Source organism: Theropithecus gelada, chromosome 17, assembly GCF_003255815.1.
Source record: "Theropithecus gelada isolate Dixy chromosome 17, Tgel_1.0, whole genome shotgun sequence".
Taxonomy (NCBI): Eukaryota; Metazoa; Chordata; class Mammalia; order Primates; family Cercopithecidae; genus Theropithecus; species Theropithecus gelada.
In genome coordinates, this window is record NC_037685.1 from 61,396,598 (window position 1) to 61,509,664 (window position 113,067).

At 38.0% G+C, this 113,067-nt stretch overlaps 2 protein-coding genes across 2 annotated transcripts; one reads left to right on the plus strand and one right to left on the minus strand.

Annotated features, from left to right (window-relative positions):
- Positions 1-17,923: 17,923 nt before the first annotated feature.
- Positions 17,924-96,442, minus strand: UBL3 (ubiquitin like 3). The gene is made up of 5 exons (XM_025364221.1): positions 95,276-96,442; positions 30,752-30,860; positions 25,670-25,756; positions 21,137-21,214; positions 17,924-20,826 (listed from the first exon to the last, which is right to left on the minus strand). The coding sequence occupies exons 1-5, from the start codon at positions 95,300-95,302 to the stop codon at positions 20,774-20,776; spliced, it is 354 nt and encodes a 117-aa protein (XP_025220006.1). The 5' UTR covers positions 95,303-96,442; the 3' UTR covers positions 17,924-20,773.
- On the plus strand, positions 95,385-96,468 carry LOC112610748. The gene is made up of 2 exons (XM_025364219.1): positions 95,385-95,825; positions 95,906-96,468. The coding sequence occupies exons 1-2, from the start codon at positions 95,637-95,639 to the stop codon at positions 96,452-96,454; spliced, it is 738 nt and encodes a 245-aa protein (XP_025220004.1). The 5' UTR covers positions 95,385-95,636; the 3' UTR covers positions 96,455-96,468.
- Positions 96,469-113,067: the final 16,599 nt, after the last annotated feature.

The window sequence follows — 113,067 nt, forward strand, 5'->3', positions numbered from 1 at the left end:
TCCCTCCCTCCCTCCCTCCCTCCCTCCCTCTCTCTGTTTCTTTCTTTCTTGATGGAGTTTCGCTCTTGTTGTCCAGGCTGGAGTGCAATGGTATGGTCTCAGCTCACTGCAACTTCTGCCTCCTGGTTTCAAGTGATTCTCTTGTCTCAGTCTCCCAAGGAGCTAGGATTACAGGCATGTGCCACCGGTCCAGCTAACTTTTTGTATTTTTAGTAGACACAGGGTTTCACCATGTTGGCCAGACTGGTCTCCAATTCTTGACCTCAGGCGATCTGCCAGCCTTGGCCTCCCTAAGTGCTGGGATTACAGGTGTGAGCCACTGCACCTGGCCAACCAAGAATGACTCTTAACCACACTGTAGACGTGGTCACCAAGAGAGCAGAGGGCTCTGCCATGACCTGGCAGCTGCCACATTAAGAAGCTGCCTCCAGACCAGGAAGCCACTGCCTCCAAACCAGACCCCCCTGCCCTTGTCGCAACCCACGCTGGCAAAATGGATGCTTCACCCCCAGTTCTCTTCCACATACCTCAGCTTTGAATCAGATCTCACCAAGTGCATCTGACAGTCAGAATCTCCTCACAGCTGGGATTCTAACTGCGGTAGAGTCAGAAAAATGTAATTTTTAGCTCTCAATTTGGGTGGCTTATGAAAGGAATGCTGGAAGGGTTTGGGATGGATGCTGAACAAGCCACTCCACAGTATTCACTGCACGTGGAGAGCTTGGAGCCACAGGACAGGGACCTGTGATCGGGAGCCTGGGCTTGCGTCGTCACAAGTAAGGAGTTGCTGATAATTTCTTGGTTAGAAGAGAGTCATGAAGAAAGTGATTTTGAAATGATTTCTCTAAAGATATTATGCAGGCTTGACTTGTCAACAGGAATTCTCGGATAAGGAGGAATGTATAGGAGGTGATTGCATCATATGCGTAAGAGATAATGAAGCCTTGGAACAGGCTGACAAGAGTAGAGAGGAAGAGGATAATAACTAATAGCAAATTGGGAAGATTTGGTGATTAATGAAATGAGAAATAAAATGAACCATAAACTCCACGAGCAGAGACTATGCCACTTGTCCTTGAACTGCGAGTATCTCTGCCAGTGCTTGGCATGTGATACGTGCCCAGTGAATGACTAGGAAATGAATGAAAGGGAAAAGTCAAAGATGGCGAGTGATCACCGAAAGGAACATTTTAAAATAACTATTGAAAACACGGAGAGTCAATAGACTTTGCTATTTTCCCCTCTTTGTGACCACCAGCCTGAGAAGTAAACAGAGCACTTTACAAAGAGTCAAAGAGTCAAGGGGGAGACTGGGGATACTGAGGGGCAGAGGAATGGGAGAAATGGGAAAAGTGAAGCATAGAACTGACTCCCCAGCAGAAAGGAGGGTTCCAGGACTACGCCTAAATCGGAAGAACCATCTGAAGCCCCATGTGGGAATGTTGACACCTGCCATTCCCACACCACCCCTGCAGCCAGGCAGAGTGATCCCAGGTTCCACACAGCAACACAGCAGCAAAGAGCAGGGTGCAGCTTCTCCAACAGGCTGCACATGGCCACAGTCAAGCTTTCTGCCCTTTCCTTCTATTCCCCCACTCCATTTCCTCAAACTCCAGAACACTGTAATTAGACAACTAACGTGTAGATTATTAAAAAATCAAAGGACTAGACATAGCTAAAAATTCAAGCACACTGGCACAGAAGAAAGGTTTCCAGTAATCTCAGTGTATGCAAACGAAGACAACAGAGATGTTAAAACGGAGAGGAGAATGGATATGGTACAGAAAAGAAGAGAAACCAACATAAGAACTATCGTGTGTTCCTGAAGCAGAGGATTGAAAAGGGGTGGAGAAGGTTTACTCAAAGATATCTACATGGGCTCTCCCAGGCAGGATTGACTCTGCAAATTAAAAGCACACCCCATGTTCTTGGAGATTTTGATACTCCAGGAGGTTCTGTGCCAAAAAATCTCCAGGCATCCAGAAAAACACAAATCAACTGCAACAGAAATCAACTACAACAGAAACAAATTAGACCAGCCTGAGAATTCTTCATAGCAATCAAAGCCGTAAGACAATGGAGTAACGTCAACAAAGTTCTGAAGGAAGTGTGACCTGAGACTATCTAACCTGTCAAGGTGCCCTTCAAATGGAAAGGGAACAGGCAGACATCTCCACACAATGTCATGAATCTTCTCGAAAAAACATTTACCATAAAACGTTGGGAGTTTGAGACCAGCCTGGCCAACATGGCAGAACCCCGTCTCTACTAAAAATACAAAAATTAGCTGGGTGTGGTGGCACGGACCTGTAATTCCGGCTACTCGGGAGGCTGAGACATGAGAATTGCTTGAACCCAGGAGGTGGAGGTTGCAGGAGCCAAGATCGTGCCACTGTCCTCCAGCCTGGGTGACAGAGCGAGACTCTGTCTCAAAAACAAAACAAACAAACAAACAAAAAAACAAGCAAAAAAAAGTTACCAACTTTAGGTGAATCATGATTTAAAAACAAAAATGACAAGGAGTAGGAAAGTCCTGATAAAAGACTGACAAGTAAGTGAAACTCGTTTAAATATTGAATTAAAACTGAACAATTAGGAGAATACTAATTAAAGAGCACAGTGCAAGTGATGGAAACCTGGAACTTTTTTTTTTTTTTTTGAGACGGAGTTTCACTCTTGTCACCCAGGCTGGAGTACTGTGGCGCGATCTCGACTCACTGCAACCTCCAACTCCCGGGCTCAAGAGATTCTCCTGCCTCAGCCTCCCAAGTAGCTGGGATTACAGGCGTCCACCACCACGCCTGGCTAGTTTTTGTATTTTTGGTAGAGACGGGGTTTCACCATGTTGGCCAGGCTGGTCTCAAACTCCTGACCTCAGGTGATTCACCTGCCTCGGCCTCCCAAAGTGCTGGGAATACAGGTGTGAGCCACTGCACCCGGCATGGAACATTCTGAGATAATCATGTAACCTACAAAATACGGAGGGGGTTAGGTGGAAGAAGTATTAATATTTTCATCTTTCATAGCAGGGAGTCAGTATTTTCTGAAATTGATATGTAATGTGTCATACAAACAATGCCAATGTCTTCTCTTCTGTGTCCCTCATAATTACTCTTTTCTTAATCCTAGACAGATCTTTAAGAAATCATCCTGTAGTGGTGAAGATATTTTTATGTGACAGTCAGTGTGTCCTTTGGTTTCACTTCAGTTTCTTATGTTAAATTTAACTAAAATTAAATACCTAAAAATTGTAAATGGCTGCAATTACATGATCCCAAGTTTTTAAATGTGAATTTGTTTATTAACCATTTCAACTATCTGTATGAAAGAAAAATATTCTGTTAATATTCTTACTTAAGAGTGATGGGCCGAGTGCAGTGGCTCACGCCTGTAATTCCAGCACTATGAGAGGCCGAGGTGGGAGGCTTGCTTGAGGCCAGAAGTTGGAGACCAACCTGGGCAACATAGGGAGACCCTGTCTCCTAAAAAAAAAAAAAAAAGGAGTGAAGGGCTTGGGGTAATGTGAAACATTTTCATCTCTTCATGTTTAGGACTGTTTAAATTCCTTATAGTAAGCATTTTTTAAACAAAAATTTATAATTTCTTGCAATATAAAGACTGAAGGGAAATATGCCAAGGTGACAACCAGAGTTCATTCCACGTGATGTGAATGTGGATGATACCTGTGCAACTGTCTTTGAAAAAAGCCCAAACCTCAAAGTCATTGGCAGGGCTTCCAAGGTTCCTCAGTCACATTCTTTGCTTACTTTTCCAGCCTCCCCTTTCTCAATTCCTTTGTAGAGATGGGGTCTCTCTATGTTGCCCAGGTTGGTCCCAAACTGCTGGGCTCAAACAATCCTCCGGCCTTGGCCTCCCAAAGTGCTGGAATTATAGGCATGAACCACCTCACCCAGCCCCATTTTAACCAGTTTTAAGTGTGTAATTCAAAAGTGTTAAGTACATTTACAATGTTATGCATCCATCACCACTTTCAATTCCCAGAACCTTCTCACTGTTCCAAACTGAAACTCTATACTCAACAAACAACAACGCCCCACTCTTAGCCCCAGGCGGCCACCATTCTACTTTCTGTCTCTGTGAATGTACCTGTTCTTGGGACTGCACATGAGCGGGATCATGCAGTATTTGTCCCTCTATGACTGGCTTATTTTATTTAGCATAGTGTTTTCTATGTTCACGCATTTTATAGCACGTGTCAGAATGTCCTTCCTTGTTAAGGCTGACTAATATTCCATTGTACATGCTACATTTTAAATATCCATTTGCATTTTGTGTATAATGCTACATTTTGTATATCCATTTGCATCTTGTGTATGCTGCATTTTGTATGTCCTTTGATGAACATCTGGGTCATTTCCACCCTTTGGCTGTTGTGAGAATGCTGCTATAATCACTGACGCACAAGTCCTACTCGTTTGTAAGGAATCCTGCTGAATATCATCTTCTGAAGGCCATTCCTGGTTTCCTTATTTGGGGTTGGGTACCTACCCATTGTGTTCTTGTGATGTCTTGTGTATACACCATCTTATTTGTTAGGTTATCCTGCAATTGCTGGTTTGTAAGTTCTGCTTGCCATCTTCCCCACTAGACTATGGGCTTCTTGAGAGTAGAGATCACTTCATTTGACTTGGAATCCTTACTAGCTCACCTAATGCTTAGAACACAGGCGACAGTCAATACTATAGCAGAAAGGGTTTCACTGGTTTGCAACACATTCTAGTAATATAGCTGGACCTCTGATGTTAGAGGATAAGAATCCCACAGGACAGGTATGGTGGCTCACACCTGCAATCCCAGCACTTTGGGAGGTTAAGGCAGAGTTCAAGATCAGCCTGGGAAACATAGACACTCTGTCTGTACAAATTTTTTTTTAAAAAAATTAGCCAGATGTGGTGGAGCATGCCTGTGATCCCAGCTACTTGGAGGCTGAGGTGGGAGGATTGTTGGAGCCTGGGAGATTGAGGCTGCAGTGAGCCAGGATTGCATCACTGCACTGCAGCCTGGGTGACAGAGCAAGATCCTGTCTCAAAAGAAAAATAAGAATACCTCAGACAAAGCCAGAAAACCAAATAAACAGGAAGAGTGAGGCAAGGGTTCCAAAGATGTCCTATTCTTGGGAGCTATTATAGCAGGAGCCCCCACCCACGTTGCTGAATGTTTTACCTTTCGTGAGAGTTCTCAGTTGCACAGTGTGTTAGTGAGGTTCTCCAGAGAAGCAAAACCAACAGGATGTATACATAGAGAAACAGGGATTTATTACAAAGCATTGGCTCCCACAATTACGGAGGCTGGCAAGCACTAAGCTCCGCAGGGGAAATTGGCCAGCTGGAGCCCCGGGAGAGCCCGCAGTGCACTTCCAAATACTGGCAGGCTTGAGACTCAGACTAACATTTCAGTTCAAGTCCAAAGGCAGGAAAAAGCCAATGTCAGGCAGGAAGAATCCTCTCTTAAACTGTGGAGAATCAGTCCTTTTGTTCTAGTCTAGCCTTCCACTGATGGGACGAGGCCCACCCGCATGGAAGGGACAATCAGTTCTACTCAGTCCGCTGATTTCAACACTAACTGCATCCACGACACCCTCACAAAAACACCCATATGTTTGACCAAACATCTGGGCACCCTGTGGCCTAGTCAAGTCAAACATAAAATTGACCATCACACATAGCTTCTCAAGTCATGCACATGCCTTTTTCGGATCCAACGTGAGGATAAAGCAGAAAGTCACATTAAGAGGGTGTGAACCCCGAAAAGCTGAGACAGGTCTCAGTTAATTTAGAAAGTTTATTTTGCCAAGGTTGAGGATGCATGCCCGTAACACAGTCTCAGGAGGCCCTGATGACATGTGGCCAAGGTGGTCAGAGCTCAGTTTGGTTTTCTACATTTTAGGGAGACATGAGACATCAATCAGCATATGTAAGATGAACATTGGTTCCGTCCAGAAAGGCAGGACAACTTGAGTAGGAGAAGGGCATCCATTTGTCTCTTATCTGCCTATTTGTCTCTTATCTGCCAGGTCATAGGCAGATAAGAGACAAATGGATGCATTCTTTTGAGTTTCTGATTAGCCACTCCAAAAAAGGCAATTAGATATGTGCTTATCTCAGTGAGCAGAAGGTGACTTTGAATAGAATGGGAAACAAATTTGCCCTAAGCAGTTTCCAGCTTGACTCTTCCCTTTAGCTCAGTGGTTTTGGGACCCCAAGATATTTTCCTTTCACAAGGGAAACTAGCCTATGTCCCAGGAGGTGGACGGAGCTGCCTTTGAAAGCATGGGTCCAATGAGTCTACACTCATTGCTGTGGGCACAGGCCACCAGTAGACTTAGGGGCTGAGGATGAATGAGCACAGCTGACTAGGAAAACACCTTTAAAGCAGGAAACTGGCCCGGTGCGGTGGCTCATACCTGTAATCCCAACACTTTGGGAGGCCGAGGTGGGCGGATCACCTGAGGTCAGGAGTTTGAGACCAGCCTGGACAACATGATGAAACCCCGTCTCTACTAAAAATACAAAAATTAGCCAGGTGTGGTGGCGTGTGCCTATAGTCCCAGTTACTCGGGAGGCTGAGGCAGGAGAATTGCTTGAGCCCGGGAGGTGGAGGTTGCAGTCAGTTGAGATCGCACCACTGCACTCCAGCTGGGTGACAGAGCAAGACTTCATCTCAAAAAAAAAAAAAAAAAAAAAAAAGAAAAGAAATAAAAATAGGAAACAAAGTGCCCCAAGCCATGATTACTGCGTTGAAATCTTACTTTGAGAAAACTATATTCTAAAGTTGAGTACGCAAAACTGGAGAAAAATGAGGATAAAGTAAGGCCATGGAATACAAGAAACCCAGCCTACTGTACGAAGCCTGGTTTATATACATTTTCTTTCCACAATATTTCCCTAGTCTTGGCATGTAAGCTTTGTCCAAGCCTCTATCTGGCAGGGAATCTTGGCTTAGACAATATACTGAGGGATGGTCACATTTTCGTTACAACAGGAAAGTGGTTCTTTGGAGAAACTGATGATGTAAGGAGGTCTTTATAATTAAGTACAAGTCCTAAGACCATCCTGACTTGTCAAGGAAAAACATACTAGAAAGGAGATGGCAGGGAAGGGACGGGCTGCCAAGAGATGAAAATAGGAATGTGTATAGGCAGGAAAATAACACTGACAAAGGGAAGAAAGGCAGGAACCAGCAGAGAAATTAAGGAGGGATGGAATCAGATTTGGAAACGTGCTTGGATGTAAACTAATTCATCCTTACGTCCAATACATGACTCTTCTCTCTCCTACCTACTAGGCAGGGCATTTTTGCTTTCTGACAGCATCTACTTGAACACCTCCTGCGATGGAAGCTCACTATCAAAAATAACTCCTTTCCTTTTTGCATGGTGCTGAGCCAAACTGAATCAAACTTTGTCTACCTGCAAATTCTGCCCATTAGCTCTGTTCTGACCACTGCAGCAACTCTCAATAGGTATGACGCCTTTTGACACAGCGGCCCTTCAAGTAACTTAAGTTTCTTCTCTCTGGCTGGGGATTAAACATCTCCACTTCCTCTGACAGCCCCACCCTGACACCATTTCTAGATCCTACATGATCCTGGTTGGTCATTTGTGAACACACTTCAGATGTGTCAATAACTTTGAAATGTGGAACCTAGAACTGAACACAACATTCCACGTCATCGATGAAATTGGAGCACAACATTATTGTTCATATCCTGAGACTTACTGTCCTGTTAATAAAGTCTGAGATAGAACTTACTTTTTGGCAGCCCTTCAACAACGTTGGGTCACACGGAGGCTAAAATCAGTTTTAAATTACTGCTCCATCTTCTGATCACATCATAGATTCCAGGAGCTCTCCGATTACTGGATTTTATTTCAACACTAAAAAATGTTGAGAACAACATAGCATTATATTTTTTAAAAAAAGGTTCTAAGGAAGGATAGTTTAAAAAGGCAAAAGATTAAAAGAAAATGATATCCAATGGAAAGTCATATCTAATGCAGAGTTTAGGAACTGGTAAATATGTGGGCAAATATAAAAGCATTTTCAAAAGTCATCTTTTTATTTCTTTAAAAGATAACTGGCTGTTTAAAACAATGATTACATGTTCCGAGATTTGTAACATATAAAGGCAAAATGTATGGCATGAGAGCACAAAAGACAGAGGTGGAGAAGTGGAAGTAATCTTCTTTCAGGTCTTGAATTACATGTGAAGTAGTGTAATGTTATTGAAGGTAGACTGCGAAAACTTCAAATATATATTGTAAGCCCTAGCTATTAAGCCAATCGTAGAGTTAGAATTAAAAATACCGTGATGTAAGCTTCCCATTTATAAATTTAAAAAAAGAAAAATGCTTGATCTAGAAAGAGAACAGATGAGACAATCCTTAGTGTGGCATAACTGTTTTTCACAATGCCAGGACATTAAACTGATATGTCCATAATTACATTAAATGTAAATAGTAAAAAGGCTGGTGCGGTGGCTCACACCTGGAATCCCAGAACTTTGGGAGGCTGAGGCAGGTGGATTGCTTGAGGCCAGGAGTTCGAGACCAGCCTGGACAACGTGGTGAAACCCATCTCTACTAAAAATACAAAAATTAGTGTGGTGGTGCATGTCTGTAGTCTCAGCTACTCGGGAGGCTGAGGCAGGAGAACCACTTCAACCTGGGAGGCAGAGGTTGCAGTGAGTCGAGATCGCACCACTGTGCTCCAGCTTGACAGAGCAAGACTGTCTCAAAAAAAAAAAAAAAAAAAAAGAAAGAAATGATAAAAGCACTCCAATTAAAGGGTAGAGATTGAATAGTTCTTGTAAAAAAAAAAAGTAATAATCTACTATACACAGTATATAAGAAATATACTTTAAACACATAAATGGGTTAAAAATAAAGAATGAAAAAGGATACACTACGTAAGCTGTAGTCATGAGGAAACTGAAGTGGGGATGTTGCCCAGTGGCCTCACGTTGCCCGCTGCCTAGACAGCCGATTTATCAAGACAAGGAATTGCAGTAGAGAAAGCGTAATTTATGCAGAGCAGGCTGTGGGGGAGACTGGAGTTTTATTATTATTCAAATCAGTTTCCCTGAAAACTCAGGGATCAGAGATTTTAAGGATAATTCGGTGGGTAGGGCCAGTGGGTCGGGAGTGCGGATTGGTTGGTTTGGGGATGAAATCATAGGGAGTCCAAGCTGTCCTTTTGCACTGAGTCAATTCCTGGATGGGGGCCACTGGACTGGTTGGCACCTCCAGGCTGGGGACACCCAGTTGTCAGAAATGCAAAAACCTGAAAAAACATTTCAACAGACCAATCTTAGGTTCACAATGGTGATGTTACCTTCAAGAGGAAGTTGCAATCTTATGACCTCTGGAATAATGGCGGGCAATACTGAGAATTCCAGCCCCTCTCATCCTTAACTTCGTGGCTGGTGACCTTTTATTTGTTTTGCAAGAACAGTTTCACTTTTGGTCAGGGCTATTATCTAAACCCTAAACTAAGTTCCTTCCCAAGGCTCGTTCGGCCTATACCCAGGAATGGGCAAGGACAGTTTAGAGGTTAGAAGCAAGATGGAGTTGGTTAGGTCTGATGTCTTTCACGGTCATAATTTCCTTAGTTATAATTTTGCAAAGGCAGTTTCAATGTTAGTATCAGGAAAAAAATAGAATTTAGGAAAAGTAATATTGAAATAAGAGACGGGGCTCAGACACTGGACCAAATTGAGGACTAGCTAAAACAGGGACAGGGCAGAAGCACCTTTCCATCATGCCTACCAGTGTGCCTGTCAGTTTACCATTGCCATGGCAACACCCAGAACTTACCACCCTTTTCCATGACAATGACTCAGCAAGCAGAAAGTTACAGCCCTTTATTAAACATGTCTGCATAATCCGCCCCATCATTTGCATATAATTAAAAATAAATATAAATATGACTACAAAACTGCCTCTAAACTACTACCCTGGACACAATGACTATGAGGCATCCCTTCCTCCCTCCCTGCCTCCCTGCCCTGCTCTGCAAGGAGCAGTCCCCTTTGCTGCTACCATGCACTGCCACTTCAATAAAAGTTGCTGTCTGATACCACTAGCTCACCATTCAGTTTTTTCCTGGACAAAGCCAAAAACCCTCCCTGACTAAGCCTCAGTTTTGGGGCTTGCCTGCCCTGCATCATCATCAGAAATGAAGATAAACGTAATGATAAAAGGAACAAAGAGGCCGGGCGTAGTGGCTCATGCCTGTAATCCCAGCACTTTGGGAGGCTGAGGCAGGTGGATCACTTGAGGTTGGGAGTTCGAGACCAGTCTGACAAACATGGAGAAAGCCGTCTCTTCTAAAAATACAAAATTAGCCAGGCGTGGTGGCGCATGCATGTAACCCCAGCTACTTGGGAGGCTGAGGCAGAAGAATCGCCTGAACCCGGGAGGTGGAGGTTTCAGTGAGCCGAGATCGCGCCACTGCATTCCAGCTTGGGCAACAAGAGTGAAACTCCGTCTCAAAAAAAAAAAAAAAAAAAAAAGGAACAAAGAGATACTGCAATCCTAATTGTGTATGCGCCTAATTACACAGCTTCAAATGCATGAAGCAAAAGCTGACAAAATAGAGAGTTAGACAAATCCAGATTTACAGTTCTCTCAGTAATAGATAGAAAAAGCAGACAGAAAATCAGTAAGACCTGAACAACACTATCAACAAGTTTGACCTAATTGAGATTTATAGAAAACAACATTCAATAATAGCAGCATTCACTTTTATCCCGAATATATATCCTATTATAGGGCACATGGAATTTTTACTGGAATAGACCCTGTGCTGGGCCATGAAGCAAATTTCAATACACTTAATTAAAATTATACAGAGAATGTTTTCAGTCTATAGTAGAATTAATTTGAAAATTGATAATTAAAAGATATCTTTGAAATTCCTACTTGGGGCCGGGCACGGTGGCTCATGCCTGTAATCCCAGCACTTTGGGAGCCCGAGGTGGGTGGATCACGAGGTCAGGAGATCGAGACCATCCTGGCTAACATGGTGAAACTCCATCTGTACTAAAAATACAAAAAAAAAAAAATTAGCCTGGCATGGTGGCGGGCGCCTGTAGTCCCAGCTACTTGGGATGCTGAGGCAGGAGAATGGCATGAACCTGGGAAGCGGAGCTTGCAGTGAGCCGAGATCGCGCCACTGCCCTCCAGCCTGGGCAACAGAGTGAGACTCCGTCTCAAAAAAAAAAAAAAGAAAAACAAAACAAAATTCCTACTTGGAAAGAAAACACATATTGATAAATAAGCCATGAATAGAAATCACAAGGGAAATTAGAATTTTTTTTACCTGATTGAAAATGAGAACACAATATAGCAAAGTTTGTGGGATGCAGCCTAAGCAGCACACAGAAGGAAAAACATTAATCTAAGCTTTCTACCTCAAGAAGCTAGAAAAAGTGAGAGCACACTAACAATAGAAACAGAAAATAAAATAACAGTGGAGATCAATGAAATAGAAAATAGGTAAGTAATCCAAATCAAAAAACAGTGAAAATAAAATGCTGTTTCTTTGAGAGCAATGAAGTATGTAAGCCACTAGCTACACTGAAATAAAAAGAAAGAAAAGACAAAAATTACCTGTATCGGGAATGAAAAAAGATGGTATTGTTACAGATGCTATGGCATTTAAAGTATAAAAAGTAAAGATTATTAACAATTGTATGTCAATCCATTTGATATTTGGATGAAAATGGCATGCCTATAAAATGGAGTATTATAGAGCTATAAGCAAATGCGTTTTCAAAGATTTAATATTCTGGGAATATGCTTGTGATACGTAAAGATGAAAATCACATACAAACTCTGTATACAGTACTCTTTTATTTTAATGTATACATATTCATAAAGAGGACTAGTGGAAATTTGCCAAGATATTAAGGGCTGATTTTGGATAGTGGGATTCATTTTCTTCCCCTCATACTTTTCTGTAATCATGGGATTACAGTCCTAAAATGGAAAAATATCAATTTTAAAAACAGAAAAAAATTATAAGGCGTATTTTTAAGAATAGTCTTTGCCTGAGAAAATGAACCTTCAATGTTCAAAGAAGAAATGGGACTTCTCTGGGCCTGTTTTATCATCTGTACAATGGGCCTATGTTATGACCACAGAACAGTGCTTGTCACTAAGTAAACAGTCAATAAATGACAGCCTTAAAATACAGAACACCCCAGGACTGCAAAGGAGGCAGTGCCCTCAGGCGAGTCAGGGGTCAGAGCAAGAAAGTGAAGGGAACTTTCAGAGAGGTCGAAGGCATATGGCAAGTTTCCAATGGCGCCTGACCTCCAGAGGCCAGTACAGGGTTTCTGGAATGGGGGAGGGTGTGTGACAGAAAGTGGGAATAGAAAAGGGGATGTGCTGGGCCGGTAGAGACTCCAGTGAGGACACTGAGAGGGGATGTGGCTGTCTGCGGTTCCTTCTGGTCTCAGAGCAGATGATGATGGCGAGGTTGTGAGAGAGTGCCTAGGGCTTGCCCTCCACTTCTGACAATGAAACTGGGAGAGGAACAGGTTACTCAGAGTGCACAAGTTCTTTCAGAACTCGGAAATGTAACTGAAATATAACTTTAGCTGGGTCTGGTGACTTGAACCAAGGTAGCGGGGCACCTGCTTCCTGTCGTCGTCACCTCGGTTGGTTTCCAGTGCCACATTAACTGTCCTCATTCCCAGCTTTAGCGTGTGCTCCCTTCTAGGGATCTGCTCCAAGCCATAGGTGTTCAGATTTAACGTGGTTGGTATGAGGCCCAGGCATCGATATTAAAAAGTAAAAAAATGATAACTCCCTGAGTGATTCTAATGCACAGCCACACTTGAGAAATATGGGGTGTATCCCTGCTGGTTTTTGTGTGACCATAACAAACATGTAGCTTTTATTATTTTTTCTGTCAATTCTAGCTCATCCCAGGCCTTTCCAACATTATTCACAGAAGTGTTTGGCACTTATTATATTCATCCTTGATTTATATATCCAAACTCCCACTTTCTGTTCATGTTTTTTAAAATTATGAGATTGGAGAGCTGACTTGTAGCCACAATGGTCTCTTTTGATGCCTCTTTTCCCTTCATCAGAATAATCTGTGACTACACAGCAGATACTTATTTTTCAGAGATCTGAATACATAGAAGCATCTTCGTATTTTCTCTCATCTTTTTGTAAGCTAATTTCATAAGGTTTGGAGTAGATGTTGATGCCTAACACTCTCTTCTATGTATATGATGCTTTGAACTGGAAGAAGGAAAAAGCTCCAACAGATTACTTCCCAAGAAATCCAGAGCATCGGGCTCCACACTGAGCAAAGTCAGCAGCTCTTCTAATGTATAGACTCAATGGTATTCCTATCAAACTACCAATGACATTCTTCACAGAACAGAAAAAAAACTATTTTAAAACCCATATGAAACCAAAAAAAGAGCCCCAATAGCCAAGGCAATCCTAAGCAAAAAGAACAATGCTGGAGACATCAGAGGCATCATGCCACCTGACTTTGAACTATACTACAGGGCTACAGTAACCAAAACAGCATGGTACTGGCACAAAAACAGGCACACAGACTGATGGAACAGAATAGAGAGCCCAGAAATAAGGCTGCACTCTATGGCCACCTGATCTCCAACAAACCTGGCAAAAACAAGCATGGGGAAAGGACTCCCTATTCAATAAATGGTGCTGGGATAACTGGCTAGCCATATACAGAAAACTGAAGCTGGACCCCTTCCTTACACCAGAGAAAAATCAACTCAAGACGGAATAAAGACTTAAATATAAAACCCCAAACTATAAAAATCCTGGAAGATAACCTTGGCAATGCCATCCTGGACACAGGAATGGACAAAGATTTCATAACGAAGACACCAAAATCAATCACAACAAAAGCAAAAATTGACAAATGGGATTTAATCAAACTTAAGAGCCTCTGCAGGCAAAAGAAACTATCAACAGAGTGACAGACGACCTACAGAATGGGAGAAAAATTTTGTAAACTATGCATCTGACAAAGGTCTCATATCTAGCATCTATCAGGAACTTAAACAAATGCACAAGTATAAAATAAACAACCCCATTAAAAAATGGGCAAAAAACATGAACACTTTTCACAAGAGTACACGTGGCCAAGAAGCGTATAAAAAAAGCTCATCACTGATCATTAGAGAAATGCAAATCAAAACCACAATGAGATACCATTTCACAACAGTCAGAATGGCTATTATTAAAAGTCAAAAATTGGCTGGGTGTGGTGGCTCTTGTCTGTAATCCCAGCACTTTGGAGGGCTGAGGCTGGTGGATTGCTTGAGCACGAGAGTTTGAGACCAGCCTGGGCAACATGGAGAAACCTCATCCCTACAAATATAAAAAATCAGCCAGGCACAAGCTTGTAGCCCCAGCTATTCACGAGGCTAAGGTGGGAGGATCGCTTGAGCCCAGGAGGCAGAGGTTGCAGCGAGCCGAGCTCACACCACTGCACTCCAGCCTGGGCCAGAGTGAGACCCTGTCTCAAAAATAATAAAAGGTAACTAAATAAAAGTCAAAAAATAACACATTCTGGAGAGGTTGTGTAGAAGGGGACACTTATACACTGTTGGTGGGAGTGTAAATTAGTTGAACCATTGTGGAAAACAGTGTGGCGTTTCCTCAAACACCTAAAAACAGAAATACTATTCGACCTAGCAATCCCATTACTGGGTATATACCCAAAGGAAAATAAATCGTTCTATCCTAAAGATGCATGCATGTGTTCACTGCAGCGCTCTTCCCAACAGAAAAGACATGGAATCAACCTAAATGCCCATCAGTGGTAGACTGGATAAAGAAAATGTACATAGGCACCATGGGATACTATGCAGCCATGAAAAACGAATGAGATCATGTCTTTTGCCGGGACAGGGATGAAGCTGGAGGTAATTATCCTTAGGAACCTAATGCAGGAACAGGAGACTAAATACTGCATGTTCGTACTTATAAGCAGGAGTTAAAAGATAAGAACACATGGACACATGGAGGGGAACAACAGACAATGGGGCCTACCAGAGGGTAGAAGGTGGGAGGGGGAGGATCAGGAAAAATAACTAATGGGTACTAGACTTAATACCTGGGTGATGAAATTATCTGTATAACAAACCCCTGTGACACGAGTTTACCTACATAACAAACCTGCACATGTATGCCTGAACTTAAAAGCTAAAAAAGAATCAGCAGCTCTGCAAGGGCAGGTGTTTTCCTTTCTCCTCTACAGCTTCAATATGCTGGCTTTGCCCTCAGGCTAGATCCCTTCCAGGTCCAAATGTGGCTATAGCAGTTTCAATCATCACATTCAGGCAAAATAATGTCCACAGGCAAAAAGTCTCCGGCAAGGTCTCCTTGGGAGTGAAGGAACTTTCCCCAGAAACACCCTCAGCAGAGTTCCCTCACGTCTCCTTTGCCAGGATGGAGTCCCACGACCACTTCTAAAGCAATTACACCCAAGGTAACAGGGCTGGGATAATGTCCTACTTCCCTAAGCCACGAGGAGGGGGAAAGCAAAGTTACTCCTCAATATCCCAGCCAGGAAGCAGCAGGGATGCCGGAGAAGCAATCACCAGTGTCTTAGTTTCATCATTACTAACATTTGAGTGCACACCTATGTTCACTACAGGCTCCTAACATTTCCCCTAGAGTAATTCTTTCCCACTGGGTCAAAATGAATCCCAGAGCAGCAGTTTTGTTACTTCTGGTAACCTAATGGGATGGCATTATCAGCAAGTCAAGAGTTAATCGGACTCTTAGCAAATAAGATATCCAGGAAGGTCTTTTATAGCCCAACTACTGCATCCCTACCATGTCTTGTCTCCGTGTTTTCCTGTTGCAGATTCAGAACAGAAATCCATAGCCTTAATCTGATGAAGAAAAGTACAATATAACCCAACCATCATATTTTTGTCTTTTTTCATCAGTATTCACATACTCATTTACTTTCCCTCTCAGGTCTAAGTTCCTTTTGTGTATTCTTGATGTATAGTAGTTTCCCACCTTTATTAGACCCGTTTCTTTTGAACAGTGTAATTTTTGTACTCTAGTAACAAGTAGCATCTCAGATTTTGACAGTCATGTTTACGGCCTTATGTTAACATGTCTAAGCTCTATGTATGACCTGGTACCTCGTATATACACATCCGGAGCTGTGTCATTACTGGGTCCCCTACTTTCCTTCTATTCTAGAGCTTATTTTTCAGATCTCCCCACTCATCTTCCTTTTAAACGAACCCAGCATCATCCACATTTTCTCTGGCCTCTTCATGAGCTACTTTCATAAAGTTTAGAGTATATGTCGATGCCCAGCACTTTATTTCCAACATACGGCCTTCTGACAGGTTTGCTAGCTTACAAGAGTTCTCGGACAAAGCAGTGCTCTAAATATTTATTTTAAAATAATCCTTACAGCAACTCTCTAAACTACGTGTTAATTTTTATATATGAAAAAACTGAAGCTCAGATATTAAGTAACTTGTTCAAAGTCACCCAGAACAAAGCCAGGCTTGACTCCAAAGTCCAGCTATTCTTCTGGTTTTCTGAACTCTGAGGACTGAAGAACCGTATCAGTCAAAATGTAGATGTGTTAAAATTATCAGACTTAAAAAAAATGCTACTGAGAAACACTGGGGGAGAGTGGCACCCTAACTAATGGAACCCAGGTGAGTGATGCCCAGGGAAAACCATGTGATAAGGAAGAAGGACATAAGGGGAACCATGATCCAGCATGCAGGGAAAAAGAAAAACTATCTTATCTGGCAGACAACTGAGAATTGGCCAACTTCCTGTATGTTCCTACAAGAATTCTGAGGGTCTCGCTCTGCTACGGCTTGTCCCAGTTCCCCTCTAGGTTCTGCTACCTCCTTTTATTATTTAACTATAGCAAAGTTTCTCCCACTTCATTGTAAGACTTCCCTTACATCAAATAAGCTTCAAGAACATGTGTAGAAAATAAAAGATATCAAATAATGTTTGAATGTATAATTACCACATTCTAAAACCAGCCAGACTCTTGGCCTAAGACTTCTAACAACAAACCACTTTCAGAGCCAAGTTAGAAAATGTGTTTACTCAACTCCTTTTTTATTGGTTGACTCACATGAAAGAGATGGGCATTTCCTTTCCCCAAATGGGAACGTACTATGCCTACTCCCTATTTCTTGAAAGCTGTCATTTCGAAAAAGAGGAATATGAAAAATACTAAAAGACAAACATCTGACATCACTGTCGAAGACTACAAATAATGTAGTAAGTGAAATTGGTTTTCACATTTTAGTACTGGCTTAAACTCTTGATATTTAAGAATTAGGTGTTTCTCACTTAGTTTTATCCATGATCTCTTTCAGAAGTCAACCGTCTCCTGTGTAAAAAGGCTCATAGAAGCCGCTGCCTTCTGAAGAAAGCACACCAACTGGCGGGGGTCAGGGTAAACCAGGAGTCACACCCAACCACCAACTGCTCACGCCCAAGAACCCCACCCTACCCTGGCCACAAAAACTGTGCCTAGACTCCAGCACAGCCTGCAGCTGTGTTTCAATTATAGCTGTGTTTGTAATTACAGGTCACGTGCCCCACCCCAATCACTCCATTTGGCTAACAAGTGCCCATATTACAACACACAAATGGAAAAAAAACTGGAATGCTCGCAAAAGTTACAAATAAAAACGATATGAAGGCATATTAAATTTTGGCTGATACTTCTCTTTGATTTTGCTAAACCACAGCAGAGTAAAGGCTGGCCCAATGTTGAATTTTACTGAAGAGTATCATAAACTGAAGAAAGAAAAAAAGACAAAAACAGTAGTGAAATAAAGAATAGGCAAATATACCAGAATTATGAATGGAAGTCATTCTAGAGAATTATTCTACAACAGATGAAGTTTTAATTTCTTTTCACATTAAACATTGTTTACCACAATCAGCTAACAGAAATTACTGTAACATTGGTCACGATGACTTCATAAAACTAAAGATAGATGTTATGAGGAAACTTCATTTAATGTGAATGGTAATGTTAGATACTGTATTTTTTCATGGCAAAATACAACTTATCTTGAAGAGAAAGCAAATAGTTCAGATCAGGGAGACATGCTAAGGTTTTAATAAAGAAAAGCTTGGCCTCGTTCGGAACACTTAACAAAGTTCAGGACAAATTAGATAAAAGAGATGAGTGAGACACCAGCGTTAGGCAGGGACATAGGCTCATCATTCAGGCTTTATGTACATTACTGGATCTATGCAGCTCTCACTTTTAGATAAGCACACTGTATTTTTGGCAGAGGGATCTTCAAAAGTAGCCTTGGATATGAGGAATCGTATTTTAACCACCAGGCAGTCCAAGAAATTATTTTTAAAGGGGCAGCTGAGTATTTTCACGTATATACTATTAAGGCATCTAAATTTTTGGTGTTTTCAGTATATACTTTTACTGCTACTTTTTATTTTTTTTCATGTTGTACAACTATGATATTAGGTATTAAGCGACATAATTCTTTCTCTACTAGTGAACCAGTTTATCTCACTTAGCAAACTCTAAATTGATTGAAATATATAATCTGAGAACACACAGAAAAATATATTGAAAAACCAATAGAGATTTTTAAACATCATAAAAACTCAATCTTAATTAACTGATAGTCTTTAACTTTAAAAAAGGGTAATTAGAATGAAAATAAGTATTAAAAATAATTACCAGTAGTTTGTTTTACAAAAGAATAGAGCCATAAATTGTTTTAATTGCCCAATTAAGCAACTACCAGATTCTTTAGTCAACACTAACAGAATTCACACTTCAGCTAGTCAACAAAGCATATATTTAACATCTCTTGAATATAACATTTTAGTGATAACACAGACTACATAATTCTATCCATTGTTGTGACTGTATACAAATTAACCATGTTAAATATCAAAGATACATTGGGAATACTCCCCAAACCAACAACAGAATATTAATTAAATGAATTTTAAAAGCTTAAGAAATAAAAGTAGAAAACATGAATGAGACAGTGCTTTAACAATTATTGACCTAATCAAGACCTTTAAAATTACCACCAAAATGCACTATGATTTTTTTTTTTTTATTTAGTTTACAGGAAGAATCTATAAGTACAGGTTGCAGAAAGAAAATGTTTAGTGCTATTTACATTCGTTTTAAAACTCTGCTCTATACAAATTTAATTCTGATCAGTATGAACAATATTTTCGTAGATCTACTGCATATAAAGCCTTTTCATCAAAGCATTAACAATGAATAAAATAACCTGATTACATTTAAACAATGCTGACCATTTGAAACCATTTACATTTAATGTTTTTAAGGGCTGTTGACACTTAGTAAGTACAGAATGTAATGTCAGCCTGCAACTTCATTTTTATAAAGGCTAAACTTATTTATATGGAATATTGTTCTATATACTACAAGCCAATCTATATTTTAAGTCCTATAGTTAGGTATTTTATAAGTCTTTTATTAAATATATTCTACACATATTTGTAATTTCACCCAGGAAGAATTTCTTCCCAGTGAAAAAATATAAAATCTTTCATATTTTTACAGGTTTAGATGAAACTAGCTCATGCTTTAGTGCTGTGCAAATTGTTTTTAGCATATCAATCTTTAAATTATTGGTATGAAATAAAAGAAAAAGTGGCATTCTTAATTGTGTATGCCATAAAAATCAGCTTTTGACTTTAATACAATTGCAAGCACTAATATCAAATGCAAACTATATAAAGAAACAAAATTAGTACTATGGAGTTTTTCTTTTTAAATTTTAAGAGTTCATCTGAACTCTCTAAGGAGTAAGAATGACACTGGATGTGGTTACAAATGAATGATAATTATGGAAAATTTCAATTCACTGATATTCAAATACGTAAAATTGATCAATGAGGTTTTCTAATATTTCTGCACAATAATGAAAGCTGATGAGTGACTGGAACTACCCTCCCACATTAAGGCTAGGAGACGCACTCTCACCCCTTCTTGTGCTGTCTAAACAAGCGCTCAGTTACTGTAGGACTCAAGAGTGCATGTCTTAAAGGGAAAAAAAATCAGTTTCATCAGCCCTCTACTGAGTGCTTTAAACAGGCACATTTTGTTTTTTCATTTGTTGCAGTGAAAAGAGTCACACTCAGTTTAGTATTCTGTGCCAGTGCAGCCACCACGGCTGACTTTGGTAGAATTCACCCAACATTTTTGTTTCTTTTCCATTTTTTCCTCTCAAGTTGGCCCAGTAATTAACTTCATTAATTGCTGAGTGTCTTCCAGTGTGGAATTGTATATGTAAGTATTTCTAGGTACCATAAACTGTTATAAATTCTACTGATGAGGAAAATAATGCCAATCTTTTTAGTGCAAATTGTATTTGGAACACTTGCTTTATTAGTTCTGATGATGAAAATTTTGTGGCAGCAAAGTGGTTTCTGCTACGAAAGATAACTTGTTAACTTTTCCCCTGGAGATTGACATTCAAAAACCAGTATGTTTTAAAACAGCTCAACATAAAAAGAGGAGAAATAAAAAATCAGAGTGAAAAATGTTCTTGGTGCTTTTACTTTCATGAGAAAAGAGGACAGTGTTCATGTGGTAATTCAGTTCCATGGGCTTACAGGCAGACTGTTCTGAACGGTTTCTCAAGCAATGGCGGGTCTTTTCTGTCCCAGCAGCATGAAAGACAAAGACTATATCACATCACACTAGGCAGACAGTGTTTACAGGATTACACAACAATTACTCTCTCCAGTCTTCTCACGATTCCTCTGACCTAGGGAAAATGAAGAAGGGCCTCGTTTATAAAAATTCTAGAACTGGAGGGGAAAAGGGGCTAGGCAATCAAGTATAGGAAGCAGTAGTTTTGCGTTTTTAAAAATGTTTGCATTTTTCAAAATTAAGAAGCTGTAATAAATGTTCTTTTAATTTTAGCATGTTTCAAAAATGTCTGGTTATTTGCTTGACAATCTCTATTCACAAACTATGCAAACTTCCTTTCCCTCAGAATCTCCAAGAAAAACCCAGCATTTCTGAATGCCTGTCTTTGTGCCTCAACTGAGACACTTTTCCAGTGCATGGCTTACCTTGAGAGTTTGGCTCTGGCAATGTCTCTCTGGCCACCAAATGCATCACTGTTGTTTTGCCAAAAGGAAGTTTTAATGCTATGTGAAAAGCAAAAGATGATTAGTTACACATATATCAACCTATTAAAATCACTATCCAGATTTAAAACCATTTTAAAAATTGATTGCTTTTTTTGACTTCTTTAACAGATTGAACTTCTTAACTCAGAGTACCTTCACAAAATTAGATTAATATTATCAGAAATAACATTTAAAATTTAAAAATTTTTTGCAGTTATATAGCCATTTGCTTGACACATTTACCCATATTATTTAAGAAATGATAAAAGAAAAAAATATGTAATTGGCTAATATCAGAGGCTACCTTTAGAGGAGAAAGGATTAAATTTTTTTAAAAAAATACTCTTTCTATATTAGGTAAAAGTTTAGATTAAGAGATATTCATTTCTAAATCTAATTACCTGTCAATTGTCTAATAAAATTACTGCACTGAACAGGCTACTATGATGTAGAAATGCAAGAAACAAACTTGATTTTAAACATTTATTCTCATCCCTGTATTCGTCCATTAGAAAAGAATTTTCTTAAAAAGATTAGGTTAAAATAATCACTGTCTTGGCGTTATCAATAATCACTGTTTCCTAATCAAGTCTTTATAACATGTTTTCACTCATAAATTTAATAAATTTTATCATGAAATATTTCAGGCATAGAATACACACCCATGTCCACTAAGGCAAATACAAACACTGAGTTTCATGGTAAATCCCTTTGTTACTCTGTGTATAAAATTAGAAGCAGCTGGTATATTTAGCTTCTACAACTGTTTCTATAGTTGTCATGTTTTAGTTCTGACACCTCAAATTACCCTGTCTTCAAAAACTACAAACTGAAGTAAGGCCAAAGATCATTACTTAGCAATAATGACCCTCCAGCTCCCTGTTTTTAAAACTTGCTCTATAGGATGATGGTTACCATGCAGATTTTAAAAAGAATCCTAATTATCTTCAACACTGGTACTATTTCATATGTTTAAGGTGAGTTCCCATCTTATTTAAAGTTGGCCAGCCATTATTTGGTCTACACTTTTAACCTCTGATGTTCAAATGAAGCACGATGGCCCATAAATACATAACGAAAAAAGGGAGGCTTTTAGAATAACTTCCTAGGCCTGACTTAAATTAAAATGTAAATAAGACTTTATGTTATGAAAAATTTCACTAAATATTTGGGAAAGCCTGATCAACATTTTAAACCTTGAACTGAACTTAAAATGCACACATACCAGGCTGCATATCATTCTCATACCTTCAAACCTTGAACTGAACTTAAAATGTGCACATACCAGGCTGTGTATCACTCTCATATCCGTCTTCCGGGCTCTAGTAAGACAGACCTGGATTAAAAATTTTCATCTCTGCTGCTTCCAACTGTGTAACTCTCAGCAAGTTACTTACCCTCTAAGCTTCTGTTTCCTCAACTAAACCGGAGATACTAATTCTATTACATGCCCTTTGTAGCTGTGTCCATTAAATCAAACAATCCAAGCAAAGTGCTTTGCCCAGAGCTTGGCACAAAGAAAGCATTCAGTATATACTACCATCATCATTTTGAGATAGCAAGGAAAATGAATCTGAGAAAAAAGGTAGGTGAACTGAGATATAAATGTAAAAACACGTCAGACAGGCCTGGAAAGTTCCCAAGAGGCTTACCATTTGAAGTTACAAATGTAATGTGTGGGAGCTATTATTTTTTCTTCTTCATCTGAATTTTAACTAGAAATAGTAGGTATTGATGTTAATAACATTTAAAAATGTGAAAGAAGAGGAATGCCAGAATCTAAAATGCGTTCTCTTCCTTTCACTGTGGACGCTTCTGCTTTCTCCTATGACACAGTACAATATCCAGAATAGAGGTTTTCAACCTTTAGAGTACATACAAATCACCCAGGAATTCAATTCTGTAGTAAAATCAGGAGACGCGGGTTGGGGAGAGAGGGCGTGCAGAAATCTGTATTTTAAAATAAGTATCCTAGATGAGCCTCATGCTCATTATTTCAGAACCACATTTTGGGAAATGCTAATCTGGGCCATACTGAATGCCAAAGCTTTAGCTGATCATCTTCTTCACCCTCTGATTAACAAGGCTGCTGTCACACTTTTCCTTTAATGAAATGAAACTTTATATATGACTATATAAAGGTTCTAGTTCAAAAAGGGGGATTCAGGGCTATGTTTTAAGACATTTGATAACTGAACATTTCAATCTGAAACTTAACTGAACCAGAAAATTTCAAGAATGGCAGAGAATGCTCTGGCTTCCCACTTTAACTGTCCACATAATGGCTGAATTCCACCCATGGCTATATACCCACTACTTCGTGGTCATCCACTGCTTGACCACCACCTATAACAAAGATCTCACTAACTTTCCCTGGCAGCCTAGTCTTTCTTTCGGTAGTTCAATGTGTTCACATGTTCTTTCCTATATTGAATAGAAAACTGTCTTTGATTTCCAGTTATTGATCCGAAGTCTAATTCACAGGGCTACAGAGAGCAAGTTCTAGGGCCACACAAAGCCTTCTTCCACACAGGCCACTCAAATATTTATAGATGGTTGCATTTCTCTGTGCGCTATCTTCTTTATTATTCACATTGAAGAACACAGGGATGCTAAAAAGAAAAACTGAGACCCAAAAGACAAATAGTTGATTATCGTTATCCAAACTTGCTCAAACATCCAGTTATAATTATTAACGCAGAGGTCCAGGCCATGCTTCTACGCTAGAGATAGTTTATTGTTTTTGAAAAGAAGGACAGCAATACAGAATGACAATAATAATTATATAAGTCAATCTGGTAATTATTCTAAAACAATTTCAAAAAAATACTGGTAAAAATTATACTTTAGTGGGAATGAATCAATAATTTTGATTTTTAACACAAATTCTATGAGCTTTAATATGAAGTTCAAACTCTGAGGTCACAACAGAAAAGATAATTAAGGAATAGAGTTGGTGGGAAATTGCTCACATAGATCAATACTCAAAAGGGAAATGGAGTATTTCAAGGTTCACTCATATAATCAATAGATTAAATTCAACCATCATTTACCAATTTTTAATTCACGGAAGATCTTGTATGAGCCATAATTTTAAAAAGACCAGAACATGGTCCCACCCTTAATGAATGTACAATATAGCCCGGGAGCTAACAGTCAATTCTTACACAAAGAGCATTAAGAGTCGGTCCATCTATTTATACAAAAGCTATAAAAAAAGCTACAAATCAAAAAAGCTCCATTTTAAAGTGCCAGATATCTTAGTAGATAGAAGCATTTTTTAGACCAGTTATAAAACTACTAGTGAAACTCAGTGTGAGATTATAGCCTGAAATGTTTTATTCACTTGACACTGTGATAAAATCATTTGCATTCATCTACTTTAGCCCTTATTGCCCAGGATTTTTACCAGTGCATTTGATCTGTTTGTCCTATGTAATACTAGAGCAACCTGAAGGGAGAGCTTCTGTCTTACTCTACTGGATTCCCAAGTGCTTAGCACAGTACTGGCACATAAGAATTTAATAAATACATGCTGAATGAACGAATGCAAACATTCTACCTTTAAGGAAAAACAGATTATATATTAGGTTTAGAGGAAAAAGTCAGACTATATTTAATGAAATATATATTTAGATAGATCGTTTGCCTATACATTTCCAAATATCTGAATATATTTGAAATACCTATTTTCAAAACTAAACAAATCCTGTTGATGGTAGAAAATGTACCCCATAAGGGGGCACTATTGAGCTACATTTCTCCAGTCATATATAAAGAATAATAATAGCTAACAATTAAGGTGTTTACTATGTGCCATGCATGTAAGCACTTTGAATATATAAAGTAATTTACCCTTCTTAACCTCTGAGGTAGGCACTATGGTAATTCCACTTTACTGATGAGGAAACTGGAACACAGGTTGGTTAAGTCACTTGCCCAAGGTTTACACAGCCAGTAAGTAGTGCAGCTAATACAACTTAAATAGTCTAGTTCCAAAATCTTTTCTTTCGACTATTACGCTAAAATGCTGCTCTAATGTCAGTCACTTACTTTATTCTCACATGATTAGCAACTATATCAGGTAGGAACACCTGAAAACATCCCTTCATATATTTGAAAACTATCATAAATTTTTCCTAGTTTGTGTGTCCAGTCTTAAGTTTAAAATACTGTATCTGAATTACATTATTTGGAAATATAATAACATTACATTTAAAAAATAGCAGGTATAGAATTCTATCTATACTGGGATAGAGTTTATTATACAAGGTAGTAGATACTTATTAGAGTCCTAAAATTAAATTCAACAGAATACACAATGTGAAGGAGTAGGCATACCAGAAGTAGGCAGAATTCATAGTTTGAATTTGTCTTTTTTTTTTAGTAAATTCAAAGACCTTAGCATTTAAAACAAACGAATCATGCTACCATGAGACAGACATGAAATCCCACTACAAAGGTGGCTGTTACCTCCTAATGTGACATTTCCATGTAGAAATCGCCCTTGATAAATGAGTCGTAGAATATTTGGACTGCTGACCTGCTCTTCTTCCCAGTCTGAAAAGAATCCAGTGAACTGGTTAGGTATATTCTAACACGTAATTAACGTACTACTATATTGTTTTAAGAATTCAGATTCAAATCAGTTAGAGTACAAAGAAGGCCCTTGGAGCTTCCTACTATTAGAAACAGTCACTATTCATATATTCACCGCAACCCTAGTTCTTGCTTATTCTTCTTAAGTAGCAAGAGCTGCAAAAAGACTCATTTTGCTTCTTAAAGAATACTAAAATGTACCAAACTGTAGTCCCCAAGTTTAAAGTTAATACAAATGAGTTGGGAAAGACCTACCAAGTAAAAACAAATACCATTTTAAAATTAATTTAAATTACCAGTAATTAACAGATAATATTATAATGTTCCAATATTTGTACCTGTTAAAATGTGCATTTAAGGCTAGAAAACAGCAGGTTTAACAAATATCTAAAAAACAGTTAATATATTGATATTAAGAATAACAAAAAAACTGTGTTTACTTTTGGATAATGTTGATTTATTATCTTATTTTCTATCTGAAGTCAGTTAGTAAACATTAGAGAAGATACAACTTTAGTTCACCTCACCCAAAATGAAGACTTGGAAGAAACTGAACAACTAATATATATTAGAAGGTACTGTACAAACATGAAAACTTAGAAAGGTGTACACACAAAGAAAATCAAAAGACAAACTGGTAGGTAGAATGGGTAAAAGATTATTTAACTTCAGCCTATAATTTATATAATAGTAAAAGATGGAAGCCACTCCATTAAAATAAAGGTTTAAGGACACTAGTGTTATGATAGGGTAAAGGGTTGGTAATTTTCATGAGCTTGTAGATGTAACAATTTAAGCCTTGAGTTTATTAATGATCTGAGAATTCCTTTGTCTTTTTTGTCAACAATTCTCACGTGTTTGTTTCCTATAGCAAGAGCTAATGGGCAACACACAAAAAAAATAGTTTAAAGTATTCTGAAAGAGTGACAGAAGAGAAAGGAAGTAATTACAGACTTTTCTTTTGCCCTTTTCTTGACTATTCAAAATCATGAATATGAATTTGATAAAACCACTGCCTATAAGTGACTTAGGCACAGCTGAAATGAGCAAAGGAGAAATAAATCTCAGTCATTTCCTGCCCCTGACCCATGCCTTTAGTCTCTTCCCTCTTCTCCCTCCTGCAAGGTTTTGTTGCCTTCTGATCCTGTTACTCCCAGGTCCCTCCTATTCCAGAAGAAAGATCAAATAAGTCTCTAACGCTATAATACAAATTGTTTTGAATTCATCACTTCCAAAATTATTGTTTAATAGAATATTTCTGGTCAAGATGGAAGTGCTCCATAGATACAAAGGTAAATTACAGTAATTGTTTAATTCACAGGAAACAAAGACTAATATTCTAAAAATACTTGAATTTTTTTTTTTGAGGTGCAGAAACCTGAAGTCCCATGTTTCATTATCTTATACAGAGTGTCATGATTTCCACGTACTTCATCGGTGTAATATGCTATCTCCCTTCCCCTCTCCAAGGATCTAAAATTTAGAGAAACCTTAGAATATAGCTTAAATGAAGAATTTCAGGTGTTATTAACATATCCTAAGTTTAATAGATTTTTTTGAACCTTTGACCCAATAACAGCTATGTGTCTGACTATTCCACCTGTTAGTAATATTTCCACTAAATAGCATGAGGGTATGCTAAGGAAAACTAATTCCTTCAACAAGTATAGTGCATTAAGTATTTTCTTCTATTGATTTAATATTTGCCACACATTTATTATTAGCATCAATAAGTATTTAATTTGCTGATTTTTAGTACATTATGTGATACAATACAGACTTACATTTTTAATTTAAATATTCTATGTAAAATAAAAATTAAAGTACTTCTCTATTCTTTGCAGTGTCTAAAACTGCTGAGTAGATTTGGCAACCTGAGGAAATCCTGGGAACTAAAATCATTTTTTTGAAAATAAAGGAACATCCACTGATACAATCAATTTTCAGTACTGGTAGATGGTTTGTTCATTTGGGATACTATTTATGGCAAAGGCTTATACTTGAATTTAAACTAATTTTAATATCTAAGTAAGTAATTATGAAAGTAAAAGTGTTTCTTTTACCTTAAGTTATGATACTGCCCAAATAAATTTCAGAGTGATTACCCTTCTTCTGCCTTGTGTTATCTCATCTATAAAATCCATATATCAAAAGCTATTACTATGACCACTCCCTCCAAAAAAAATCTCATAAAGATAATCTTTTTGTATCACACTTAGAATAACATCATTGTTGGGTATTTAAAAATGCTTTTCATACTGACAGTCATCTATTTCCACCTGGCTATAAAGAATAGCCAATATTCTTAGAGCCCAAATTTAGTCTTCTTTAGCTTTTCTGAAATTCCTTCTTAGCTATAACCTTTATAGCTTCAGTATCTCCCTGATTTAGAAATCAGCTGCTTGGTTACTAATGTGAAGAAAGATCCAGTAGTTGAAAGTATTTGTCTAAATCAGTATTTCTTAAATTTAGGCCTATGAATCCACAAAGACATGTCCTTAGGGTCTAAAAGTCCTCTTCAAGAAGTTTTAAGTTGTATTTTCATTTTAATGAAAATCTGGAAAATCTGTATTTTCATTTTAATGAAATCTGGAGGAGACTGTCTAGATGATTTAAATAGTCATTTTATAACCAAGCGCAGCCTTGGGGTTTTCAGTACTCACGTGTGCATTAAACTTATGATTGTACTGGTGCCAAGCAGTCAGTACTTCTTTAATTGTTAAGAGGCTAATGAGATAAGGACAGAGGTTCACTTAACAGGTAAATGATGCATTCTATCTAAGAGAAAACTGAGTAACAATTTGTTATACTGTATAAGTAAAGGTTTTATGGTGACTCTACAGATAACTTGATCATCAAACACTATGTAGGAACATAGGCATGGCAAACTCAATAGTATTCATGGGGTAAGCAGTGAGTTGGTTTTGGCAAAAATACATCATCTAGCACATTAATGTTATTAATTTGAACATTATTGGTTTGAGAGTTATATTTGCATTTTCTGAATCAATCTTTTTTAGTTTTATGATTATGCATATGAGTTAACAAGAATAAAGAGTTTTAACTGGGTTTATGTTTCTATATTTTAAAATACTCATTGTAATAAAAATAATTTAAGTCAGCAACTAGAGATCTACAAGAATTATGTTCCTCTAGAAAAGTTCCATATATTATTTAAGGCTGAGAAACACTGATCTAATTGACTCATTTTGTACATATACTATGTTCTTTGTCAAAATAAGTCTTGTCCTTTAAAAGTTCAAATTGCTTCTGCTAAAAAAATTAAGTGAAATCAGCTGAAAATAATTCGTATCACTATGATATATGACATAAGGATCAAGATGACACTGGGGAAGTTCAAAGGAAGAAAACGAACCAACAATTCACTTGAAGGAGGCAATTTTTTTCTTTTTTTTTTTTTGAGACGGAGTCTCGCTCTGTCACCCAGGTGGGAGTGCAGACGCATAATCTCAGCTCACTGCAAGCTCTGTCTCTCGGGTTCAAGAGATTCTTTTGCCTCAGCCTCCCGAGTAGCTTGGATTACAGGGGTGCACCACCACGCCCAGCTAAATTTTGTAATTTTAGTAGAGACTGGGTTTCACCATGTTGGCCAGGCTGGTCTTGAACTCCCTGACCTCAAGTGATCTGCCTGCCTCAGCCTCCCAAAGTGCTGGGATTATAGACCTGAGCCACCACACCTAGCCCACAGTCTTACTCTATATTTAAAAAAAAAAAAAAAAAAATCAGAGAAAGGAAGAAATACCAAACACATTTTCCAAGATTGTTATGGTTACTGGCTTGAAAATGGAAAGCATACACAGATATTAATCATCTTGACCTTATAGTAGTTCAGAGAACACAAGAACTGACATGAATTAGAAGTTAATTTTGTTTCAAACTTAATTTTAAATAGGCTATCTAGAGAAGACCATAGAGAATGTATTATCTGTTAAAAATGTTGCTCTTTCCTCTTACTTTGTGTTTTGGTAAAAACAGGTTTACTCATATGAAGGTGTGTGTATACTCACTATTTTGTGTGTGGTTTTTTTTTTTCTTTTCTTTCTTTTTTTTTTTTTTTTTTTTTTTTGAGACAAGGTCTTGCTCTGTTGCTCAGGCAGGAATGTAGTGGTGTGATAACTGCTCATGGCATCCTCAAACTCCTGGCCACAAGTGATCCTCCTGCCTCAGCCTCCCAAGTAGCTGGGACTACAGGCATGTGCCACCATGCCTGGCTAATTTTTAAATTTTTAGTAGTGATGACATCTTGCTATGTTACACAGGCTGGTCAGTCTCAAACTCCTAGCTTCAAGCAATCCTCCTGCCTTGGCCTCCAAAAGTGCTGGGATTACAGGTAAAAACCACCATCCCTGGCTGCATTTTTCTTTATTAAAAATATTTTTTGGCCAGGCACGGTGGCTCCCGTCTGTAATCCCAGCACGTTGGGAGGCCGAGGTGGGCAGATCACAAGGTCAAGATATTGAGACCATCCTGACCAACATGGTGAAACCCCGTTTCTATGAAAAATACAAAAAATTAGCTGGGTGTGGTGGCACGCACCTGTAGTCCCCGCTACTCAGGAGGCTGAGGCAGGGGAATCACTTGAGTCCGGGAGGCAGAGGTTGCAGTGAGCTGAGATCGCGCCACTGCACTCCAGCCTGGCGACAGAGCGAGACTCCATCTCAAAAAAAAAAAAAAATTTTTTTTCCACTTACATTAAAACAGTTCTAAGGCAAAAGGAGTCATTGCATCCTGGGCTCCTTTACCATCTGGGAATGAGACTGCTGAAGAGCAAGATAAGGAAGGATACAATGATCTTCTAAATCTGAGACTTACACTCCCAATTTTTGGTTGTTCTTTTAAATGTTATATGTTTATAACAGTTTCAAAATGTTTGTGAGACAAGGTAGGGCATAAAGAATCAACATTATTCATACTCAAGAAAAAAATATCACTTACCCATTGGCCAATTGTCATATACATGCTTTGCAATGTCAGAAGCAGAATCGTTAGGAGAAAACAGGAACTCTTTTGTTTTTCCGCTTACCAAAATGAGGCGCAAATTTATCTGTAAGAAGACAATGATTCTTTTAACATAAATCTAAAAATCTTTTAAGTAAAAAAGAAGGCTCAAAGGCTTTTCATTTCAATCACATTCTAAATTATTACCAATGCCATATTGTGGTTTTAATTTAAATTCTATAAAACTTTTTAAAAAAGAATGGGAATTTGACATTTCATTTTATTGCCTATTATTTAAGGGGTATGTGTGTGTGTGTGTGTGTGTGTGTGTGTGTGTGTCAGACATATTTGCCACAATAAATGAACGCAGGGAAAAAAAATTCATTATGCTTTTAAATTTAATTACTCTAACAATGTTCAGAATTGAACTTTTGCAAGTTATCACTATTACTATAGAACATACATTTTTACCCAAAAATTAATAAAAATGTTGGCACTGAAGATCTCATCACTAAACAGAAAAAAAAATTAGTTGATACTCTACTTCTTAAAATATATAATTAAAAGAAAAACTATATACAAGTTTTTATCCTATGAAAATTATTAAAACCTAGACAAATTAACAAGAAACTATATATATTTTTTTGAGACACAGTCTCCGCTCTGTCGCCCAGGCTGCAGTGTAGTGGCACAATCTTGGTTCACTGCAACCTCTGCCTCCCGAGCTCAATCAATTCTCCTGCCTCAGCCTCCCAAATAGCTGGAATTACAGATGCCCACCACCACGCCCAGCTAATTTTTGTGTTTTTAGTAGAGATGAGGTTTCACCATGTTGGCCAGGCTGGTCTTGAACTTCTGACCTCAAGTGATCTGCCTGCTTTAGCCTCTCAAAGTGCTGGGATTACAGGTGTGAGCCATCGTGCCTGGCCAAGAAACTTTAATTTTAAAGAACTTTATCATGGTTAAAGGAGGAATCAATAATAGTAGCTCTTTTAGTCCCAACTGCATGACCATATATTTTTTAGGCGGAGTAGGGTAGGACACATGGGACAAAGGATATAAATTCACCTTCAGTGATAACCCTAAGGGGGATAAGAGAATTAAAGTGTTTGAGATCTACTGGGTTCACATTTCCAAGTCAATATATATTTGCTTATATCATTGTTAATATATTTCACAAATGTTTAATTTTTATCTGTTGTAATTAATTTAATGTTATTTTTTTAAAAACACCATATCTATGTATTCCCCTGTAAGTCACAGAAATACAAGTGTTGTTTCTATTACTCCTGGCCTTTGTTAAAAGAGTAAGTAAGATCTTACTAAAAGTTGGGTCCAGTCCAGAGCTGTGCTCTGGGATAAGGCAATCTAGCCTAGTTTCTTTATATGTAAAGAACAGAGAATCTCATTGTACCAGTCTGAACTGTGCCAGGTCCCAGGTTACCCAAGCTCTCCTTTTTAGTGACTAATTTTTTTTCTTATTAAAAATACCAGAAAATCTTTAAGATGTCAGAGTCTACAATGAATAAATTGGTGCCTATTACAGCAGTCACTGATTTACTATATTCACCTACCACCATGGCCAGTGTCACTTCCAGTACCTCACCAATTTGAAAATTATTTGAAAATTTTGTTGAAAGTTATAAAATATCTCCCCTATAAAAATGCATATACACAATTCTGGATTCAATGTAATGCAAATGAATTTCATATTAGATGGAGTGGAAGTAGATTTCATATTCTATCTACATATTTCAATTAAGTTTTTTAAAAGATAAAAGAAAATAATCTATGTTCCAGGTGAAAAGCCCTTTCAATATGCCCAATAAGAATTTCTTCCTGCTTTTTCTAATTAGAATGAAGTTATACCAAATAGCTGAATACAGGAGAGATCTGATAAAAACATGTTGCTGTAAAGAAGTGATCCAAAAACTTTGAGTTCCACTTGAACAAGTTCAAGTAGTAGTCTGCAAGAATGATTACGCTCTACGAAAGTAACACCTTATTTATTTCCTATAGCAAATCGGTAATGAGCAATTCTTCAAGCAAGGAACCTAACATCTATGCAACACAATGTGAATTTTAGTCGTCACAGATACATTACTACTCATGGCTTTCTCTTAATGTATGAATAACAAATACATATTACCCTATGAACTTATATGGAATATTTAAGGTTCTTCAGTCATTAATGTCCAAGAAATTCTGCCCCTAATAGTTCAGCCACTTGTGTTTAACTAGAAAAAATACAATTAAATTCAAGCTTCCTAATTAAGAGTAATGCAAATTATGTGAACTTACTACTTCTTAAAATTTTTTACGCTTAAAATTAATTTCCATTGGGTTTTTACTCAAATTATAATATTTAAAAATGATGAAAGGAAATAGATTTAGTCTTTAGGATCTATAAAGGGGACACCAAAGCCTACTTTTGATTTTCCGTGATGTCTATCAATATGGAAATGGGAAAACAAATGATAGTATATCCTTACCATGGAATTCCATGCAGCGTTAAATGACATGAGATAAAGACCTGTATGATCTGACATGAAAAGACAGCCACAACATACTAAGTGAGAGAAAGCAGCCAGGTATAAAACAGTACTGTGGGAACAAAAGAACACATGCCTATTTGCTATGTACTGACTCACGTGTCCCCAAAATCTCTGTATTGAAGCCTTAACTCCCAAAGTGACTGTATCTGGAGGATAGGGTAATTAAGGTTAAAGGGAGATCATAAGGGTGAGGTCCTCGTCTGTCCAACAGCAGCCTTATAAGAAGAGAAAAAGCTCGGCTCCTGTGCTCTCTCCCTCTCTCTTCCTGCCCTCCAGGTGGGGACAACAAGAAGGCAATGGTATTTTGCCGTCTACCGTATTTTGCTGTGGCAGCCTAAGTTGAATAATACACACAAAGAAAAATATAAAATAAGAAATGTGAGGCTCCCTTTAAAAAGGGAAGCAGCTTTTCATAGAAACTATGATTGGTGAGAAAGTTGACAAAAAAAATCAACAAAAACTAAAAACTAAATTACTTGGATCTAAAAACATCTTGTTTATTCAACTTTTGTGTTATAAATTCCTTTGCTGTCCTATAAGAGGCTAGAAAATATAGACTATTCATGGGTTGCTGAACAAGTAACCTGTTTACTAACAAGGTTGAAAAAAGGTGTAACTAAGACTACATTTAACTATCCTATATTTTCTATCTTCAATGACAAATTTTTCTACTTTGTTTTCCTGTCATTCCATATAAAGAGATCAGGACTCTCTTGTTGCCAAAATGTTTTATTACAGCAACTTGGTTTCTTGTCTCTCTGGTACAGCAATTTATAAGTTTATAACTTTGAATTGAATAAAAGTGCTAGCCAGGCGCAATGGCTCACGCCTGTAATCCCAGCACTTCGCAAGGCCAAGGCGGGTGGATCACCTGAGGACATGAGTTTGAGACCAGACTGGCCAACCTAGTGAAACCCTGTCTCTAATAAAAATACAAAATATTAGCCGAGCATGGTGGTGCGTGCTTGTAATCCCAGCTATCTGGGAGGCTGAGGCAGGAGAATTACTTGAACCCCAGAGGCAGAGGTTGCAGTGAGCCGAGATTGCACCATTGCACTCCAGCCTGGGCAACAAGAGCAAAACTCCACCTCAAAATAAATAAATAAATCGTGCTTCTGACAGTTTAAAAACCTAAAATACAAAGCAGAACTCTGTTTATATTTCAATAGTATGGGTGTGTATATCTCACACATACACATGTGCAAACTAAAGTCTTGAAAGGTATGTACCAAATATAACAGTACTTATTTCATCTTTAGTTTCTTCTTTGTGTATTCCTGCATTTTCTAATTTTTACAGTAAGTCTGCATTACTTTTAAAATAGAGTAACATTTAATTCAAAGAGTACTCAATCATTTCAGGATATTCCTAATAAACTATTAATATTTAAAAAATGTAAAACTATCAAGTACTATATCAGTATGGGCTTTCAAAGAAATACAAATGATTTTCTTAAGTAGACAAATAACCATATCAATTGTAATAAATACACCGCTCTGGTGGGGGAATGCTGATAACAGGGAAGGTCATGTATGCATTGGGGAAAAATGTAAATGGGAAATCTCTGCCACCTTCTCAATTTTGCTGTGAACCTAGAACCGCTCTAAAAAATAAAGTTGGCCAGGTACAGTGGCTCATGGCTGTAATCCCAGCACTTTGGGAGACTGAAGCAGGAGAACAGCTTGAGGCCAGGAGTTTGAGACCAGCCTGATCAACAAAGTGAGACCCTGACTCTACAAAAATTTTAGAAAAAAAATGCCAGGTGTGACGGCATATGCCTATAGTACTAGCTACTCTGGAGGCTGAGGCAGGAGGATTGCTTACACCCAGAGTTTGAGGCTGTGGGGATACAGTGCAATGATCATGCCATTGCACTCCAGCCTGGGTGACAGAATGAGACCCCATCCCTAAAAAAAGATAAAATAAAAATAAATCAACAAAGTCTACTTTTTATAGAAAACACTAAGCACAGAAATATAGAAATACAACATTTAAAAATGAAGTTATAAGATATTCATGGATCCTTTGAAGGCTATTCATTGAACCTAAGACCTTCTGTTCTAGATGTCCGGCTGAAGAAATTATCTTTGAACATTCCCAATTTCTTTTTTTCCTCTTTTTTTCCTGTCACAAGCTTTTAAGCTTGTGAGAGGAAAACCAAACCAAAACAAGACAAGACAAAACAAGACACACATACCGCACTCTATAAATTTAACTGTCTGGGTTCGTGCCACAAAATTCTCAGCATTTCCTATTTTAAAACTAACACACATCACAGTTGCCAATAAACTGATATTATACTTTCATATTTCAAAAATCAATGGTCTAAAGAGTTCATATTTATCTAGATGTTCAGAACGTTGGAAACTCATAGCCTCTAAATACGTTTGAACCATGTTTAAAAAATATTATTTTAATGTTTATAGGTGGTTATGCATCTTCGGTTTGACAGAGACCCTACTACTCCCTCCTTACTCCCCCTGGCCTGCTTCAAACACTCAGGAAACTGCCTAGTTCCAGAAAACATTTGAGTTTGGTAATTCACAGTAGAGTCTGAAAGTGGTTTCGAAGTATAAAATGAGAACAAAAAGCAGGGTAAGATTTTAAAATCTTCTACTCAGAGGAAACATAATCACCCTTCTGGGTGGGGAAGGGGGAGAAAATGACAACTGCCAACATTGACTGCGTAAATACTTAAGTCTAAAAATTTATCAAGTCTTATAGTAAAACTGCTTCAGGAAAGAAGCTTATGTCCAAAATTGAAAAGAGCGGCAACAAACCCACAACACTGCATTGCTGAGTAAAGTGACTCTTGCCTGAAACATCCAGTGCCTATATCAGTGTTTGGCGCATAGTAGGTTGTCAGTAACTGTGGACTAATATTTCAGTTTTTTCAGTTTCAAGATGCAAGTGAAAGTGCAGACTAGAAAGGTCAGAGCTGATTCAAACCTGGGCTTCAGCATTCTGGCATTGTATTGAAGGGGTGGCCTAGTAGGTAGAACAGGAATGGATAATTGTTTCTTGGTAGTGCTATGGTCATGCAGATAGTTCAAATGCGTAAACACCTCAATCTTTGATTTGGGCTCTGGATCTTTACTGTCAGCAATATGCCCCAGTTAACCTAAATGCTTTAATGTATTTTGAAAAGTAAAATTAATTCTAAGTTACCATATTAACATATATGTTTGGGCCTACTTTTCAAATGGACTAGGTTAATAGATACAGACAATTAACAGACTGGTCTTAACTTGGGCCTATGCTTATATCTATGAGACAAGCTTGCTACTAGACTAGAGCCGTGAATCTGCCTCAGTCTGCTTGTCAAGTGTACCTTAGGACTGTAAGAAAGATGGAGGAAAACACTGGATTCCCATAATTTCCTTTAGAAGAAATCCTGAAAGCAATCATGCAGATAAACAACTGGATACCCGGGCTGGTTATTAGTTAATTGCTCCTATGCTATAGTAAGAATCTTCCAGGGCTTATTCAGATAAATAATGTTAATTGTAGCTCCTCTCGGTAAATGTATGACAATTTCTATAAATGTGAGCTGGTTTCCTTTAAAATATTAAGTACTTATTATTTAAATATTTATTAATGAAAGACCTTTTTACATCTTTGAAGCCAAGCTAAGCCTAAGTATAAAATCCATTTAAAACCTCTGCTTGTAGGATCCTTGACACAGCAACAATGGGTTAAAAATAAGACTTATTTATAGCTTAAAATGTAATACACTTTGTGTACATACCTGTCTAAAAGAAAACTGGTAATAAGGACTCTGACTTGGTATGAGAGCTAATATGTAGTAAAGTTCCTAAGAGATGGCATTTAGATCACTCAAATGAATTATATATTTTTTATATTTACTTTTGAGGCAAAACAAATCAGACAAGACTATTAGTGAGGCAGAACTACCATGATGATTTCCTGTAAGGCCAATGGATACAACAAGAACCCTTCAACGCATGTAATTTCAAGTTAGAACCATTTTTAGTCAAACTGCCATTTCTATTTGTTAGACAGTATCAATTTGGGGAAATTTCATATAGAACTTAGTTTATAAAATAATATGTTTTTAATCAGTCAGGATGAAAAAAATGAGGGGAAAGAAAGAGGGAGGATGGAAGATGGAACTGACTACAATGGTCTTTGGGTATAAAATATAATTATGGAGATGGACCATGCTCTTTAAAAAGACTGTTTTCTGCTGAAAGACAAATACGTTGATCTGAAAAGGAATTCCCACTTCTCCTCTGAGAATCTTTTAAGAATAAAATGAGTATTGGGATACTCTACTTCACATGCCAGTCTTCCTTAGAGAAAACCATCAACAGAAGCATGCTTTGCCTTTCTACTGCTCATTCCTGCCTTCTTTGCTAAATGGCAACAACAAGCAGGTAGCCAGTGGGAAAGGTATTAGACCCTTTTTGCAAATCTTAAAAAAAAAACAAACTCCCAACTTATATCAAGAGAATTATGCTTAGTGAAGAAAGCCAATTGCAAAAGGTAACATACTATATGATTCCACTTATACAATATTCTTGAAATGACAAAATTATAGAGATGGAGAATGGCCAGGCTGGAAGGGAGGAGACAGGAAGGGTTACTTTGCCTATAAAAGGGTAGCACAAAGAATCCTTGTGATGGAACTGTCTGTCCTGTATCTTGGCTGTGGTAGTTGGTACAGGAATCTATCTGTGAGAAAACTGCATAGAACTAAATACATACACACACACATACACACACACACACACACACATAAATGAACATAAAACTGGACAAATATAAAGTCTGTGAATTTTATCATTACCAATTTCTTTTTTTTTTTTTTGAGATGGAGTCTCACTCTGTCGCCCAGGCTGGAGTGCAGTGGCGGGATCTCGGCTCACCGCAAACTCCGGCTCCCGGGTTCAGGCAATTCTTCTGCCTCAGCCTCCCAAGTAGCTGGGACTATAGGTGCCCACCACCACGCCCGGCTAATTTTTGTATTTTTAGTAGAGACAGGGTTTCACCATATTGACCAGGCTGGTCTCGAATTCCTGACCTCAGGTGATCCACCTGCCTCAGCCTCCCAAAGTGCTGGGATTACAGGCGTGAGCCTCCATGCCCAGCCTAACATTATCAATTTCTTGTTGTGATATGCACTGTGATTATGTAAGATGTTATCATTAGGGAAAACTGGGTGAACAGTGTTTGGGATTTCTCTGTATTATTTCTGAAAACTGCATGGTTAATCTGTAACTGTCTCAAAACAAAAAGATTTTTTTTTAAGTGCTCAACTTTCTGATAATTTGTTGTCTATGTCAGTCTCTGGTTATTTTTCTTATTTGCATTTGAAAATGAATAGTTTTTTAAAAATAATATCATATTAAAACAGCTACTTGATCTACAAAAAAAATAAACCTATCAGTGACTTAATATATAAATTTTAAAATAAACATTTTCTAGAGTTAGGAATTTATAAAGGGCATATTTTGAATTTTTGTTAACTATACTGTAAAACAAACAAAGAATGAGGAAGTGATATATTCATTTTCCTATGTAAGACTGATTTAAAATAAAAATTATTCAAACAATTGCAGTGCTAAAATATGGTAATTACATATTTCATAAACTTTCTTTTATTCACTTATTCAAACATTTTCTAAAACAGACACTGCTTGGTACCTGGATTGCAAAAGGTTAATATGAAATTCCTTGAGGATCTCATACCCTTGAAGCTATGAGAGACATATAAACAGATAACTATGGGAGGGAGGGGTAGTTAGGATATGTTAATTGTAAGTGCTTGATAAATATTTGCTGGATGAATTTTAAAAATAATAAAAAGGAAGCAGCTGTGGGTCTGAGATTCCTGAGTAGGGTATGGAACAGCGAGTTATAAAAAGTAAAAATAATAGCTTGCCATTTACTGAGTGCTGCAGTATATTTCAGGTGCTGCACTTGGTTATTCTACCTAGCCCATCTCTGAAAAAGGTATTAGTCTCACATTCTAGAGTTATGGGACAGAGTTTAGAGACTAGTAAGCAGATAAGCTGAGATTTGAGCCCAGGTGCATCTGAGCCCACAGCACTTAGCTGCCATATCACTCTGCTAAAGACCAGCTGACCCAGCAACTCCTTACCATGGTCCCTATATGGGCCTGCTTATTCTCCAACGTCATCTCCATCACTCTTCCCCTCACTAGGCTCCAACCACAGGGGTCTTTCAGTCAAAACTGCTAATTTCTTACTTGCCCCAAGGCCTTTACACAGGTTTTTCCTTCTGCCTAGAATGCTTTGCACTCCTCACCCTCTACCCCAATTCACACATTCTAGCTTCTAGATGTTTGAGAGGGAATGGCATTAATAAATCCTTTGGCATCTAATCATCCTGGATGAAATAATGACCCATGTTTTGAAAAAAAGAGTAGAAAAAGAATGTCAAAATAGAACTGGAGAAGTCAAGAAAGGATTTCTCTCCCCCACTGAAATGGGGCAGCCATCATATTTGTGAAGAAGTAATTTAAGCCATCTGCGAAAACAGATTTAACCTATAATACATCTGAATTCCTAACTATGAATTTACTTGTATTCAGTAGACTAAGGCATGAAGTTGTAAACTAGGGTACATTTAGATTTGCTAAATGGATGGAAGAAGTTATGGGGTCTTTTTCTATATTCTGTTTACCATTCAGTATGATGTAGATTCTAATATTTATTAAACGTTAATATTAAATCCTTACAGGTAGAACACTCAGTGAGATTCCTGCTTTTACTTGTGGAAACATTTACCTACCCTATGAGGTAGATAAGAGAGGCCAGAGAGTCCTCCAGCTTAAGTTCCCAAATAAAATTTTTACGACATCTCATTTACTTGGAATGTGAACTTCCAGAACATTTTAACTCATTTTAAAATGTAGGTGGAAAACTACATTCCAAAGCAACATTTAGTAATTTTTGAATTACAGAAACCATTCAACTACTTATTAGCTAAAATATTTTCGGGAGAAGGCTCATGAACATGAACGAAAAGCTGTTGGGCTATGGAGATGAATGAATAGTAATAGTTAATTAGCCTCCTTGCTTTCTATGTAAACTGTTTTTTTTTTCCTTCATCAGTGAAGAAACAAAGAAAACTTTGGGTTCTTATAAATACATTTCAGAATCAAAGTATAAAACTCACAATTCATAAAGCATTTAGTGCCCAGCACATAAGTCCCTAATAGTTAGATATTATCACAAATTATCATCACCATTATATCCATCATCAGTTTAGTAAATAACGTAACGCTAACTATATAATGCTGTTTCCTTTAGTACTTTAAAATGTACATTTACTTTCAGTTTGGGAAACTTTGATAAAATTAAAATTCCATGAGAAGACTGACAGTATATATTACTGCGAATTCCTGCAACTTATTCTTAAAATTACTTTTTTCGCAAGTTCAAAATCCTGTAAGCTTACAGAGCATACTGATTCTGAATTAAATTATAGTCTGTATCACTTTAAAACCTGACTGTAGGATATCCCTTGCATCTAGGATACAAGGTAACAGCTTTAACCTGATTTCAATGGACAATGGTAGCCCTCTAGTTTTCTATACATACTATTAACTAAATAACAAATTTGAATGAATTCAAAAGTACTTTCTCTAGGGCAATGGATTGACTTCTAGAGAAATCTTTGTTTTGGGGAGTATCTTGAGGTCACAAGGCTCAGTAAATTAAGAACAACTGTTCAGTACAATTGTTTCTGTCACCCAAACACTGAAGATATTAAACTAAGAAAGGAAAAAGGGAAATGGTAAAGGCAAAGCACTAGAGAGGACAGCAGGGAGGGGAAGAGTAGTATATATTCATGATACAGTTTCATATATTTCAGGAAGATGACAATTCCATTTCCTCTGTCCACCTTCCATTAGTGAGGGCATGATGGTGGAAGTTTTTTGGATAAGACAGCCTGAAATTAACCAGTATTTTTTGAAGATCAACTAGGTACCAGTTTTCTTTTGAATAGTTCTAGCACAAGACACATTTCCAGCACCTACTATATAGTATTTTCTCTTCTCTCTAACCATCTAGATATTCCAATAAATCCAGGTATGATACAGGATAAATCTTTTATGTCTACACTTATTTGCCTTAGCTTTGCCATTATTTGAGCCTTCCACAATATTCCCTTTGAGCTGTCTGCTCCTTTGTTGTGTCAATTTCCAGATTCCCTCTCTCCTACTTATTCTATGCCATTATCAAATTCTCAGTACTACTTTAAATTCTATGCCTTTCACAATATTCCTCAATCATTCAACATAGAACAATTTTTAAAACCAGGAATCTCAGAATTCATCCAGTTCATAGATAAGGAAAAAACCAGGACAGAGAGGCCCTGAGAGGCTGGCTAGAACCTGGGTTTTCTCCCTTCTAGGTCAGGGCTTGTTCCAGCACACTTCGATGCCACCCCAAAAACAGCCGTTCAAGACTCCTCCTATTTCTTTTTAAATATTTGATTTCTATCTTATTCAAATAGCCTCTCCAGAAAAGCTTGTTTTCTCTTAGGATTTACACAACTTTTGAGACAAAATATTCCTTAATTTTCTGCTATATACTAACTGAAAACGAATCCTGCATTTCTCTGACCCACGGAACTTGTAGGGAATATAAATAGATGCTAAGATAAAAGAATTCTTAATTACTGTGAAATAAGTTTGGAAATGGGTTAAAAAATTCAAAAAATGCAGTTGCCAGGGAATGGAGGTGGGGCTTAATGGGGAATAGTGTGTGTGTGTGTGTGTGTGTGTGTGTGTGTGTGTTTGAGATGGAGTTTTACTCTTGTTGCCCAGGCTGGAATGTAACAGCACCATGTCAGCTCACTGCAACCTCCACCTCCGGGGTTCAAGAGATTCTCCTGCTTCAGCCTCTCAAGTGGCTGGGATTACAGGCGTGCACCACCACACCCAGCTAATTTTGTATTTTTAGTAGAGACGGAATTTCACCATGTTAGTCAGGCTAGTTTCAAACTTTTGACCTCAGGTGATCCACCCACCTCAGCCTCCCAAAGGGCTGTGATTACAGGTGTGAGCCGCCACGCCCAGCGGGAATTATTGTTTAATGGGCATAGAGTTTCAGTTTTGCAAGATGAAAAGAGTTCTGGAGAAGGACTGTGGTGATAGTAGCAAAACATCACAAATGTGCAATACCACTGAACTGCACATTTTAAAATGGTTAAGATGGTACACTTTATGTTACATGTATTTTATCACAATTTTAAAATATAAAAGAAAATTTCAATTCAAGTAAGTTTCTTCACTGCAAAATTCAGAATCTTTCATATGCCAAAATCTCTAAGAGGGAGGAGAGCTATACCTGTATTATTAGTGTGTTCAAGATTGTTCTACTTTTAGCTGATTCTTCAAAAGACTGAACACACAAATGTGTGTTAAAAAGGCACTAGGCTAGATGCACTAGAAAATACAGAGATGATCAAACACAGTTGCTAGCTTCACAGTACTTTGGGATTGCTATAAGGCATTCAGCCACCTCAGCAGGCAATGGGGCTAACACAAACAGGTCACTGAAATTCAAGTTTATTTGCTGATTTTCAAATTTGTTGGGCACAATGTATTGATGTAGAAACAAAATTTTACTTGTAATGGAAAGTCAGCCAGAAGTCCTATGACATAGCATTGCTACCTTTAAAAATGTTAAAATAACTGTAATTAAAATAATCTACTTACTGTTAGGGAATGTAAAAATGACTCCCCCTTTTATAGCATAACTATGAATTAAATATTTGTATCACTGTTGCATGAAAGAGCAGAATATACCCAGAGATGGTCTTTAATATTTATTAGAATAAAATTCACATAAGATGGACACTGTAAAAACACAGAATTTAAAAAGGTGCATCTTTCCCCATACTTTTAAGAAAACATGGGGAAATGGTTTAATGCTTGATGCCATGGCTAAAAAATAAGATAATTTTAATGTATGACTTTACCCTATAAAAAGGAAACTAATGGTTCTCAGAGGTATTGTTCTAGATGACTGTTAAAAGTTCCTCACTAATATATGAAAATTATTAAGAAAAAAGAGAATGTTATTTAGGAATATAATAATATACATAGGACACATAAACATTCAATAATGACCAATTTATTCCTATCAGTCACACTTTAGACTTAGATAGAGGTAAAATTACATAAATCCAATGCTCTAATTTCCTTATCACTAACTCTTTATCTTTCATTCCTTTTAAACCTGTGTCTATTGAAGCCATGCTACTGAACTGGGTTCTTAAAGGTTGCTTATGACCATCTAATGAAAACATAAAAAATTTTCTTCTCATTTCTCATCTTCCTTAGTCTCTCTGTAACGTTCCACACAATTTAACCCCTTACTTCTTAAACGTCTTTCCTCATTAGGTTCCTATAATTCCCAAAGTATGTTTTCTGGAACACCAACCCCCAAGAGGTATTTTGGGGAGAAACGGGTTCTGATGTCAGATACATCTACAAAACACTACTTTACGTGTTTCTTTCTTGGAGATGTGTCATGTATGTTAACATATTAAAAGGGCATGGAATTCTTTTTTTCTTTTTGAGGTGGAGTCTCGCTCTATCACCCAGGCTGGAGTGCAGTGGCACAATCTCCACTCACTGCAAGCTCCGCCCCCCGGGTTCATGCCATTCTCCTGCCTCAGCCTCCCGTAAAAGGGCATGGAATTCTTGCAGTGAATGAGTATTTAACTATAGAACCAATTTTCTTTCCCATATTACCTGTTACCACCTCACAGAACTAGTGTTTGGTAAAACATCCTTTGGGAAGACTATTCCTGCTTATTTAATCTTCTGATCCTCTCTTTCAGTTGGTTTCTCTTCCTTTTATAATCCAAATATGGGGTTTTCCAAGGTTCCCTCATCAGTTTCTCTCCCAGCCCCTGCTCCATCCTTGAGAGATCTCATTCACTCCCAAGGTTTCCACTGCCATCCATTTGGAATATTCCCAAACTAATTATCCATGAAGCACCATTTTCATTTATCCAACTGCTAGCTGCCCATTTCTGATTGGGTAGATAGCTCACTGTCTCCTCAAAATTGATATGTTTAAAACTGAACTTACTTCTTAACAACAGATATCTTTCCTGACTTATTTATTTCTGCTGAATTCTCCTGGTCTCCTAGTCCTTTAGGCTTGAAAGCTCAGTCATCATTTACTCCTGCCCTTTGTTCTCACTTGCCCTTATCCAATTACTAATTCTTTCAAATTCTCTCTGCCAGTTTCTCAGCCCAATCCATCGTGTACTCTCAAACACATTCTTAAAAGTTTAAAATTCTGTCAGGGTGTTCTAGACAGCTAACATTTACTAATCACTTACAAGTGTTGCACAGTACTTTCTATGGCGTACACAGTTAAACATCACAGGACCCTATAAGACAGGTACTGTTATCTCTGTTTTACAGATGGTAAACTGGGACACTGAGGTTAAGTAACTCTTAAGATCAAATATTTATAATCCAAACTCTTCAGTACAACTACTGCCAATTCCCTATCCAATTTCTATTTCAGCCAAAGCAATATATTTATTATAAATCCTATCCTGGCAAGAATCACCAGAATGACTTTCTAATTGTTCTTGTTTGGTTCTGAGGTCACCTTTGAAGCCTAAGTGACCACTCAAACCTACACTACTCATTCCTTCCTCAGCATTTCCATCCAATCACTGGCATATCCAATCACTGTCACTATAGGGTCCATGCTTGCCTAGGACAATTCTGATTCGTGTTTGTTGTCTCACTATTACTATGAACTATATGTGTCACTATTACTGTGCCCCCTTTCACTCTCAAAAGTACCTCAATTTAGACAATAAATTATATGGTCATCCTACATATATCACATCTGTTATTGTAGCAAGAAACCATTTATGTCCATATCCTACCAACTCCCCCAATTAAATCATGGTCCTTGAAGGTAGAAAATCAATCTTAAAACTTAAATTGGTCTTATTTCTCTTACACCAGGCACATTTATTATGTGTATGTGGCTACAGAACAATTGTGGAGATGAGGTTCCATTGGTTGTGTTTTGTTTCTCAATTAAATCCTGCTTTTAAATCAAAAAAGGAAAAATAATTCATTTTAAGTTAATTCATACAGTTAACCTCAGTCACAGTGCTTGAAAAAAGTAGGTATTTAATACTTTCAAAGGATGAATGAATAATGTACTAGAGTATGTATGCCAAACTATAGCCAACATTACTAAAATATTTCAAAGATGTACATGCAACTGGACACTTCAACTATAATCAGCAAGTGGATCTACCAATAATTACCAAGAAAAAATGTTTTCCAATATTTTTTACTGTTATACACAGTTAAGTGGTAACACACTATTTCCTACAACCATTTTGGAATACAAGCTCTGAAACAGATTACAGTGATAATAAAAACCAATTGCTCTAAAGAGGGAAAAAATAAAAATAAATAAATAATCATCCTATTCTTTACAATATGTTGTCAGTTAACTCATTATTCAAAAGTGATAGCAAGCTCTCCTGTTTACAAAGAATACAGTCTGTCTGTCTATGAAGAAAACGATTGTTTCACACTGCCTCTGCTTTGCAGTCCTATTCAGCTCACACAGACAATTTGCATCAACCTGTGACTAGTGATACTGTCACTTAGTGGTGCCCCAGAGAGCCATGATCTCACGTGCTCTTAATATTGAAGTTCTTATTTATAAATAGATGTCTCTGGAATACTCATGAATTCTTACTTGAATACAATGGTGTTTTATTAATAGTAATTAATTAAATTTTAAAATCCTAATACATAATTTATCAATTTACTTAGAATTGGTATGACAAATTATTCAGGACAGCTTTGCATAACAAGCAGTGAAAACGACAAGCAAAAGTGACAAATGCATCCCTGTCCCTACATAATATAAAATACAGCACAAAATTCTGCATCTATGCATACTTTCTAAACTAAGAATGCTCATTAACATAATCATTAAGTGCTATTTATTAGAGGTGAAGGCATCACACTATTTATGTTTTTTTAAAAAACAGAATGCTCATAAGCTCCTTGTTAGGGAATATAAATCTAGTAGCATCAAAACACTTCATATTACAATACAGAAAGCAAAACAAATGGCAGCAGATGGCTTCAAAGAGTCCCGGGAAATAAAGAAGAGAACTACAGAATAGTAAAGTTCAAATTAAAATTGAAAGGAAAAAATTTAAAAAGAAACAGCTAAGGAAAAGAACAGATAAATTCCTGGGGAAAAGTCAACGACTAACAGACAGCAGAAATAATATTCATGAATAGGAAAGATTGGTATATGCAGATTAGACAATTATCCAAAGCCATGGACATGAAAAGAGCAGAATGCTTCATTGTTAGAGACACAATTCAAGAACTAACGGATCCCTGGCACTGAGCTAGAAAATATCACATATTTTTTGCAAATTTAGAAAGAGGCTCAGAGTTTGTAGAGAATTATCTAAGGTTACAAAAGACAAGACAGAATTCCAAATAAATTGGTATAGGTATGGCAACCCTCTGACATGAACTATTTGCTTAGCAATGTTCTATTTATTTATTTTAGTTTTCTTCTTTTTTATTACTTTAATATTCTAAATTTCTTCCTCTTTTGTTCATAAATTACTCAAATGTTCTATTTTTAATCAATGATATAGCCTATACTCACATCTATTATCTACAATTATCTACATCTACAATCCTCAAGAATATTTGAGGGATGCCAGAAGTTGCTACCATGTATCAATGATAACTCAGAGTAACTAACAAGTCTGGAAAAGATTTAAATTAGTCTCTGGACCTCTCATTACAAGAACTAACATGTGTTACTAAGTATTACTACCACTTTCATTTCTTCTATTACATTTCCCCCCACCACCTGTTTTTTTTTTTTTTTTTTTTTTTTGAGACAGAATCTTGCTTTGTCGCTCAGGCTAAGAGTGCAGTGGCACAACCTCGGCTCACTGCAACCTCCACCCGCCAGGTTCAAGAGATTTTCCTGCCTCAGCCTCCCAAGTAGCTGGGATTACAGGTATGTGATACCATGCCCAGTTAATTTTTTAGGTTTTTAACAGAGATAAGGTTTCGCCATGTTGGCCAGGCTGGTCTTAAACTCCTGGCCCCAAGAGATCCACCTGCCTCACCCTCCTGAAGTGCTGGGACTACAAGTGTGAGCCACTGCACCTGGCCTATTAGATATTCTCTTATTTTCATAATAGTCAAGATGTTAATATTTGAACACTTACCAATACTGAAGGTATTATCTTACTTTATCTTAAAAGTTTTAGAAAGTATGACTATGCCATAAAAGCTGCTTTCTTAGGAAATTTTTTTTTCTCAGTTTTCTTCAATAGCAATTCAACATTAATAAGAGGGAATCTTTACTAACACTACACACACGCACGCGCGCACACACACACACACACACACACCCCTACCTATGTGCAGGTTGACTTTTTCTAATCTACTTTAGTTATGTTTGTTAGGTGAAAACTAAGTACCCAGGTACAGGTTAATTGAATTTAGAGAATAATAATGATCCTAGAAGTTAGAAGAAGATATAAAGAACATGGTTGGTAGCAGATATGATTTTAAATCATATTTTAATCACAACTATTTTTATTGAGCTACACAGTCATCAAGGTTTTATTAATTTTTCTTCTGCAGTGTTTATCCTTTATTTTTTCTCCATTCACCTGTCAGCATCCTAGTTTAGACCCTTATCACTAGGTAAGTAATCTACTAATGGGTCTTCCCAGGCACTGGGTGCCCTTTCTCCAATATATCTTGCTCTAGTTAATCCTGTGTATTAATTTGTCCATGCAAAATGTATTTATCAGGCACTTATCATATCAATGCTTAAATATTCAAGACCTGCAAAAGCAACAGAAATTAGCAGGTACACTTCAATATGTGCTTCTGAGATCATGAAATTGGCTATGCATTTGACTACATTTTCTTGCAGCAGGTACAGGGAAGAATTAAATGCATGCATCAAGACTACAAAATAACAAAGGCAGAATTCTACTCAAAGAGACAATTATTACGAATTGTAGCCAAAACATTCTTATCTTGACACTCTCAAATAAGACAGCAAACATTCATTTCAAATTCAAGTACTCAGGCTATTCACTCATGAACAGAGTTAGTGATTTTGATCATATATGTTCATACATAAACTTGTATGTGCATAAGACCTAATGCCTTCAAGGAATAACTCTACTACCAGTGGCTTTAATCTAGCAAATACTAAATAATCTGGAGCCTGACCAATGCTGATTTATAAACTTTTATGTCCTAAGGGCTTAACTTATAACTCCATTGTTTGTAACCTGGATTACATTTTCCAAAGGGGAAAAAATGAGCTATATATGGCAGCAAGTATCCTAGCGAACTCCTAAGAATATAATCTAATAATATAAAAAATATATACTTAATATGCGGTATGTAGTAGTAACATTAATAACTACTAATACATATAACTCTTACTAGATCCTCTAGTCAGGATCTAGTAACATTATTAATAATATTAGTAACAGTTACTAACATTAGTTATATTATTAATTAGTAACAATTAGTAACATTGTGTTAGTATTAATAATGTAAGTAACATTATTAATCAGTAATAACACTATTAGTAATTGCTAATCCATATACCTCTTGCCAGATCCTCTTTTAGGTGTTTATAAATTGACTTATTTAATTCTCACTGCAACCCTAAGGAGACACGCAGCTTGTGCCTGTAATCCCAGCTACTAGGGAGGCTGAGGCAGGAGGATCACTTGAGGCCAGGAGTTCAAGACCAGCCTGGGCAACAAAGCAAGGCCCCATCTCAAAAAAAAAAAAGAGAGAGAGCCATGTGTAGTGGCATGCACCTGTAGCCCCAATTACTTGGAAGGCTGAGGAAAGAGGATCACTGCAGCCCAGAAGTTTGAGGCTACAATGAGCTGTGACTGTGTCACTGCACTACAGCCTGGGTGGCAGAGGAAAACTTGGCTCTCCCTTTTTTTTTTTTTAAATAAGGAGAAGAATTTTAAGATTTTCTTTTTAACGATATTTTAAAATACTTAGTTCTATTGTTTGGTTCTTATAATTAGAAAGCCTGAAAAGAGAACAGAAGATAAAACTTGAAAGATCTACTACAAAGGAGGAAGCATGTTAGAGCTGGCCTAATATAAATAATTAGATGATTAAAATTAAGCCATTTGCTCAAAGGCTGAAGATGTGAGCTGCTTTTGGAGCCCTTGGAAGTGGTTTTTGTGCCAAGAGTAGTTTTTGTGCAAAGAAAATAAAATCTAGAAGTTTAATTTTATTTTTTAATTAATATTTGACGTATGAAAATTACAAAAAAAATCAAAAAATTAGTCCCAGCTTTTAAAGTTAGCTTTAAGTTTTTACTTAACTTACAAATCTGTCAAAATGTATCACTTACCACTGGCTTTCAATTATTTAGATTTTAAACTGCAATTATTAATTGTACAGACTCAATTTCTTCTTTAGATATTTCCACTAACCGCTGGTGAATCTTCCCAATTACCTATACTTCTTATAAGTCTAATAAACTAAACTTATAAACATGGTCAACCTGAAATTCTCATAAATGTTATGGTCCTATAAATAAACTTCTAAGCCTTTCTCCTAAAAATCACAAGCAAAATCACTACTCAAGTACATGTTTTAAATTGGAAGTGACACTGCCCAGTAAGCACCTGAAAAGATGCTCAGCATCATTTAGTCATCAGGAAAATCAAAATCAAAACCACAGTGAAATGCCATCTCCAACCCACTAAGATGGCTGTAATCAAAAACGCTGACAATCTTTTAGGTGATAAAATGATTTCATCTTGGACCTCTCCCATGACTTGGTCTGAATTCTGATCACAACAGTTAAGGTCATTCTTCTAAAAGGTTTGAGGATTCTTTCAGCCTTTCACTAGATACTGTTTAAACTCAGCTGCTATTTCTCAAGGGCTTTGTATTGTAGATTTAGAAAAGTAACAGGAAGATTTTAGGAAAAAATTTAAGGGCAGAAAGCATGGGTCATATAAAGAGAACATAGTCTAAATGTCTCTTTAACCACTGACATTGCAATTATACTGTCATGGAATAAGTAGTTAACGTACTTAGAAATTAATTATTTACAAATTAATCAGTAGAAATTATTTATTGAAAACATTATCAAACAGGCTCTAAAGAAAAAAGTTCTTAATGTATTTTTCTTATTCTTCATATTTTAGTATCAGTTTTCTGTTGGCTGGTTGGTCTTTGTCTCCCCATTGAAACTGTACATTTCTTCAGGTCAGAAAAGGAAAAAGAGAAAGAAAATTACATGCTAGGTACTTTGCTTCCCTGTGAAAGAGATATGATGTTCATGGTCAAAGAAGCAGGCTTAGTTAGTGAGTAAAATGTGAGTTGAAGGGTACAGACAGAATCTTAGAATTACAGGAATTTAATGTCTCTATAGAATATTTTCACCAAGATGTGGTTCTCTGGTGAATCCCCCTAATCCTCTTTAAGGTCTTGAAATACATTTATTTACACTGGCCAAGATAGTGTTGGAGAAAGAACCCTTCAAATTCTACACTGACATTCCCCAATACATGTTTTTTACCATTACATTTCTACCAATACATCTTCAAATCTATAATCTGACATTACCTACATGCATTTGGGAGGCACATTACATAACTGTTCATTCACCTTTTATGACTACTGCAAAGATCAAATAAAATAAATATGATCAATGTAGTTTTGTGTGTTTTTTTTTTTTTTTTGATGACATATTAAACACTTTTTTTTTTTTTCTTTTTTTTTTGAGACTGAGTCTTGCTCTGTTGCGCCCAGGCTGGAGTGCAGTGACACGATCTTGGCTCGCTACAACCTCTGCCTCCTGAGTTCAAGCAATTCTCCTGCCTCAGCCTCCAGAGTAGCTGGGATTACATGCACCCATCACCGCGCTCAGCTAATTTTTCGTATTTTCAGTAGAGACGGGGTTTCACCATGTTGGTCAGGCTGGTCTCAAACTCCTGACCTCAGGTGATCCGACCACCTCGGCCTCCCAAAGTGTTGGGATTACAGGAGTGAGCCACCGTGCCTGACCCTAAACATCTTTAAAGAAGGCATGGTACAAGTACTAAATCAGCTGATCGTCCTCCCTAAAGTACATCAATAAAATCATCAGGGGGCCATTAGAAAGAAAGAGAAAAATACCATAATTACCATGATTACAGACAAGATGTCTAATAAGCCACAGCTACTACTGTAGATGTAGCCCGAAAAAAGAAGAGGCCCCAGTCCATAAACTTACTAACAGTCCTTATTCTAAAGACTCAGAGTCCACTAAATATGTGCAATCATTCTTCTACAAATTTTTCACAGCATTTAAGCATTACTTTGATAACACAAGTATGAATAGTCTGAATCAAGTGTAATTACAAAACACATGGAAAACAAAAACTTCTAAGTAGTCATACTTGCAACAGCACAGCTATTTCACAAAGGATATGTGAATTCTTCTTAAATGAGCAAAATTAACAGAGAAACCCAAAAACTATAGATGCATTTAAGTACTCATCAAACTTTATAGTTTTAGTAATTTTTGACATGCTTGATATTATTGGTGGTGACAACAATGAGAACAGTATGTGTTGCCTGCTTACCACGGTCTTGGAGATTGTGCTAACTATAATTATAGAAGATAAATATTATTCTCTTTATTTTCCAGATAAGGGAACTGAGGCGTGAATGAGGTTAAACATCTTGCCAAAGGTAAGTGGGAAACTGACTACAGCTCTGTTTCTGAACAGATCTTAGGCTAAGATAGGGTTTCTCAACCTCAGCACAACTGATATTTTAGACCAGATAATTCTTCATTTGGGTGGTGGGGGCGGGGGTTTGTGCGTTGTAGGAGGTATAATATCATCCCTTGCTTCTATCCACTAGATATCAGTGGCATTCCATCCTTGCTGCCCCCCTTTCCCCTGGCCCCCGGCAAAGTTGTGGCAATAAAAAAATGTATGCAGACATTGTCAAATGTCTCCTAGGGGGCAAAATTGCCTCGGCTGAGAATCATTGCTAAGTAAAGTATTACTTAATTCATACCTTTACCACGATGAACCCTCAAGAGCACATTCTTGGAGAAATCTAGAGCAATACAATAACTTCACACATTTTAAACTACTCAGCAAATAGGATATTTAAAATCATTTGAAAATAAGACTAACTGAAGATGTTATATGGTTAAGCAAAAATGTCTAAAAGGTACCTAAATGCAATAAATTACATGATCACATATTATTTTCTTTGTTCCTATACACTAAGACTATAAAATTAAGAATCTGTAACAAAAATAGAACTTTTTCTATGCATATGAGTGGTTCTTCAAAGCGGTCCCTCTGGACAGGATGTGCACAATTGCTGCCACTGAAGGGAAAAGAAGAGTCAAATCCCGTATTTTGGAAGTATTTTGAAACCTAGTTCAGGAATGTCTCTCTGTTGTTCTCCATCACCTCACTTCTACATGGCATTGATTTATAAACCTTGCCTTATTATTTTACAAATCACATTTGGCTTTTTCTTTTAAGCCAGGATAATATTATGCAGTTTATCACCATTTTATTTTAGACTTTATTTTGAATTATTATTGCTATTTTCAAAATGAGTCCAAATATCAAAGGACAAAATTTGTCACATTGTGGGTACTGGGGAAAAAAAAAAAAACCAACCAAAAAAGTCAAAGTATTTTACGAAATGGCAGAACCAATGGACTGAGAATAAAATTTCCCAGGATGACTAGGGCAGGGAGTAGGGGAATGACTATACTAACATCCAAAGGTTTCAAACGTTTATTTTAAAATCCAGTTGCTGAACAGTAATTCCTTTTCAAGCTTATATTCATGATTATTTAAGTCTTACTTCCACAAACACCCTGCAGTCAATTCAAATCAATAAATCACTGAATTTCACGTTTAATTTTTAAAATATCTTTTGAAATGCTAGTGTTGACACTTGCTCTGCTGAAAATATGACAAGAGACACCAACAAAGTAACAAGACTGATGGATTTAAATTTCAGCCTCTTATTTCTCCTCCTAACCCCTGACTGAATGAGTTAATAAGTTCTGACAGCCAGTGAGTAGGCAGACTTGAGGAGACAGAAGAGCACTTGAACAGTGTAAGCCTGTTTGAAAAGTCATTTGGCAATTAATATCAAAAGCTGTAAAAAATATTCCCTCTTTTTAACTGAGATTCGATTCCTAGAAATTGATTCAATGCAAATAATTCAAAAAAGGCAGAAGAAAAAAAGCTATGACATACAAAAACGTCTTCTAAAATCCTAACAACAATAAAGTGTGAATGTTTTAATACAACTAAAAAACCAGAAGATAAAAGAAAAAATAGGGCAGACTAACTTGAAATAATGTTATGCAGCCGTAAAAATTTATAAAATATGGATAGAATAAGTCAAGCCAACCTTTTGACATGATAGTTACCTGCCAGTCTGTTAAATCGTTGGAGCAACATTGCCCTAAGGAACAGACACTCAGGCTGGTAGCAGCTCTGCACCTCCCTGGGATGGATCTCCCAGAGGGAGCAGACAGGCCGCCATTTTTGCTGCTCACCAGACCTCTTTTCTGTTGCCTTGAGGCTTAGAAGGCAGCTTAGTGGCTGGGGACTGACAGGGACCCCGGCACAGTGCAGCAGCCTTATAGAAAAAGGGCCAGATGGGTTTTCACCTCCAGGTAGGGGCAGGGTGCCTCTCAACCTGGACCCCCAGCACATCTGCCCTGCCCCTACCCGAACACTTCAGTGGGTGGCAGCTCTGCATTTCCCTAAGGAGAAAATCCCAGAGACAACCCACAGCCCCTCTACCACTGCAGATGCAGTGGTACCGCCCTTGCTACCCTCAAGCTGAGAAAGGAACAGAGGGCCTGATGGCAACTCTGGCATACCACAGCCATGCTATGGAGAGAAGCCCAGTCTCTTTTCTCCGTGAGACCCCACTCACCACTCTTCACCAAGTACACCTGCTCTCGGAACCACTGAATAGCCATCCTACCCCAAGCTGAGCATTCCCACTGCTAGTGACTCTGTGTTTCCCTGGGGAGGGGCTCCCAAAGGCAACCAACAGCAGCGGTTCTGCACCAGCTGCTCTTGGAGTGGAGAAGAAATAGAGAGCCTGAGAGCTTTATTCACACTTAAAGCACGGCAGTCATTGTACAGAGGAGCTCAGCTTCTTCTCACTATGAGCCCTCAACCCACGCATTTTTCAGCAAGCAGAGCCCCAAGCTTGGGCCAGCAGTGCAGCCTTCCCAATCCTTGGCTGAACAGTAGCAATGGCTCTGCATTTCTCTGATTTCGCTCCCGGAGACAACTGAAAGCCCCTCTGCCACTTCAGTTGTACTGCCCTTATTGCCCTCGGACTGGGGAAGGAGCGAAGACCCTGAGTGCTTTAACTATACCTTTAGCAAGCCAGAGCTGCCCTAAGGAGAACAGGCCAGACTGTCTCCCCTCAAAGTCCTCTTTCCCCATTGCTCCTCACCAGGCAGGGTTCCCTGGCTTGAGCCCACTATGCAGCCACCCCACCCCAGGCCAATCACACTGATTGGTAGAGGGTCTGCATTTCTCTGGGGTAGAGCCCCAAGAGGCAAGTGAAAGGCCCTCTGCCACAGCTACTCCCAAGGTCCCTTCCCCTGCTGCCTCCAAGCTGGGAAGGGAACATGAAGCCTGAGCGCATCCAAGGGCAGCAGTGTGCAGCCTGGGAGTATGAAGGCCAGATCTGCAGCCAGCACTTAAGTGGGAGAGGAGCCCACACTTTCAGAGCACGGAGAGGAAGCACAGCTGCAATGGTGACGAAATACAGAGGGGGCACGTGGTGGAGCAAGAGCCTACCTACTAGCCATTACGCTTAAGCACCATCTACTGGATCACAGCTTAAACTTCAACACCAAAAATACTTTGCTAACACACCCTGCTGTGAAACCCAGGACAAGAACTCAGTGACAAATAAAGACTCTGCACAAATAAAAGGCCAAGACACAAAGCCTCGGCCTTCTGAAAACATCCAGAAAAGAAGTTAACTGACTGTACTCGAATTATACCACAGTTAAAGAACATCAGCCCACACAGATAAGAAAGAACCAGTGCACGAACTCTGGCAACCCAAAATGCCAGCTGACCAACTGACCATGCTAGTTCCTAGCAGAGGTCCTCCAACCAGGCTGAAATTTAATCCCAATTAAAAGGCATAGAGTGGCAGCTGGATAAAGCAGCAAGACCCACTGGTACGCTGTCTTTAAGAAACCCATCTCACATGCAATGACACCCAGAGGCTCAAAGTAAGGCATGGAGAAAAATCTACCAAGCAAATGAAGGGAGAAGGGGTTTCAATCCTAATTTCAGACAAACCAGACTGTAAAACCACAAAGATCAAAAAAGACAAAGATGGACATTACATAACAGTAAAGGGATCAATTCAACAAGATCTAACTATCCTAAACACATATGCACCCAACACAGGAGCACTCAGACTGATAAAACAAGTTCTTAAAGACCTATAAAGAGACTTAGATTGCCACACAATAATAGTGTGAGGCTTCAACATCCCATTGACAATATTAGGCAGAAAATTAGCAGAAATCAAGGCAGAAAATCAAGGCAGAAAATTAGCAAAGATTTTCAAGACCTGAACTTGATATTTGACCAAAAAGACCTAACAGACATCTACAGAACTCTCCACTAAAAAACAACAAAATATACATTCTTCTCATCTGCACATGGCACATACTTTAAAATAGAATACACAATCGGCCATAAAACAATCCTCAACTAAATCAAAAAACATGAAATTATGCTGCCATACTCTTGGATCACAGCTCAATAAAAATAGAACTCAATACTAAGAAAATCACTCAACACCATACAATTACTGGTAAATTGAACAACCTACTCCTGAATGACCTTTGGGTAAACAATAAAATTAAGGCAGACATCAATAAATGCTTTGAAACTAGTGAGAACAAAGATACAACATACCAAAATCTCTGGGACACAGCTAAAGATGGAAGTTTATAAAGAGGGAAGTTTGTACCACTGAATAACCATATCAAAAAGTCTGAAAGATCTCAAATTAACAACCTAACATTACACCTAGAAGAATTAAAGAAATAAGAGGAAATTAACCCCAAAGCTAGCAGAAGACAAGAAATAACCAAAATTAGAGCTGAACTGAAGGAAACTGGGATGTGAAAAACCATACAAAAGATCAACAAATCCAGGATTTGGTTATTTGAAGATTAAATAAGATAGACCACTAGCTAGAAAAATGGGAGAAGATCCAAATAAACACAATGAGAAATGACAAAGGGAGCATCACCACCGACCCCACAGTAATACAAAAAACCCTGGGAGACTACTATGAATACTTCCATACACACAGTCTAAAAAAACCTAGAAGAAATGGATAAACTCCTGCAAACAGCACCTCCAAAGATTGAACCAGGAAGAAACTGAATAATGCAACAGATGTTATTTCTGGGGGACAGCATAATGAGTTCAGATTTCTACTTTATCCTTTTCACATTTTTCCAAATTTCCACAATGAACATGATTTATAGCTATAAACAACAGAGATTACAGAAACAGCTTATAATGCATTCGATCATTCCTACCTTCCAATGATCTGAACATACACAACACACGTGCATGTGGCCTGAAATACACATGCACATATATATACAACTTGGTTATGTATAATTCTGTATCTCAGGTAACAGTACTAACTTGAAAGAGCCAGGATTATTAAATGTCAAAATAGCCATCTGATTCAGAAATATGGGACCATTTAATTAAGCTAAGCCAATGATTTAAATAAAAAACAACTCTCTAAAGAGACTACTCAATAATTAAAAGGTATTTAAAATATCAGAAATACTAAGATTTATGTAAAACACATAGTACACCTATACCAAACTAAGAATGTCTGCCATTTTATCACAATGGATGATGGATTAAATGGTCTATAGCAGCTTTCCACAGTAATTCTCTCTTGGGAATTCTGTCTGGAAAACAAACCCAATTTTAGAATCTAAATTCTTAAAGTCCCCAGATTTCAGCAGTCCTTGAGGGCAAGGTAGATTCAAAATCATCTAGGGAGTTTTTTCAAATTATATTTCCTGGCCTGGGCCCCCCCTTCCAAGAGTCTGACATATCTGCTCTCTGGGATGAAAGCATGGGCATCTACACTTAGAAAACGGCTCTTACATCCCCAATACTGCCTTCTCTTTGAGAAACATGACTGTATATGCTATATATCTTTTTAATAAAAAATAGTCTCCTCTAACTTGGGGGGGTGGGAATCACTCCCTAGTGCAACTGCTTTGGCTTAATTATAACCTACCTTCCCATATTTTTTTACTGAATGAATGGTTGAAACATCACAACATTCAAGAAGTTGATAGAACATGATTTCACATATTCATTATATATAATTTCCATGCAATTATCCAATATTAAATTATATACAGGATAGATTTAAACATAAATTCTTAACAATTCTACCATTTTCTAAAACTACTAAGGATTTCCAGAAAACTATAGCATTACAAATGCCATTCTAGAATAAAGTGGTATGCATCCAAAGTTGTACCTTGTTGCTGGACATGGTGGCTCATGCCTGTAATCCCAGCACTTTGGAGGCCAAGGCAGGCAGATCACCTAAAGTCAGGAGTTTGAGACCAGCCTCGCCAACACAGTAAAATTCTGTCTCTAATAAAAATATAAAAAATTAGCTGGGCATGGTGGTGTGTGCCTGTAGTCCCAGCTACTTGGGAGGCTGAGGCAGGAGAATAGCTTGAGCTCAGGAGGCGGAGGTTGCAGTGAGCCGAGATTGTGCCACTGCACTCCAGCCTGGGCGACAGACCAAGACGCTGTCTCAAAACCAAAAAATCAAAACCAAAAAAACCCCACAAAGTCGTATCTTGTATTTCTATGTTAGTAAAATTACATACTAGCATCCAATTAGATAAAACTGTGCTATAGAGAAAAAACCTTTATTACTCAGCAAGGGAGTAGTTAGCTCTTCTTCTATGGTTACTGATTGATTTACTAACTTTTACATTAGTCTACTTTAGCAAGAAAAATATCCAGAAAATATCTAATGCCGGCCTGGAAAACAAAGTTTATCACTCTTGCCAATTATTAATTTAGAGGAGCTGCTGAAAATACGTTCCATTAAGAAGGATCTTAAACCATCTCTAGGTTCAGTGGAAAATGAGTTGCTATTAATCATCCACGTCTGTCGTAAGTAAAGGGTAGCGCTGAGGGGCAGGGAGTATGGTGGATGCAGTGCTGAGGTGCAAGGGTGCCATATATTTACTGACCCCAGTCTAACACCTTCTTAAATTGGACCCAGATCTTTGCTTCATTATAAATACTGAGGCATTCTTTGGCTTAACTTCAGAAATATTAAAAAGCATTTTTCTCACTCCAAAACTGGCTTCACATGTGTTCACTGCCTGAAGGGGTATATTGGCCATGGCTCTGCCATCTCTTGCGACCCAGTGATACACATGCAAACTCATAATTCACTTTATTGCCTTTTGTGATCTGCAATGCTTTCTTCAACAGCTTTTGTGTCTATGGTGCAATTTTTAAGTTTTATAATAATATCCTCTATCTTGTTCTTTCCCACCGTGAGACTGTATTTCCAAACTAATATTTAATATATACCATATTTTATCATTTCAATTATAATTATCAGTTATTCTAATATGTAGTATACTTCAGAACGATGAAATCACAAAGAAAGGGTAATGATACCAAAAAGGAATTGGTCAGAATATGAATTTGGGCATTTGAATCTGAAGGTTTACCATATTTTCTTTCCTCTTCCACAGAGACCCAGCTATTGTTAAAGAGAACCTAGGTGCCACAAACTTCATATAAAGTTAATATTTGTAGAATTCATTTTCTATAACGTCAAGCCCAGTTCTTGCTACTTCTTGTATGGGAAACAAAGGTTAAACTGTAAGTCAGGAACCCTGGACTCTCCTAGTCCTGGTTTTTACACTAGCTGACTATATCATCTTGGGTAAGTCACTTCACTGCTGAAGGCTCAATTCCCTAGTCCGTAAACTGGGCAGCTGCCTAAGAATCTAGCCTGCCAGTTTAGCTGCCTTACTGCTCCTGAGTTCTGTGATTCAAGTACCTCAGACTTCAATTCTCATTGCCTTTTATCCCTTTATTTTCTGCTCTCCACCAAATTACTGACTTCAACCACAATTCTACATCCAGTTTTTCCTGTTAATTCTATGAATTTTTTAGGCTCCTTTTTATTCAATAGTTATTATTATCCAAGTAACTGTTTACATTGCTGTTCAATGAAGTATGACTTAATTTAATAACTGTAAGTATAGTATCTAGTGTAGTCTAAATAGCATCACTGTTCAGATCAAATATAGCCCTCAAGGAAGCAATCAGCTATGATGATTGCGGTTCTGGGGAAAAAAAAAAAAAAAGGAATTCTGAAAAAGAGAAGGCAAAAGTTGATTCAAGACTTACCTCTAACAGTTAACTGTAAGATTGCCAAGACAGAAACCAAAATATTTACACAGGCTATCTTTGGGAGGTAAAAATATGGATGGCTTTTTGCTACTTTTTAATATTTCCCACATTTTTCAAATTTTAAAAGAACTGTCTATTGCTACTTAATGGTTAAACGTACTATAATAGTCTATTTTATAAATTCTTTGTAGTGGGTTAAAAACCACAATGATTAACGAACATGAATTAAAACAGCTTTTATAGCACTTCTAAGAGAAATCAGGTATATACGAGGAAATTCTCAAAGCCTCTGTTTGCTAAAGGGAAAAATGAACAAAAAGAAGCTGCTTAGGCAGCTTTCACTACAATCTATTCTAGATCATTAAAAATCAACTTCCATTTTCCTTCCAACTCTTAAGATGGAAAAAATTAGTTAAATATTTAATGTATAGCTAGCAAGTTAATTTTGTATCAAATGTATAAAAAGGTGTCACAGTATTCTCATTTGCTCAGTGTAGACTCAATGCATACAGTGCGTATATGACCATTTAATAAAGCACGACATTACTATTTTAAATTAATTACAAAATTTCAAAACCCAAGCTCCCACTCCCCTCACCTCACATATAGATTTATGAAGACATTCTAGTATGTTACCACTCAATCTTTTGATTTTTTCATTTCACTATACAGACTGGGTTTGGTTATCAATCATACCACTTAATACCTGTGACATCCTAGACATGCCACTTAACTTAACTGTCCTGGAAGCTAAGTTTCTTAGTTGTAATATCATTATCACCAACATCTGTTTTGTCTTGTGTAGTTTACAAAATATTGTCATATATATTAATTCTATGGATACCCACACCACCCTCATAGTCTCATTTTGCAAATGACTTACCTCCCAAAGTCACATGCCTAGTAGTAAGACCAGTGCTTACATAAAGTTAAATACCCCAACTACTCAGAAGACTACTGTGAAGCTCAAATGAGACAATATGAATGTACTTTGTAAGCTCTAAAACTTTTTGTAAAAATATAAAGTAGCATATTCTTTTCTGTGTTCCCCTCTTAGGGAAGTAGTAGTTGCATTCAATGATCTCCCGTTGTGCTCAGGTATAAAACTGCAAGTTAGAAGAGTTTTTAAGTTTTAATTGAAAAAAAAATTGGAATAACTAAAGACTATTAATATTTTTAACACAGTATGATCATGCTCAATAGAAATATAAATCTTTCTTTTCCTCAAAATAATATAAACATCTCTCCAAGATGCATGACTATTAATCATGCATTCAAAAATTTTGAGCACCTACCCTAGACACCTACTGGGTACACATGATGTAAAACACAGATGGATGTCTGAAAACATGGAGCTAACAGTACAGTGATGAAGACAGGTAAACAAGGAAACAAACAAAAGACAACTTGCGGGAAAGTGCTATAAAGAAATAACAGGGTCAACAGGGTCCTAGAATAGGGAACCTGGGGAGAGGGAGCTTCAGAAAGTGATACTTGCACTGAAACCTGAAGAAGGACTCAGAAAAGCAAAGAGTAGGTGGTAGAACAATTGAGGCAGTGGGAACTTCATGCACAAAAACTCCAAAGCAGAAAAGAAAAAGCCTTAGTACATCTGAGGAAAAAATAAATAAATCAGGACAGAATGGTGACTGAGGAAGAGAGCCACCAATGAGGTTGAAGAGCAAGCAAAAGTCAGATTTCACACAGCCTGGGAAGGACTTTAAAGTGGACTGTGAAACCATTAAAAAGTTTTCAGCAGTGGAGCACAGTTCAATTTACATTGAAGGTCATCATGGTTGTTGTATGGATAAAGCATTCTTTCTTTAGAAACAGAAGCTGACAGACCAGTTAGAAGACTTTGCAGGAGTCCAGTTGAGATGACAAAAGCCTGGACAGGGGTAGAGGCAGTGAAGAAGGTATGTTTCCATTAAATACAGAGTCATCTCTAAGCATTAGTGGGGGCTATGTTTCTGGACCCTGCCCTCTGACCCCCACTCTGCAGATAACAAAAAGCAAGGATGCTCTGGTTTCTGATCGAAAATAGCACAGTATTTCCATATAACCTAGCACATCCTCGTATATACTTTAAATCACCTCTAAATTACTTTTAATACCTAATACAAATCACTATATATTACTTCATTTGTGTGGATCCAACATAGTACTCAGACTGCAGAAAATTCAAGTTTTGCTTTTTGAAACTTTGTGAAATTTTTTTTCCCGTATATTTTCAATTCACAGTTGGTCAATCCACAGACACAGAACCTACGAATATGAAAGGCCAACTGTATATTTCAGGGGTAAAACATACAACTTGCTGAGGTCTGTGATGTGAATAATGGAGAAACTGAGGAATTAAGGTTATTCCACAAATCTGATTGAGCAACTGGGAGAATGATGATGGTATCAATAGGATCAATCCTAAATTTGACATGTCTGTTTTTTAAAAAGTGAGATGTTAAAAATAACTGGCCATGTGATTAAGGAATTCAGAGGAGATCATCTGGGCTAGAAATACACATTTGGGGGTCATCAGCATTTAAGTGGTATTTAGCCTGGGAACTGATCCAATTCTAGAAAAGAGAGAGACAGAAGAGAGCACAGACTGAGCTCTGAAGATGGCTAATATTTAAAAAGCAAATAGAGAGTTGGCAAAAGAAACTGAGAGGGAATAGCTAATGAGATAGCAAGAAAATCATGTATATAGGGTCACAGAAACCAAAAGAAGAAAGTGTTTAAAAGGCCAGATGCGGTACTGTTTTAAGTGCTGCTGAGAGGCCAAGAAGATGAAGACAAGGCATCTTTCGGATTTGTAAACTGAAGACCAGTGGTGTATAATACATTTTGTGCATAGCCTTTGTAAATATTTAACAACTAGTTAATATTCTACTATGTGAAAATACAGGTATTTTTAGTGTAACAGTGAATTTTCTACATGTGAATTAGTTATTTTAAATTAAGGAAACTGATTTGCCTTATTTGAACCAATGCTGTTTATAATGCAAGCTATGATTGGAAACCAGCACTCTGCTTAGGAAGAAGTAGCTGCACACACAACAGAAGGACACAAAATGATTTAGTTTGAAAGGCTGGCTACAATGTGGGAACGTGTTCTTTTGCTCACTGTTAACAATTATGAATTTTGGGCCTTTACAATAAACACCTGGAAAACGTGCTCAACTTTTACTAGCTATGCATAAACCCTTGACATAGTTCAAGTCAACGGTGGTATAGGTTAAAGCACCTGGGGAGGAAGGGTCATTTCTCAAAGCACTGCTAGCGAAAAGCCTTTTGCCCATCCATTTATTCACCACCCAGGTCACAATGTGATCTTTGAAATTATTATATGATAATCTTTGGACTATGGGGAGGAAATCCATAAACTAAGGAAAGCAGAGCAAGTAGACAGGAGGATACTGGTCCCTTGAAGGCACTTCTCAGGCCACTGTACTAAACCTGGAATGCCACCTTCCAAATTTCTTGTTGCAGAATAATAAAAACTCTTTACTTATTTTAACCTACTAAGTATGATTTAGAAGTTACTAATTGCTAAACTCAGTATTAATTGATACATGCCATGTTTGTTTCATTCCTTCCTAAGTAAGAGTATTTTAAAATGAAGCAATGTTTAACACAGTGAAGAGGACATCAGAGCTACAGTAAACTCCATTGCAACTAGTACTAGCCATGTGACCTAGCTCTGGACAAAGAGATGTATGGAAGACTGATGGGGGCTTCTAGGAAATTTAATCCTATGCTGAAAAGAAGAGAGAGCTGCGGAAGGAAACTGGTAGATGATGCTGTCCCTGCCATGCCCTCCATGCCATTCCACACCCCTTGCTCTTCTTGTCTTTCAATTGGTTGTGATACCTAGAGCTACACAGCTATCTTGCAACTACTGAGCAACAAGCACAAGGATAAAAAGCCTGCCTCCAATAATGAAAATACCTGGCTGCTTGATAACATCACTGAGTTGCTAGACTAGCCAGAATGCCTTTTCCCCAGTTTCTTGTTATGTGAGATAATGAAATATCTTTAGTGATAAAGTCACTATTAGTTGGGGTTGTTTGGAGTTTTTGTGGTTTTTTGGTTGGTTGTTTTTGCAGCTAAAAGCATTCCTAACTGATACACTCCCTATTTTCTCTCAAATATCCAAGTACCTTCATGCTGCCCTTTAAATAAACACAATTCGAAATTTTCTCCCTGACTCTGGCTTTCCATCTCACTTCAAAATTTCTTCGCCAATATAGGCTGTACTCGCACTAACGTTCCTACACTTGGAATGCTCCCCCATCTAAATCTTATGAATTTGTAAAAGGCCTAGCTTAATACCTGTATCCTTCCAGAAGCCTCTCCAAAGGGGCCACAGGGTTTACATCTTGAAGTCCACAATTCTCTGAATGTATTGACAGTCTCGCCATTATTTATTCCCCATGTAAACCTTCCCTTTCAAATCAGCATAGGGTTTAGCCAATTCAAAATTCAATTCTAAGAGTTTTCAAGCTGGGAATGTTGAATATCTGCACTTTGGGCTCTTATTGCTGAACTCTTGTACAAAGCCTACCTGCAAGAACCACCACTCATGGTTGTATCACTTTAAGTATACGCAGCTCATTTTCTCTTCTGGATTAATACATTCTTAGCCAAGTGTATAAATCAGAATATATTTGTGGAACTTTCCAAAATACATATTCCAAGGCACCACCCCAGACGTACTAAATCATTTCCAAGGTCATATATGTTGAAGGTATCAGGTGATTCTGATGTGTACTCTCGGGTAAGATTTTTCTAACTCTAGATACTCTAGAGTTGCACTGTTCCCTGCAGTAGCTACTGGCCATATACAGCTATTGAGCACTTGAAATTAATTTAAATTTAAAAATTGATATGTGAGATTCAGTTACCAGAAAACCTTATGCATGTTTGGAACTTGGGTATATGAATTTATTTTTTCAACTGTAAATTTTATGAAATATAGACTATTTCTAACGAAAATCTGACATCTGAACTCAGATGTGCTCTAAGTATAACGCACCTTAGATTCTGAAGACTTAGTATGAAAAAAGGTAAAACACCATCAATAATTTTGTATCAATTAGAAGTTGAAAATATAGTATTTCGGATATATCAGGTGAAATGTTATTAAAATTAATTTTACCTGTGTCTTTTAACTTTAATGTGGCTACCAGAAAATTTAAAATTACATATGTTGTGTTCTACTTCTATTGGACAGTGCTATTTTCTAAAGAGTCATTTTTACCCAATTGTGACTAAGAGTTATGTCATTAAAAATACCTATTACATTTACTTGGAAAGAGCTAGTCAATGTCTCCTTTATAAGGGCCTATGTAAGACATTTCTCTCAGACTTCAGTGCCAGAAAAAAAATTCCTCATCCTAAGCAATTGGTATAGTTTTAATTTATGAATATTATGAATCTTATTATCAATCAGGTATCTCTCTTTGCCTTGCTGAGAGCCAAATTACAGCCAAACTTCAGTAATTGCATAGAACTTCAGGAAACGCTTCTCCGGCTAGCCATAGTATTCTTCTTCATTTTCTCTTTGCTCAGAAATTATTTTTCTTCTTGAAAATAATAAACCTTTTTTTGTTGTAACGAGAAAAGAAATTATCTTCAATAAGAACCAAAGTCTGAGAAACACCAAAACAACTTAAGGCGAAGGCAAATTTATTTAAGTAAAATATGAACAGTTGTAAAGCTGGCTGTATCCTCGAGACTCTGCATTCGCAGGTTCAACCAACCACAGGTTGAAAATATTTGGAAAAAATTGAAAATAACACAATAATTAAAAATAATGCAAATAAAAAACTACATATAATGACATTAAATTGTATTAGTTGTAAGTAATCTAGAGATAATTTAACATATAGGAAAGGATGTGCATAGGTTATATGCAAATACTGCACCATTTTATATCACGGACTTGAAGCATCTGTGGATTTTGGTACTGGGTGATGGTAGCGTCCTGAGCAAATCCTTCCCTCATACCGAGAGACGACTGTATTCAATTCCTCAAACTGCTACTTTTTAAATTCACTTTGCATCATTATTTTCAAGAAATAAAGCAACCTTTAAACACCACCACAATATTCTCATATGCTTTGGGGAAGAACAGCCAGAGCCACTTTTGAAATAAAATGAAAATCCTCAGAAGAAAAAGATGTAATTAATGAGTATTAGTGACACTGTTCTGGTTATCTAATGAAATAATGTTCAAAGTTACAAAACAAGGAATGCAAATCATCCTTCTTCAACTTATTCAAGAGGGTTAATTTCTATTCCCAGTTATTAGGTCTAATCCAAGAAGAAACAGTAGTTTTAGGTTCAATTTAGAATCTTTCTTTTTCTAAAAGAGTATCTAATGTTATTTCTAGATAACTTACCTACTGCAATGAAGGAACTGAACTCATACAAGTCTATGTTAGCGCTATCTTTTTTTGCTGTAGATTTTGCTGTAGATTTTGTGAAGTTATATTGCACAGCCAATATGAATAAATACAGGTTGTTTTATTTACTTCAAATATCAAAAATCATACAAGGTCTTTCCACAGTTACAAATTTTACTCATTAGTCCTTAACTAAAACTGAGCCTGCCTGCTAGCTTACAGATGTTCCCAAGGAAAACAAATTTATATTCTGCCAAACAGAAAATCTAGAACAAATTAATGGCAACAACATGAAAACCTACTAAGAACTTCTACTGTTATCACAAATAATCATTTACTATATAGAGATCTATAACAACTATATAATAAAAAATAATAAAAATTTTGAGATGCCAAGTCAAATTTTATAAATGAGTAAAAAGAAAAACTTTAATACTCTTTCAAAAAGTCATCAAATAAATATTAAAACCCACTCTTTTCCAAGCACTGTAATAGGCCTAAGATATAAGGGCCTACTATAAAGCTGAATAAGATGCCCATGTGCCATGCCCTCCCAGCACATGAGCTAGTGAGACAGACCAGAGTTTTATTAAAGAACGACCTAGGCGGGCTGCTGTCCAGAAATACACCACTGGAATAAGATGGCCATGTGTGGTTGTAGTCAGCTGAAGTTCCAAAACTGAACAATATATTTTTACCAGAATTAATTAAATTTTACTGTGTAATTTTAAATGCCCTTTAGAAGCTGTCTGGTTCAGAAAAATCATGCAATAAAAACTAAGGGATTAAAACTACCAAACCTTCAGAAATGTTTTGTGTAATTATTTTTAGAAAACTGACCCTGCATTGGCCAGCAGAAAATGAATTAGTAGGTATTTGTTTCTATATAGAAATGCTATAAAAAGAAAATCAGTTTATTCCTCTTCTATTAAATATATGTTGGGCAAATATTTAAAAATTATTATTACTGTGTTAGTTCGCAACTATTAGTTCCCAACCCCTATGAATTGTCCTAACTCTGGGCAAAACATGGTAGTAACTGAAAAGTCAATCCAGTGTGTACTATAACAGAAATCCTGTGTCACTGGGGCACAAAGAGTGAGCACCAATACAGATTTACAAGGGTCTGAAACAGCATCCCAGAGAAAAAGACTCAGCTGAGATTTCAAATAGAATGAGTTAGATGAGTGGGAAATGGGTGTGTGTGTGTGGGGGAAATATCTCTTATAATAAATCAGCTTCAAACTTCTGAGATCCTCTAGTCTGGATACCAAAAAATGATAAATGCATACTTTGGGAAATGACCATGAATTACCCACCTACCATAGATCAAAGATATTAACATTAAAATTATTTTATCCAAGTTAGAAATGTGTTAACTTCCTGAACAAATCAATTTGTGAGGTCTAGAAGCCAAGGAATATGTACACCCACAGCTAAACTAAACAAACAAAACCCCATTTTATTGTTGCTCTTCTGAATGCCACTTTGTTCCCAAATATGTACTATCTTTCCAACCCAGAACCATAAAATAAAACTTCAGGCAATGTTACTGTCATTTTATGGAAATTCTCAGTGTGCTTTCTGAACTGCCTAAAAATCTACCTGAAAGTTACCAGATGAGTGGGTTTCTATACCTATGTCATTCACAAAGTGATTAAACAGATGCCAATTCAAACAGAAAAGCACTCAATGAAAGATGTCTAGATAGATAACTTACCTACTGCAATGAAGGAACTGAACTCATACAGGTGTATGTTAGCGCTGTCTTTGGGAGCTATCTTTGTGAACAGCTGAATAATCTATACATTTCTGATGTAGGTAAGTTTAGCACCTTTCAATAACTATCAAATAACCAGTCTCTGCATGGAGTCATCAAAAATATCACTTATCACACAATGATGCTTTTACGACATATTAGGTAGGTGCTGAGGGCTATTTTCCACTAAACTTCAGAATGCTATGCTAGGAATTCTGTCAGCTTTGAAGGATTTTTTTTTCCCCACCATCACCAGGATCTGACTAAGAAGAAATAATCTATTTTTTAATAAGACAATATGAATGAAAGTATTTTAACTGAAAAGCAAAAAGCACTCTGTAAACATATTATAATTTTATTATTGAATAGTAGTAGTATTATTACTTTACTTTGTGTAGAGTCTCTTCTCAATTAAAGCAATATGGTATTGAAGAAATTGACTAAATTATGGAATGTAACCACAGAGTTTAGGGAGTCTACTTTGAGAACTAAATAACAATAAGGAATTTTTATCATAGAAGCTGACTGTTTTCACTATCTAAAGCAAATCTCTTGCTATGTGCTGAAATAATCAGTTTTAAACTGTTTACCTAAAATAATACTACACGTGTCTAAAATAAAAGTAAATGAGCTGGGCACAGTGGTTCATGCCTGCACTTCGGGAGGATGAGGCTGGAGGATCGAATAAGCCCAAGAGTTTGAGACCAGTCCGGGCAACATGGTGAGATTTTGTATCTACAAAATAAACAAACAAATAAATAAATAAATAAATAAATAAATAAAGTGTTGGGCATGGTAGCACATGCCTGTGGCCCCAACTACTGAGGTAGGAGGATTGCTTGAGCCCATGAGTTCATGGCTGCAGTAAGCTGTGTTTGTGCCACTGCACTCCAGGCTGGGTGACAGAGCAAGACCCTGTCTCAAAACAAAAAAAAAGGAACAACGTTGAACTCTGAAAATCTTCTAGGAGTAAAGTTTATAAATTTGGTTATAAGAATCTGTGTAATATTTTTATTGCTTGGAGACATTTGCTATTTCCTTTTTCTTGGATAAACTCTAGGGAGCAGACTGCTGTTACACCTAACTGCTAGGTAAATTAGGTTTATTTATCACCTCTCGATTCAAGATGTGAGACGCAAAAGTCATCCTGCCTGCATACAACAATCCCCCAAAGATAAAAACCATGGCAGTGCTGCCATGCTGTTTCCTCATTATTCCTGGACATTTTGTACCGAGAACTGTCTGATTCCAAGTTTCAGTACTAAATACTAAACCACCTCAATCTTTAAAGTCATTTTAGGAGGTAAATACATTAACTTCTTGTCTGTAGTAAATAAATAAAACTTCTTCTGGAGTAAATAAATAAAAGCATTTTCTAGTTTAGAATCTGAATGCCATTTGGGGAAGTCTACAGTTACCATAGCTTGGTATGCTACACGTTTAAGATGAAAACATAAACTGTAATAACTAAAGCTAAGCTTTTCTGTTTATTTTGCCTCTTATCTGATGGATAAATGGGCAGCAGAACCTTCTAATTTTTAAAATGAATTAAGCCATTCAGGTTTGCTCCAATGTTTTAATCACTGCTTAGTCCCCGCTCTACTTGGTAGGGGAGGGGTACAGGGTTATGATGATAAAGCTGGCTGAGGTGATGGAAATAAGAATGGGTCAGGGGAGGAACAGGAAAGAGACCATAAGCAAAATAGCTGAAATGTATTAGAAAGGAGAGGGTTTCTGGAAGTTTTCCATTTTTTTCAATGTAATCTGTAATCCAACTCTAAAAGCAGAAAATAATCATAGATAATTTTTTCAAATTTCCATTTAGCAGAAGATCAATGCTGAAATCCAATTTGTTAAGTGAAATACTTAGGTACAAATTCACATGTACATGTGTGCATGCATGTATAAACTTGTGCGTGTGGTAAATCCCTACTCTAATCCCAAACTGGGTCAGCATTATGACAGATGGGAGAGCAGGGAGCTGGGTAAATGGCAACCAGACATAAACAAGTGCTTTCTCTGTAAGCCAGGAATTCAAAATTACATTTGATCCAGAGAATGTTTTAAACTTTTGCTTTTATTCATTTAAATTACAGAAAATAACTTGTGCTAGCCTGAACTGACAGCAAAAATTTATTTTTAAAATCTGACATAGCTGCTAGTTTAGCAAATTAATGTGCTTCATTCACAAATTGCATTTAGTCCCCATTTCAAGCTCCTGGTATAGAACATATTATATGCAAATGTTCTGGCCTAGAAGCTGCATTACACCAGTATCAGCTCTGCATTTACCCTTAACTGCATCAAGCAGTGAAAAAAGGAAGTTCAGCAGCAAAAGCAGCTAAAAATAAGAAAACAGTCATACTCTAACATTCACATACACTCACAGGCTTTCTAATTCATGATCAAGAAATCTAAATTTAGACTAACTAAGGAAAAAAGATACTATCACACACATCCTTTTCAGTCAGGAAGAGAAAGTTAATATGTGCAAAGCCTTCAAACCACAGGAATTCAGAGACACTTAACATCAATTATTTAAACTACTAATCTTTTATAGAGCAAAGGAAAAAGAAAACTGTTTAGGTCACTTGATCAGAAGTACACAAATAACTATTTTCTTCCTTTTCCTTCCAATAAAAATGAAGATGAAAACTAATAATTTCTCAAATTAAGGCCAATCACCTGACAAATTTTTCTCTAAGAACTATTTTTAAATGTTAAGGCAGTTTTTCCAGCCTTTCAAAAAAGTGTTTGTTTCCTTATTTTTAAAGTTCTGACTTCACATAATATGCATATCACAAGTGTGCTTGCACTTCACCTTAGTGGCCAATGTATAATAGCTTGTATATTTTGATAGCAGACTGAGACTTAGTTCATTTTAGTTTAAGACTGAAAAACCCAGAACTCTAAGAATACTGTCTCAGAATTTAAAAAGACCTTTCCCACACGTTCTCCCCTTCTCAACGTTCACAAGACAAAAGCCACTTTAACACGAATCACATTCTGAAATGTTAATTTTTCAATGCCTTCAATTGCTAAAAGATAGCATCTTTACATGCTTTATATCTGTGTGGTTTGATAATATTAAGTAATTGCTGCTAATTTTTAAGGCGTGATAAGAGTATTATGGTTGTTTTAAAAATAATCACTATCTATATTATATATCTGGGAATATTTACGAATGACGTGGAATTTGATTCAAAATAATTGAGAAGGAGCAAGTAGGGCAAATACAAATACAGATAAAACACTACTGTCTATGAGGTGATAGCTGTTGAAGCTGAAATATGGATACATGGAAGTTTTATTATAATATTCCCTCTACTTCTGTATGTTTGAAATTTTTCATGAAAGTTAAAATAAAAGTGCTTAGAAAATCCCACCTAAGTGACTCTCTAAATGCTTTATAATCTGAGAGAATTAAACCCCACGTTTAGCTTTGGGACAGAAAAGGAGAACTATGAAGTGTAAAAAGAAAGGGAAAGAGCCAAGTAAGGTGATTTTATTGCGTTTACCCTTAACCGCATCAAGGCTATCCATATCAGAAATCCTGGGATAAAGAAAGATGCTCAGAGTTCAAAAGAAACAGTTACCTGTGAATATAACATTTGCTCAAGTCCATACACTAAGGAGGTTGTTACAATGGTACTTCTACAAACCTGGAAAAAAATTAACCTACCAATCACAGAACTAGAAGATTTAATATAATAAAGCAGTTATACTTTCTGTAATAGAACCTATATAATTACTGCTTACTTACAATAACGAATTAAAATACTAGGATACTGCAAATTATGTAGATTTCTTTTTATGAGCATTTTTCAAAAGTAAAATTTCTTCTTCTACCAGAAAAGACATCACTTTTTTTAAAAAAGGGAAAAGTTAGAAGAGAACCATATTTCCAAGTTGGAGAAAAACAATTTAGAAAGAATCCAAGGACCACACCACTGCCCCCACTCCCAAGAGTTAATGAGCAAGATTCATTAATGTCAAAGGGCTGATTTCAAGACCTGAGACCTCTATCACAGGAGATAATTCAAGAACAATAATCCTTTTTCCCCACTCCCTACCCCCCAAACTTTTCTATAGACAACTGCAAGGATAAAATGTCAACCATTCCAAAAACGTAAAAGGTTCTACAAATAAACTGTATAGGATGATTTATGGTGTTCAGATAAGCCTAACAATGTCTCTTAACTTATTCCAACACATGGTTTTTTCTTTCTTTTCTGGAAAGAAGCTTCTCTAATTAAGTCCTTAGTAATACTAGTATGCGAGTGATCCTGAAAAGAGAGATGTATCAGAAATGAGAATCCCACTGAGAGGTCCTCAGACATTTTTTTTGAGACAGAGTCTCGCTCTGTCACCCAGGCTGGAGTTCAGTGGCTCGATCTCGGCTCATTGCAACCTCTGCCTTCCAGGTTCAAGCAATTCTCCTGCCTCAGCCTCCCGAGTATCTGGGACAACAGGCATGTGCCATCATGCCTGGCTACTTTTTGCATTTCTGTAGAGACGGGGTTTCACAATGTTGGCCAGTCTGGTCTTGAACTCCTGACCTCAGGTGATCTGCCTTCCTCAGCCTCCCAAAGTGCTGAGATTACAGGCGTGAGCCATCACACCCGGCCTGAGGTCCTCAGACTTTTTACAGTAACACAGAATGAACTCTAAGTTTAGGATACTCCCCAGATTCCTTGCGATCCTGGAGTTTATTTTTCACTCATGTTTCCTATATTTGAAATAGTATTAAACATTTAAAAACCATTATATCAAGCTTTTTTCTCCCTTGAGTCATCATCCACTGTATTTCTGTCCTTTCATTCTAATGAATTAACTATAGACACTGCTTAAATCAACATATTAGGTTCCAACCATGAGAAAAATAGTAAACATAACTACATGCTAAGGTTACTGAAGTCAACCCTTCAGCTTATTTGCTATTATTTGTTAAATGACTGTTGTCTTTTTGTTCTATAATCTTACCACATGCATATATAAAATGAACTGCCTTATTTCTAATGTATATAGTATTTAATAGCAGAGTATGCCTTCCCAGAATTCTGGGAATAATAGGCGGTCACACAATAGGCTCTGGAAAGAGAATGCCAGGATTTGAATGCCAGGGCTCCACCAGTTACCAAAAAACTGCTTTAAAATCTCCATGTTTCAGCTTCTTTATCTGTAAAACGGGGATAATAATAATACCTACCTAACAGCATTGTAGGGAAATTTTACTGAGTTAACATGTGTGAAACATAGAACAGTGCCCACCTGGGCACTCGATACATGCCAGCAACTGGTATTTCACTATTAAAAAATAATGCAAAGAAGAAGAAGGCTTACTGACTTAAGTACCAAAAGAACTTTGTTTAAAAAAAAAGACTATGAAATCTGAGCAGTGTTTCAATATATTTATACTTTTTAAACCTATCACTTATAGGTTATATATGTGTTTGATTTATTACACTAAACTCATCACAAAGAAAATACCTTTCTTGTAACATAGCAAAGCTGTGTATACACACCAGGATAAAACTTAAAATTGTCTTTATTTTTTTACAGCTGTACTATGTCATATCACAGTAATCACAACTCTTGGGTAACTAATCAAAGTACTCAGGAAGCCAGATGTAATACCTTTTGCAGCCATTTCTTGGTAGATCTAACTTTAAAATCTCTAAAGTAAGATCAGGCTGCTACTGCATTCCAGATACTAAACGTCACTGGAACATGAAGACATTCTCATTTCCAAAAGAACATACTAACTTCTTTGGTTGAGCTTTCTAACACTTTGTATGTATATCATTTGTTCATTACAAACGTATTCCACAGGTAGCAAAGTTTAGTTTTTAGCCAATAAAAATCTTTTATCTGCTTTATATTCTCTAGTATGAGACCATACAAAAATGTTTTTACTAATTTTCTGTAAGTTTGCTTTTGTCTTGTTCTATTGATTTTGTACAGAAATACAAAATATGAATTATCTGACTGCACATAAATCCCCAAAACAGAATCTTCAACACAGTGGCTCTCAAGGAACTCAGATGAAATTAAAAACAATTTTATGAGTAATTGCTAGGTGACTGCAACTAGTCCTAAAGCTCTTTGTTAAATTAAATTACCTGAATTTGAAGATCTAGAAACTTGCTCTCATTCAGTACTTTTGAGAGTTGATGTTCGTAATTCTGATATAATTAACAATACCACCACTGGAATATGCTGCCTTGGTTGAATATATAAGGCAGGGAAAGTATCTTATAAATTAGCAGACATTGAACTCAGTTAATGAACTTTATGCAAACGTGATTTCTGAAAAGATAAATGTATGTGTAAATTTTGTAAATCACACATTTAGATATTTGTTTTTACTTCATTTACTTTTAGCTGGTGAAAGGGGGAGTAAATAAAACATAATTAAAATCTAAAGAGTCTTTTTAAAGGTCTTGTGGACTACAGAGATGTATATAGATACCATATACGTATTTACAAATCTAGCAATAGGATAAAGTACTGACTGAAGGAGGGAACAGTTAAAAACAAAACAGTCCTTTTGTGAGATCTCAAAGATTTTAAAACAAGCATCCCACAAATCTCAAATATAAACTCAAACCTCTGCGCCTTTTGATTCTATTGAAATAGTCTGGTTTAGGTGAGTTTCAATTTGCTTTGATCTTAGTGAAATTACAGGATTAAAATTAGAAAAGTGTTTCTAGTCACTGGCACAACCATATTACTCTATAGAATCACCTGAGGTAGAATGCAGTAGCACAATCACAGCTCACTGCAGTCTCAAACTACTGGGCTCAAGTGATCAACCCATCTCAGACTCACCAGTAGCTGGGATTACAGGCACGAACCACCACACCTGGCCAAAGGAAAGGAAAGGAAATATGGTACAGCTATGATGTGTTAAAAAGAAGCCTGTTTTATCCTATCGAAAAACTCAAAGAACTAAAGGTTTTCTTTCGAGTGAGTGTAAATTGCCTACACAAAAGGGCACATAAAAGGACCCTTAATTAAACTGGATCTTTAAGACCTCCCCAAGTTAGAACATTTCAAAATGAATTATCATCTGTATACACACACACACACACACACACACACACACACATCACATCACATCACACATAAAAAAATCTGGAGTGTAGAGAGAAAAAACATTAATAGTATTCATATGTAAGAAGAATTTTATAAATGGCACTATTTTCCTTAAAATGTTTTCTATTTTACAAGTTTTACAATAATCTTATTGCTTTTCTAATTAGTTACAAAATTAGAATGAAAGAAAAAATAAAACGGTAAATTCAGGTTTTTTTTTTGTTTTTTTTTTTTTTTTGAGACGGAGTTTCGCTCTTGTTGCCCAGGCTGAAGTGCAATGGTGTGATCTCGGCTCACTGCAACCTCCGCCTCCCGGGTTCAAGTGATTCTCCTGCCTCAGCCTCCCAAGTAGCTGGGATTACAGGCATGCGCCACCACGCCTGGGGCTAATTTTGTATTTTTAGAAGAGACGGGTTTCTCCACGTTTGTCAGGCTGGTCTCGAACTCCCAACCTCAGGTGATCTGCCCACCTCGGCCTCCCACAGGGCTGGGATTACGGGTGTGAGCCACAGCACCCGGCCGCAAATGTAGATTTTTTAAGAGCAGACAGATAAAAATAAATAGAGTATGGCCAAGAAAGGACAAAATGGGACAAGCCACATAAATACTTCTCTTTAGGAACCACTGGTCAAGTACATTGAGAAATCACAGAAGGAATACACGTCATTAACTTTACTATGGAGGATAACTGAGCGGCAACCACATTAACCTAGTTGACGCGCATAATGATAATTAGCTTTCCTTCTGAAAAGTTAATTGTTTAAAAATATTGTTTTTGTTATTAAAATAGTCACATCAATTATAAATTTATAAGAAATTACTCCTATTATTTTTAATTAAAATATGTTCTTAAAATATTAAGACAAGAATGGTCAATTTGGGAAAGTTACTCTTCTAGCTTGAATGAATCATCTAATATGTGACCACATATATACTATGTTTTCAAACAGAGTGAGTGGCTAGACCATTGTTCCTATCTTTGTCATAATCTGATGTGCCTATTCTGGAAAACCTCCCTTTTGCACCTGTGATTATTTTTGGTGTGCTTTTCAGGTAATTATAAGTTATATAAGTTATTCAAGTCACCTGGGAAACAAAAAACGGGTTTTACAGTTTCAGAGTAGACTGCTATCCCTTTTGTCCACCCTGGGATAGCCACTTGAACTACTCAAGGAAGACTTCAGCTGTCCATCTAGTGGTTCTAATTGAGAAATGAGATATGTCAGCATTTCTTCCAGAAATGACTCACGTGTTGGCATAATTTGAAAAGCAAAAATATAATAACAAGCTTACATCTGCAGTCTGCAGTACATACAACTTATCAATGAACCCAGAATAAAGGTATTTAGGGCAAAAGTTTTCCCAGCTTTTGATTTTTCTTGGCTGCCTGTTCTAAGTCCCAAAGGAGTAAGATAGACAGTACTTTGGGGAATGAAAAAGCCATTTGTTTCACTCCTATTCAGCTGGGAATCTGATTTCCCAATTTTTTTTAGTAAAACTCTTTCTCTGGGTACAAAGAATTTAATAAGAAACATCTCTTTGCAAACTCTGCATCAAAGCATGAACTAGATGATTGCTACTGAACCAACAGCCCTATTATTCTGTAACAGAAAAATTCACCTGTGTAGGATTAAAAAGGAATAATTTCAGAGCAAAAAGCAAGCACTATTAATGCCTGTCCTGATTATACGCAGTAGCAAAGCAAAATATTTTGACAATTAGAAAGTGTTGGGAAAATATAGATACAGGCACAAGAATGGAAAAAATGACTTCCAAAAAAATGGACATACTGAATACTTCTATGCCTAGCATATCAATACGAAAGAAAACTACAAGAATTATATTAAAAACACTCTTGACCACATTGAAATATCTGATAATGTATTGAGACCCATACAGCTTTCACCAAATTACACAATATTCCTCACCTCCTTGCTGTATCTGCTGTTGCTGACCACTCTTCCTCCTGGAGTTTCTCCCTATACGCCTTAAATGACAATCCAGCATTTTTGTTATTTTCTTTTTTCCTGTAACTCTGTTCCTTTTCTCACTTTTTTAATTCCCTTGTTCCCAAATAGAGGGGTTGTGCCTTCAGGGTATCCTCCCTCCCTCCCTTGGTGACTCATCTAATCTCACATTGGTATTTTTTCTTCAACTGAATGCTCACATAAATTTATACTTTTTAGACTTCTCTTCTTTCCCGAGGACTAATTTCACACTCTTACGGAAGTTAAGGAGAGGTAAAATGACTCACAGATTCCTACACTACTTGCTCTTTTAAAAAAGATAATTCCTGCCGGCTGCAGTGGCTCACATCTGTAATCCCAGCACTGGGAGGCCGAGGAGGGTGGATCACCTGAAGTCGGGAGTTCAAGACCAGCCTGACCAACACGGAGAAACCCCATCTCTACTAAATATACAAAATCAGCCAGGGTGGTGGCGCATGCCTGTAATCCCAGCTACTCAGGAGGCTGAGGCAGGAGAATGGCTTGAACCCAGGAGACAGAGGTTGTGGTGAGCCGAGATCGCGCCATTGCACTCCAGCCTGGGCAACAAGAGCGAAACTCCGTCTCAAAAAAAAAAATAATAATAATAATAATAATTCTACTACCTTGATTATATGTCTTTCTATATGAGAATTGACTAAAATCAGAAAAGTTGAAAGAAAGGCTGATGACAGCTTAATGACAGAAAGAAAAAAAAAAAGAATGCTGACATTGAGAAGAAGAAAACTGAAAAATCACAAAAAGTAAAACGAAAAGCTTAGCAATCTGGGACCACTTGGCATACAAGCCAAAAACAAACAAACAAAAAACCAAAAACAGTCAAAGATCTTTTTAGTACACTGAAAGAATTAATCATATAAACCATACACATGCATTGTCCAATAACAGTAGCCACTAGATACACATATTTTCATTAAAATTAAACATAAGTAAAAATTCACTCCTTAAACACTAGCTGTGATGAAAGTGCTCAATAGACACATGTAGCCCAGCAAGTGGCTACCTTATTAGACAACACAATAAAGAACATTTCCATGATTGTGCAAAGTTCTATCAGACACCTGCAGTGCTAATTCAACATTCACTGAGTTTTCCTTATTTAGTAGGTACTGTGCTAGATACAGGGGTTTAGAAAGATAAGGCCTCTTTCCGCCCTCAAAGAGTACATAGTCTGTTTAGTGGGAGAAACACATAAAAATACTTACAGTTGCTAGAGTACAGATAATGAAAATTATGAAAGAGCAACTAATTCTGTGGCCTAGCTCTGAATTTCAGACCAATTAGCCAGGATTCCAATCCTTTTACCTAACTTCTATAATTTACCTTCTCTGTAGACTTAGCCTTGTTCATCTAGCAGTATGACTTTATGACAAATAATGCTGAGACTCACTACTACCTAGAAATCCCCGGGCCATCAGAACCGGAAATACTGATGCCTGCATAGGATTTAAGCTAGCACTGTTCCTCTGGAGTCTACGCTTTACATTGTGGGCAATCCCTGAAGGAAGAAGCTATCCTGCCACTCTGGCTACTTTTCCTTGGTCCCTCCTAGAAGTCAGCTTTGTACCAACTGTCATTTTTAATTTGGAGGTCCCAGCATGTTCCATACTTACAGTGTCTAGTTGCCTGACAAAATTATAAAACACTACCAAGGAATCAGCACTGCAGTTGAGGACAAGTCTCAGGTGCAAATGGAGCAAGATAAAGAGAAGTCAAGGTCCACTTTAAGCAGAAAGGGAAGGCTCTGCAAGGATGAGAGAGCAGCACAGGAGTTAAAAGAAAGATTATGAACAAGCAGGGGTTCATTACAACTCAAACACAGGGTACATACAAGGGGCCAACAGGAGATGAGGCTGGACTGCGGCCCAGCTGCCAAGAGAAGAGCCTTAATGCTGTCATGGTAAGAAGGTTGGCCTGGATTAGCATGTGAGTGAGAGCCAGCCATTAGTAGGTAGTATAGTCAGTCAGACACTGAGATCTGTATTTTCCATAGACAAATCCGGGAAAACAGTGGAAGGCAGACAGTAGTGGATAACTAAAGTAAAAAGACGTCTGGATGGAGATCGGGTTACAAAGCAGTGGAGATACAAGAGAAAATTGATTTGAAACACATTAGAGAAAAATGATTGGCTCTATTGACAGGATCTATCTAGGACACTGGCACCCAAAAATGTTTGCTGCCCAAATTAGTGAGGAAAATAATGAGACCACTTAGATCACACAGGACAGAAAACAAATGCCACAAGAAACATAAAAATGTGAGGAAATGGCAGAAGACACACTGAGAAATTTAAAAAGAACAAAGACTCCAATGAGGGAATATTCCCTCTGCCTAGAATACAATTCCCCAAGAGAGCTGCATGGCTTGTTCCCCACCTCCTGTAGACTCTTGCATAAATGTCAACATCTCTGTGAGCCCTTCCCTGCTCCCACTATTTAAAACGGAACACAGACATACTCTTAGCACTCCCAACCCCCTTTACTGCTTTTTCTTAATACTTACCACCATCTAATATACAATATACTTCACTTATTTTGTTCAATGTCTGTATCTTTACCATTTAAATGTAAGCTCTATTAGGAGAAGGATTTGTTTGCTTCATTCACCACTATACACCAGCACCTAAAAGAGCGTCTGACACATAGGAAGTACTCAACAAATACTTATTGACTGTCTGAATAAATAACGCAGTGGTTCACACCTGTAATCTCAGCACTTTGGGAGGCCGAGGCGGGCAGATCACGAGGTCAAGAGTTCGAGACCAGCCTGGCCAACATGGTGACCCCATCTCTACTAAGAATACAAAAATTAGCCGGGCATGGGTGGCGTGTGCCTGTAATCCCAGCTACTTGGGAGGCTGAGGCAGGAGAATCACTTGAACTCAAGAGGTTGCAGTGAGTTGAGATCACGCCACACTGCACTCCAGCCTGGGCGACAGAGCAAGACTCCATCTCAAGAAAAAAAAAAAAGAAATAAAAAGAACAGAATGATTACATGTAGACTAGTAAGTAAGCATAAAAATGATACCTACCATGAAAATTCTGTTGATCTTTTCGGATGCTAAAATGAAAAAATATGGATAACTAAATAGTTCTTTAAATATAAAAGGCTCAAAAATGTTTTCTTCATGTATGACATAATATATTCAAATACATATAATTATAATACAGTCTTTCTCTTTGCAGTCACAAAGTAATGAGAAAGATTTTATAGCTCGAAAAATCACAATACTTGATAGCCGCATAGCAATCCACCACTTAAAGTACTTAAGTCCTATTAAAGACACCAAACTTCAGTTAATGCTTTCTCAAAACTTCCATTCGACTTTCAAATTTATTTTCTGACATTTTGGCTTAATGATAAACAAATGTTAAAATTCACATTTAAATTATTAAATTACATGCTGATTTAAAATGCTAAAAATTAAATGTTAAGCAAAGGCCAGAAGCTGAAGTTAAAATATCAGAGTATTAGTATAACCATAACCATTGGCTTTAAAATATAGTAAAGAGGATACGACAAAGTGAAGAAAGGTCAAAAAGTTAGAAAATCAAAAAATCCAAGAACACAAAAAAGGCTACCTAGCTAGCTGGCTTCCTGAAAATAATCAAACATTACTAAACTTCACTTTCTCTATCAATGAAATGAAGTTAACAGTAGCACCTACCTACCTGATAGGATTGTTTTGAGAGTTTTCTGACGGATTAAATTTGTTCCAAGTAATAAGCTTGGCACAGTGTCTGTAAGCAATCATTTTACTCCTTTAATCCACAAACCTTTATGAAAAATCTACTATACAAAAGGCACTATACTAAGTACTGGTTATGGCAGCAAATAAAAAATATATCTATCTACCCTCCTGGAATCTATGGCCTACTGGCGAGGACAAATAACTGAATTACAAAGTGTGATACGTGCTCCAGAAGAAATCAATATGGTCTTGCAACAGAAACCAAGGGAGTAAGGGCTCTCAACTTTAGATGTCAGGAAAAGTTTCTCTGAAGAAAGAAAAACTACCCATGCAGATGCAGAGAGGGTACAGAAGCATACTGATGAGTATCCTAAGCAAAGACTCAGTGATGCAGAGTGGGTACAGAAGTATACCGATGAATATCCAGGCCGGGCGCAGTGGCTCATGCCTCTAATCCCATCACTTTGGGAGGCCCAGGCAGGTGGATCATGAGGTCAAGAAATCAAGACCATCCTGGCCAACATGGTGAAACCCCATCTCTACTAAAAGTACAAAAATTAGCTGGGCATGGTGGTGCACGCCTGTAGTCCCAGCTACTCAGGAGGCTGAGGCAGGAGAATCACTTGAACCTGGGAGGCGGAGGTTGCAGTGAGTCGAGATCGCGCCACTGCACTCCAGCCTGGCGGCAGAGTTAGACACTGTCTCAAAAAAAAAAGAAGAAGTATATTGACGAATATCCTAGGCAAAGACTCAGCCCTGCTGTGGGACAGGGCTTGTAGGCATGTTTGAGGAACTGAAAGGGAGCCAATATAATTAAAGCATAGTAAATCAAATGAGATGAGATAATTATGTTAGGCAGGAGTTAGATCATGCAGGACCCTGAAGGCCCAAGGTAAGGATTTGTAATTTTATTCTATGGAAATTTATTCTTCAATGGAAAACACTCAAGGTATTTTTGGAAAAGGTACTACAGGGAATGTGAATGAAATTAGAAGGATTAGTTCCAAGATTAATTCAATAGTCCAGGAGAGACAGGGTGCTTGAACTACGTTGGTAGCATGGAGATGAAGAGAAGTAGATGGATTCTAGATATACTTCGAAAGTGACTGAATATAAAGAATGAGGAAAAGAGACGAATCAAGGATGGCTCCAAGAGATGTCTGACTTAAGCAACTGCTTGGCTGATGGTGCAATGGTAAGTAACATAGTAATTAGTTTTAGCTGTTCTTAGCAACTAGAAGAATAGAAGAGAGAGAGGACTGCCGATTCTACAGCACAAAACAGCAAAAATAAGTAAATAAATAAATAAAAAATAAAAAAATAAAACCAGGGTACGAAAAGAAAAGGCAATTAGGTTATCTATGAGAGAACAGCAATATCAGACCAAATTTCCCATGGAAAACAACTATAAAGGTTATATAAAATGCCCCTAAATCCCCAGCTATTTGAAGGTTTCGGGAGAACAACCAAGAGTCAGGACTTGAGAAGCCAAGATTCCTTAGAGAAGGGAAACACTTTGAAGATCTCACTTCAATTCCCCCTTGAGGTATTTGCCAATTACCAGCACAGAGCAAAAGGCCAAGCAGAAAGCAGCATCCCAGAAGTTGGATGAGTCTCACTGGGCGAGGAAGACACGAAAAGTGGATGTTGCACCACCAAGGAGCCAGGAATTCAGGATCTCAGGAAAATAAAAAGGAACCTCAAAGAAAGGAGCCCAATATTCTGTTCAACTTTCTCTCTCCAGGAATGTGCTGAATCATAAACTGCATGGACTGAAATTCAGGAAATCCCAACAAAAAGATGTTGAAAAGAGGTTTTTAAAAAAAGCTTTCATCAGCCTCATGACACTTGAAATTCGGGACTTGCCAAGGAAGAGGTATCTTGGTAAATATGCCAAACTTTCAACCGAGACCTTAGCTAAGGGCTATATACCAGTAGTGCACCAATAGTGAGGCTATCAGAATTTCCTGACTGCCCTGAATTCAGGCTCATGTCATATCAGTCACTTATGAATCAAAGTAATCAATGTTTTTCTAACTACTCACCAGAGGATATGAAATCCTATATGGAGAAAGATAACCATAATTCAGATTCTCTATTATTTTTCATCACAATGTTAATAAAACATTGCCAGGCACCCAAGGAAAAAGGATTGAATGATCAAAAACAAAACAACAGAAACAGGCTCACAGGCAATCTAGATATGACGGTCATCAGAAAGGAATTTTGCAACAATAGTTAATATACTCAAGAAAACAGATGAAAACATAAGAATTTGAATCTATGTAAATTTTAGGATAAAAAATACAAAAACTAAAATTAAAAACTCAGTAATTAGAAATAACTGGATATTGGACAGTGAAGATATAAGTGAACATGAAAACAGGTGGCTAGAAAATCTCTAGGCTTACGAGAAGGGGGAAAAAAGAATGGAAACGGTGACATGACCTAACATACATGTAACTTCTTCCCATAAGGAAAGAAGACAATAGAATAGAAATAATACTTAAAGAATATTAGCTAATTCCTGGGCCAGGTGACTGTAATCCCAACACTTTGTAATCATGCCTGTAATCACACCTGCAATCCCAACACTTTGTAATCATGCCTGTAATCCCAACACTTTGGGTAGATCACTTGAGGCCAGGAGTTTGAGACCAGCCTGTCCAATATGGCAAAACCCCATCTCTATGAAAAATACAAAAATTAGCCAGGTGTGGTGATATGCGCCTATAATCCCAGCTTCTAGGGAGACTGAGGCACTAGAATCACTTGAAGCCAGGAGGCGCAGGTTGCAGGGAGCTGAAATCATGCCACTGCACACCAGCAAGACTCTGTCTCAAAAAAAAAAAAAAAAAAAAATTTAGCTAATTCTCAAATGACAAAATATAGTAAGCCAAAGATTGACTCAGGACCTCAAGATACTCTACAAGCTTTATGTAGATTACAAAAAAAAAAAAAAAAAAAAAAAAAAGCTACAAAAGAGCACATCAATAGTAAAATTGGTGAAAATCAAAGACAAGATATAATCTTTAAAACAGCCAAAGGAAAACACATTAACTTCAAAGGAATAACAATACAATTAAAAGCCTGAGTTGACATAAACAGTGGCAGCCAGGTGATGATAAAATAACATCTTGAAGGTGCATGAAGTAGGGACCCCTTAAAAGTGAGGTAAAATGAACACATTTTCAGGCAAACAAAAACAGAATTCATTACCAGAAGACCTGCACTAAAAGTTCCTTGGATAAAAGGATAATTACCCAGATGCACATACAATCAAAAAGAAAGAAATGAAGACTTCCAGAAGAGTAAATTTGAGGACAAGGTGAAATGAGTAATGATTATTTTAACAATAACATTTTATTACCACTGTTGTTATGGGTTGAAAACAAAGCAAAGACTGGAAGAGGGGTAAATGGAATTAAATTAAAAGGCCATTCCATTACCCTGAACTGGCAAAGGCAAAAATTTATGATAGATAAAAAAGTTAAAGATGTACATTGTAATCTCTAGACTAACCAGTAAAAGTAGTAAAAGAATTTATAACAGAGAAGCTAAGAGAAAGGCATATGGGAAACTATTTGATTAATCCAAAAGAAAACAAGAAATGGAAGGGAAAGTTATAAAGGACTGATGATGGAAGCAAAATACAAATTGCAAAATTGTAAATTTAAACCCAAATAATGTGCTACAGTAATTACATTAAAAGTAAAACAGAGATTATCAAACTTAGTAAAAAAGCAAAAACCCAACTATATGATGCTTAAAGAGATTCATCTTATGTATAATGACAAAGAAAGATTTAAAAGAAATGGATAGAAAAAAAAAAAAGAATGCTATATTAACATCCCCCCCCAAAAAAAAACTTTAAAGCAAAAAGTGTTACTAGAGAGGAAGACAAAACAATCATAAATTTATTTGTAGCTAACAACTTAGCCTCCAAATACGAGGCACAATTTGAGAGAACTAAAAACATATAGACAAATCCTTATATATGTGGCAATTTTAACAGAAGTTTCTCAATTGAGTGATTTAAAAAAGACAAAAAAAAATTCAGTAGTGATACAACAGATTGAACATGATTAATAAACTTAATTGCTGTCTATGGCACACTGTCCTCAATTTTCTAAAACTGACCATAAAGCAAGTGTCAACAAATCACCCACAAGCATAGAATGATTCCAGACCACAACAGATACCGAACTAGATATCAATAACAAAAATATAGCTAGAAAATCCCCAAATGCTGAGAGCACAAGGGAAAATTTAGAATATGCTTTATTGAATGATAATAAAAATAATATATATCAAACTTGTAAGATCCATCTAAGTTGCATTTAGAGGGAATTTCATATACATTTTTTAAATTCCAAAAATATTCCAAAAAAACCCACAAAGGAGCCAGGCACAGTGGTCTGCACAACTGTATTCCCAGCTACTCGGGAGGCTGAGGAGGAAGGAGCAGTTGAACGAAGGAGTTCAGAAACCAACTTGGGCAACACAGCGAGACCCCCATCTCTTAAAAAGATGTTTAAAAATAGGCCGGGCACAGTGGTTCACGCCTATAATCCCAGCACTTTGGGAGGCCGAGGTGGGCGGATCACGGGGACAGAAGATAGAGACCATCCTGGCTAACACGGTGAAACCCCGTCTCTACTAAAAATACAAAAAATTAGCCAGGCGTGGTGGCGGGCACCTGTAGTCCCACCTACTCGGGAGGCTGAGGCAGGAGAATGGCGTGAACCCAGAGGGCGGAGCTTGCAGTGAGCCTAGATCACGCCATTGCACTCCAGCCTGGGCGACACAGCGAGACTCTGTCTCAAAAAAAATAAAAAAATAAAAAAAAATAAAAAAAATAAATAAATAAGCTGAAAATTAATGACTTAGGTACCCATATCAGAAAACTTTAAAAAGTACAGAAAATTAACATTTTTAAGTAGAAGAAATAAAGGTAAAGGCAGAAATTAGTAAAAACCTAAAAACAACATTCAATTTGAAAATGGACTCTGAAAAGACTGAGTACAAAGAGACCCAAATTGCCAATAAGCAGATTTTGAAAAGGAGAGATCATAGACACTACAAATATCAAAACAATTATAAAAGGATATGCACATACAAAAAAAAAACCGTAAGCTGAACTGGAAAATTCAGACAAAATGGACAAATCCCTTAAAAAGCAAAACTTATCAAAACTGACAAATAGAAAATAAGAATAGCTTTTTATGTATTGAAGAAATAGAATCAATAATCTTCACCAGAAAATTCCAGATGGCTTCACCAGTGAATTATTTCAAACATTTGTGGATGAAATAAAATCAATCCTCACAAATTCTTCCAGAGAATTAAAAAGCATTTCCCAACTCATTTTATGACGTCAGCATAACCTTGATACCTAAATCTGTCAAATACTTTACAAGAAATTAAAATTGCTAGCCAATGTTTTTCGTGAACAAAAAAAATTATAAATGAAGTATTATCTAGCATATACCATTTGAGTAATGTATAATTAAAAGCTAGGTTTATCCAGAAATTCAAGGATGCAGGAAATATATATCCTTCTCTTTCCCACCCGTCCCAAAACTAACACTTATCTTTTGACAGAGCAACTACATTACTAAGGGTTTTGTCCTAAGGTAATAATCAGACAAGGCACAGAGATACGCTTAAGAATATCCAGTATGTCTTTGTTTGTAATAGCTTCTAAATGCTCATGAATATGGAATTAGCTAAGTAATTTATATACATCTATCATAATCAGTTCAAAATTATAATATGGTTCTATACTTATTTGCACAGATATATGTTCAATGTAGGCTGAGCTTAAAATATGTAAGGAGGTAGCTTTAGGCTAAACTTGATTTAACATGACTAAATGAAAATAGCAGGATACAAAAGCAAGACTATTTCTAAGGCAAAGAAAAACACTAATTTTATATGAAAGTAAAGAAAAACATATCATAAGAACATTTTGTCTAGACACAATAAATTGCCATCTTAAGTACATAAACAAAAAATGTTAATGTCAAACTTCAACAATTTTCTTCAGCAGAAAGAACATTTTCTTCTCAAAACCTAGTCAGAAAATTGCCCAAATATATATTTACTTAGACCAAAAATGCTACTTGATTTGACCAACCAATACAGAATCTCTCTCTTTCTACATATATATATGCAGTTAAAAGCATGAAGACAAAACAAAATGCCCCGAAAGCACTAAATCCTTTACAAGTCAATCTATTTGTTACATATATAAAGCATTCAAAGTGGTACTTTTTAAGAAAAATCCACTGTGTAACAAATACATACACAAGAAGACTCAAAGTTCCTACAAGTTTAAAGGAAACTCCCTTTAATTTTACCAATTAGTAAGACAAGCAACCTTAATTAAAATCATTCCAATCCAGAGGTTACATAGTATATTACAAAGATACATAAAATCGGTTTCATAAAATAGGTTTCATTTCTACCATGCTAGCTCAGACCAATCAGCAGGGACTCCCTGGAACAAGGTATTGGGAAGGAACCTAAGGCATTCTTAGGGTAGTGTGCCTGAGGGATTCAGCGATGTTTGCTCAGTTATGGTTGTGGAGAGGGGGTGTAGATGTTTATCACTATTGCCACCAGACTCAAATTCCTATTTTAGCTCAACTTCTTCCTCGCTATGTGATCGCAAACAAATTCCTTACCCTCTCTGAACCTAGGCTGTGAGAAAGTAAAAATGAGCTCGGTTGATGACCAGACTGTGATATCTGAAAGATACAGAGAAGACCAACAGGTAGAAAGTTTTTCCTATAGCCACACCGCAGCTCCAAAATGACCAACAATCTCCTATTCTGTAAGTGATCATGTTTTCTCACCAATGACTTTCCAAGTCCCCTTCATTTATCCTGTCTCCTAAACAAAGACTGCTGAAAGACCCAATAACTAACCCACCTCCACTTGATGTATGATAGCATTCAATTCAGGAGTCCCTGCTTCCAGCACAGCCCAAACCCTACTGAAAAGTCCTCCCATTCTTTCTTTTCTTTTTTGTTTTTTGGAGACAGAGTCTCACTCTGTCGCCCAGGCTGGAGTGCAGTGGCACAATCTCAGCTCACTTCAACCTCTGCTCACTGCAACCTCCACTTCCTGGGTTCAAGTGATTCTCCTGCCTCAGCCTCCGGAGTAGCTGCGATTACAGGCTCCTGCCACCATGCTCAGCTAATTTTTGTATTTTTAGTAGAGATGGGGGTTTCATCATGTTGGTCTGGGTGATCTCGAACTCCTGACCTCAAGTGATCCGCCCACCTCGGCTTCCCAAAATGCTGGGATTACAGGCGTGAGCCCAGCCCTCCCATTCTCTTTTACTGATACTTGGCGGTATCTGGCATATGCTCTTCCTAGCTGCAAAACAGTCAACCTAATTTGTTTCACCACAGATGCATTCCTGGTGGTCTTCACCTGGTGGGTATTAAGAGTTTCTTTATATACCAACTATATTTATCCAGGGTGACTGTAAGGATTAAATTAAATGCTATAATGTAAAACGCCAAGCATCTGCCTGGTATTAGCAAGTACACAACAAATATTAGTTCTCTCTCCTCTACGAGCTCAAAGTAAAGTTATAAGTGTAATTTTATTTTTTATCACGTAACCAGTTCTTCACTATCAAGAAACTGCATATCTGCAAAACACAGCTAACAGCCAGAAAATTAGCCCCCCAAAAAAGAGAATTCTAAGCAACCAAAACAGATATGATCAAGCCCATGAAATAAAAGATCATACACTTGACTGTGAGGTAACTCCTAAAATTCTACTCAGACACCATTTGTTCATTTTAAACACATATTATTTTTAATAAACTTTGGAAATATGGTTTCCACACCCATAGCAAATTAAAACCAGCAACTGTAAATGGTTAGGAATAAGTAGACACACTGATCACAGGAAAAAACAGCTGCTCAACAAGGCAGGAGACAGAAAACTTGTAACTATCAAACACAAGAAGTTAAAATGTTCAGAAATCTTTAGTCATCTAATGCAGTGGCTTCTACATTTTTTTGATTGAAAATCCCAAACATAAAATACTTGAGGCACGTATCTACAGTATATGTGTTTTCATTTATAAACATACATATAGTATAAAATACATACTAAAAACAGAAGTTAAAAGATCAAAATTTTGTTTTACTTTTTACTATTTTAACTATCAACTATTTTAAATATTAATTCATTTTAATCTTTCAATCACTAAAAATGCTATTATTAACATATTAAGTGAGCATTATTATTAAATATATCTCTATTTTTTAAAATCTTAGTTTCTTCATTTGTGAAGTTCAATGTATTCTGACACTTGGTTTTAAGAGTTGTCATAAGTCATATCTGAAAAACTTATCTTACAAAGATGAGATCTATATAGAAGAACATGTCACTTACTAATTTTCTAAATCATATTACTTTTCCATTCTATCACCAAATACGCAAACATTTTTATTTAAAGTCAGCTACCTGTTGTCAATGTTATTAAAATTTTCTTTTTCCTGACTGCAATAAGGTATTTTTACAAATCAAAATGTTTGGCTTTCCAATAAATGGTCCAAAGTCAATTAAAATTGATTGTAAGGAAGATTTTCAACAGATAGGAAATACCTCAACACGCTTTCAAAATGTTCTCCAACACTTGTTTCTTTTGAAAAGCAGGTACTTTCTCACTTACTATTTAAAATGTCGATTTTGCCTTCAAGTGACAATTTAGGATTGTTTTCCTAAAAATATCTGCTAAATTTTTATTTTTGGTAGCCTCTTGTCATCACGGATAAGAACAGCATATAGAATACTCATCTAATAAAAATGTGTGATTAATCTTTGAGTTCTACAATTCTTTTAAATGCTTTGACAGCAAACCTCTGTTCCCCATCTCAACACAAAGTATCATAGATTCTTCTTTTAAAAAAGTATTTTAAAAGGGACTATATAACAGAAAAACTGGAAAAACTCTGAGAAACTCATGATGCTGTTGCTGGCATCTACATTACAGAATTCACACATCTTCCCTCAGCAAACCACACTCTCAGCGACTACCTGAATGCAGGTGGACCTAGGAAAACCCCACAGCCAATTCATATAGTACGAATAGAAAAGCTCAATCCTTTTCCCTTTTGGGGCACAGAATAAACAAATAGACGTTCTCATATTTACTTCTCAAAATCGACTTGCTTCATCTCACTTTGTAAATTACTGATCTAGTGAAGGCGCATAAAGCTTCACAATCTATATTAGGTGCTGAGGATATTATAGTTATAGCTTGTACCTATTAATACTACTACTATATTACACAGACAGGTACCCAATAAACACTGATTAAATGCAAGCAACATTATTCAAATCATAGCTCTTAAGTTGCCAAAAATAAGTTAACTTATGCATAGTATATTTCATTTAAGCAAATACAATGGTAATCCAACATTGTTAGAATGGGCTATTTTAACACTCAACCTCCAAGTATTCAGAAAATTTACTGGTTCAGAATGACTTATTACCCAAGGTTTCCAGGTTACCATGAATTCTACAGTCACTTTTCATTTTCCCCTCCCAGAATAAGATGACTTAGAAAATTAAAGAGCACATTTACTAAGTATATGCTTCAGTCTCCTAAAACACATTTACTGTTGTATATTATGAAAACTAATAGCACCATCAGTATTTTATCCACTAATTTAAAATAAATTCAAGCTTTAATACTACAAATATAGTTTTCATATTTCAAGTGATAACAGAAGCAGACATTATAGACTTCATATTTAGTACCGCTATTACTACGGAACAGTATTTACTTTTTCCATAAGTAACAAAGACAGTAATACTTTGTGAGTCAAGAAAGTCACTCAACAATTTCTGAATGTCTAAAAACTATCAGAGGTGAAATGAAAGTTATACTATATCCACAGACATTTGATACCTGTGTAAGAGGAATGTCAAAAGCACTAAAGGAAAGTGGTTTACACGAAGGAAAGATCACTGTGGCCTAAAATGAACTAAAGACCATTTCAGACACAAGCTGGGGCAGGTAGAAAGAAGTTAATTCAAAACTGAGGGAAACAATGTCATCCATTTTCTTAATAAAAATGTCTAATTCAAAATACCAAATATGAGATACATTCAAGTAAAAATTTAGAGAAACATTCAATTCTTAATATATTATTTATTAAGCTATTCAAGTAACACATATACGTAAACAGTACTTATCTACCCTTTGGCTTTATAAAACCCTTCAACTTAAACCTGAAATGAGACTCATCAGGAAGAGAAAGAAAAATAAAAAGGAGCTGTAAGTAAAGAGAAAAAAGTCCTTGGGCATTAAATCTCAGTATACTTTTCTCAATGTTAAAAACTTTCTATTTTCTGGACCTTTTTCTTTCATGGCATTTTCTCCTGGTATATTCAACATATGACATTTTACTTTAACTTGGAAAAGTGATAAAAGTTCACTTTGAAAGGAAATATATTTTAGTAATTTCCTGTCCACAAGAGGGCTCCAATAATTCTTACATGAATGGAAGTGATACAACAAAAATTATAATAAAAATATTCATTAAGCACATAAAATATACTGGAAAAAACTTGAATTGTCATTATCTCATTCAACTCCTATTACAAATTGTTGTTATCTGCTACCATTTTTACATTAACAGTTGTTAAAGATACGGGGCTTTTCTTTGTTTTATCAACTAAAATGTTTTGAATCACAAAATTGCTCTGCCATTATTCTCACACTGTCAATTTCTCTCTTAAAGTTTTCAATGTAATAGATATTATAAAGTATAATTTTAGTCCAAAGCTCTAAATAGTAGCCTAAATGTTGTATACAATACTCTTATAAAAACAAGAATGTATTTCTTGATAACTTTACCAATCCAGAAAACAAAATTACCACTGCTGCCCAGTCTTAGGTCTTACTACTAACACAGGCAGTGAATATTTTCTTGCAAAAATCCTACAGTGGTTCACATAAGTCACACTGCAACTATAAACAATGAATATTGCCGCATCATGAACTATGATCTTGGCTGAAAAATAAATAAATAAATACATCATTTAAATACAATATATTATAATGATACTCTGTTCACGTATTTTCAGATTTCTTTAAAAATAAGTTACTACACTAAGATGTTATCAAATCTAGTTCAAACTCAATCACTCTTAGCAAAGAAAAACCAACATTTCAAGTAAATATATTTATATTTATAGGACATATATATTACAGAATGTAGTAAAAGTACCAACTACAAATTATGTTTTAAAGGGTACAGCAAATCCATTCAGTAGGGGTGCCACTCCCTCATCCAAAAAATTGACATTTGGATTATTAAAAATGAGAGCCCTTATGCTAAACACAAAAAATTATTGAATGTTTAAAAATAAATTTTAAATGTGAGTTCTATCTACAAAACAAAAACCAAAGCTGAAAAATCTATTTTAAAGTGAGTCATAATCATGGCCATAAAGACTTTACCAAAAACATCAATTGATTTAGCAACTATTGTAGCTCGAGAATAAATTATCTCTATTGGAAACATGACAGAGATTGTAACTTCACCACCCCTATCCCATCTCCCCAACAGGATTTTCCTATACAACTGACAAGTACCATTAACATATAAAAGATTGACTTCAATAGAAATGATACCACCACCAAAAAGTAAAAGTGTAACATTTGTTTCTAAATAGCACATACTGTCAACTAGGAGAAAGCTTAATTAACATTTTACTGCATCTAGCAAAAATGTGTTTATTCATAAATGCAAGTTTAGCGGATTGTAACAGTACATATCCTGATCAATTCAGAGTTATGCTACAAGGGATATATGTCATTAGCTTTGCCGTGGGAGTGGTGAGAGGAGCTCTTCAAGGTTTGGAGCGGTAAATTGTTCTGTCATGAATGTAAACGAAAATCAACTGTCAATTAATGGTATGAAGAGTTTAATAATTATGAAGCATTTAATCGACAACTTCTAACCAATATTTGTCATGTTATATTTCAAAAAGTTGAGAATTCTAGGCATATAGCAAATGATAGACTTCTTAAGCAAAAATGCAAAGTAAAGTAATAAATGAACGTTTAAAAGACTTTCACAAAGAAAAAAATCTTAACCTCTAACCAGTTGAACAGTAGAGAACAAGACATAAAAAAAATACTCAGAACAATCAAACTGTGCTGTACCTTAGTACCCACTCTGAAATAGCATCATCAGGGCATTATATGTTTATTACATAATACTGCTTTGCCCTTGCATATCACCTTTAATCAAAGGATCTCAAAGCACCACAGAATCCTCAAGGCCTTAACATACAGTCTAAAACAGATAAACTGCTATATTTTATAATTGCAGATATTAATAAAACCCTGCTCCTACTTCCCAGTCCTCTGATCCTAACATCAGCCTCCAAACCTCTCTCTGACTTGGAAACTGTATTTCCCAAATCATCTCAATCTGTGACTGATGCTACGCACATTACAGCTTTTCTTCACTGGACCTAAAGGAAGTAGTGGCACTGTTTTAATAACACACATCTATTTCATTCCAACTTCTGTGAGAGAATAGATGGTACTTAAGGTTAACCTATCTTGCACTGTGCTTGATGATATAAAATGGAGGCTTTCGAGAGAGCAAATCTTTGCTCGAGGCGATGAACCCACAGATCACTCATCAAACAAGGGAAATAGCGTTTCCCAGCTCTGTCTAGAGACCGCTCCCGGCAACTTCAAGAGTGGTATGGAGGAAACCTTGTCCAACCGTCCTTAACCAGGCAGGAGGCTATTTCATGTGTGCACACCAGAAGAGAAGCGAAAACTAAAAGGACAACGCACGAGTTTTAGGACTCAGGAAGGAGAGTGTAAAGCTGTTATGTGGCCACCCAAGAGACATAACACTGTGTTTCCTTTGCATTAAATGGGAAATTAAACAAGAGCAAAATGCCTTTAAACCAAGGTCAAAATAAGCCATTTAGAATCATTTAATTTTTATTATAAAATCTGTTTATGAGCTTTGCTCCTATAGAAACATCTGGCGTTTTAAAATTTAATCATCAGCAGGCCGGGTGCAGTGGCTCACGCCTGTAATCCCAGCACTTTGGGAGGCCAAGATGGGTGGATCATCTGAGGTCAGGAGTTTGAGGCCAGCCTGGCCAACATGGTGAAACCCTGTCTCCACCAAAAAAAAAAAAAAAAAAATTAGCCGGGCGTGGTGGTGGGCGCCTGTAATCCCAGCTACTTGGGAGGCTGAGGCAGGAGAATCGCTTGAACCCGGGAGGAAGAGGTTGCAGTGAGCCAAGATCGCGCCATTGCACTCCAGCCTGGGCAACAAGAGCAAAACTCCGTCTCAAAAAATAAAAAAAAAATTAAAATTAAAAAATAAAATTTAATCATCAGCAATGTTGAATTTGTTTCCACTGAATACACAAACACTCAAATGTTAACATATGTGAGCACAACTACATTAACTTCAATACTTTCATAAACAAGATTATTCCTCTTCCTGTTAATTAACTGCATTATGTTTGTCCTTAGGACTGCAAAGTGTAACTTCACACTCACACAAACCAAGCCCCCAGCACTGTAAGGTTACACGGTTACTGTCAATCAACAGACTCACAACCTCAGCCTTTATGAACAAAACAAAAAGAAAGGCGTCAATACACAACAGTACTTTTTGTTTCAAGCTCTCAACACTCAGTTATCGTGATTGAGGCTCAATACTACGTTTCCTTAGCTTTATGTCTAATATGGAATCTACTACTAATAAATATTTGCCATTAAAAAGCCCTGGAATATTCACAGTAAGTACCAATACAGGGTCAGCCTACGTTTGTGAAAATCCCAAAATATCTTAATATTTCTGTTGCCATCCGTATTCTGACATTTCAGAAAGCTCACGGCAAATTCTAACATACTTTTTCTTGAAGAGATGTGCATCTCTGTTCTTGAAAAATATCAAGTTCGTCCCTACTGCACTGATGATCTTGTCTGTGTCATAAAGCAAGATTCCCGTTTCCTTACCTATTCTCTCGTAGGGACACCCGTCCTCAGCTCTGCCCACTGTCACTGACGTTTTCAGAAACGTTAAAATACTAGTGTTCGGAGGCTTCTAGCAAAGAGAGCGATGTTTTGTCCCCTCAAGCTACCATGATACATTTCCCTACTTCTCCACTGTCTTCAATGATTTAGAAAACACGACCAAATGAGAGAACCTATATTAAAAGCACTACTTTCTAAAAGGGGGAAACCAGAAGCTCCAACTTCTCCAAATCGCTCAGCACGGTGGCTTTTCCACAGTCCCCAGCAAATCTTCGCCCCACGCCTGCCGTCTTTCCGATTAAATAAGATTGGAAACCACAGGTAAATCAGAGTGTCATAACTTATCCGTCACTTACCATATCCGCCGGGACATTACTGGACATCTTGCCGTTTGATGTATACCCAGATATTTACGGAAAACAAAAAACAAAAAACAAAGAAAAAACAGTAGAGGTCTTCAAGCTACAGAAATAAGCCTTCACGATTTTGACTGGTTCGTGATGTGCTTTCTCTCCCAAAAATAAGTTATTTCGGAGCCAAAGTGCCGGTCAGGCCGAGGTTCTGGTGCGAAGAGGAACAATCCCCAGGAGCTGTGTGGACGGAGCAGGAAGAAACTCCCGGGACAGCAGAGGCAGCCCCTGTCGTCGTCGTCAGCAGCAGCAGCAGCCGCCCCAGGACCGGCCGCGCCAGGTGGACCGAGCCGAGTGACACACGGACATGAAGAGGGGTGGGAGGGGGTTAAATCCGCCTTCCTCCTTTCCCAGCCCCGGCAATGATTCACACTCGCTCCCGAGTCAAGTCCTCATCAAGCAGGAGAAAAATGCCCCAGCGTGGATGTACATAGATAACTATGTAGCTACACATCGACGCGTGAGCCGTGAGTGGCGGCCGAGCGGTGGCCGGACGCTGGCCGCGGACCCTGCCGAGCCGCTCTCCGGGCGCCCGCGCGGGTGAACGGCTCAACTCGCGCCGCCGGGGCGAAGAGCCGGGCCGCGGAAACCCGCGCTCAAGGGCATTTAACTAGTTGGGAGCCAAAGCGAAAGACCGGGACGGGGGACCGACAGCGCGGGGTGCTCGCGGCCGGCCGGGACACTCCACAGCCCCTCTGGGCTCAGGCCGCGGGCGCCTCCGGGCAGCAGCGCGGGTCGGGGCGCATCGTCTCCGGCTCCTCGGCGCTCCTCTTCTGCCTCCGCCTCCCCCGCCGCCGCCTCCCCGGTCTCCGCCTTCCCCTCCCCTCCCCGGCCTCGCGAGCTCCGGGCGACGCCGACTTCGGCTGGTCCCCGGAAGAGGCCGGGTCCTCCCTCTGCTCAGCCCGGGAATGGTTTCCTCTCAGAGCTTTGTTTCTCCTCCTCCTCCTTCTCCACTTTTCAATCCCACACGCCGCAGCCGCCTCCTGTCATAGCCTCTCAAACCAACATGGCGGCAGCGGCAGCGGCGGCGGCAGCTGCCTGAGCGAGAGTAGGGGAAACGGGGAGAGCACGGGCCCCCCTTCGCAGCCACCGCCCCCGTCCTCGTCCTCCCTCCGCGGACACTAAGTGCGTCACCACGGAGACCACCCTCGAGCATCACGGGAAGTGTAGTCTACGAGGATGGGGGGAGGGAGCCGCCGAATGCGTCCTCGCAGGGCTCCGAAGCCACGCCCCCCATAGCAACAGTTGCGAGGAAAGGAAAGCCCCCTTCCCTTGCTTTGGACAAGCTGCTCCCCAGGAGTTAAGTGACACCTGCTACCAGGAGTGCTGTGATCATGAGAATTGTTGGGAGAAAATAATTCTGCACAGAGAAATTCCCTTATGCACAATATGCACACAGAGCTAAAATATGCTGTACCTCCAAGCAGAATAATTCATTTTAATTACAGCACACTCCCCACATCCTGCAATCTCAGTGCATTTTGTAGAGTGATTTCATCTAGGTCTCCTCAACATTACATTTTGAAGAACAAAAGCAATCATTGATTTCCAATAAGGTCACAGAAGTTCAACAGGAACAAGGATCTCATTAAGCAGTGAGAATGCTTGAACATGTGTTTCCTTGAAGACCCAGGGCCATAAAGCTACAATCAACTTACCTGAAATTACCAAAACTGTATTACATACAACAGTGTTATTTATCAAATCTGTATCAGGAAATAGCTACTACAAATTACATGGGGATTCACCAGTTTACCCATCTGGACCCTAAATTCCATTCTATGTAACTCATAATGTAATTAAAAACCTATATGCCTTGCAGTGATTAGCAAATAGGAGAAAATAATGCCATCGTTGAGAGACCAATCAGATGGACATTTGTGATTTCTGCATTTTGTTCCTAAATCTGAGGTCAACATCTGAATCTCTATTCATGTCTCTTAGTCCTTTGATAGAGTACTTTAGAAAGGGCAGTCTCAATCTGACACCTATATATAAATGCCAATGAATTTAGAGTCTGAAAGTCACTGCTCCAACCTACAGCTATGTGACCTCATCGGTAAAATGGTCTTGCCTACCTTCCAGGGGTAAAGTAGGGGTAGTTATGAGGATGAGTTCATGCATGGGAAATAAGTCACTTTGTAAATAATAATGCATCATTTGATATGAAATGTCACTACTCGTTCTCTCATTCAGCAAACAAATGTGCCAGGCACTCTGCTAGGCACTAGGAGATTAAAAATGAGTCGCTGTAGCAAACAGCAGCATCATGTGGCAGAAATGCCAAGGTCTTGGGTTGGCAATGGGGGTTATTACATCCTTGTCTACAGGGCTGTTGAAAAGAGGCAGAATCCAGTCACTGTCCTCAGGGAGCTCATTGTCTAGAAGCCTACGTGACTCCCCACAGCAATCTCTCAAGTTGGGTTTCTCATCAGATGGAAACCCACGGGACATTTAGAGTACCTGCCTCTTGAGTAGCCTGGGTGGAGAAATCCCAAACACTCCTAAGGGACTATATCACCCTGAGGAGGATAGATCAAATTCTCCAAAAAACCAAAGACCAGAAGAGAAGACAGGCCCAAATCTCACTGTGATTAGGCTTCAGACTTTGTCTAGATATTTCCAAGTCCATAGTTACATGATTTTCCATGGCCTTTGTTATTTGGTAGCTCATTTGCCATTTTTAGCAACCACTGAGGTCCCCCTACCCCTCCACCAGCCCTCCAGGAAATAACGGCAGGTGAGCTCAGAAGGAATGTTGGAGCACATTTTGAAAGCTCTAACTCACAGAGTTAGTTCCTCCACCACACCCTTGACTCCAACTTTTATCCAATGACCTCCTGGCCATGGCACTGCCAGGCCTAAGTGCTACTATAAGTAGAAAGGCAAGAGTTGCTGTTTGCTACAGGTTACCACTGCCACCTCTACAAAAGGCCATGTCTTTCAAAAGTCCCTGTGTTTCCAGTTACTCTTCTAAGAGAGGCTGAGACATTATTCTCAATAAAACTCATTACAACTCATCCCTAACATTGTTAAGGCATGAGGTAACATTATTGGACACAGTTGCAGATTTTTCCACTCTTTCTTTCCTCTCTGCTTCCCAGCTCAGGCGGGTGAGATGGGAGACTGTAGAAAGGAGTTCAGCTGTCCCTAGCAGGAAAAGGTAGCATCTTCCTGACCCTGTGAATCTATTGTCAGCATCAGTTGGAAGAAAGTGAACGATACAGCATTTTTGTAATGGGAAAAATAACTTCACAGGAACTCAAAAGACCTGGCTTTGCCATGGATTAGTTATGTGACCTTTTGCCTCTAGGAGTTTCAATTTCTTCATCTGAGAAGCTTGAACTAAATCTCTAAGGTCCCTTCTAAGAGTCTATGAGTGTCAAGTCCTGGAAAAATAGGGCATGACACTCATGGCCTGTTAAAAATATCTTCCCTAAGTGACTACTTATGGGTAGGAGGGATTTGGGGGGAACAGGGAAGGTGGAGTGATGACAACCTAAAATTAGATTTTGGCGATGGTTGTAGAACTCTGTAAATATACTAGAAACCACTGGATTATACACTTTAAATGCATAATTCTTTATTTTTTTAATTGTAGCAAAATACACATAACATTAAATTTAACATATTAGTCTTTTTTATATTTTCAGTTCAGTGGCATTAAGTACATTCACACTGTGCAACCACCACCACCATCCATTCACAGAACTCTTTTCATTTTGCTTCCTGAACCCATTAAGCACTAACTCCCCTTTTTCTCCCAACCACCTTTCTACTTTCTGTTTCTGTTTTTTTTACTACTCTGAATACTTCATATGAATACGATCATATGGCATTTGTCTTTTTGTGACTAGCTTATTTCACTTAGCGAACTGTCTTCAAGAGTCATCCATGTTATAACATGTCAGGATTTCCTTCCCTTTTATGGCAGAATAATATTCCATTGTATGTATAAACCACATTTTGTGTATTCATTTATCCATGGATAGACACATGAATTGTTTCTGCCACTGAGTTATTGAGAAATGAGTGGATTTTATAATATGTAAATTAAATCTCATACATTTGTTAACAAATATATCTCCCCCATCTACCATGTAAGGGGTCTAAAATGGCTCCCATCTTAAGATCATTCCCGAAGGATCTTCTCAAGGAACCTCGTGAAGTTAAAGTAACTAAATGGAAGGATTACTTTCTGTGAGACCAGTAAGCTTTTATCATGTGGTTCTTTAGTTGATTATCTCATGATGCCATGCACTGACATTTACAAAGAATCAGACAGTAGGAAAATGCGATAAGAAGCAGAGATAGCCTTTGCCATCGCCATTCAGTTTTGCTGAAAGCTGGCCTGATCTGCAGGTACCCAGGACCCCAGACACAGTCTGGAGTTTCCCATCAAAGGGCAGCTGGAACCCTATGTGTCCTGGTCATGGCCCGGGGTAGGGGCCCAGTGCAAGGACAATCACGACTCTAACCATGCCTAAGGTTCTTCTTTAAGTCTTTTATTTGATTCTAGCCAATGTAAGAGTCACTTCAAAGGCTTAGTAAAATTATTCTAAACTTCCCATGAGAAAACTACGTGAAACCCTCTAACATAGACGGGGTCTCAGGAAACATTGATTCCGCCATGTGCAGTGGCTCATGCCTGTAATCCCAGTCCTTTGGGAGGCCAAGGCGGGTGGATCATCTGAGGTCAGGAATTTGAGACCAGCCTGTCCAACGTAGTGAAACCCTGTCTCTATTAAAAATACAAAAAAAAATTAGCCGGGAGTGGTGGCAGACGCCTGTAATCCCAGCTACTCAGGAGGCTGAGGCAGGAAAATCACTTGAACCTGGGAGGCAGAGGTTGCAGTGAGCTAAGATTGCGCCACTGGACTCCAGCCTGGGCAACAAGAGCAAAACTCCATCTTCAAAAAACAAAAGAAAGAAAGAAACAAAGAAATGTTGATTCCCTACCATAAGTGGCCAAGGGCTTTCCTCTGAAACTAGACATAATTTACTGAATGGTTTTGTAATGGATTTTCCTCCCTTAGTCTTTACTCTTGGTGGAGCAGAATGAATGTGTGTTTAGATTTGAAAATTGTCCTCTGAAGGAGTTTGCAATATAAAGAATGAAATTAAATTGTGTAAAGCAAAGGAATAGATAGGACAGTCTGGGTGACCTCTTTGTACTCCCATACACATATGGCAGATACTTCCAGCTTGTTAACCTCACACTTTCCTAACCAGAGATTCTCAACTTGCTTCCCATAAGAATCACTGGAATTCCACATATAAGTGAAATCATGCAGTATTTATCTTTCAGTGCCTGGTTTATTTCACTTAACATAATGGCCTCCAGTTTCATCCATACTATTGCAAATGACAGGATTTCTTCCTTTTTAAAGTTGAATAGTATTCCATTGTGTTTATATACCACATTTTCTTTATCCATTCATCTGTTCATAGACACTTAGGCTGATTCCATATCCTAAGGATGATGGTTACCAGGAGTTGAGGGAGTGGGAGTGGGGAGGAATGGCGAGTTGTCAATCAAAGTGTACAAAGTTCCAGTTAGACAGGAGGAAGAAGTTTTGAGAACTGTTGCATAGCAGGAGGACTATAGTCAACAATAATGTAGGATATGTCTCAAAATCATTAAGTTTCAGATGTCTCACCACAAAAAACAATGAGGAAGGTTATGTAAAGGAAGTGATGGTTATGCTAACCAGCTTGATGTAATGCTTCCGGGTTGTATAGACATATCAAAGCATCACAGTGTACCCCATGAATGTGTACATCATAATTTGTCAAATTAAAATATTAAAATAAAAAAGAATCGCTGAGAGTCATTTAAAAAGGCAAATACCTGAGCCCTCCTCCAGACCAACCAAATCAGACTGTCCAGGGCAGGGCCTGACACTGGTATTTTCCAAATCTCTAAAGTAATTCTAATGTGCAGGGAAGAAACACTGCATATGCCAGATTCCTTTTGCCCAGCTCCCCTTCTTTTCCCAGTTAGTTTCTCTTATGAGAGTGCTTACCTGAAGGTACTGTGATTTATAAAGGTGACCGCTGGCCACAGTCTTGAGTGGTCTGAGGAACAATCATAGCACACTGCTCTCTCCTCCCACTCCCCATACCACTGTATTCATGCACCAACCTAATAACTAAGAGATTGACCTTTCCCTGATGTAGCCCTAGTCTCTGTCTCAAGATGCTTCCCTCTTTGCTCAGAGTCCAGTAAGAAACACAGACAAGTAAGGCGAAAATTAAAATGCCATGTGATGAGTTGTTAAATGCTACCACAGGAACATGCACTAGGCACTTTGAAAACACAGAGGAAATAAAGCAAACTAACTCAGCCTGGAGGCGTGTGGAGTTTAACCAGGTGAAGGCCAGGTGAACAGGCAGGGTAATCAGGAAGAAAACACATGGCCCAGAGTGAGGCAGAGAAGGGAGGTGGCTAAAACTCAGATGGTTACTTCTGGGAATCAAGGCAGGACTGGGGTCAGAGAAGGGCAGGAGAGAGAAACTAGAGGTAAATCACCAAAGGCTTTATAACTTAGGCTGAGCAGTTTGGATTTACCCTCATAGCAAAAGGAAGCCATTAAAAGGTTTTAAGCTGGAGAGTGTCAGGATAAGATCTGTTGATATAATAGGATAAAAATAAAAGGTCTATGAACTCCAACAGTACTTTTTGTCTGTATGTTTTGGCTCAGTTGTCATGTTGTGTGACCTCTTGGACTGACATAATTTTAAAACTCTTAAGGGGTCTCAGAGATCATCAAATGCCATCTCCTCATTTTGCAGACCAGGAAACCTACCAGTGTCAAGGGCTACCAGGGTTGACTCCTAGTGCAATGCTTTTTTCACTACCCACCTCCTGCCAACAAAATTCCATAAAAACAAGGAGGACTTTTAGTCATTCTACTACATAATATATATTTAACCCAGTAAAAATGTATTTCCCCTTCTGTTTTTAAAATAAAGAGTAACATCAGTATATCATAGCAATTCTGGAAATTAGAGGATCTATTTTTGGGTTTTGGTATATTTCTTTCCAGGATTTTGTGTGTGTATGTATGTGTGTGTGTGTGGGTGTGTGTACATGATATCACACATTTATAATATACATAAGTTTTTCTTTTAAATATAAAAGCAAAGTTTTTTCTTTTAAATAAAAATGTGCATTTTAAATGACCATGTCATCTTTCAATTGCTCATTTTCATTTTTAAGAGCTAAACACTCTTACATGGCATATTGATTGGTGCATATGTAATCATTTTCTATTTGGCAGGCATAAGATTGCTTGCAATTGTTCACTATTTGTGCTTATAAATCTGCATTTTTGAATTACTTGTTTAGGTGAGAGTTCAGAAACTATTACTGGCCACAAAGTCTCTGAGCATTCCATTAGTGCTTGAATTGCATAGCAAAATTACTTTCCAAAAGGGTTTTACCTGCTTAGAATGCTACCTGTGCATGAGAATCCAGCTTTCCCACTACCACCTCCAGCCCTTATATGTGTCTACAGCTGTGTCAGCGTGTATATAATATACACGGATAACCTTGACGCAGTGGCAGTGCACAGTGGTGACTGCAGGGAGGTCTTAGCCTCTCAATATCATTGACTCTCCAGGGCTGGGCCTGACGCTGGTATTTTCCAAAGTCAACTAACTCTACTATACTCCAAGTAAAGATACAATCCAAGTAGAAATGAGTGTTTGCTATACAAACACAGCCTCAGCAACACCCTCACAGCCCCCACTTCACACCCTCCCACATCCACACGCAAACACACATTCCAACCAGATAGGAAACCCCAAATATTTATAAAGGTTGGAATCATTTCTGCCTATGCATGCCGATTTATTAGATTAAAAAAATGTACTTTGTGATTGTTCGTTTTATACTTTGATGATTTTTATCAGATTCAGCCTTTTATTTATTTATTTATTTATTTTTTGAGACAGAGTTTCATTCTTGTTGCCCAGGTTGGAGTGCAATGGTACGATCTCGGCTCACTGCAACCTCTGCCTCCCGGGTTCAAGCGATTCTCCTGCTTCAGCCTCCTGAGTAGCTGGGATTACAGGCATGTGCCACCACGCCCAGCTAATTTTGTATTTTTAGTAGAGACGGGGTTTCTCCATGTTGGTCAGGCTGGTCTTGAACTCCTGACCTCAAGTGATCTGCCCCCCTTGGCCTCCCAAAGTGCTGGGATTACAGACCTTTTTCTATGCATAGCTAACAGACATTTTTGAAGGGTGGATGCTGAGCAAGCAAAAACAGGGCGGCAGGCACACTTAGTTAGATTTGGGACTTGTGTGCAACATAAAACCTTGGTTTTAGAATCACTTGAGTACAAATACCAATCTGTTAAACTTTAGAAATCATATTCTTATTCATAGATAATTTCGGTAATACCACTCCTGGGCCGTCCATCATGAATATAGAAAGAGGCAACACCCAGTTTTGCTACCATTTGGCAGCTTTGACATTTGTCTCTCTCTCTCTCTCTCTTTTTGACTTGCTAGTTATACCAGCAATAGAATGATATTTGTCTCTTTCACCATCATTCATCTTTCCATCAGTTTGTGCCTGGTGTCTCCAACTATGTGTATTCTCCTTAAGGGCTGGAACTGGGTTTTAGTCATCTTTGTATCCCCAGGGCTTAACCTAGTGAATAGCACTCAAAAAAATCTTCTAAGTGCATTGCAGAGATAAACATGTGATGTCTTAAAATCCCTTCCCAGTTCTGTGATTCTGTAAAGTCAAGGATTACCTTCTTAATGTTATCTTCAGACCTAGAGCTGTGTCTGGTTTCCACAGAAATGATATCCAAGGCTTAACTCAATGGCTCTCCCATGACTAAAAGAATATGCCAATGGCAAGAGGAACGATTTTCATGTTAAGGTTGGAGAATTTCACTTTTGAAAAAACGAGTTACATTTTTTAATGGTAACGTGTTTTTTGCTATTTTGCCAACAACAATGTGAATGGGGGAGTCTAAGAATTCATAGGCTACCAGAAAAAGAATCCTCGAATTTTGTGTCTTGCTGATGCCCCTCAATGCCTTTCTTCCCGACCTGACCTCATTTGCGGACACTATGGGGTCATTGAATCATCCAGTGCTGGAGCTGGAAGGATGCTTCGTGATGATATCATCACCTTTTTTTTCCTTCCCACAAATGAGGAAATAGAAACTTCTTGAGAAGCAGCCACAATTTCTTTGTAATTTTCAAATGCACATGAGAATGCGTTTCCTTTAAGTTGTTCCAAGAAATAGAAAGACAAAACAAATTCTAGTAACATTATGTAATGTTGAATTATTATATAATTTTATGTTAAATCATGTCAAATAAATATAGAATTTATCATCAAATTGATATCATAAGACATAATCATTATTACTGGTTTTCTTTGTCATAGAGATCAACCCATTATCATAGGGCTATTTGACAACAACAACTTTTTTTTTTTTTTTGAGACAGAGTCTCGCTCTGTTGCCAAGGCTGGAGTGCAATGGCGCCATCTCAGCTCACTGCAAGCTCCACCTCCCAGGTTCAAGCGATTCTCCTGATTCAGCCTCCTGAGTAGCTGGGGTTACAGGCACGCACCACCACGCTCGGCTAATTCTTGTGTTTTCAATAGAGACGGGGGGTCTCACCATGTTGACCAGGCTGGTCTCGAACTCCTGACCTCAAGTGATCCACCTGCCCCAGCCTCCCAAAGTGTTAGAATTACAGGGGTGAGCCACCGTGCCCAGCCAACTAAAAAATTGTTCATGCCAAAAGTAGTAAAACTCTATCAAATGTTGTCTCCTTTTTAAAGTTGAGGGCCTCACCGTTTTGTTCAGGCTGAACTCTACCTCCTGGATGCAAGTGATCCTCCTGCCCTCAGCCTCCAGAATCTTTTGAGCCAGTCCACCATACCCGATCCCCCATTTTAAAAAAAATCCTATGTAAGAAATATATTTTCCTCAGTGTAGGCAAGTGTACTGTTAACATTAATCTTGGTCATGAACTGTAAATCCTATTTCTCTTATACTCCAGTAACCTCTAGTATAGTCATACCATAAAGTTTTGACACTAGTTTTTATTGATTACTTGATTGATGGGTTATTCCACACATTCAAATTGTGTTGTCTTATATTCACCAAGGGAGATAGCGGCACGGTTTATCAATGAATGTATTATATATTATATTAATATTTGATAGGGCAAAATAAAGAATCAAGGAGAGGTTTCTTGCAAGCCTCACATTTGCTCTTGAGGGCTTCCACATTAACAGAGGGGTCACCACAGTTGGAGACTGGCTGCAGCCAGAGAGCAGCCTACGTCATTGCTCATTAAGCTCCTGAGTCAGGCCTTATTGGGCAACGTGGTTGAATTCATGACTGTATTTCCTAAACTGAGCAATCTAGTTAGCATGCACCTCCTCCAGCATGCTCCCGAGAGGTTTCAGGGAAGAGCCAGGGGCCTAACTCTCTTACAGGGGTAGCAACAACATTAAGAACTGATGACCCTGTTCTGCTTGGCATCTGGTCTAGCATGCCAGGAGCCTTCATATCAGATTACTGCGTCATCTTTTTTAGAGGATTCAGACATGATTAATTTAACGCAATCACAACCTTTGACTTAATGCCACAGATAAAAGAGAAGACCTGAAATGAACTTAAGTAGATAAGAAAGAGAGAGAGAAATAACATATTGGTTGAGTGTGGGCCCTGGATTCACATCCTTGCTCTGCCATTTACTAGATATGGAAGCTTGAGTAAGTTTCTCATCTATTCAAAAAAAAGGGGGGCCTGGGTGCAGTGGCCGCAGTGGCTCACACCTGTAATCCCAACATTATATATGGGAGGCTGAGGCAGGAAGTTCTCTTGAGCCTAGGAGCTTGAGACCAAACTGGGCAACATAGTGAAAGTCTGTCTCTACAAAAATTTTAAAAATTAGCTGGATGTGGTGCACACCTGTAGTCCCAGCTACTTGGGAGGCTGAGGTGGGAGGATCGCTTGAGCTCAGCAGTTTGAGGTTGTAGTGAGCTGCAATTGTGCCACTAAACTCCAGCCTGGGCAAGACCCTGATTCTAAAAAATGTTTTAAAATAAACAAATAAAGTTTTTAAAAAGAAAATAAAATTAAAAGTGGATATATTTAGAATCTTACATCAAAACACATAAATTTAAAACTTAGAACACTTTCTAGCACATGGTATGCTATTATTAGAATTATCATAATGAAATGGGATACTGTTCTTCATAGGTGATGGAAACACTACTAATCTAACTTCTCTTAGAGCATGTGTTTTCAGTTATTTGTTGATGCTCAGCACATATCTATCCACATCGTCCACCTTTTCATATAGAGACCAATGGAGCCATATTTATGAAAAGGTTGGCCTCATGACTAACAGAGTAAAGCAAATTGGGCCTGGGAATTTGAAACCCAAACTGTAACCTTAGGGCCACTTACTTCACAAAGAAAGGGAATCAAGTAAAAAATTTCACACATTTGTATCCATTCCCTTACCCGTTGCTGTCCACACTTACTCTGACCTCATCACCTTCCTGCTTCAGGGAAGCCCTATCCCCCTCCCTTTTAAAACCCTGTACCTGCCTCATAGCCACTCCCTCTGTCTCCAGAATCTTATTCTGACAAACAATCCTTCCATCTCTTACGTCTTCTGTCTCCTGCTCCCAGGGTTCTCCTACCTATGGGGGCCACATAATGTATTGTACAAATCAGGAAATATTCTAGGGAAAAGGGCACTATTAATCATCCCTAGCAACAACAGGTAAGTTGGGGCTACCCCAGGCAAACCAATCTTCTTCTTTTTAGAATGGAAACAGGCTCAAGCCTCTCCCATCTTGAAAAACAGGACTTCTCATTTCTCAGTGCTCTTGCTCTAACTCCTACCCTCTCTTGTTCTTTCCCTTAACACCACACTTCTTCAAAGTATGTGGGAGTGCCTCCTCTGTACTCCACGTAACTCTCAGGCAGGGCTGCTGCAAAGGGCTATGCAGACTGTACACAACATAACTCCAGGAGTTGCTCATACTGTGATCAATGTCAATGGCACCCCTGGAGTTATACAGTGCACGTATATCAAGACCACATATGGTGGTTCTATCCACTAACATGTGGCATTCCTCTTTCTCGCCTTCCCTCACACCTCACTCAGACCCTTAAGCTAGGATTTCTAATAGTCAAATGCCACAAATACATTTCAGGCTTTGTCATTGTTGACCAACGCGCTGATTCCTTGACAGGAGAGGCCACTCCCTTGCCCTTGGATGAGCTCTGGACTCAAACCACATGGGACAGGATTCCAGCTCTACCACTCACTAGCATTGTGGGCATTGCTGCCTTCATTTGGGTAAAATGTGAGCATCTCAGCTGTAGAAATGGTTAGGAATGGTAGCTACTTCATAGGGTTGTTAGAAGAGCCAGAGGAAATAGTTTGTAAAGCTCTTAGCACAGTCCCTGATAGATAGAAGGCATTCTGGAAATGCTCACTGTCATTATGTTTTCAAAAACAGCACATAGTTTTCTACAATAACACCCTTTCCAGGCTTTGTGACTCTCTCTTTGCCGTCTTTCCAGCTCCTTCACTAATTTCCGTACTACATCAGACCCTCAAAGGTTGATGTTCCCTAGAGTGTTCGTTTTGGTCTTTTTCCCCTCCCCTCTTCCCTCCCCTTCCCTCTATCTTCCTCCTTCCCTTCCCTCTTCTCACTCTGAGCAGCCTCCGCAGCAGTGGCTTCCACTGCCTCGCTGAAGCTAATGATGTCCAATTTTGCATCTCAGGCATCACCTGCTCCAGACTCAGAAATCCCACCTTCCCGTGAGACCACTCCACTAGGATGTCCTGCTGGAGCTCCCAAGTCAGCACATTACAAAGAAAGCAGCACATGGCTGCTTACTAAGCTTCCTCCCTTCCTGTGTGGTAGGAAGCTTCTTCCCGTCGTCCATCCTGGAGTTTTTCCCATCACACATCCCCAACATCCAAGTCATACTCGTTCTACCTTCTTAATATTTCTTGAGTCGATCACCCACATTTCCATACCCATTTGGACAATCTTACTTAGTTCATTCATTCACAAGTTCTTTCTGGGACCAATTGCCACCCATGGTGCCTCCCTACATCCAGGGTCACTCCCTCTAATAAAGCCCGAATATCAGAGCCTCCCAAACACCAATCCAGGATCAAATTTTTGTTAATCTGGGGGAAAATGTTGAAGAATGCAGTGAGTTTTTCAGAAAGTAATTTCTTTTTTTTCAATTTAAATAAACATTCACCCTTTGTTTGGAGAGAATGTTCTTCCTGCCTTTTTAGTGGTAAAATAATTTATTTTGAAATGGTGATAATAGGTCATTTTTATTATACATACATATTTTAAGTTGGCTTTCCTGCATTAGTCACTAATTTTTTTATAAATGTTTTACAAATAGTATACTAAAAATGTACAATGTGGCTGGGCACAGTGGCTCACACCAGTAATCCCAACACTTTGGGAGGCCAAGGCAGGAAGACCACTTAGACCCAGGAATTCAAGACCAGCCTGGGCAACATAGGGAGATCCCATCTAAAAAAAAAAAAATTAGCTGGGCATGGTGGTGCACACCTGTAGTTCTAGCCACTGGGGAGGCTAAAGCAGGAGGATTGCTTGAGCCCAGGAGGTCAAGTCTGTAGTGAGCTGAGATTGCACTACTGCACTCCAGCCCGGGTGACAGAGCAAGACTCTGTCTCAAAAAAAACAAAAAACAAAAAACAAAAAAAACAGAGGTTATTATACATCAACTGTAATCAATAAAGTTTTAAAAAATGAAATCTGTACACCTGTCAATGCCTGCTGTGTACCTATGTCAGAAGGTTTTTTCTAAAATATAAACTTTTCATGATATCCCCAATAATAACCTTCCAAACTAAAAGTACTTGCATATTTTTATGTGCCTATCACAGGCCCAAATAACTTTGTATACATTACTCTTCACAACAAATGTGTGAGGTGGGGTTTTATCATTATCCTCATTTTACAGATGAAGAAACTGAGGTTTAGATAGAAGGGCACACGCTTTATAATTAGTGGAACTGGTACTTGGATTCAGGTTTGAGTGACTCAAAAGCCCTGATTGGTCTTTACCGCTGTTTTTTTGACTCTTTACTTAAAAATCTTTTAATCACATTCCAAATACCTTAGTTTATCTCCCTCAGTATTTGCTCTGTCTCTCTCTCTTTCTCTGTCTCCCTCTCTCTCTTTCAACCTATCTCCCTCTTTTTCTTTCCCTCCACTTAATTTTTTACCTCTCTTCACCCTTTAATGCCTGCTTCAGTTACACCAAACCTTTTACAAATCTAAGAGTGTGATACCTTCTTTCAAGGGAACCATGCCTTCGTATGAGCTGTTTCCGTTTCCTACCTGGGCCCCTTCACCCCTTCTTTGGCAACCTGATGTTTCCCTGCTCCCGGAAGGTCACCATCTTTTTTTTTCTTTTCTTTTCTTTTTCTTTTTCTTTTCTTTTTTTTTTTTTTTTTTTTTGAGACAGGGTCTCACTCTGTGGTCCAGGTTGCAGTGCAGTGACACAATCTTGGCTCACTGCAACCTCCACCTCTCCAGTTCAAGCGATTCTAGTTGGGACTACAGGCATGTGCCACCATGCCCAGCTAACTTTTCTATTTTCAGTAGAGACGGGTTTTCACCATGTTGGCCAGGCTGGTCTGGAGCTCCTGACCTCAAGTGATCCGCCCGCCTCGGCATGTCAAAGTGCTGGGATTACAGGCGTGAGCCACCGTGCCTGGCCGAGGTCACCATCTTGATGCCAAACTTAGTGCAGACACCCAATTGGCACAGCCACTACAGCCCAGGATTCCTGGGCACAAGCGATCCTCCGGCCTCGGCCTCCCAAGTAGCTGCACTACAGGCACGCACCACTGTGCCCCGGGCACGAGCTGTTTCCTCTGCCTGGCATATCTTTCCCCTGCTCCATTACCTGGCTAACTCCTGCTCATTCTCTGAAACTCAGTGCCCTCCAGGAAGGAGTCCGCAACCCTCCCCACACCTCAACCAATCTCAGTTTCAGCCTCTGAAGGACCAAGGGGAAGACATTGGAGTCCGGTGTGGCCTGCGGCAGCCCTTGACTGACAGCCCTTTGGCAAGTGTGTCCTGCTTTGGCATCCATTCACATACCTGTGTCAGGCACCAGGCGAGAGCACGGAGCAGGACAGGTGAGGCCCCGCTCTCATGCAGCCTCTGTTTTTGTTAAGGAGACAGCTGATAAACCCAACAACTAAACACATGAATATGCAAGATAATTTTAGGTAGTCATAGATCTATAAATAAAGTAAAATTGGGTAGTAAAATGAAGAGTGACAAGGAGGGTGGTCAACTCAAGGGCGGATGGTCAGAGAAGGTCTTGGAAAAGATGGCACTTAGCAGAGACCCTAATGAAAAGAAGCAGCTAGCCAAGTGAAGCGCTAGGGGCAGAAGTTTCCAGGTATTCTTCACTTACAGGAAGTGTCATGCATAAACATGTAAGATTCTAACCTTACCTGGCACAACATCAGGGTTCAGCTCAGAGTAGTTGCTCAATTAATGCTATGAATTGGATTGTTCAGCTGAAGAAACTAGGAAGGCTCTGGCGCTGTGCTTTTCATCTCTTAGGACTCTCCTAACATCCCCCTGTTGGGGAGATATCACTACTTTACAAGATTCGTTGAATTGTCTCGGGTAAGCAAAGAATATAGAGTCAGGCAGGAATTGCTATGTTCTGAATTACAAGCACAGCCTGCCTCTGGGCCCTGGGTATGCCCAGTTCTGACGTTTTCAAAGTTATCTGGAGATTTGGAGAGGAACTGTTCATCTTGTCTTTGCGGGTAGGTTTTTCATGAAATGTTCCTCTGTATATCTCCTGCTGTTATTTTCTCTATTGTCACAATTCCATCCCCGATCTTATACCCTAGTGACCTTACCTGACCTTACAGTGGGACTAGAAGTACTTCAGTGAGACCAGGATTTCATGGAAAAGACAGTGATGCAGCAGTTCTGTTAATTTTTTTTGAGAATTCACATTTATTGAATTACTGATATGCTACAACATGGAATTTCTGAATTCCAAATAAATACATTTCGCTTTTTGAACATTTGTTCTGTTACTTTTTAGCACCAGCAAACTTCATAGCAGCCAGCTGCTGACCTGACAATGGGTTGACAACCTTCCCCCACTGGCTCTTCAGTCTGCTTAATCACAAGTCCTTTGCTGCTTCGTATCCTCCCAGGGGATGGCCTACTGCCCTCCTTTCTGTACAATCTGGGCAAGCCGACTGGGACGGTAAGAGTGGTGTCAATGAAGCGGTCCACAGAGCTAGAGAGGCAATTTTCAGTGTGAGAATCTAGGCATTTCCCTGGCTTCTCCACACATCCATCCCAGAATAGCTCCAGGAAGCGACACACTGGTGCTGCAACCCTGCTTCAACCACCTCGCCCAGCTCTGTCATTGTCCACGTGAGGCTCAGGACCTCTCGTTTTTCTTAAAGCCCCAGGAACACATTTCACAATTTTATTTCATTGAATGTGTGTCCTGACATATTTAAACAATTGAAATAATAAACCCCCTGATTTAGTTTGAAAATTAAAACATGCATAGGTCCTAAACCAGCTTCAGTTGAGAAAAAAGTTATTTTCTACTCATAGAAAATCCAATATGAGAGATTTCCCTGAAATACTTTCTTTTGTAACTACTTCAAAACATTGCAGCAATTTGAACAAAGATGTAGTGAGTGCTGCTCATGTGGTGCACAATGCTAGTCTGAAGATTTGAATTGTTAACTCCAGCAATTTCCATGATCAATTGGAATCTCTATTATTGATAATCCAAGTTGTCATTTCCCTGAATCCTAGGGAGCTCAGGGCACTTGAATCCAAAAATGTCTGGGTGCTACATAGAATATAAGTCAAACGTTTACAGAAGGGAAGTGGGAGAGAGAGAAGCAGTATACTCACAGACAAAGTTTGCAAAAGGGTGAGCTAACTGAAAAGCAGCAGCAACAAGCACAGAGGTCATGCTCCGAGCAAGAGGCAGGAGAGGGTGTCCATAGGCTCTGCCTGTTCTGCTTCTCTTTAGGGGAGCCCAGGGCAAGTGTTGTTGAACTTTCCCACCCTCATAGCTCTCAACTCTTGCATTTGTTTATTATGCCTGAGCTGTGTAGTTGCCTTGTCCAAGGGGAATTGAACCAGTCATAAGGGCATGGAAATGAATGGATTGGTGGAGATCTTTTCCTCGCAATTTTTCATACTGCATGGGGTTTTCATCAGGCAGCAGAAGGGGAAAGAACATGGAATAGTCCCCACAAACCTTCCTGGGCTCTACCACACATCTGCTGTGTGGAGGATGTAGAGGGTGAGGACGAGCCAAAAACGAACAAAAGCAAAAACAAGAGGAGAGCTAGGTGCGTTGGCTCACGCCTGTAATCCTAGCACTTTGGGAGGCCGAGGCGGGCGGATCATGTGGTCAGGAGATTGAGACCATCCTGGCTAACATGGTGAAACCCCGTCTCTACTAAAAATACAAAAAATTAGCCGGGCGTGGTGGCGGGCGCCTGTAGTCCCAGCTACTCGGGAGGCTGAGGCAGGAGAATGGCGTAAACCCAGGAGGCGGAGCTTGCAGTGAGAAGAGATTGCGCCACTGCACTCCAGCCTGGGTGACAGAGCAAGACTCCATCAAAAAAAAAAAAAAAAACAAAAAAAAAGGGAG

What these genes read in the sequence shown, in the direction of transcription:
- LOC112610748 (XM_025364219.1), top strand. Translation starts at nt 95,637, where the DNA reads ATGAAGAGGGGTGGGAGGGGGTTAAATCCGCCTTCCTCCTTTCCCAGC. An exon ending in GGCCGAGCGGTGGCCGGACG is followed by an intron (nt 95,826 to 95,905) that starts CTGGCCGCGGAC and finishes GGGGCGAAGAGC; the next exon opens with CGGGCCGCGGAAACCCGCGC.
- UBL3 (XM_025364221.1), bottom strand. Translation starts at nt 95,302, where the DNA reads ATGTCCAGTAATGTCCCGGCGGATATG. An exon ending in TGGAAATGTCACATTAGGAG is followed by an intron (nt 21,215 to 25,669) that starts GTAACAGCCACC and finishes CTTTTCACATAG; the next exon opens with CATTAAAACTTCCTTTTGGC. An exon ending in GCCAGAGCCAAACTCTCAAG is followed by an intron (nt 20,827 to 21,136) that starts GTAAGCCATGCA and finishes CATTTTCCCTAG; the next exon opens with GTCAGAGGAATCGTGAGAAG.